Below are 104,122 nucleotides of genomic sequence, written 5' to 3' on the forward strand. Positions count from 1 at the left end.
GGCGCATTGTGTTTTCTTCACCGCTATTGTCTACTTCATTGGCAACCTGCTTTTCATGCTGTTCGGCCGAACAGATGTCCAATCCTGGAACTCGCCTGTTGCCACCAGAACACCCTTACCTGCAGGAGATGATGGTGTTGCAGCTGAAGAAGCTGCACAGGAACGTGTGCCCCTCATAGATGCCTAACCCAAGGATTGATTGGACTTTTCGTTTCGTTTTTATTGGTATTATTCGTAGTCGTAATGTTAGTACACAACGATGTACATATGGTACAAGACTTACATGCTGGCTAATGGATATCCTGACGTAATGCTAACTCTACGAAACTAAAACTAATTGCTCTAAGTGGGGGAATCTCAAGGGGTTTTTGGTGAGGAAGTTCCCTGATAGGAGTTCGATGTACTTCTCCCATGTCCTATCCAAGAACCTCCCTTGCCCTTCATTACGGGTTTTGTCTGCTTATCCTTAACATATATTTGTAGTTAAAGCTAGGTAATTACAAGTGGACGCGACCAAGGAGGAGCTAACGAGCCAAGTCCCACCTCCTTGTCCGTATCCCCTCTGCCCCTATGTACATGATCTATCGCTTCGCCTTCCTTTATGATGGAGGAGTGTGCGGGTGAGCCTGCTCAGTGCAGTTTGTGGTTGGCGGGCAGATCCTCGGACCGAATACAGCGCCCGCGGTAACAGATCTCCGTCTCGGAGGTGACTTTGGTCGACGTTGAGGTGGCGTACACCACATGCTCCATCAGATCCTTGTGGAAGCTATCCTTTTTGCTCTCTGCAACGGTGGCTTCTGTGGTGGTGGCGGTGGCCTTGGCCTCCTCCTCCTCATTCGCCGGCGCCAGAGTGGTTTTCTCGGCGGGCGTCGAGGGGCTGGTGCGTCGAATGCTCGTGTACTCCTGGCGACGCTTGCCCACGGCTGCCAGAGCGGCGGTTACCGCCTCATCCTCGCTCTCCTCGATGGCGAAGAGGTCGTGCAGCTGCTTCCTCACCTCGGAGAAGATGCTGGGCTGCGACTCCAGATCGTCCACATCCGCAGCGGTGTCCATGCGACGCGTGGCACTCTCCTCGCTCACCGGCAGAGTCGAAGTCATGGTGGCCTCTTCCACGGCACGGGCGGTGGTCACCTCGTACTCCTCGGGCGTTGTTGGCGAGGCAATTGTGGTGGTTATTGCCTGAGCTTCCGTCTGAACCTCGGTGATTATGGGAGTCAGGGGAGTCGTGGTCTTGGGCAGCTCCTCCTTTTCGCCGGCCGCCTGCAGGGCATTGTACAGCTGTGGTCCCAGGTTCTGGGACTCGGCTGTCTCGAAGTTCTCCGAGTTATCGGTCGCCACACGGTTCTTCTTCCACTTGCCACGTCGACTGAGGCGACCCAAGGTACTGCTGGGAGACTCTGTGGTGTGATCCTCCGGTGCCTTGCCCATCACTTCCTCCAGAAGCTCGGCAAATGATTTCTCGGGTCTGTAAGGAAAGAGTTTTTAGTGTTGGGAGAAAATAAGGGTAATCTCTCAAAATCTTACTTGAGATTGGGAGCCTTGATGGTGGTGCGCTGACCACCCGATCCTCCCAGATCGGCAGCTACATTGAACTCATAGGTCTCCGGCTGTTCCGTGGGTCCCATGGTCACAATCTCCGGCTCGCTCTCGAAGTTGTGCGTCTCCGCCTTGTACTTGGGGTTCAGGGGCTTGAAGCTGTTCGAATTGGTGTTGCTGTTGGCTGTTTCCGAGGAGGGCGACCACTGCGATTCCTGACCCTCCAGCTGGAAGGGTTGCTTATAGCGACGACGCTGGGTGAGGGGAGTTGGACTCGGAGTCTGTAGAGTAGGATTTATTAGATGGGTAGGGGAAATCAATATTAATAACTGTAGAAAAGTACCTCCTTATCTCTAACCTCTGGGTTATTGTATCGACTCAGCTTGCGAAGATTTGCTTTTTGAGTAACGGGCTCCGATTCCTCCTCTGGCGCTGCTGTAGAGGATGAGGCTGGATGACCAGGACGACGCTGACGCTGACGCACCTTCACCACGCGACGAGGAGGCAGACGAGAGCGGATCTAAAGGGGTAAGTTAATCAATAACCTAGTTCTTAAGTAATCTATTTATCTCCCTTACAGATGGCCTCTCCTCCGAGGGCGTGGTACTGGTCACTGGGGTCTCAGTCGTCGTGGTTGTCCTCAATCTCGGATAGTTCCTCCTAACGAATGGCGAACGCCTGGTGGTGGTAGTTGGAGGCGCCTCCGTGGTTGTCGTAGTCGAAGTCGTCGTAGTCGATGGCGTCGTGGTGGCCAGAGTAGTGTAGATGGGACTGACTTCGTTGCGCACGATGGCCTCCGTGGGATTGAGATCCTCCTGGTTGGGGAAGTAGCCGGGTCCGTAGTTGTCCTTGGAGAACTCCTGATAGTGCTGGGCTATCTGCATGGGTTCCAGCAGATTGGCGGGGAAGCCGCTCTGCTCGTTGCCGCCATTATCGATGCTGTTGCTCGGGGTCACCGTGTAGACCTGCTGGGACTCGGAGGCGGGTCCCTCGGTGGTGCCCTGTACGTCGTAGGAGCTGGGAATGGCCGTGGGGCTGGTGGGACGCCTGGAGGAGGCCTTGAACACCGGATAGTTCTGCTTGAGCACATCCCGCTGGTAGTCCAGATCCTGATCCTCGCTGCCCTTGCCGTTCTTCGATCCCTTCCTGGTCTTGGTCTTCAGCGTGTGACGCTCATCGTTCGTGGGCCTGTAGCGGATGCGATTGGGATTCCGGATGAGTGGATTCCTTGCACTGCTGGGACGACGAGTCGGAGTCGAAGATGACTCCTCGCCGCCATCTCCGCTTCCTGTGGAGGCAGCCGGCGCTGTAGTTCCTCGGCTGCTGTATGGCCTCCTGATCCGGTGAGTGGGTAGCTTGCCCGAGGACTCCGACTCTGAGTAGGACACGGATGAGGTAACCTTGGTCACGGCTGGCTTGCGAGTACGGAGGACGGGTCTCCTGGTTGGTCGTGTCTCCGGTTCCGGCTCGGGCAACGGAGTGGTGGCCAGGGCAGGCTGCAGCTTGTCCTTCTCCTGCAGGTTGTTGACCAGTCCGGGAATATCTGGAGTCAAGGGTGGCAGCTCCGAGGGCACATGGTAGGGATTGGGATCGTACTCCACATTGCTGTTGTCCAGGATCTCGTTCTGCACTTGACTGTAGCTGGGACGGTGGTTGAGGGGAGCCTGTTGCTCCACGTTATTGTAGCCCACATCAGAAGTGGTCACTGGGACGGCCGCCGGGGTATACAGGTTCACTCGCTGCTTGGTCTTGATCCTCTGCGTCGTCGTTGTGGGCAGAGGAACCTCGTAGTCCAGGGAGCTCGGGGTATATTCGAACGGAGGATTTGTGGTGTGCGGTCGCTGGCGGAAGGCATCCTGCTGGCGGAAGTATTGCTTCATGCGCTGCTCTTCCTCAGCTGTGGAGGCGGTTGGGGGACGCGTGGTCAGCCTGGGGAGTTGCTCCTGCACTGGTTCCTGGATATACTGGGGATACAGCTGGCCACTGGAGCCGGGGAACTCCACCTGGGGCCGGGTGCTGTAGGTAAACAGCGACTGGGGAGCAGCCGTGGTCGAAGTAGTGGAGGTCGTAGTCGATGTGGAGGTACTGGAAGTAGAGGTAGTTGTGGGTTTGGTGCCCAGCGTCTTGAAGAAATCGTCGCCGCCAATCTGGTTCAGATTATCGAAGGGGTTCTGGGTCTGGGCCTTCGTGGGCGAAGGACGATACTGAGGTTGATCCACCTGGACGCTCTGGGGTCGCTTCTTCTTGTGCCGCTCCTGCTTGGCGGGCACCTTCGGCGCGTTCACCTCCTGGATGCCATCCTGGACATAGTAGTAGCTGAACTTGTTGCCACGTCCGGGAACCTGGCTCTGAGCCTGGAGCTGCGACTGGGTGGTGGTGCTCTCGAAGGGATTACGGGTGCTGCTCACGGTGGCATAAGGACGCTGCTGGGGCCTGGCAGGCGGCGACAGTTGCTGACTCGCACCGATGTCCTTGGCCCTGTTGACCACAATGGAACCCACATGCGGCTCTGGCAGCAGGATCTTGTTGAAACCATTCGGCGTCCTGTAGCTCAAGGGAGCCACGAAGAAGGAGACATCGCTGAGATCCCGGTTCTGTGAGAGCTGCGACAGGTAGGGCAGATCGAACTTCACATAGCCATCGGGAATGGGCATGCCGGCGGGTCCCACAAAGATCTCCGGCGTCTGCTTGGTGGGCGAGTCAATCACCGAGATGCTGTGGGCATTCCTCAGAGCAGTGACCACATCGGATTGCGAGGGCCGGGAACTGGAGCGCAGCAGGAACATGGCCAAGGGAGGCTGATGTGCCTTGGGCTTCGGCTTCGCTGTGGTGAACTGCGATTGGGGCTGGGGCTGTGGCTGGCCGAAGCTCTGGAAGATGCTCTGCGGCTGGCTGGTGGTGGTACTGGGTCTCGTGGTGGTGCCCGAGCTGAAGAAGTCGCTGCCCACGCTGGGATCCTGCGTGTAGAACTGGTTGATCTGGTACGGATTGACAGCGGGCAGACCAGGATTCACGTTGAACTTGTTCACCTCAAAGTTGGAGCTGGACCCCGATCCCAATCCCGATTGCTGCCTTTGCTGGTTGTAGAGCGTGTCGTATGGAACATACAGCAACTGCACATCCTGATCCCTACTGGACGATGGAGCTGACGAAGGCGCTGCCTTGTTCAGGCCAAAGAGATTCTCAGGCTCGGGATTCACGGGGAAGACCTGGGGCGTCACACTCTGCAGCGAAGGCTGTGTGGGCAGTGGCTTGCCCAGGGTCTTGGGAGGCAGTATATCCTGGACATAGTTCTGCTGATGGAGTGGTTTGTTCAGTGCCTGAGCCAGCGGCTTCTGGGAGCCCAGGGAGTGGAAGTCCGCCCCAAAAGGCTGTCCCTGCTGCTGTCCAAAGAGCGAGGGCGGGCTGAACAGGGAGGAGGGTGCCTGAAGTCCTGCAGCTCCTGCTCCGAAAGTGTGCTGGATCTGGTAACCCGTCTGCAGAGTGGGAGGTGCCTGAGCCTGTCCCTCGTTATTGTTGTGGAACGGCATCTCGAACTTGAAGAAGGACTGCGACGTGGGCTCCTGGGATCCGGCCTTGAGACTGGCTGGCGGCGGTGGAGGTCCCTGGCGGAGGGGCAGGGCCTGACTTCCTCCATTGGGATACCGCTGGAACTGGAAGGGATAGTCGAACTGGGAGGCGCCCGTCTTGGTCAGATCCCCGAAACGTGCGCTGGGCGGAAAGGTCTGCGAGTAGGTCAGTACGCGTCCATTTCCCGAGCGATCCTTGCTGCCATCTAGGGGTTGGGCCAAGGGCACCCAGTCCAAGGAGTCCAGGGAATCGGATTGGCCCACGCTCTCAAGCTGACGAGACCACTTGGCGGAGGACTCCTGGTTTTGGGCTAGGCTGGCCGTGGCCAGTAAGCACAGCCAGGCGGCGGTGAGTTGCATGCCTCGCTTCATAGCTAAATTGCCTGCAAGGGAAAGAGATTATATAGAGTATGAACAAAGAATATGTACTAAAACCAAAATAACAAAGTAATTTTAATTAAAACCCAATAAACAAAGCTTTATCCAACAGAGTAACTAATGAATTTTCCTCACGCAAAGTTTGACATTCTTAAATGCCAAGTTCCCCCAACAAAACGCCGGCAAGAGGTCATCCATTGTTATGGTAACTTATATCTTTGCAAATTGGAAATATTTCGAGTTTATTTCAAGCCACAATTAAAGGAATTTCCCAATACCAAAAGGAAAACCCACCGAAAACTTTAATGAACTCCAGTGAAAGGTCACCAAATGGTAAAGCAAAAAGTAGCAAAAGACTTAGAAACCGGAACAACCAGAACCGGTAACTTAATTGTCGCCTGTAATTACACAAATCCAAATGCAAATTCAACTGAATTTCCAATGAGATCTTGAGACTGTACTGGGCCTGAGATTGCCCAACCCGAAGCCAAGGTCGCTGGGCGTTAGCTCTTTGGATTCTTTCGAGGCATTTGCATTTTTCACGACCGCCGACGAGGTACTGGGGGCAAGTGAAAGGTATTGCTGCAGTTGCTGCAGTGAATCAAAAGGTAATTGCCGGGTCTGGCTATGGATTTGTAGATGTAGCTGTAGCTGTAGCTGTACCTGTTGCTGTATCTGTATCTCTATCTGTATCTGTCTTCGGTGTGGCAAGTGTAACTGTAAGTGCAACTGGTCGGTGGTCGGGCCATAACTGCCCGGCCAAGTGGCCATAATTGTGCGCTTGTTTTCATTTGGCCAAATGCGAGAAATTGCAATACTTAAGGCGAAATGGTAGCCTGGCTACCAAGAGGCTGGTAATACGCCTCATTGGCCAAAGCCAAGACCCATGATCCATGATCCATGAACCACAATCAATGAATCGGCGGCGACAGTTTGGTTTCCTCGTTTCCTCATTTCGCATTTTGCATATGTCTGGGGATGCTAATTGCATCATCATCAACAGCACTCGGTCCCCGGAGTCGGTGTAATCGCAAATTATGGCAAATGACCAAGCCAATCCAGAAGATTCGCCTTGTCTGAAAACGAAAGTGAGGCCGAAATATATATAAAACAAACCTGACCAAAACCTGACCACTGAGCACACACATCTGCGATCTCCTCGAGCACTTTCGTTTTCACTTTTCCACTGAATTAATCGAGTGTGGTGTGTGTGTGTCTGTACCAGCGGATGCCGCATTAAATGGGTTAAACGAAAGCAAAAAAGTACGGCAAAAAATCACTGAGCAAAATCGTTTAAAATATAAACTGCTAAATATATCACAACGGAACTTGCAGCGGTGCATTGCAACGGGAGAGCACTGTGCACTGGCACAGTGAAAGAAGAAAGTGAACTCCACTTGCCGGCGGAGAGGAAAATAATAGAAATTAGACACACTTGCGGTCAATATTTCGGACCCAAACCAGTTGTCAAAAATTTATAAAAGCAAACAGAGAGCCGGCCCATTGTCACACCTCGCTGGAGACCGCTGCACTTGAAATCTCCGCCGATCATTGAAAGTGAAATGTGACAATGCCCTCGGAAAAAGGCAGGCAGGTGAGGAGCCAGCCAGCCAGCCAGCCAGCCAGCCAGGTAACAGGCAATTTCCCTTTCATTTTGTGGCCCAGACATCTGTTGAAATCAAAGCGGACTTGGACTTGGACTTGGACTTGGAAACGGACTTTCCTTGCTGGCGGGGGCGTGTACCTCTTGTCTTGTCTCTCTGGGAATGAGGATGGGGATTTGTGGCAGGTCATTGGTAGCTGACCACAAAGCCGGATGTAGACACAGGAAAGCTGGCTTACCAGCCGTAAAGGGATTATGGATTATGGTTTGTGGTATGGCGACTCCAGGGATTACTCGATGTACAACTTCTGGCATTGACATTGTTTCATCGCTTTGCTGATCATTTGGCGAGTGAGTTTAATTGGATTACTCGAGTCCACACCCAGGTGAGTAACACCACACCCACAACAGCAGCAAGGTCGCTCCAATCCCATTGTAGACTTACCATAAACAGCGGCAGCCAGATAGACACTGGAAGCTAACTAACTGGGCCCAAACAAGATTGCTGAGGTAACTGAAAGCAGAAATAAAATACAGAAAAATACAATGAGGCATTAGTGGGCGCGTAATTAAAAGGGCTGCAAATAGAGGGGATTTCAAGCACATAATCTCTTGAGACTTTGGATGTGGTAATATATAGCCAAGAGATCTTGGTTTCTAGAGCTCTAGTTTGGCTTTAATTGCATCTGGAGGCTGCAACGGCCACGCTCAGCTGGTCACACAAACACACACCTCTCAGGTCCAAGTTTTCGGGGCACCGCCCACGGATCCGTCAGATACATGCTTGCTGCAGCCGAGTTATTAGAGCAAAGCCACCCAAAGCTGGCCAAGGAATGTGCGTGACCCGGCTGAGTTGTGAGTCATGAGTAACTCACCATATTGGCAATAGTTTCCCCCACTCGTTAGAGACATACTTGCACAATTCGCACATTAAATATTGACTGATTGTATCGCTCTAGTGCCGAAATCATTTGTCTCTATTTTTCCCCAGTTACAGTTACGGCCAATTAGCCATGGCAGAGTTGGTGGCCAACGACAAACGTAAGGATTGATGGCTCCAATAGCCACGCATAAATTATGCAGAGCCAATGAACTCGTCGTCGTCAAAAGAGAGATATGTATATAAAGCAGGAGTTGGGAAAAACGGAGGAAAAATGGAAATGGAAAACTGCGAAATGAAAGCGACAATGAAATGCACTTCGGGCTGGCATTCAAAATTGGCCTCCGTCTTGCGGATTATTGGGGGCGTGCTCCTGGGCCTGCCGGAAAGAGTTTAACCAGAAGACATGGACAGAAAACATGGGCTAATTCCTCAAATTTTATGCCACAGCGACCCCGAAGAAATGTTCGAAATTATTAAACGAAATGTAAATTTCACGCAACTTTCATTTCTCCGCTGCTTTCCAAATGAGGTAAGTGGTTGAGGCAGAGGCAGAGGCACCTCTACTACCACCTGCTCACCAAACCAAAACATGCCTCGAGGGGGCCTTGGGCGCTTGCGTAATCCCAAGAATTTATGCTCGAGCATTTGAAAGCGAAAGTATTTCTCCGTCGAACATTTCTTTTATTGTTTTTTGTTTTCTTCACAAATTTGGCATGCGGGGGAGACGATGTTGGGCCGCAGAGTTGCGCAACTTTGAAAACCGGATGCCTTGGGCCGTTGTTTGACAAACGGAATTCACAGTTAAATTGTCTTAAACGCTTATCACTCGCCGCTCATCGCAAATCGAATAATGATGATATTGCCGCTAATTACAACACTCCCCAACTGTCACTCTCTCTATGTTTTCTTGCCAAACTTCAAGCTGGTTAAAAGCAGGCCGATAACTGGCTTAAAACAATGTGACAATTGCAACAGAGAGCCTACTTTACCCCTCTACTCTATAGGGTTTTATATATATCCATAGTACTTGTATATATATGAAAAACCATAAAGCAAAGGCTGTGACAAAACAAAGCAGCAGCAACTGGAGCAGCTGAAGAAAGCAAAAGTTACACTGCAGGAAAAGTATGGGTAGTTTGGTTAAGAGAAGATGATGAGCAGGAAGTAATTTAATTTTATATAAATTAATAAATTGAAATGTCTAAATGAGAGGTTTGGATTCAAGTACCAAGGTTTTATAATGAAATAAGGTGTGACCTTTCCTAGTTCCAAATATAATAAATCACTTAAAAACACATATATTTTATTTTAAAAATATAATATGCATTTAACGCTCCTTTATACATATTCTTACACCTTTTTAATACAATTATTTGCTGCTAAAAAATAGTATTTAGTCTCTTAAGCACTCCAATTAAATATTACTCTAAGTCTTCTTTTTCTCTCCCTGCATTAGGCCATGTCTCAAGTGGGTCTCATTCTCGGCCTCCTTAAGACTTGTGCAACGCGTCGAGGGTATCCACATAAACTGAGCTGAGCCGCCTGCCTGGCAGATATATGCCCAGATGAACATTAGCAATCAATCCACATCCACAGCCACATCCGTGACCAAGGCAAGAGTGTGAGAAAAAATGCAGTAGGCCAGCCAAGGCACTTCAACTTGTCGGGGATCTAGAAGCAAAAAGTACCGAGTCTGAGGCTAAGTCTGAGGCTGAGGCTAAGACGGAGACAAAACGGGGCAAAAAGCCTCTGGCAATTGCTAGCAGCCGGGTGCTGACTAATCAACGGTGTGGGTTTTCAAGGGGTCTCTTACAAGAGGGGTCTTACAAGGGGGGTCTTACAAGAGGGGTCTTACAAGAGGGGTCTGTTGAGATCGACCTGCACATGCAACTGCAACTCACGATTTTGGATGCCAGCCGAGCCAGCGAGCTATAAATGCCCCATTTGAATTGATTTTGTTTTTGTCTCGCGGCTTAAATGCGATTTGGATCCGATACAGCTTGAATAATGTCTGAATATTGCATTGTAATTATTCACATTTAGAATTCAGTGCGTGTCACAAGTGCCTGGGATAATTGTGGTCTGTCGAAAGATCGCTGAGTTTTAACGACCAATGGAATTATTAAAGAGAATCAATAAATGTATATGAATTGATTGTAAAACTAGTTAGTTCATTAGATTGCTCTCATAACAATAAGCAGCATCTTGTGTTCATTGAGGAATTTCAACTAGTGAAAAACCTTATTGATTATGTCTTATGTTAATTTGTAAAGAAAAAAAAACTTTTTATGTTGTTTATGGCATCATAAAATGTTATTTATATGGTTATATGCACATTTTAGTCTTGTGACTAAGCTTTTGTTCATTAATAAACTTCGTTTTAATATTTACTAAGTAAATAACTATCTAATAATGTAAATTTCCAAACATTTAACATAATTTTTCACCATTTCCTAGGAAATAAGTTAGTGTTAATCTTTTAACCAACTTACTAGTGCTAATAACTAAATTTCCCAACTAAATAAACTAGACGTCAAGCTTCTTTCAAGTTCTTCAAGACATTCCACTGGACAAACCCCAGCTAATGAGCCAAGTTCGGGTCTTAAGTCTTTTGTTTGGCCAAGTTTGTGTCCTAAGTCTTTTGTTTTTTTCCCCCGCTGAGAAGAAAGTCGTAATCGCTCATCTTGTCGCAACGCTTGACAAATTGAACATTTCGAGGTTGAGTAATTGAAAGCGGCGAAAGACGAAGACCCCACACACTACTGGATATATTGCCATATGGTTGGATTGGTTGAATGGTTGGCTGGATGGCTGGATGGCTGGATGGCTGGATGGATGACTTGATGGCTGGATGGCAGGGCACGTGCTGAACGATGGAAGCTTCTGCAAATACGCAAAGCCATTCGCACGTTTCACTTTCATTGCGGGGATAGGAATGGAGAAGCGGTTGTGGAGGCCTGATGGCGCAAATAAACACATCAGGCGCCACATTAAGACATGACAATAAAGAAAAAGTGAGTCTGAAGTGGTATTATATTTTCTTGACACTTTCGCGAGTTTTGTTTCTCTCTTTTCTTTATTATTATTTTGTTTTTTTTCTTATTTTTTTATTGGCTTTGGCATTGGCCGATGGGGCGGCTACGTGATTTCAGTCTTGAGCCAAAGGCTATGGACATTGGCCGGCCGGCAGACGCCAGCGGCCATCGGCTGCGTTTATTGTAATTAGAAAGTATTTAATTTCGAAAACGCTGACCACTCGCATAAAAATAAAAACATAAAAGGTAACAACAAAGTGTGTGTAAAGTAAATAAAAAACGAGGGACTATTTGCTCACTCCTCTGAGACTCGTAAAAATCACAAAACAAGCATCAGAAAATCTCAAACACAAACAGCAGCAAATAAATGCAGACATTAGTTCCGTTAAGATCAGAGATTAGGGAAGAGAAATGATTCCCCTCCCCTCCACTGACCTTATGTAAATTGGCCCGATAAACAAGATTTTTCTCTTTTGGACAAGAGTTTCTCTCTCTTTCTGGGGGAAGTGAAAATTGGGTTAATGAAGTGGCGGAGATGCGTTTGGAAAAGCAGCCAGCAAACAAAACCCAAGACATCTTCTTCAAAGAATGGAGATGCCAAGAGGATGGACCAGTTACTTTTTCCATGCTGGTCAGCCGGGGCAGCACCTTTTACACATCCAACTAACTTTTTATTGGCTCAAATTGAGGAAGTCTCTGGCCATAAAGCCAGACTCTCCGAAAGATGGATGGTTGCTCAGCTGGCTGGCAAATCTTTGGGCAAACAAATTGCATGCCAGTTAACGAGTTAAACAAAATGAAATTTCCAAATAATTAGAGCATGAAAAAATAACTAGCAAAAAATGCCAAGACATGCGTTACAAATTTCTATTTTGCCTTTTTTGGCACTTACCTACCAAAGCTCTCCAATTGGAGTTGGGAGCCGCTTTTAGCTTGGCTTCTTCCTGTGATCTTTCTCTTTCACTTGATTAAATTTTAGGTTTTTAATTAGCGGCCATCCAAGCGTAAGTTCCGAAAGCAGCTGGCCAAGGGCCTTAAATTCGTATTTGTATTTGTATTTTATTTCGTATTCAATTCACTTGAAACAAATGCACTTGGTCGACAGGAGGAGAAGACGGAACAGGAGTTGGTATCACTTTTTACTTTGTTGTTGTTGTTGTTTGGCACCACTGTGCGTGTGTTGGCTCAAATCAAACAGTTACCAGGAGAGCTGGTTTTAGCCGCGTCTGCATCGTCGGCGTGCCGTTAACAGACTGAAGAAATGAAAAGCGTCGCGGCCCAAAGTAAGTAAGAGTGCTCCGTCTCCGCTCGCAGCTTTTCATCCAAGAGCGATCGCAGTCGCAGTCGCTGCTGAAGTCGACGTAGCAGTCGCAGTCGCAGTCGCAGTCGCAGTCTCTGCCTCAGGTAACTTAAGCAGCTTCAACTACCTCAAAGTTGTAACTTTGCTTCGGGCCAATATACAAAAGACCTGGTCTGCAGGCTTCTCCCCTAGATCCTCCAATGATTTGTGGCCCATAATTGAAATTAACAGGCTAAAGGGGAGAGTAAGCCCCCCTAAAGTGTCCCCAAGAATGCACTAAATGCAAATCAAGTTGGCCATAAATGCTAACGTGTTTTAGCATTAGCTCCAGCAATGTCGTTCCAGTTTTGCAATCCACCGGGGACTTGTTTTTTGTCGTCGCTGCTGGGAAAATATTGAATGTGCAGCAGCTGAGATATATCTAGTACCCGATATAGTATATAGTGTATATAGTATCCAATGCAGACATAATTCTGACTCATTGCCATGTGGTGGTGGCCAGCTTTTAATTGGCTTTTTTGGGCCTGAAGGTCGTTGGATTTGTTTGGTTATTACACAAATTCCATTATGCTTTTAATTGAATTGTTTGTTATGGATTATTTTTTTTCCTACTCTTTTTTTGTTGGTAACACACATAAATGGCTTTATTTTTTCATTTGAAATGCGTAGAATCCATATTGACCTCTAACGGGTTGTCTTTTTTTGTTAGCAATTAGTGCAACTTATTGAAAACTATAATTAAGTAAGATGTGTGATAAGCTCTTAAGTATAGAGTTTAGTTTGAGTTGCAAAATTTAAGGTTTTTTGGGAGATGGGTTAATATTTAATTGTAGATGAGAGTTAGCTGCTTTTAGATCTTTTTTCCAGTGTGCACTTATTAAGTTGGCAAATATTTAGCAGTCTCTAAGAATTGGCCTTAGGAAAAGACCTCTTTTTCTTCACCTTCTTTTGGCTTGGCAATTAAAATATTCTCATAGCCGCCGCTGGATTTCCGCCAAAAGCCAAGACAATTGCCTAAGTGAGACGTTTATGGATCGTGGAAATCGAGTTAATTAGCATATCGTTCAGCGTTCAGCGTTCGGAGCCATTATCCATTATGCATTGGGTAACCCAAAGATACGTACAAGAGCCCCGCTTTGTCGCGATTTTCTTTTCAATTTTTCCAACTAGGAAAGTCGAGTGCGAGTGCATTGACAGCAGCAGCATCGGCAGGTGATCCGCCGCCAAATCCAATCAGTCAAGTTGTCATAACGCCCCACCTCGGCCCAGGTGGGCGTGAGTTATGTGCGGAGCGATGACGTACGAGGAAGGTTTCCACCTCTAGCCTGGCCGGGTTGAGTTATGGGATGAGGATGGGGATGGGGATGGGGATGGAGGTCTGCCAGTCTCTTCGAGGAGATCATTCAACCGTGACTGTCTGCGGCTTCCGCCGAGTGGTATTTCCACTAGAACAAAGCACTTTCACCTGCCCGGCAAGCCGAGAATCAACAGAAATCAATTGAAATCGCTGAGGTTGATTGTAATTAGCGTTGACCTTTTCACAGGTGTCTCTCAGAAAACACACACCCAAGGCAAATGGCAAATGTTACAGACATCGAGCGACCTTCAGCCCCGTTTTATGAATGGTTTTTCCCAGGCCGAAGCCATTTTCCGCGACGTATGCGGAAAAGAGTAACGAGATTTGCATAAAATCCAAGTCAATCCCCAAAAAGAGTTCCCACCGAGTCAGATAGATCAAGTCTTAATTGACTGCTGTTTTCTGGCATAATTTTGGCTTAATTACCTGTAGAATCTTGGGGCTTAAGCTGGCAATATCTGATGCAATGCCGATTGACAGGGCATTATGCAATCCAACCTGAACAACCTGAACCAGGTGAGATTTGTCCCGAAGGAGAGGAGAGAGCTGAGCCCGCGCGACATTTGTCGATGCGTCGACGCATCGTCTTGGCCATTACATTTTTCTTGGCTCACGAAAGTAAGACAACTTTTTGTGCTCTGTGCTGCTTTTGGCCACAAAACGCTTCCTGCTCCCAAATGCTGCACCGCAATGGTCGAAATCTAAACTGGATTGCCCGCGGAGAGCCTCTTGGCCAGTTTCCCGGTTTCCTTCCTTGTGTGTGGATTTGGGTTAGCCAAACATTTATCTGCCGCTCGAGCTGTTGCTTTTTATGTTGATGATGTGGTCGATGGCGGGATAAAAAACACTCTCCGCTAATCTCTAAGACCTGGAGCTGGAGCTGGAGCTGGAGCAGGGTATCCAGTGGGCAGTGGGTGAAGAAACAGCAGGGGATTGGCCTTCGAACAATGGGGCCTTAATCTAATAATTATCGTACATGTCTTTCCCTGTTTTAATCCAAGCTTCCGACGTCTCTTGAAACCCATATTTAATTATTTTCTTGTTATTAATAAAGTTAAATCCACAGCGGGAGCAAGTAATGTTTAATTAGTAACTGTTTTCCTAGTTTTTTATTAGTTAAAGATTAATACTTAAAGTTTTTCTGGTATGCTTCAGCAGTTTCCCATTTTTATTAGGATTTTATTGCTACTAAAGTGTCAGAGTAATGGGTTTTTTTAGTCTGATAGTGTTAACACGCGTTTTTTCTTATAATTTGTATTAAGTTTTTCCTTATTACTTTTATTATGTTTGTAACATTTTATTGTTGCTTGTAAATAATTTAAAAATAAAAGGAAAACTTTGGCAATTAGATGCCGTACTAAAACTTTATGTTTCAAGCAGTTTATTTTATATATTTTTATTTACAAATGTAATTTAAAGTACTATTGATTATTGTTGATTTAAAGTACTATTGTTTTTTATTCAATTCATTTTTCTTAGCATTTTCTTTTGCTTATCTAAAAACTAAAACCATTTTCTTATCCCTTAAAAAAAGAGCATTCACCTGCTGCTTTTAGCTCTCCTCAAGCTTGCATTTCTTTTATGGTTCACTCTGCCGACTGCAATTAAAATTTTGTAATACAGTGACCAAAAAAGAGGGGAGAAAAAATCAAAAAAAGAAAAAAATCCCCAGAGAAAAACATTCAAAATACAAACAACAACGCGATGAAAAATTACGACAAAAAACATTTGCTTTAAACGGTCTCATATGGAATGTGTGTGTGTGGTGTGTGCTGTGTCGGGGCAGCGAATAATTTTACCACTTTCAAAAATGATTTTCAATTTCACTGCGCAGCGGATCGAAAACTATAGGCCGCGAACCCGACTGAGCGACTAAGTGAGCCCGACATACGTAGTACGTATGCATAATAATTATTCAGGCGGCGTATTAAAAAGCGCGAACCTTAGAAACGATTCAAAAACCGAATGAAATCGAAAACGAATTGAATCGAATTCAGTCGGGGAGCCAGGGGAGCTGCCTGAAAATTTCACTTTCCTTTTCCCCCGACTGCATTTCAATTTTCCGTGTTGGGCGTTTGGCTCTCGGTTTTCCCATTTCCATATCGCCACTTGGTGAAGTGGTCTCTTCAGCTGGCACGTTAATGTAGGTCCGTCGGAGTCTGATCGAGAGCGAAAGAAAGTCCAGCCCAGGCGGCAAATGGTAGCAATGGTAGCACTGGGAAGTAATTAAGTCCGAGTTCGAATTTAAATCCAAAGCGAGGCGATTATCGAATGCGGCGGCAATTTCACTGCCAAAAATTTCTGGCCAAATGTAATTTCAATTACGTGCTGGCCGGAAACGAAATCGAAGACTGACTTCGTCTGAAAATGTCAGTAGTCGCTCACGATGTCACTGGAAATCGCTGAGATAATGTGAGTATGTGTTCATCGGTGAGTCACGGACCTCTACGCAGCGGCATGCAGATATAAAGTCATTCCTCTTAAAGGCTTTTAAGCCTGTCTCATTCATCAAATTGCGTGCAACGAGTTCAGGGCGGGTTCAGGTCAAGCAACTATCCAACAGATACAGTGCGATGCGTGGATATTGTATCTTAGTTATGATATTTAAAATTTACTTTTATTAACAGAAATGTTAAGGTATTTGAATATAAAATAATACTATTAAGACTTTTTTGAATATAACATGAAAAAAATTAACTTCTGGAAACCAGGAATCTATAACTTTGCAGATATAAAGATACTTTTAAATGACAATTTTAATGACATATCAAAGTTTAAAAATTTCATAACTTTGCCAGAACTGCATTAATTTCGGTTCGGAAAGTTTTCCAATGTTAGTTTTTAGTGGGTTAATAAATCTGCATACTCAAATTAAAATGTAAAAAAATCGAAATTTTTCTCAATTTTAACGATGTAACCCCTTATAAAATTTTCAAAAAATAAAAAAAAAATTGTTTTCTCTCAAAGATGGCTAGATCGATTCGCCTGTTGATGCTGATCAAGAATATATATGATTTATAGGGTCGGAAATGAGTCCTTCACTTTCTTTTAAGCTTCCGATTGAAGGTGAAATACCATATTTTAATCAATATTAACTATATTTTTACATTCATTTTTTTCGAGAAATCAAAATTTAAAAAACTCATAACTAAGTCAAAACTGCATTAAATTCAAAACAGCCGTATGTTCATTTTTAGCAGGTTAATAAAACTGCATACTCCATTTAAAATGTGAATTTTTGGCCGATTTTTTGAAATTTTAATGATGTAACCCCTTTCCTTTTTTTCAGAAAATGGGAAATATCTGAAAAAATTTATTTTTCCCGGAGATAGCTAGAAAGATTCTGTTGATGCTGATAAAGAATATATATAATTTATAGGGTCGGAAACGACTCCTTCACGTGTGAAAATCATGTTTAAACTCATGAAATCAAGTTTAATTGCACCAATTCATAAATGAATACTTTGAAAACCAGGCTAATCCCCAAGATGCTCTTGCTCAAATATTTTCCCTTATTGCTTATACAAAATAAATAAAGCCCCTAGGCTTTTGTGGCGCACTGTAAATGTGTGCGCTAATAATGCAATGTTGGCGGGTAAATAATATTCAATCTCCAGTTGAATTATTTCACCGCATTCAAGAGCACTGTGATTCGGTTTTGTGGGTGCGCTGAGTGAAATTTCGCCTGTCTGACTGTCCAACTGTCTGTCTGTCCCTCTGTCTGTGTTTGACATGGAAATTAGTGGCAGCAACAACAACGGCAACCGCTATAGAGAAATGTTATAATGTTAGCCTAATGAGCTTGGCACACCGCTGCGTATACTTGATGTACGCAAGGCATATAAGCCATGAACATGAACATGTTCCAAGTGAAGCCAAGCCGTGGTTTTTGTAGTTGTGTTATTTGCGTTGTTTTTAATGCCTCACTTCGCCTGTGGCTTCTTTTTTTGGCGCCTTTTCTTGGGCTTTGGGGTTGTAAAATTTGTAAATTGTTTCAAAGAGACGAGACCCTCTGCCACATTCGTGTTAATCATTCGCTGAATTGCACTTTATGGCGTTAGATAAGGGTCTTTTGGCCACCGCTTTGACAATTGACAGCTGCCAGCTCTGGATTATGTAATTCTGCCAGCGATGTCCCCCATTTCGCACCATTGTCGTCGCCATCGCCATCGCCATCGCCATCGTGATCTCGATTCGCTCCACTCCCCAAAAAATGGAAAATTGAAATGCACTTAGCCGCTCAACCGTTGGCGGATGCTGTAGACGGGGCGCTGTCGCTGCTGGCACAGATAAATCATCAAATCATCATTGCGGCGGAGACCTCAGAGATCGAATCTTTGCTTTATAATATTATATATATACCTGCCGCCGCTTTACTGGTTCTCTTTGGCGAAAATCAAGTTTTGTTTTGAGGTTCGAGCAGGTAGAGAAAAGTTATGGCAAGGAATTACATTCAAGAGTGTAAGGAACATATTTTTGTAGAGGAAATTTGAGGTGCAACTAAACAGTTTGAAATTAAAGGGTTCTCGTAAAGGTTATTCACAAATTTAAAAATATATTTAAGTTGGGGAATAGGGTTTGTTTTAAAAAATATGTATTTTTTAAGTTTTAGAGTTAGTAATACACTTATAAGAGCTCCCATTTTGCTTCCAGTGTACTCTCCTGGTGTACTTCTTTTTTGATAAAACATAATGCTGCCGACGCGGACGCAGGCGCAGACGCAGTCCCCGGACCTGAAGTCATGAAGACCAACGATTGCGTAACCGATTCGGGCCACGACAGGCGGGCCGTAAATTGGCCGAGATTTTGCGAAACGCAGCAAGCAAAGTTGCTCCGGTTGCAATTTCATGCATGCCGATTTTTATGCGAGCAAATAAACATTAAAAACAACAACAGAAATAGCAACAACAGCAGAGGGGCATCAGCATCGAACCCTCTGGCCATTGTACAATTTCTTTTCGGGTTGAACAAAATAATGAAAATAAACAAAACAAACAAAAACTATCTCCGTGCCAATTGAGGTTCGAAAAGCAGTGATAAAAATAGCACAAGAAAACAAACACAGAAAATAGCGAAACATCAAATTTAGTTTATTGTGGGATCAAGTATTGGCAACTCGCGAAACTCAAAAAAAGGTGGAAAAAAATAAATGGAAAATGTTAAACAAAAATATAAGAAAAATTTAAAAGATGAAAGATGTAAATACCCTAAAAAATTGAGAGCATAATATATGACAAAAGAAATTGTTTAAAGGAAATAATGGAAATTATGCGCGTTGCATACGGGTTTTCCATTTTAATTTGTCAAATTTAAGCCTTGCAAATTTCTTAAAAAATAGGTATACCTTATAAAACCAATAAAACCCTTGAAAAAAAAGTGTATTGAAACTCAAACATAAATTTGGAAATTGCGCGTGCGAACTTTGTTATGCACGATATTTCATGCAATTGCAGCGATTCCCAATTCCATTTCAGTCAAGGCAAAAGGCGATGAACTGAGGCCACTTCAACCCGGACTAAAATTAATTAAATTATTTTTAAAAATAAATGAAACTTAAATTACCTGAAGAACAGCTGCGAAAGCTCCGAGTCTCAAAATAATTAACATGGAACCACAAGTGCGAAAGCTCACAGTTTGGCAGCCACTGCTGGCGGCACTCGACGACGACGACGACACACCCACCATTCCCACACACACTCTTTCTACACACAATCGCAGCCACAACACACGACGAATCAACTGAAGGTCAAGGAAAGTAAATGAAATCGAAAGTTTTTGTCCGTTTTTGCTGATAATAAAAACAACGGCACGTGTCTGCTCAATTAGAACATAAATCAAGCGAAAGCATTGGAATGAGTGGAAACGTAAAGCTTTTTTGTCGGCACTGGAATATTTTATATACTAAGTATATATCTTTATATATGTATATGTGGAGAACAACAGATGGAAAAAGAGAGAGAGAGAGAGAGAGGATATTGTGCCCCAGAGAACTTGTTTTGGATACGTTGGGGTTGTCGAGGTTGTGAAAGATACTATAGAGATCAGTAGGTTTTAATTCAAGATTTATGTTTGTAAAATTATAAAATTATATATAACATTATAATTATATATAACATTATACAAAAAGTACAGCAAAAATATATAATTTTAAATGTCATAAAACAATTCGAAGATCAAGAAAGTATTCATTTTAATGAAAGGAAAAAGTCACACAAATAACTAATATCATAAATTAATTAATTTAAACATTTTAATGGTTATTACCATTGTTACAAAGTTATTCTCGTATTTGCTATTAAGAGAGATTGTTAAATATTTAATCATTTTAATTGCAGTTTGGAATATTTCTTTAAATTTTTATGGTAATATTTTCAGCACATTATCAATATTTTATCAATCAAATTTTTACATTAAGTTCTTGATTATTTTTCCCTCGAAATCAAACACTCGACAACCCTAGATCTCCGCCTGGAACGAAGTGAAATTACGTGACTCGCTCGCCATTGGGGGAACAGTGTGCTTCTGGCAGCCGTCCGATCGCGTAGAACTTTCGCAGTTTTCTAGCCTTCCTTCCCCAGATAGTTATTCTAGATCCACAGGTGGGCGTGAAGCACTCTAGGTTCTCCTTGCCGATTACATAACTAATAAATACAATACACAATTCCCCATAGCCATGTCTCTGCGTGTGATGTCCCCCGCTATGCTGAGTGCCTGGAGCCAGACTTTGGTGCGGGCCATGTCCTCGCAGAGTGGCAGCGGCAAGAACATCGGCTTCGTGGGCCTGGGCAACATGGGAGCCAACATGGCCAGCAACCTGATCAAGGCCGGACACAAGCTCCATGTCTTCGACATCTCCAAGCCCGCCTGCGACGGACTGGCCGCCAAGGGAGCCACCGTGTACTCGAAGACCTCGGAGCTGGCCAAGAACTCGGACTTTGTGATCACCATGCTGCCGAACAACGCCATCGTGGATGCCTCGTACGAGGAGATGACTGCCGATGGCGTCAACAAGAACACCATCTTCATTGACTCGTCCACGATCTCGCCGGAGCTGGTCAAGTCGCTGCAGAAGAAGATCAGCGGCAAGGGAGCCAGGTTCATCGATGCTCCCGTCTCTGGCGGAGTTCCTGGAGCCGAGCAGGCCACGCTCACCTTCATGGTCGGCGGCACCGAGGCGGAGTACAATGCCGTCAAGGGTGTCCTCGAGTGCATGGGCAAGAGGATCACCCACTGTGGTGTCTATGGCATGGGACAGGCTGCCAAGCTGTGCAACAACATGATGCTGGCCATCTCCATGATCGGTGTGTCCGAGGCCATGAATCTGGCTGTGCGTCAGGGTCTGGATGCCTCTGTCTTTGCCGAGATCATCAACTCCTCCACCGGCCGCTGCTGGGCCTCGGAGATCTACAACCCGGTGCCCGGCATCTGCCCCACTGCCCCCGCCAACCGGGACTATGCCGGCGGCTTCTCCACCGCCCTGATCACCAAGGATCTGGGCCTGGCCTCCGGAGTGGCCAACTCCTCCAACTCTCCCATCCCGCTGGGTTCGCTGGCCCACAAGGTGTACTTGTCGCTGTGCGAGAAGGGTCTGGGCAACAAGGACTTCTCCGTGGTGTACGACCTGATGAAGAAGGAGAAGTTCAGCGTTTAGACTTAAGGACCTCTAGCTAAGGCTGATCCCCACCAGTCCTGCATTTATTATTATATACCTATTATATATATTTTGTGTCCATTAAAGACGTATTCGATTGTCGTTGGTTGAGTGAAAAAGTTCCATTCCGTTGCGTAACAGTGGGCTGGTCTGGCCAACATCAGACATCCGAGAAACCCCGTCGAACTGATAACCAGCGCCAGATGGGGGGGATTTGCTTTATCGCCGCTCTCGAGAGACCCCAGCAAATAAATGCCAGCAATTAACGATTAAAGCTTATCTGGGCAGCACTCGTGGCATTAGATTCCGCGTGGAGATCGAGCATTAAGCTCGCGCGTCTTCTCAGGTAAACAGAGAATCTCTGAGGAGGAATGAGACACAATAGACATGATAGTGGAAATAATGGCGTGTTAAAAGCTCACAGTTTGGTGGTCACTGCTGGCGAATTGCGTAGCATTAAAGCTTGGGGTTTTAGAGGCACTTGCGGGTCCAAAGACATCAGAGAGAGCTCCCCTTCAGAGGTATTTATAATTGAAAAATAATTATAATTAATTAATATTTGTGTTGAAAAGGCATTCCTACCACAGAAATTAGTTTGTAGATACAAAAAAATATATATATTTTAGTTTCAGCTAGGAGTTATTTAATTCTATATTATATATAATAGATTATAAGTTTAAAGAAAGCTATCTTCGACAAAGTGAGTAAACTTTAGAAAAAAATAAAATTGCTACCACTTACATTTTAGCAAATTGATATTCAATATTTTTACATTACATTTTTAATCATAACTTAGCCAAAAATGCATTAATTTCAATTCGGAAAGCTGCCCTTTGCTATTTTTTACCAGGTTTATAAATCTGCATACTTAATTTAAAGTCATAGAAAATTCAAATTTTTATCAATTTTTGACAATTTTAACGATGTAACCCCTTATAAAAATTTCAAAAAATTGAAAAAATCCAAAGATGGCTAGAAAGATTTGCCTGTTGATGCTGATCAAGAATATATATAGTTTATAGGGTCGGAAATGACTCCTTCACAGCGTAAATCGCTTCTGACTGACGACTGGTCCGCTATCGGGAATACATGGCGTATACTTAACGTGAAAACCCTTAAATTAAGTATACGCAGTGTGTGTCTTAAGAAAGTAAAGGGTTACAGATTTATAAAAATAAGTACAATTACAATTAAAAAGCAAAAGATTCGCCAATTTATGCTGATCAAGAATATATATGGTTTATAGGGTCGGAAACGACTACTTCACTGAATTTTAAGCTTCTGACTGCAAAGGCATAAAAATGTAGAAAAAAAAGTGGCACAAAGTCAGAGTCAGTTGTTAAACTATCTTAAGGTTAAGAAATCAGTATTTATGACTCAGTTATAATAAGGTTAGGCTATTTATCATGATTAAGACTTACCGCTTAACTCCTTCTAGTGTACTCTTGGTAACTATTTCGATGATTAAAGTTTCCAACAATGTAAGCTTCGTCTTGGTACTCCATATGTTAGACACTGCTCAGGCGACACTTTTAAGGTCGAAGGGTAATCACTTTCACTATCACCAACGATGTTAACAGCGGGGAGGCCGCAAACAGAATGAGGTCAGCGCAATGGCTGTGCCTCTATTTATACTCTCCGAGTAAGGAGAACAGAGAAAGTGAAAGAGAGAGAGAGAGAGAGAGAGAGAGAGAGAGAGAGAGAGAGAGAGTAAGGGAGAAAGTAATATTTCTAGAGATACACAGAGAGAGATGGACATACCAAAACAGAGATGTAGGGAGCGGGAGCGAGAGAGGGAGAAAGAGTCAAATAGATAGAGGTAGCTTCTAAACGTACAGACGGATCAAGATGAAGAATATATATACTCTATATGGTAGGAAAAGACTCTCCCAAATTACCTTTCAATAATTAATAATTAAAATAATACCTTTCAAGGGTATAAAAAAATCAAAAGAATGTTTTTAAAATTGTATAATTAAATATATTAGAGTATGTCTCTTAAAATAGCATGATTTCCACCTAAAATTAAACAATCTGACGAAATAAAATAGCTGAATCGCGCGTTCTTGATCTTTATTATCACAACGCTAATTGTTACTTCAAAAACAAATTGTTTAGCTTTATTTAATTATTACAATAATATCACCCTTAAGAAGGTTAGTTCAACCTGTTTATTTTAATAATTCCGCCAAGTTATTTTTTAATTTATTTTTTCTCTAGGATAACTACTGCCATGTCTTGCCACATATTGTCCCATTTTAACCTACGTATTTGTAGACAAATACCGATACGAAGAATGTCCCAAATTGGCTTCATTGGCCTTGGCAATATGGGAAATCCTATGGCCAGGAATCTGCTCAAATCGGGTCATGAGCTTCATGTCTTTGATATATCCAAAAAAGCCTGCAATGATTTGGAGAGCAAAGGAGCCGCAGTTCACCCTGGAGTCACCGAAGTGACCCAGAAATCCAAATACGTGTTCACAATGCTGCCAAACAATGAAATTGTAGAAGCTACCTATAAAGAAATACTTTTTCAAGGCTTAAAAAAGGATACCACGTTCATAGATTGCTCCACAATCTCATCAAAGTTGGTCAAGTCACTGCTGAAGAGAATCAGTTCCCAAGGAGGTCGCTTCCTGGATGCACCCGTATCCGGCGGAGTTCCTGGAGCTCAGGAGGCCAGCCTCACCTTTATGGTGGGAGGAGCTGAGGAGGACTTCAAGACAGTCGCGGGAATCCTGGAGTGCATGGGACAACGCATTGTCCACTGTGGAGCCCAGGGAATGGGTCAGGCAGCCAAGCTCTGCAACAATATGATGCTGGCCATCTCCATGATCGGCACTTCGGAGGCCATGAATCTGGCCGTGTCCCAGGGTCTAGATGCCAAGATCTTCGCTGGGATACTCAACTCTTCCACGGGGCGTTCCTGGACTTCTGAGTTCTACAATCCAGTTCCAGGGATGTCGGCCTCAACTCTGGTTAACAAAGTTCCCATTTCGTTGATCAACAAAGACCTAGACTTGGCCTTGGATGCGGCCAAGGCCTCGAACTCCCCCATTCCCATGGGTGAGCTGACCCACAAGATCTACAGTTCCCTAATTATTCAGGGTCTGGGTCACAGGGATTTCTCCGATATTTATCAATTTATGCAGCAGAACAAATTCACTTTTTAGCAACTGTTTTCGCTTTTCTTCTTTAAATAAATATATATAAATCCATGAATGGAAAAGTTTGATGCCATTGCATAACCTTTCAACAAAAATAATGATAAGCAGTGGCAAAAAATAAAAGTTTGGTGTATTTGTAGTGCCCAGTTCGAGACCTCATCGAGCCACAGCTATTTTCCAGCACTCGAGTGTTAATTGGTAAGTAAACAAAAGAGCTGAGCAACACAAACAATGATAACAATGATAATATTCAGGGTATGAAAAATAAAGATAACAGTTTGAGCTTCACACACTCAGTAAATCAAGTTTAAAGGGCAATGTACAGTTTGACAGCCCCCACAGTTTGTTTATTATAATATTGTGAGCGAAATCCAAAAATATGTTTTATTATTTATGTATATATATATATTTTTGAAAAATAACAAACTTAACTTAGGTGCTAATTAATTAATTGAGTTCGGTATGTATATAAAAACTTTGTTGTTGCTCTTTTTGCATTTGTTTTGTTTTGTTTGCTTTGTCGCGGGGTATAAAATAGTTTGACTATCTAAAATTTATCAAATCGATCGATCGGAGTGGGTTTACAATTAGCAATTAATTTCATTTAAAGTATTATGCACGTAGATTAATATGGCTGGGCCGGGGCCTTCGACGAGCTGATTATCCTAGACAATAGTTGATAATAAATACAAGATGTAAATTTTAGAAAATGTTTTCAACAATCTTTATCGAATTTCCCAAAAGAAATAATTAGGATTTGGATTATATTATTACAAGTATTAGGTGTATATCATGAAGAAGCGTCCTTAAACGAGGCGAGGGTGCAATCGAAAAGGTAATTGTTGGTAGTTGGTAAATTGTAAATGGAGTTGATTTTGGGGACTGGAGCTTCCGTGGGATTAAGTCACATAAGTAGTAAGTAAGCCTAGTTGCAAAATTCTTTGAAAATATCACAAATTGAAATACACAATAAATAAGTAATCGCATTTTGGATTCGCGCAATAAGGAATCTTAGGTAGTTAGCAATATTCGAATAATTCTTTGAGAGAGATAGAGGTTACCTTAGGTACACATAGAGTCCGAGTGTATATACATTATAATTCATTTTCTTACCGGTGTAAATAGTTTTGACTTTTATAATTAACTGTGTGTGAGTGAGTGTGTGTATATATATATATAGTTCTAGGAAAATAAGTGAAGCGAACTTTGTTGTGCAGCATAATTGAGTTGATTTGATGTCCTTGGATCCTTACATTACTAGCTAACTTTCTGTTGGTGTCTAATTGAATTCGCCATGGCTCAGACTGAGGCTCTTGGCCTGGCCAAAGCGCTGCTTCAGCTGGCTGGTATTGGCCCGGAATCTTTGCAGCAGCTGCTGCTGCCTGGAGCCACTGGAGCCACCAGGTCCTGGCCCTGATCCTGCTCCTAGGGTAGCGCTGGACTGCAGCTGCGATACGACTGCATCAGCGCTGGTTATGGACTATGAGCCTTTGAGCTTCTTCTTGGGATTGGAGCGGGTCTGGTCAGCAGGCGCCGAGGGAGGTAGTTCCCTATATTGGTTCTGTTACAAGATTAATTATTTATTAATAGTAAGGAGCTGTAGAAAATTCCATTGCTTCACTCACAATCTCTTCGTTATCGGGAACCCGGGATAGGAAGTCCAACAACTCGTTGTTGGGTATGGTATTGGGCCTCAGCAAACGGCGGGAGAACTTCATCAGGCCCCAGAAGAGGAGCAGCCAGCGCAGAGGAACAAAATGCAGGACCAGAATGGCACCCAGCAGCAGGACCACGGCCAGCCAGGTCAGTTCGGGGACGGAAAAGTTGAATGTGCTGGAAATTCAACTTAATAAACACAATTTCTAAACCAAATCACATATTTAAGCTCACTTGATGGTGCTTTCGCCTAAAGAGGCCAGATAACCTATGGTATTCTGTACGGTTTGGGAGACTTCTTGTATGGCCTGCAATCTCTCCTTGATGGACTTTTTCTCCTCCTTCTCCTTGTCATCATCATCGTCCTCATCATACTCGTAGTCATAGTGGGCAGCAGGATCTGTAGTGCCAGTAATTAGGCGGATAAGCCAGTTTCTAGGGGAAGTTTAATATATATTAAATACTAAATCATGTATAAAATATCCTACTTGAGTATGATTAGTAATAGAACCAGAGGCACCGTTTCCAGATCACCATAAACACAGGCCACTATCCACAGGACAAAGGCAATGCTGGAACGCACGGGGGACTCCCACTCGAAGCAGCTCCTTTTGGGAAAAATTAAATGTGAGTACTAAGTATTACAAGTCGATCAAGAAACCCCATACTGAACATATCGCGCTGCATCTAGGATATCCATTATAATCTCCTTAAGTCGATTGACATTTCGCAGGAAGAGCTGCCTCTTGAACTTGGCCTCCTGCTGTATTAGCTTCTCCTCCTTGGGCTGCAGGGCACGGCACACAGCTCGGACTTCGTTCCAGACCACCGTGAGTTCCAGTTGGATTTGTGGAGAGTTGCCCTTGGCCCGGACACACAGGTTCTTATCCTTGAGAGTGTACCAACGCTTGACGCCGCTCTTGATACGGAGCAGGGGTATGACCAGTTTGCCCAGGAACTCAACGCGATGATCGCGATCCTCATCAAAGACTGTGATTTCCAGCACCTGAGTGATGTCCTTCACATTACTACAAAAAGAATTAAATGAATAACATGTATTAATTAATTATTATGCATACTTACAAGGTAAATATTTTATTCCAGTTGGGCGTGAGGGTCTTGTACTCTGTTTGGGTTTGCAGCCGGGCATTTCCCAGTTCCAAGACACAAAAGGGATCCGATTTGCCTCCAATATCCGCCGCTGCGAGTCCTGTGGCTCCAAATACCTTCACTGTCAGGTGACCCACATCTCGGAGATTCTGCAGGCAACGCAGGAAGCGATATCGCTCCCTTAGAAGCTGTGCCTCTCTTGGATCCTCCTTGAAGGCCTTCAGATCACTGATTGTCTCCAAAGCGGTGGTTCCACTGATCGTGAGCATGAGGTGGACTTCTCCAGGACAATCCTCGAGGGGTTTCCATATGCCATGGGTGGTCTCCCGCTGGAACACACTCAGATCGATGATGGCCTTGCCGTAGAGGGAATTGCGATTCCATAGAGCCAGCTCCAGGTTCTGATCCTCGTCAAAGAGGTGGAGATCGAACTGCTCCAGCCAGCGTTCCGTCCAGGAAGACTTGCTCTTGTACTTCTCGTTGCCCAATCTGGATTTAAAAAGGGAGTTTAAGTTATTGTATATTCATAGTAGTGTCTTTAAGTGTATTTTTCAGCCTCATCTTTAATAAAAGCTTGCAGCTTTTGGTGATAAACCTTGAGCTGCTGATAGCGACAATAAAGAATATAATTGCTTCAGTTCAAGGTGCTCATTAAATGTGAATTATAAAACATTGTTTAAGTATTTTTTTAATCATATTATTCCTTGAAACTCACCTAAATTTAAAGTGAATATCAATCAGCTTGCTGCCATCCTCGGCCAGCGGCAAATCCTTGGCTTTGACCAGAAGAATTGTGACCACAGAGCTCCAGATCTGCGACTTGAGGCGCTTCGATGACTCGGCCAGCTTGGAGTTGCGCTGAAAATGCTGCACAATATCCGGAAAATGAGTCTCGGCCACCTCCATGAGGTCGTCGCAGCCCTGCTCCAGCTGGCCCCTCACATGCTTCAGCACCATGCGCGGCGCCCGCTTGCAGCCGGGCCAATTGCCCAGCATTGTGCCCTCGATCGGGGAGTCCGAGCCCCAAAAACTGAAATCGAAACCAAACTCGAAAACGAAACCGAAACCCGAAAACAAAGTAAACAACAAATTGCGAGAGAAACGAAACCAAAACAAGATCCAAAAGCCGCACTTTGCCTGCGAAGCTCGAAGAGTGACTAAAGCCGCGAACCGATTGGGACAGTCCGGCTTGGCGAGATTGTGAGAAAAGTACACTAATTACTGAATAATGGGGTATGCTGGACTAGGGGAGAGGTATGTGTGTGTGCTTTACACATGTAAGCGGAAAGTACCAGGTACTAGGGAGAGTGTTGTAACTCAAGTGACTCAGCTTGACACCTCAGCGTGGTTTACCTTTTACACAAACTTGGAAAGGTGAACGGTCGGGAAAATACCCTTTAAAATATTCAACTTATTTCATTGATCAATTTATAGGATTTTAAAAAAGATTTACTCTAAGTTAACTATTAAATATTTGAAATAATTTCTATATTCTCTAAACCCTAAAAGTTCAATCATTAAGATAACTAGATAATACCGCTTAAGGGTTTCCTAATCTCAATCACCTCTCTAAAACCCTACAGGGCATCCCCTCTTCGACTCTTCTCCATATGTAGTATATACCCCAATTTCCATTGTATTTTCCTCCCGTTTGTCAATTGTTTGCCTTTGCCATTGCCTTCGCTTTTGCTGAGAGATAACAACATGCAATGCCAATGACAGACGACAGCTCAAGCTTTTTTTACTCCATCGAGCCGCCGCGATCAAAGCTCTTGATGATGAGTGTGATGTAGTTGAAAAACCAACTCAATTGTTCAAGTTTGTTGGGGGCATTGGATCAAAGTTTAAGCTTCCTACAAAATAATACAAAACAAAAACACAACAAAAGACCCCAAAAGTAAATTCAGGTGAGCCATAAATAAAGTCAGTGGGTAACCACGACGCTTGTGGATAAACGTCTTCATACCACAAAAGGGTCGTAGGTGTTCGCTTTTCGCTTCTTGAAAGCCAATTAAAAGGGGTTAGACAATGCCCCACAAATACCCAGAAGTGAAGGGCTGATTGCTTCCGCTTATGGCATAAAGTGAGAGGGATTTATGGAGACACTCACCATTTCCTTGTCCTCCTGACTGCGCGGCCAGAGCGTCAAATTGATGAGTATCTCGCCCATGCCATGCTCCCCGGGACTTCCGCCGGAATCGCACAACTGCAGGTGAATATCCTCGGCCTTGCCCAGCTCCAGTTGGGTCAAGTCCAGCTTGGCCGAGCCCATAAAGTCATCCTGGAGTCCCCAATCGTAGTCGAAGACCTGCCCAAAAAAAAGGAAATTCATTTCGATTAGATTTTCGCTTTATGCTTCAGGGAATTAATGCCCCCGCAAACATTATTCGATTGTGTGTTTTCACACTGCTCGAAATCTGTATTCCCTTAATGAAAATTAAATAACGAGAGTAATCAAAATTAAATCGGGAAAAGGGAAAAAAGGAAATCCCTAAATGGCAGCGGTGGGATTCGAACCCACGCCTCCGAGGAGACTGGTGCCTTAAACCAGCGCCTTAGACCGCTCGGCCACGCTACCATGGGAGCCAAAAAATAATGCCTACCTCTTATCGGTGGTATATAATCTACGAAAAACTATTTATGGAACCACAGAGACCACCGCTGAATAAATAAAAATAAAGAACTATAATGACAAGGCGAGAAAAACCACAAGAATTTAATTTATTATGTTGCTAAATATAAATTTAAAAAAACTTTGCAGGGTATGATAAACTTAGAAACTTTATTTTAACAACATTAAATTATTATATCATATAGCTTACATATGATCAATGAATTTATATAAGACAATCAGGTAAATCGAGGTAAATCTATCAATTTGTTTCAGTTTCTTTAGAGGAAATTATTAGGGGAAAAATTGGACACAAAATATCTTGATTTTAGTGTCTCAGTGTAGAGTAAACTTTTCCTGGAGCACCTGTCACTTCACCCCCTCGATAACTTTCACTTTCCCTCCCGGAACTCACCTTGACAATAATCGGCTGGAAGGGGTCCTCGATGGGCACGATGAACACCTCGTCCCACACCGGATTCAGGTCCCTGTGAATGGTGCGCGACTTGTGGAGGAGGCGGCCGCCGACCTTGAACTTGACATAAGGATCACTGAGTCCTGCGGCACAGAGGACAAAAGACAAAGGAAAATTTTCTCGCTGCAGTGCCCAAGCATTGTGGTAAGTGCTTGATTAAGCACAAAAGGGAGGGATGGCTTGTGTTGGTTGGAAAATGAGATAGTGGAAAATGGTAGGGGAATTTGTGTGGTTTTCCTTGGCAGTGCTGCCAACTTAAGGATTTTTAAGGTCTCAGGAAACTTATCTTTAGGAAAGATAATATCTTTAAATTATTAAAACTTTAGTATATTACTTTAATTGTTTTCCTTTAACGCTTCATAATTATGGTACTGCAACAATAAGTAACTATGAGCAAGAAGTAACTCTGAACATTAAGTATCTATTACAAGTAAGTAACTCTGAAAACTAAGTATCTATGACCAGTAAGTATGTATGTTCAGCTTTTAACTTTGAACACTAATAAACAATGACTTGCAACTTTTGTAACACAACACTTTCCTAAGACCTGGCTGGCAGCAGTCACTTCGTTCCGGGGATGTTTGAACCAGTTGGGAATCATATGCACAGAGAGAGATTTGTTTCAATGAAACTATGGATTTATTCTTCTATATAATTTTACTATTATATAAATCGGAACATGGCGAATCGGTGGACTATATATATACATATATATAGCTGCCATAGGAACAATCGGACGATTTATAGATCTACAATAAGTAATCAACTATGATCAGTAATTAACAATAAGCATTAAGTAACTCTGAACAGTGAGTATCTATAATCAGTGAGTATGTATCACAGCTACTAACTTTGAACACTAATAAACAATGACTTGCAACTTTTGTAACAAAACACATTTCTGATACTGGGCCGGCAGCAGTCACTTCGTTCCGGGGATGTTAGAACCCGTTGGGAATCATATGCACATGTGCGAGATTTGTTTGGAACAAATTTAAATCAAGCTATTTTAATGAAACTATGCAGTTATTCTTCTATATAATTTTACTAGTATATAAATCGGAGCAGGGCGAATCGGTGGACTATATATATATACATATATATTCTTGCCATAGAAAAGATCGGGTAATTTTAAGAAAAAAAGTTATATCTTTTTCAGTTTTTAAGAGAGATTTACATATTTGATATACAGCCTGAGTATATTAATTATTATTATTAATGAATTATTCAATTCCCTTTAATCGGGAGGCTAATTGACAGCACTGTTGGAATTGGAAAAAGGGTATTTTTTTTGTTATTGATATAGATCCTTGCTCACCATTCTTGTCCATGGCCACCAGGTCGCTGCCGGACTTGAGATGGACGCGCAGCTGAAAGAAGACGAATTGACGTAATTGGGCTTCGCGCTTGCGACGCAGCTCATCGGCCTGATCAGATTGCAGATTGCAGATTCAAGATTGCAGATTGCAGATTGCAGATTGCAGATTGCATTTTTTTCAGTTTTTTTCAGTTAGTTGAGAGAGTTGTGCAGCACAGCGAGTCGTAGGAAAAAGCCAAAGAAACCGGGCAATTGTTGAGAAGTTTCAACAGATTTTAAAATTAGTGATTGAAAACAAAATGCGAATAATATAAGACAGCCAATTAGTTAAACGAAAGGCCAAGCGGAACAAGCAAAAGAAATAGCTCACCTGCAAGGCCTCCAGCTGCTGCTGAGTGGTCAACTCCGGAGAGGCAGTGCATCCGCCGGGTCCACCATTCTCGGGATGCTCATCGATCCGGCCCTCCATGGAGCCACCGAAGCGCTGTATGACCTGAGCCATCTTGGCCGTGGCCCGGAACTCCTTGGCCAGTGGGGATCCACCGATGGTGGTGCTTCGATGTCGCGGACTCTGCGTCACGGAACTGCTCTCCGAGCTGTAGTCGGCGGCATAGTCCGTGCTCTCCTCGAGGAAATCGCTGGGCGACTTCCGTCCCAGGCGATCTTTGCTCTTTGCACGACTCCAGCGATGCCGCAGATTGTTGAAAAATCCGTGCGTCTTCTGCAGGACTCCTACGCCGCCGGCCACCCCTCCGCCTCCGCCTCTGTCTCCGCCCCCGGCCAAGTTCTGGGACACGGCACTCTTGGCCCGCTTGGGTGATATGTGCGGAGATTCGCTGTGATGGCAGTCGTGACCATTTAACTCGGAGGCGGATTTGCTGAGATGCTTCCCCAAGCGCTGCTGCTGCTGCAGCTGGGGGGATCCGTGGGGGGAAATCCGGAGCGGGGGAGTGCTCCCAGTGCTGACAGTGGAGCTGCTGCCGGGGTGGTGGTGGTGGTGATCCGCCTCCTCCTCCTGCTCCACCTGGTCAACGTAGTGAATGCGTGCTGGTGGAATGGGAAAGGTGGAAAGTGGCAGAGGTTAAGTGTTATTTCAGACGGCACGCACGCTGCCATTGGGAATCGATTTAACAAAAAAATCTAGCCATCAATTGATAAGCCATGTAAAATGTATTTTTGGAGCAAGGAAAATGCGGAAAATTGGATAAAATTAAGAGAGGAACTGCAGGTAGCTTATTTTGTGAAATGATATATGAAATGTCCTTAAATGTATATTGCACAACTTTAAATATTTAGCCAAAGTTTCTGTAAAAGCCATTGCACTTTACGACACCCATAAATCGTGGAAAATACATGTATAAAGGCCACTCTAAAAATTTAAGCGCTTTCCCACCCACTCAATGACATCACTTTGTTCTTTTTCTGCGATTGTCTTAATTATGAAAATTACACAGAGCCACAAGAAAGTAGAATGATTCGTGCCATTTGTCGATGCGGTCATCAAAAAAAAGTAAAGAAAAATAAGAAAGGAAAGTGATTTAGGGAAGCCGAAGTATATATACCCTTGCATTTTATTAAATTGTAAAATCAAATCGAAAATCGATATATTTATTTATATATTATATTTAAAAACATTTTTATATGACAATTTTTATGGCAAATCAAAGATTAAAAAACTAATAACTTGGGCAAAAATGCTTTAATTTCAATTCGGAAAGCTATACAATGTTAGTTTTAAGAAGCCTAATAAATCTGCATACTCCATTTAAAATTTAAAAAAATTCAAATTTTTTCCAATTTTCGCAAATTTTAATGATGTATCCCTTATCAAATTTTCAAAAAATCAAAAATTGTAGTTTTCTTTCAATAGCTCAATCGATTCAGATTTTTGTACTGATCAAGAATATATATTGTTTATAGGGTCGGAAATTACTTCTTCACGTCGAAACAAGCTTCTGACTGAAATTATAATACCCTGAAAATGTATAATAAATGCTTTCATCTCCCTATAAAAGTCTGACCAAATGGCACTTTTAAATTTTATATAATTTACTGCGTTCTTTTAAGTACATAAGTACTTGGTTGTGTTTTTATTATGATGAGAAATCACAATTTACCGCACTTAAATGTACATATGTCACTTGGGTTTAATTAAAATGGAGATTAGGCAGCTTTAAATGCATTGCATTTTAATTTTAATGAAAGCAAAACACCACTTTTATTTATCTTTGAGTTTGGAAAACACTTTAAAACAAGTTGAAGTTATAAAATAGTTGTTTATTCTTTATTTATTCAAAAAATATTTCTTTAAGCTCCTAAACCTTTGCAAATTTAATACCACTTTTCGTTGTTTATCACAAATCTTAATTTTCCGCACTCTTTGGCACATTGTTTTTCCTGTTTTTCCGCTTTTCCCACACACACACACATTTATCTCTTGAAAGTGACAGCCAAATGGATTATACCAAGCAATATACATAGTAAATGCTGGAGTTTTCTCTCCTCTTTCTCTCTGTATCTTTAACCTGCACTTTATCTGATTCTGCAGGGACCTGGCCTTTACCTGTGGCTGGGAATATTTTATTAATCCTGTGGCACAGTGCAAAAGTGTGGGGCAGATGCTTCGCGGCTTTCTTTGAGGATTTTGAGGACCTAAAATGCAGCGGTTGCATGACATGGCCACAACACTCGCGAGGGTCACAAAAGTAAATTGAGATGAATAAATGATTGCTCAAAAACTAAAAGGATTTAGGAGCTTCAAGTGACAGGGATTTTTGGCACTAGCAGGAATTTTAGCAAAATAATTTTAGTTGCTTTTTCCGAGCGCGGAGCTGGGCGACCTGCACGCTGGCAGTGCCCCTAGAAGACTGAATCGCTGTCTGGTGTGTTATGGTTTCATCCCCCAGCCCCTAAAAGAAAAACACTCGCAACCCGCAACCCGCAACCAAGTACAACTACAACTACAACACCCGTAACATTTGCTCTCCTTTCTGGCATTTGTTATTGTTAACGTAACATGGCATTGTGGCATTGAGTTTAAGGGGGTTTTTCTGGGGTGCTCTCGGTTGGTTTTTGTGGGTGGCCTTACCAGCTCTTGCATTATTTATGCCCCTCCCTCTCCCAAATGTCCTGCGATGCTGAGTCCTGCAGCTGGTTTTATGCCGCGCAAATTGGAAAAGCATCCCCACGATGGCGTCATAAAATGCAAATGTGAATGTGAGCCGCTTGCCAAAGCTTTACGCACCCTCGGAATAAACATAAAAAAGAGCTTTACTTTGGCATTTTCCTCGGACTTTTGCGTCCAGTTTACTTTTTATTTTAATGAATGAAATGGCAGTTCAGTTTAGCAAGCGAGATAGAGACAAAATCCTCTCGAGAGACTTGTGGCAAGGACATTGGTGCTGTGACACAACAGTCTGACTTGACTCTTGTGCAATCCTCGAATGGCTTTGCATATAATTTTAATTAATTTAATGCAAGTCACTGCAGGTTGAACAAGGTGTGGCCAGGATCACACCTCGAGTCATTCCAGGATTAAATTGATCCCTGGAGAGCACTTTGTCCACAAACACCACACATATGTCCCGATAGCTCTGTGTGTGGTTTGTGGTTTGTTTACACTATTCAACTGGGTCTAATAGTGGGTACCCCACTGTGTATTGTATGGCTTTAAGTGTGTGGCACACTTTTGGGCAGAATCTCTTCAAGTTCTCAGCTGCTTGTTACAAAATTAATTTACTAGAAACCTTAGCCAAGGTTGGCTCTTCTCTAATTAGCCAAGTTTGTTCCTCAGCAAAGTTAGCCTTGAGTTAAAACTTCATTAGTTTCCTTCATGCCAAGAAATTATCGCGCATACGCCGTGTGGGCGGCACTCATTTAATCACATTAACAATGTCCTTAATGATCACATCGAAGCACGTACTTTCAATATGCATAAAAAGAAGGTTTTTATGGATCAAGTAATGAAATCGTCTGAGGGAATATGTACGCATATCCTTTACAGGTTCATAAATGCAGCGTCATTAATGTTTTTATGGGGCTTTTGTTTTTTCGGCCTGGCTTCCATATCGGAAATTGGTGCGCGTAATCGGGCAATATGCAGGCAACATGGGACATCAATTATGGATTTGACATGGCCAGCAGAAGGACCTCCGACGGACTCGTGTATCACAGCTTTGGTCAATAAATCAAGCTCGAGGTCAGTCATCAATTATTTAGACATGGGTCAGCAAGTGTCATATGGCTTTAATGGTTCTGTCTTTGTTTTGCTCACCTACTCGGCACACCTTTCCCTTTTCACTCCTTCGCTCCGCGCTCACCTGTTGACTTTTTGCTGACATTTGAATACTACCAAAGATTATATGATAAATTTGAATCATAAACTAAAGATACTTTTTAGGAATTGAAAGGGTTTACTATTTATAATATTTTAATGAATAATTTTATTTTCTTTTTCAGAATACACTCTTTATTTCCCCCGCACAGTGTAGCAAAAGTTTATTTTACAACACATGTCCTTTGCCCTTGCTTTTTATTTCCCCTTTTGTTGGCGTCTTGTTCAAGTCCTTTTCTGCCCTTTGGCTTATTGGCCTCATATATACATACAAAGATATATATGTAGAGTAGTCAGGAATGACGTCATGGTCCTGAACCCATTCATGCGAAATTGGCGACGCCGGATCCCCCGCAGTTCGTTGCACTTAGCGGAGCCCCACTGTGCCGCTGGTTTGTTGTGGCGCTGATTATCATGTTTACCGAGCACGCAACGAACCGAAACTGAGCTTATCAAAAGGCCTAAAGTTTAATCACTTGTCGTGGCTTAGTTTTTTGGATAGAGAGAACACTGCCAGGTGGTGGTGTCACCCCACCTGGTTCCAGGCATGAATGAGCACCTTTTATTGGATTCTTAAATATTAACGCCAGACAAGCGTCTGGCTTTGTTCTATGCCATATGGCGCTGATTTGCTTCACAATTAGCACATTTTATTGGTATATTTCGCAGAGCGAAACATCTGCCTTGAGATACTCAACTTTCGTAGGGAAATTCCTCAAGTTTTTATGATTTGCATTTTCCCGCATCAACAACAAAACACTGCAGCTCTTCAGTCTGTGGCTTTCGGATAAATGATTTTTCCCTCAATTTGTTTGCGACTCTGAATTATTCATGGAATTCCTCCATTACATACAATATTTCCTTGGTCACCGCAGTGCTCCCCAAGCTGACGATTTAGTTGTTTTTTTACGGCTGAATGTCCTGAATTATGCATGGCTTATTTATGCGGATTTTGTCCTTATTTGAGGCCCGAGCACTCTTAGAAATGCATGACGATTGCATGGGGGCTCGGATATTACGCATACGCCGCGTGAGCCTCGAGCTGATGGACATCTCTCGCTTTGGCAGCCCATAAATGCAGCAGATCCTGGGGATCTGGGCTGAGCAGCTGCTTAATTAACTGCCAGGATAATGATGAAATTAAACGGGATCATGACAGCTTGCATTATAGCCTGGCTTATGTTTGAGAGGCCCTTAAAACAGGGATTACCTGCAGGAAACCCAATGACCAACCTGCGATGTGCGTGTGGTTGTCATAGTGTTTGTGTGTGTCCGCCTCAGGGAAGGAATCCGCAGGATAATGGGAGGGCGGGATAATGGGAGCCGCAATACGCGCTGGCCCGAGGCTTTCATTTTAATTAACTGGGTTACCTTTGTGGGGCCAGCCATTTCGGAGCCAAGTAATTACAATTTGCCAGGAAAAACAAGACCCACAAAAGCGAAGAGAGATTCACAGAGGGAAAAAGTGTATGTTAGGAGTCTATAGAACCATTAAATGTGTGGTTATGTTTGCAATAAAGATTATTATCACTTTGATAGGATAAACATATTATTTGATTTGAGGCGTCAATGGTAATCTATCTATTTAACGACAGGTTAGAGGTAAAACTAACACTGCATTTTTATTATGTTCTCATACAAAACAACAATTAATTGTTGAAAGCATTAAATAACTTGATATGTATTATATATACTATTTCCTTTATAATATTCCATATATTTGATAAGAATATATGGGTCATAATGTATAAATTGCTTAAATTCCGATAGATTATATTAATAAAGTTCCACAACTGTTTTTCTCAGTCTCAATACAAACACAAGCATTGCAAAAGTGATGGAAACTTGTCACTGCATGGGGGAAATGCTTTCTTTTCTCCTGTCATTTGTCTCCTGGCATTTGTCTCCCGCTACTTGCCTCCTTGATATGTGAGAAGAACTTGGCCAAAACGGAGGACAAACGGAGCTTTTGCAACCCAACACCAACTGACTTCGTTTCCCAGCTGCGTCTGAGCCAATTTCAGCATTCAATTTATGTTCAATTGTACAATTTCATGTTCGGCAATTTGCAGATGGCGGCTGCAATTTCAATCAAGGAACACAGAGCTCTCTACACTACCAAGATGGGGTCCCTACACAGCGGGAAAAGCGAGGAAAAGCCAAGATGAAAAGGGCAGACACCTCGAGGCCGCCGCCACCAACTGTGGCGACAATTTTCCTCGTCTTTGTATCAGCTTTTCATCCCTATTTCCCGCAGCCAAGAGATGTTGGTTTGTCAAATGGCCGCATAAGCAGGGAAAACTTAATGACAGAGAGGGCTGGGCAGAGAGACAGGGCGGAAAATGAGCGCCGAGCGATAATTAAAAACTATATCAGGCATATAGCACGCGACATCGAGACAGAATACTTAATACAGAATACAGAAAACCGAACAGAACCGCATAGAACGGTCATGTGTTGGCCATTCATTTCGAATTTGGCCATGTATATTGCCAATTGCGTGCTTTATTATTCAACGAGACGCCGCAGAGAGTGTAAGTATGTGCTTGGCCGGAAGCGCAGCGGCATGCAAAGACGCCATAACCGCCATGACGAACCATGGCAACAGCAACGGCAACGGCAACGGCAACGACCAGGGCCAATAAGCCGCAGCAATGGCCACAAGGATCATCCGCAGAGTATCCACTGTGGAACCTGTGCGTGGGGGAGGGTCGCCGGGGGGAGGGAGGGTCGTTGCCAGCAGTTATCGGTCCTAACCCCTTGCTGACATGGCGCCAAAATCATAACGAGGTGGGATCTATGAGTTTGTGTGACAACATCAGAGAACAAGTTAGCTTTTAGCTTTTCAGTTTTAGAAGCAATAAACAACCCACTAAAAAAATTTAATAATACATATTTGTAAATATTTTTTATAGGTTAAGATAATACAAATACATAAATTAAGAAAATTCCAAAAGTATTATATAATTTTGAATTATTAAAATTGATTTATAAAAGTGTTATAAAATCATGGACTTGAATCGATCATAACTCAGCCAAAAACCCATTAATATCAACTCGGAAAGCTGTTCTGTGCTAGTTTTTATTAGGCTAACAAATCTGTAAACAGAGTTTTTAAATATAAGAAACTTAATTTTTTTGTAAAATTTAGACAATTTAAAAAAAAATCGAAAAATTTAGTTTTCTTCCAAAAACAGCTTAATCGATTCAGATTTTTATACTGATCAAGAATATATATGATTTATAGGGTCGGAAATGACTCATTCACGAAATATCACCAAGAAACCATCTTATGTGTCCCTTATAGGAACATAGATCAAATTATATTTATTTGATAATTTGTTGTGAAAATCACAGTTTTTAAAATATCATAACATGGCCAAAAATGAATTAATTTTAATTCGGAAAGCAGCCCTATACTAGTTTTTAATAGATTAATAAATCTGCATTCTCAAAATAAAATGTAAAAAAATCCACATTTTTGCCCATTTTTAACACTGCCTTTTTTTAATGCCTAGAAAGATTCTCCTTTTGATGCTGATCAAGAATATATATGACTTATAGGGTCGGAAACGACTCCTTCACATCATTACAATCTTCTGACTAAAGCTATAATACCATTTTTAGTCGATATTTTATATATTTTCAAGGGGTTATATCATAAAAACAACACAAAAAATGTTTTTCAACACGAAAATAAATATTTTAAAAATTAATAAGCATATTATTCTTTAAAAGAATTAGCTTTAAGGTTAGTAATACTTCAAACTTTAAGCTAATAACTAAATTTAAGATACATTAGTCACATTAATCAATAAAGAAACTCAATATATAAAAAAATACCTATATAATTTATACAATTTCCCATTGATCTCTTTTTTAGAATGATATTTAATTTCTTTTGCTAATAAACTTTTAATTAAAGAAATGGTGTATTAAACTGTAATGATACAAGATAAATAAAAAAAAGTATCAATAACAGAAAGTAGAATAAATATCTGGTCTTGTTAGTTACTACATCAGAAAAAGATACTTTGCTTGTTTAATAAATAAATAAATGTTGTTTTCTCTCTTGCCGCATCAATAGTTCTGAAATAATTAAAGGAAAATAAACAAAAACCACAAAGCAAACTCTATCAATGCCCTTCTTTCAGACTCTTGTATTTAAACAGGTGTTGTTTAAATAGATAACATTTTCTAAAAGCCAATTTAGTCTGATTATAACTCATTTATTTTTGAAAATCCCATTCTGTTCGCTTTTTGTCCACAAATTGCTCAATCCTCCGCCCCAAATTTACTGTGGCAAAATTTATGCGCAAACTAATTTAGACAGAGCCCGCACTCGGCCCGCATAAAAATAGCAGGCTCTTCAGCAGAAATACAGCTCAGCCGCAGCATCAAAGGACGTGGAGCCAGGACGACCCTTTAAGGACGAGAGGGACAGCGGATTACGTGCTGCCTGCCGCTCGGAAAACTCACATATATATATGTTTAAAAATAAAGGAGAGGAGGTGAGGCAGTCACAGGTAGGAATTTTCTACTCGTGGCTTATCAATGGCGAATCGTGGAAGCTAAACAACACTTACACATCCTGACGGCTCTCCAAGGGGGAGTGTGTGTGTCGGGTGGGGTGTGTGTGTGTGAGGTCACCAAGACAAGTGCATTCAAATTTCGCGACTACATCCTCCGCGCTTTTACGAGTTTCCTAGTTTTCCCTCTGCTAACGCCGCCGCTGCTGTGAATTTTCCTAGGCGCTGTTTGGCTTTTGCATTTGACCAAATAATTTTCACAGCACACTGCACAGGGTTAAACCATTTCCGTTTTCCTGGATTTTTTCCTTATTATTTTTACTCCTTTCTGTCGGAGGGGCACACACACTCTACACACACGCGAGATGAACGGCGGGGGCCGGAGGTGTGAGTGTCGAACTTCGCAGGGCTAAACGCGCGGCGGCGTTCGAGTGAGCGAGATGGGACAACGCTCCGGCTCCGTGGGTGCGTTCGCTGCCGTGGAGAGTTTTCGCGCAACTGAACGCTCGCCAAGAGCTTTTCAGCACTCGCAGGGCGCCCGTGAAAGAGCTTTTCCGCTCGCTCTATTCGAAAATTGAGTGGAATTCGGTCGAGTGTTGTTCTGTCGAACGAAGGGACGAAGGGCCCTCGAAACTGGGATAAACACGGCAGGTAAACATTGATTGTCATTGGCGACTTTGACGGGCTTTAAAACAAATAAATACAAGCCTTAAATCGCTGATCTTTTATTTATAGCCCATTGTCGGCAATTGTTCTTTGGTCTTTCAGTGGGCCAAGTTAAGTTCCCTTTCGCGCAACCTAATTACCGGGCCTTGGCTTTGCGTAAGATCTCAAAAGTAGGCTTCGGAGCTTTTGAAGGACACTTTAAATGAGCTCGGAAAAAAAAGGAGTAAAGGGGATTAACCTTGGTTTCACAGTAGTTTAACTTGAGTTTAAAATTTCCTTTTTCTTTGTTAATTGAGTTTTCCCAGGATAAATATTATTCTGTAAATCAGAACATTTTCTTAACTTGTAATGGTATGTATGCTAAAAATATTAGTTTTAATTTTAATTTATTTTAAATTATTAATTAAAAGAAACTACTTTTTGCATGCCCCCTCAGGTATTAAAATGTTTATAAAATATTTGCTATGCAGTAAATGAATCATTTCCGACCCTATAAACCATATATATTTTTGATCAGTATCAATATCTAAATCGATTAAGCTATGCTTAGAGTGAAACATAAATTTTCGATTTTTTGAAAATTGTATAAGAGATTACATGGTTAAAATTGTCTAAATTTGATAAAAATTTGATTCTTTTACATTTTAAATAGAGTATGCAGATTTGTTAACCTGGTAAAAGCTAACACAGAACAGCTTTCCGAATTAAATTTTTGCTTTTTTGGTTGAGTTATGATTGATAAACCAATTCAAGCCCATGACAAATTGAAACTAATCACATAATTCTTCATTTCAATAGATTTCAATACCATTAGGTTAAGGCTTTATCACATCAAGTAAGTATATATGTAAGTTTATAAGATTTCACTGATAATCTGGGCTCTCTCTGGAACAAACCCTTCAAGAAGAGAGTTGAATAAAAACTTTGAAGACTTAGAAACAAAGAGAAGCCCAGAGGGGTTATTTTTTTAAGAGAGAATGAAAGAGTGGGGCCGCAGCTTCTGACAGATGACACGATCGCTGGCCCGAAGCCAGGCCGAAGCCCGGCTGATTCCTCGCTGGTTCGAGAACTCTGGAAACCAGAACCGTTGGTCAGTCAGTCGGGAATTGTGCGGAAACTTGGATCTCCAATCTGTGGTCCAGAAATTAGAAGCGGATTTAGTAGAACGGTTTGCAGTAAAGTGATCCCTTACCCTTCACCACGCTTTAACTTTTATCCGAAGAAAATATATTGAGACTGGCGGCGGGCTCCAAAGGTTTCGAATATTAAAAAAAAAGAACTCTACAAAAAGTAGCGGTGAAAAAGAAAGCAAGCAGAGACAAAAAAAAGACCGGTAAGTGGGCAAGCTTTAATCGGTGTCTGCGCTTTGTGGCGGCATCGCTGCCGCTGGCGCTGCCGCTGCTCGAGCGCCATTGCAGGAAAGCGAAACTACCGTTATCGTCAGGCCTTGCACTTTACACTCCTCCTTCTGCTGCTCTCGAGCTCTCCTTTTCTCCAGCTTTCCTTGTCTTTGCCCTGCCTCTTTCTTTCACTCGTCACAAAAAAAAAAAACTTCTGCATCTCCATTTCTTGCTACACTGGCCATCATGGTTTTCGGTACGATCGGAGGGCTCCCGCTGCGCGCTGTGTATTTGCATTTTATGGAGATACACTTTGATCCCGCGAACAAATTTTTTGATAATTTTATTATTTTTTTGTTATTTAATTGAGAATTGGCGTATTTTCTGGGCGATGCAATAAGCGGCTATAAATATCAAATAAATCGAATGCGAGTGCGAGTGCGAGTGCTTGTGTAACTTTATATTATATTTAATATAGATAGTATTTAAGAAATAAGAATGGAATCGGAACGGAATGGAAGCTATCAACAATAATATACAATTTAATTTATGGGAAGCAATCGAAAAATAAAAGAAATAAAGACAAGAAAGAGCGGGAGAAAGAGGAAAGAGGGGGGGAGGCTTTATTTGGGATCATAAGCTGATAGGGAATATAAGCTAAAGATCTCTCGCCAATCTCTAAAGTAACCTAACTAATAACCTCACCCTCACCATCCCGATTCCGATTCCAATTCCGATTCCGAGACGGAGATTCATCACAATCATGGAACTATTCCTCCGTCCGGAGGAATCGTACAAAGTTCAGATCGTCTAATTTTATAATACTACATTTTGTTTTGTTGTTAATTTTTCCGCCTGTTAGTCACTCGTCCGGCGGAAGGCATTAACTAATATATATATAATATAAGTTTTGCCAGACGACCTCAAATCTGAAAATGCCAAAAACGAAGTGCGAAGTGCCTGCCGATTGGCACCGATAAGCGGATCCACTTTCGGTTTGCTCCGGCAGACGACCTCGTCGAGTCAGGTTTAATAATACGGTATTACCTACCTACCGTATTTTTTTACTCTCTATTAATCTCGGATTTTGTTTCGGAATTTGGGTTTCTTTATAAGTATTCCCGAGCGTTCATCAGGTAATCACGCGGCAATCCCGAGTCTCCTGAATTACCTCAACGACAAATTAAATGGCTATTAAGGGGGTTTTAGAATTAAAATAATTTAAGATTATAGAAAAAGAGATTTAAGAGAATGGGAAATAATAATCTGAAATATTAGTCAGATTAATGTCAGGAAAATGAAACAGACTTGGAACGTAAAAACTTATTGAAAAATTATACTTTTTAAATAATGATATATATAGCGTAGCGTAGATCTTAACCAATTCGGACTTGTAATGAATAAGTAGAGAAAGATTGAGATTGATTGAATCTAAAATCTTGATTAGTAAACTTATTGAAAGATAAACCTTTATCAAGTTATGATTTAATAATTAACCTGACCTGGAAGATGTCTAGAACTCGTAGCTCTTCTAGACAAAGGCTTCCTTACACTCCCATTCAGCAGAAGTACGCCCCGTTTCTATCGCTTCGAATTAAAAACCAATAAAATGCAATTATTTTAATCAGCAAAGCGATGGCTCAAGAGACGGGAACAACGACGGGAACGGGAACGGGAACGGGAATGGGAATCGGAGCCAAAGATCAGCGCCAGCGGGACCATATCGATGAGGATGAAGTCAGCGAACTGCAGAAGTCGCGCAGCTTCTACGATCGGGTTCGGGAGCAGGCGGAGCGCTTTGCGAGCACGCGGATGGGACAGTTTGTGATCGAGCGTGCGGATCGGGCACTGGTGATGATCGAGGACACGGCCAAGTGGAGTCTGCCGCAGGGTGAGTGCATCTCTCTCCCTCCTCTCTTAAAGCATGTCCTGTGAGCCTATCCTTTGTGATCCCCCTTTGTAGAAAAGTCAGCTGCTCCCTTGGCCCGTCCCTTGCCTTGGGGTCCCTTCCTCATGCTCATCATCCTGCTGCGTCTGACGCGCATTTGGTTGTCGGTGGGCGCCTTGATGATCGGAAATGGACCCATCTCCCCCTCGGATATGGTCTACTTCATCCAGACCAGGCGTCGCAAGCTGAGGGCCATCCGGGTTCATGGACTGAAAGTGATGCGGCAGCGCCAGCAGGAGGTCTCCTACAGCGGTGGCAGTGTCAGTGGCCGAGGTCTGACCCATAAACTCACTCAGTGGTTATCCAAGGCCATGTGCCGCCCTGGAGTGCAGAGAGCCAATTCCGGAAGACTCTTTGCCGTGCGCAACGCGGAGCAGGTGAGTCTGCTGGATTAACCCTTCAAAGGGGAAGATATTTGAGAACTTTAGTTCCCACAGACCACGCAAACCACGCCTGCTGTGATGAAGCGTCCTCGGGAGGAGGACTCGAATGTCGATGCCGATCACAACCTGACCATCGACCAGATGCTGGCCAAGTATGCCAACGAGAACTCCGAGGATGACTCTGACTTTGTGCCCCATGCCGAGGAGGAGGACACCAGCGGCAGCAGCTCCGAGAGCAGCGACGAGTCCAGCGACGAGATCAGCAGCGGCGAGGCGGAGGAGGTGCTCAGTCAGGTGGGTTTTCACCAAGGTCCTTAGAGAAACACCCCTTTTCTAATTATGAGTTGTCCTTAGGCCAAGCCTAAGCCCGTGGAAAATGGAGTTCACAAGGCCACCGAGAAGGAAAACGATAAGGAAAAGGAGAAGGCTAAGGGAAAGGCGCATCTAACGACATCCTCCAGCAATGGGGACAAGGACACGGAGCAGGTGTCGGCGGCAGAAGTTGGTAATGGACATTGAACTTGAACATTATTAAGACTCTCGTGCACATAGCCCCCTAAGTCTAGGTTAACTCCAAGTATCGAATATCGATTTAAGCGTAGATGAAAACTGAACTTGAAACGTTGTCATGAAATACAATACAAAACCAACATAAAAAGCTATCGTAGATCATTCATTCCAATCCGTCCTCGTTACCCGTTGCCGTTTGCCCGTGTCACCCTGACCTCGAATCTCTCTCTGTGACAGGAGCCGCCGCTCTGAAGGTGAAGCTGGAGGATCCGCAGAAGTCCTCGCCGGGGCACATCAGTGCGGCCATGATGAACACCAGGACATACAACACCACGGCGGCTGCAGGTAACTCACCCGAGAAGTGCTCCGTGTGGTCCCCATTAACATTTTAACGTCAGTATTCTGTCTCTGTTTCTGTTACTCCGTGCATGTGTTCAAACACAACAGCCAGCACTGATCCCGAGACGGAACCTGAACCCGAAACCGAATCCTTTCCCGAATCCCCATCCGAACTTCCCAGCCAAACCCCAACCAAAGACGAAGAATCAAACGATGAAGACGAAAGTTGCAGCAGCAGCGGAAGCAGCCAGACTGGGAACACTGTGGAGTCCCAGGAGAACCAGCTGCAGTCCCAAGCCCAGCCAGATACCCAAGCCGATCAGATCCGAGAGGCTGTCCAGCAACTATCCAACTATCCCCCAGTCGATACCCTAACTCCTGCCACCTCCTCCGAAGATATATTCTATAGTCCAATCGGTGTGTCCCTCACTTCCTAGTCTTTCCCTGCATGTTGCTTGTATTATATCTTATATTTTAAGTCTGTATATAATCTATAAATGATTTGATTCTCCAACAGGTTCACCCACTTGCTTCAATACTAGCCTAGGAACCCAGGCCCTGCTCAAGAGTGCCAGCCTTAAATCCGTCCTGGGCAAGTAATTAATTTCCATTATTCTAACCCACTATCAAAGTACTAATATACCTTTGCCCCTCAGCCCACTCCACGCCCACTGCGTCTCCACTGACAGACCAACCCACTGAACCGGCTAATAACTCCACTGTCCCAGAGAACCAGGAAGAGGAACATCCAGCCCAGCCGGAGACCGAGAAACCCGTAAATCCACAAAACCAGAAGCAACAGAACCATCAGAACCATCAGCAACGTAATCATTCCCACCAACGCTTCCGTGGACGCAATCGACGTTAGAGCTTGGATGTATCTCTTTGTCCACAGCTATAATGCCAGATTTTGCTTCCAATAAGATAGCTTTTTTTCCTAAACTCTTACATTCCCATATTGTTAGTGAATACTTTGAATAAATCTCTGAACTCAAAAGGATGTGTGTTCTGTTATCACATATATCACATTGATTGATCCACAGGCTCTAGTTTAAATCGAATATCCCCGCAAGGTGCTAGTATAATGGTGCTCTCGTATTGTATCGGAGTCTCGGGCAGCCAGCTGACCTTGTAGCTCCGCAGGAGTCGCACCAATAGAGTTTCTATCTCCAGCTCTGCTATCCTCTTTCCAATGCAGGTGCGAGGACCAAAGCCAAAGGGCAGATACACGAAGGGATTGCGGGATCGGGCCTCCGGACAGGCCTGGACACCATCAGGAGCTGACCCAGACTTTAGCCAGCGTTCCGGCACAAAGTCTGCGCTCTGAGCAAAATACTCGTCGCTGTTTGAGAGCTCCAAGACGCCCATGAGAACGCCAGTGCCGGCAGGAACCTGATATCCAGAGAGCACCAGGTCCTTTGTGGTAATCCGGAAATTTCCAGGTGTTATAGAGGTGATTCGCAGGCCCTCTTTGATGCAAGCCCGTAGATAGGGCATGTTTTTGGTGTTCTCTTCGGTGAGGGAACCCTTTGATTGGGGTAAGATACGAAGTATCTCGCGACGCAGTTGGTCTTGCTTGGAGGGGTTTTTAGCCAGGTGATAAAGGATGGTCAGAGCAGCAGAAGAGGTCTAAGATGAGAGATTTATTAGGTTCTGAAAATAAATTAAATCATTACGTACTTACCGTATCGATGCCAGCCATTAACATGTCCATTACCATCACGACAGCCACCTGTTTGTTGAGTTCCAAGAGCTGCTCCAGGACACATTTGGTATTCCGATCATCCTTCACCTCGAAACGCTTCATGGCAGTCTCTATATAGTTGGTAGTTATCTCAGTGATATTGTCATAGGTTTTGAGGAACTCCTTGAAGCCGGGTGTCTTGTAAAAAGGCCATATCGAGGGTTGTATATCGTACTTGAAGCTATAGTTGAAGAACTCGCCCATGTGTTTGGCCAAACGAGCGGCATTCGGATCTGGGTGATCACTCAGAAGACCCATTCTTGTATTCAGAGCCACAAAACTAATTGATTCAAAGGCCCAGTTTTTCAGCTTCTCATGAAAGTTGGCCTGGAGGGTATGAGTCTCAGGATTCCTTAGGGATTCCAACCTAAATTAAAATGAATAATATTAAGATATATTAACTAGGCATTATAATCTCTTACTTGTCTATAAATTCCTTGGCTATCTGATCGAGTTGGGGAAGACTTTGTCTCACATTCTGCACCTTCATGAGCACGGGGTTCACCTTGTTGCGTATGTCTGCCCATTCCTGACCTTGTCTAAAAGTTGTATTGTTACTCAATAAATATTTAATAATGTTTGGTTAAACTCTTACTCGGAAACAAGACCACCTATACCACCAAAAACATCGGGTCTCTTCACTTTGCGATAATAACTGAAGCTCTCCAGACCTATCCGTATGGGCCATACTCCCTCGTTGCGATAGGTCACCTCAAAGTCCTGGGGGTTATAGGTGAAGACCATATTGGGCTTGCCCATCATGCCGGGAACGCGATATATATCTCCGTACATTTCCCTCATCCGGCGGTTCATTTGTATGAGGTTAGTATTGCGAAGGGCGCCTATATAAAATAAAATATTATAAATATAATATAAAAACCATATTACCAAAAAATCTTATCTTATATTGATAAACTCTGATAGAGTCAGTCGCAATAAAGGTAAGTTATTCGCTGATAAGATACTTTTTTATTTAATGTTAACAAAGAAATGCTTTCGTTTTCTGATATTTATAATCTCAATTGGACAAAATAAAAAATAATGTATAGCTTATCTCTTATCAGTTTATTAGCCATTGTTTCATCTGATATAAACTAACAATACATTATTCTTATACTCACCACCTGGCATAAAGTAGGATATCATTTTAAGACTGCTTGGTGCAGGCATTTCCTTATAAGACTTTGCCTGTGTCCATTTTTCATCGCTGCGAGCACTCAAATTTCCCGCAATTTCCAATTGAGTCTGATAAAAAAAAGAACTATTGTGTGTAAACAAATCTTTGCTCTCTGAAAAAGCTTTCGCTCATTTTTTTGCATTAAATTTCTCACCTGCTGACCAACTATTCCGCCCACTGAGAAAGTCCTAACAAAACACAGCTGATGAAGGCCTGAACTTGGCCCTTGGGCACACTTTGCGGCACTTTTCCACATCGTTGGGTCTTATTAACGTATGCAGTTTCCTATCTAACAGGTTTAAATTTGTATATATTACTGATATATAGTATAAACACTTTTATAATTGGAAAATAACACAAATTAAATGAAGCAGAACGGCGAACAACCGGTTGGGGAAAATGGTAAATGGGAACTGAATCGAGAGATTAAGTTTAGGACCGAAATGTTTTGAGCTTTCTGCTCTTTCTATTTGAAAGCGGTTAGAAATAGCTTTTCATATCATAAAGATATGACGTAGATAGTTCTGTTATGGTAAAATCTTATTAAATACAAGGATTTAATATATATTTAAAAAGATTTGGTGTTAAAAATATAGACTTTAGAATGAAGCGCCTGATCTCTCCTCAGATAAAGAATTATTTACTCTACATTTGCATGGCTTTTTAGTTTAAGTTCAAACCTGTATAAAGCTTTTTACTTGAACATAAATGTATGTAAAATAAATGTAAAATATCCAACTAATTTAAAAACAAATGAAACAAAGTTATAAATGCTAAACTATGAGATACGTTGTATCCATTTCTTTGTGTTTTAAATAAAATGTGAACAAGTCATTTCCGACCCTATAAATCATGTATATTCTTGATCAGTATCAAAATTCGCATCGATTAAGCTAAGTTTCGAAGAAGATAAAATTTTTTGATTTTTTGAAAATTTTTTAAGGGGTTACATCTATAAAATTGTCAAAAATTGACAAAAAATTTAATTCCTTTTAAATTTTAAATTGAGTATGCAGATTTGGTAACGTTGTAAAAACTAACACAGAACAGCTTTCCGAATCGAAATTAATGCATATTTGGCCTTGTTATGGTATTTTAAAAATTAGATTTTCACAAAAAATTATCAAATAAATATATATTGATTTATGTTCCAATATGGGACACATATGATAGTGTTTTTTGTGGATAATCCGTGAATAAGTCATTTCCGACCCTATAACCCATATATATTCTTGATCAGTATAAAAATCTGAATCGATTAGGCTATGTTTGGAAGAATGCATAAATTTTCGATTTTTTTGATAAAAATTTGAATTTTCAAAAATATTAAATTGAGTATGGAGATTTGTTAACCTACTAAAAACTAACATAGAACAGTTTTCCGAATTAAAATTAACGCCTTTTTGGCTAAGCTATGAGATTTTTAAACTTTGATATGTCATAAAAATTGTCATATAAAAATATCTATAAATGTTGGTTTAAAGAAGGCGAATATTTGATGATCGATTTCCGCTATTCGATTATATAATTCAAAGCTTGTTATTATTCCTGTTAAGCTTACTTTTTCATTTTAATTGTACTTATCTTTATAAATTTGTAGCCTATTACTCCCTTAAGTCACACACTGCGTATACTTAATATTAGGGTTTCCACGTTAAGTATACGCCATGTGGAACAGCTTTCCTAATTTTTTGCTGAGTTATGATTAATTTTCAAATTGCAAAATGTAAACAATTTTTAGCTTCCACCCGTTTTGTTTTTAACTCGTATATATAATAACTTTTTGATTTCATTTAAAAACCACCAAAATAAAATACGTTTTAGTTCCGTTTTTCGAATTACATTTATTGTATTGCATGCGTAAAATTTTCCATAGCTTAAAATGTTGATTCTTGTTGGTTTATCTCTTACAATTTGTTGAATTTCTATATGATTTCTTATCGATTTTTGTTGATTTCCATTTTTTTCTTTTATTTTTCGATTTTTGTAATACGTTTTTTTAGTTTGCTTTTGTTTTTTTTTTTTTTGTTTTGTATGTACATTGAAAGTTTGAATAAGTTGCAAGAGTTGGAGTTATCGTTAGAGTTAGAGTTAAAGAAATAGAGAGTTGATTTTTAAGGTACATTATAGTTGTTGAGTTTTGCACGTTCAATTTAAGTAGACAATACATCAATAATATCAATATATCAATATCAATGGAGGATCTAGAGTTGAGTTAAACTTTTGATATGTTTTTGTTTGTTGTTTATGCAATTGGCGTAGTTCGAGTTCGAGTTTGAGTTCGAGGACAAAATGTGACTACAAATTGCTCTTTGAATGTATATTAATATTAATATTAGTATATATATCATTTCGCTTTCTAATATATATATATTTGTTTGGTTACGGTTAATGTACGCTTCGCTTCTGTATAAAAATATAAACAAATTAGAAATGTTCGTTGTCTTTGCTACTGTATATTCATTTTGGTTTCGGTTTTGGTTCGGAATCAAACACAAAGCGTCGATTGATTGCTTTACTTAATAATAAAATAAAAGAGGGACAGAGAAGAAAGAAAATAGGGAAGAATATAAACATTCTGCGGAGGACCTTCAGTCTTGCTTTGAATTTATATATTGCTTTGGTTAGTTACATCCTTTCGTGGTTTTCCATTGAGAGGGATCAGCATTTATAATAAGGATTTTCACACATAGTCTATTTATTTTGTTCGGTTTAGTATTTGAAGCTAGTCAAGTCAAGTTGTGTGCTGAAGATCCCTAAGAACCAAAGTGTGGGAGGTGTGTATCTCTATATACATATATATGCTATATAGTGTGTAAACCGAAATTGGATGGATCGTCGTCTTGGGGAGCGTTAGCCTAAGTTGAGTTCGTCGCACTGAGTTTGAGTTTGAGTTTTGAGTTTGATATGCTTGCGAAATGTTTAAACTTTTAGATAAGTGTGTGTGTATATATACTGGTATTTATCATTACATTTGTTTAGGAATATATATAGAAAATAATCTGGCTTAACAATGCATTAAAAAAATCTATCCTTGATCGAACTTATGGCCTAAAAGTGGGGGGAGTGCACAAAGTATATAATAGTAATTTCTATACCTTTTGGGGGGGCAGTGCAGCTATATTAATTATAATTATATTCAACTAGAGTTTGTCTATGACGATTCCGTGACACATCGCGCCCTACAAACTAGGTCAAAATCAAAGTCATTTACAACGAATTTGATGCTCGACTTAGGGTCTACCTGATACATACTATATAATATATAAAGTGTATATGTGTTATATATATTATTTGCTGACGTTTTGCAGCTGATATGTTTCGATTTCATGGTTGGTTTACTCCGATATGCAACGCTGTAGTTCAATCATAGTCCGTGTATAATGTATATATATTTATGGTATATAGTATAAGTTGATATGCTTAGTTTCCTCCACTCGTCCCTTGACGTGATGATATGCACACATTTAATTCAGCCGACTGTTAGTCTAAATACATTTTTAATTACATCGAAGTGGGTGCACTTCTCCCTCCCATCAGTGTTGCAATCATTTTCAATTTGTCCTATGCTTACTGGCTATAAAATCACATTTAGTTGCTTAATTAATTTTTATTTCCCGCACACTCACTTGCACACACACACACCAGCCCTTTTGGAGGGAGAAACACACACCACACACACACTCGTTTAACATATACATATGTAGAAAAAGGGGGTAAGATATTGCTTTTGCGATATGTATGTATATGTGTGAATGCAGGACACACATTTTCATGGCCTGATGCACACCGAAAATGCTTGTACAGTTTATTTAACTATATTTTCTTTTACTCCTTTTTTCACTCCTCTTTTTATTTGCTCCTTTTTTACTACTTTTTTATTCATTTTTGCTCCTTGTTTTCACTTGATTCTCCCCCCTCTTTCCTGGTTTAAGGGCGGTCCTTCTGTGGCGTTGCGAAAATTGGAATGCAATTTTTCAATACGCGCGCATAATTGAACTGTCAGAGGAGCTGCGAGTTGCAACCAACGAGGCAGAAATATGGCCTCCTCCTCTCCACTCTCGCGCTGCGTTGCACACAAAAGTATGCAAAACGTAAAAGTTGCCTCTATTTTTCCTGCCACATGCTTTTCCTGCCCCTGCAATCCCGCCTCCTCCTTGTAATTAAATCGCCGGACCATTGACCACGAAGAGAGATTTATGGGCCAAGCTTTCCTAGTTCTGGTCCTGATCCTTGTCCGCGTTTTTATTCCTCTGGCCAGCCCAGATCCTCGCCCACCAGCTCGTAGAAGCGCTGATTGTATTCGGCAAAGAACCTCCTTAATCTGGAGACCACCACGGGATCCACATGTGGATGCTTCCTGCCCTTGGTCTCTCGCAGGCAGCGATCTCCGTTGTCATAGCGCAGGCAGTAGAAACCTTTGGTTTCATTGAAGTAAAAGTGCTCGCTCTTCACCCGATGTTCAATGCCTAGGAAATAGAATTATAAAATAGTATAATATTACATTTAAATATTAGTTTTCCCTATTAATTGTCCCCTCAAACTCACCCAAGAATGCCTCGATGCGTTTTAGCTGGGAAACCGGATCCTCGATGAGGCGGTCACCGTTGACCACCAGGAGTTGCTCTCGCGGAAAGACCTCCAGCCAGCGATGCAGGTGGACATGGTACATGGAGATGCTGAGCGGTCGATAAGCCTCGTTAACGGTGCCATTGGGAAATATGGCCAGCTCCTCGAAGGACCTGCAAAGAGGGGGGAGGTGAGAATGAGTTGAGGCTTTAAATCTTGGCCATGGCAAATTGAATTGCCAACAGCTGCAAATGAGCAGCGGGCTACTGCCTCTCCTTCTGGCTCCTCGACCCATGTTAAACAGAGTCCTTGGCTGTCCTGCTCCTTTTTCCACCGCCCTCTGTCAACAAGTGAAACAAGAAAGTTTCGCCATCAGAGACAGGGAGTGGGGAGGCACAGGAAGGAAGGAAGCGAGGCAGGGTGCAGGAAGCCAAGGACAAGAGTCGCATTTTGGGCAACTTTCATTTGCAGTTTGCATTTCATTTGCATGTCAAGCAGGACGAAAAGCGGAGGGTTCAGTTCACTTCACTTACTTGGCTGCCATTTGGGCGGCGCTTGCCATTGGCGACAGAGTCGTCGTGGTCATCGCAGCTCCTCCACTAGCTCCAGCTCCTGCTCCTGCTCCAGCTCCCCTCCTAACCGAGGATGATAATGTCCTGCCTTTGGTCTCCTTGGCTCCTGCCCCACTGCCACCCACGAGGGCATTGTCATAGCTCCGGGCAGACTGCAGTTTGGCATACAGCAACGACTGCGACGACGACATCTTGGCAGCTGCATCACTGGAGGTGGAGGTGGAGATGGAGGTGGCTCCTCCACCGGAACTCTCCCGGGTGCTGGGACTCTGATTCGGGATCGGGGGATCCTTCTCGGCCAGGGGCAGGATGGCGGTGGCCGCATGGCTACGCAGCTGCGTATAATCCGAAATGGCCCGGGTAACCGGCTCCCGGACAATCAGGAGCAGCTTGATGCTGGCGTTCATGGCACGCACTCGTTCCGGGACCTGGAAATTCAAGAATATATTTATATAATTTAATATACCTAAATAATAACAAAACCCCAATCTTAAAGCCCTAAAAGGCACACTTTAACTAAAAACACATAAATTAATTGCATTTCCGCTTTCATAATTAAGCAATTCAAAAATATGTTTGTGTTAACTTTGTTAAATTTCCTCCCCCTCCCTAAAAAGTTAATAGTTTTTTACAACATGATTATATGCAAATAGCTAAAATAACTCTGTGTTAACGATGAAAACTCCAACAATTGCCCAATTTGCATGGCCCAAAGAGATAACTAAAACTGTTGTAATTACATTTGCCATTTCGTTATGAATAACGCAAAATAAATGCTAGTAAAAAGCTAACATTTTCTCTATTAAATTTTTGAGTTGAGCTTCGAATGTTATGCCAGGAAATTAAACGGAATTTCCACTCGTATTTTGTTTGTATTAAATTCTAGAAAAATGTATGTGCTTCTTTATTTTCAGGAAATCAAAATGCATTTTTTATTATATAAAAATAGTAAGCAATGCGGCAAAATGTTTTATATTTCATGTAGTTGATTTAATGACGAATGTTTTTGGGAAAAAAGGAGATGAAAAGTTTACATGGAATAGCCTACAAATTAGCTTCAATTTTTCACGAAATTAAAAGGCATTTTCTATATAAATAAAAACCAGGTTAGAAATGCAAAAGTTCATTAAATTTTAATGACAATTTTGTGCAGTTTTCCTGGAAATGTTTTGCCAAAAACTGTACAGTTTCCTCTTCCAGAAAAAGAGATACATTGCCCTACATTATTTCATGGAATTTAATATACATTTTCGTCAATGGTTCTCAGTTAAAAGAAAGTTGTTATAGAGCAACCATGCAGACATACATTTGTTGGCCAAAAAGAAAATATTTTGCTGCCATTTATAAAACTATTTTGTATGATTTTCCGAAGGTTTTCTGGAATCCTTTTTAAGGTGCCACCACTCTCAGTATCGGCTGCTGGTCTCAGGGGGCCTTTCCAATTAATGAATTTATGCTAGAACCCCCCTGACAATCGATAATAATTGCAAAGCCTGGGATACTGTTTAAGGTAGGAGGAGGAGCCAGAGGAGGAGGAGGAGCTGGCTGCCTTTTGTTGGCTTTAATTTTGCTGCCACACTCCATGATCTTCGCCCTCCCTCCTGCTGCTGCACTTCCGCAGCAAGTGTGCTGTGAACAATTTAATTAAGCCGGAAAATATTGCCGCACAATGTTGGCAGAAGGACACAGGAGGCGATGGCAGGAGATGGACGGAGCTGGCACACCGGAACCGGAGGAGCCTCCACCGGGGTCCTTGAATTCGCCACGTTGTATAAATATAGCCTTGCAAATGGGCGAAACGAGCCGGGTAAATAAACTTAATCAATTTCAATAAGGCCGCTGCCGTGCAACAAGTTCAAAAGTTTTTCCCTCCACTAAGTAGATACATTATATATATATATATATATATATATTATATCTTTTTTGTTTCATGTCCTGCGACATAGCTTCCCTTGAGTACTCAAGCGTTTCGGAATTATTCACGTTGATGAACCATTTTCAGTTTGAGTTTGGCCCCCGGGAATATGCATTTCGCTGAATCTTTAATGCGGCCAAAATGCATTTGGTAACAGGATAGGGAGATGAGGAGACTCTGTCATATCAGAGAATCCTGGGGAATCGAGGGAAATCGGGGGAAACCGGGTTTAGGCCAAAGTACGCCATGGGGAGTTGCATTATTTAAACGCGGAATATGGGAGACTGGATAATGAGGAGCAGCATTAGCTGCTGCAGCTCTCTCAGCTGACTCAATAAATATTAATAAAGTCACTAATGAAGATTTATCTACGTCAAAGCTTTTGCCTTGGCTTTTGGGGGGCTCTTCTCTCTATTCAATCTCCCTCGAAAACTAGGGACAAATTGAAACGCCGTGTGTGCGCATCAAGTGCCGAAAGCGAGGCAGTTAAAATTGAAATGAAACTGCATGAAATATGGCCCTGTCAGGAGGGATGCTAACCAGGTTTTCCACTCCACCCACTTTTCCCTGACACATGCAACTTCCGGCTCGCAGCGAAATTGCATCAGGCCGAAAAACCCAATTTTGTGACACTCTGCGGCCAACAACAAAAACAACACCAACTGGAACAGGAAAATAAACAATATAGTAAAAAGAATGGTTCGGGGAGAGGGAGTAGAGACTATAAGGTACCTCGTAATCTGCTTTTTTATTAGGAACGAAAAATAATAATTTTAATTATTTCTTCTCTCATTGCAAAGTTATCAATGCGTTTTTCTATAGCTGAAGAACTTTATTTAACTTGACATTTTGAAAGTAACATTGAAAGCAAGTAATCGAAATGAATTGGAATTAATTCTTTTAAATCTTTATAGCATACTTTACCGTACACATATATACCTCCTCTCCACACGGTTACACGGTACTCAAAAATAAAACCTGTCCCGAAAAGCCATTCTCAGTTGGGTGTTAGACGTTGCCGTTTGGCAAATGAATTTGCAAACATTTCCGCCATGGCTCCGACATGGACACGGAAATTGGCTGGGACATGGCCAGCGTTTCGGTTTAATTTGATAGATGGGCAAGGACGAGGGACGAGTGTGTTGGTACGAGAACCAGGACCAGCAGTCGACACAGTCAATGCCGGGCAGACAGTTAATTAATAATTACGGTCAGGCCGAGAGAAAGCCAATCCTAATTGCCAATTAGAGATCAAAGCGCAGGCCGGAAAAGGAATCCGAACCCGAACCCGAAACCAAACATAAAAAAATAAGGAAAAACTAAAGGCTGGACTCACCTCTGGCGATACAAAGTAGCTGGGACTCTTCTCGATGGTTATCTGTCCGCGGAAGGAGTGCGGCATCTTCTTGCGATACCACTCCAGACCCTTCAGGTAGTTCTCGTCCCGGTCGAAGAAGTGCACCTCGCCGCCGGCCTTCTGGATCCTTGGGTGCAGGTAGAGCATCTCCAGCAGCGCCCGAGTTCCACATTTTCGCACTCCAATTATGAGGGCCTGTGTCCGGCCGGAAATCAAACCAAATGAGTGTTAAACATTGAAATTGTAGCAATTAGTTAAGGCAAGTTACACATAAACATGTATGTATATTAAATACTTCGGTATATAGTATATAGTATCTAAGAGATAAGTGAGAAATTGTTAAATAAACCAATACACAACTAAGGTAATAATATATGACTTAAGATAATTATGGTAAGAATATTGAGGTATTCATTTGGTAAATAAATGATATTAGATATGTCCTGCAATTTGCATTTTTTACCCTTTACAACTTAATTCATTTCCCCAAGTTTGTCCAGACTTACCTGTGGCAGCCGCCGACTCGTTTTGGGAAAGTGCACACGACTCGAGGGAAAGACCATGGGATGGCTTAGTTGATTGGAACTGGGCACTGGCTTCACAAACACCGGCAGATGGTTAGAGCTACCTCCCGCGCTGGCAGACGAGGAGTAGGATCCGGAGGAGCCAGAGTATCCTGATGATGATGATGATGGAGGCAAAGGAGGAGGACGAGGAGGAGGAGGAGCCCAAAGCCGAGGCCGATGCAGAGGCGGCCAGGGAGAGGCGATGCCTCTCGTGGACAGCCTGGGCAGCCTGTATATTGTACACGGCACTATCGTACAGGACATGGAAGGTGAGGAACAGCGATATCAACATGACCGTAAGGAAGACAACGGCCAATTTGGGACGGGACACGCCCACCACCAGGATGCAGTCGGTGGGCGAGGCATCGGGACCAGCCGGTCGCATGGCCGATTTCGGTAGCCATCTAATTAATTCGAGAGAAAAATAGGAAGGAAAAAGAGAGAAAGAAGAGAGTTTATCGATTAGTTTGAGGTTTCGTTTATGGGTTCAGGTTTCGGGTTTTGGTGGCTCTTCTTACTAAGCTCCTGCTTCCGTTTCGGCTAATTAGATTGCCATTCCAACTGTGCTGAGTAATTAACGTTGTGCTGCCAGCGAAATTAGCAAGACGACACTCTCTGCCTCTCTGTCCTGTCCTGGCAAAGCCACCTGCTCCACCTTCCTCCTCATCCTGCTCCTCGTCCGGCGGCGCTTAAGCGAATTCCATTATAAACGTTTCCGCTTAGACCGCAGCAAACACTGCCAGCATTATTATGAGCACCACATTGCAGCTCCGCAGCGCACACTAGGCGTATACGTAACGTGGCCTAATGGATGACTTCATTTGCAGCATGCCACAGGAGGCACATAGAGGGAGGAGAGAGAGAGAGCTAGGTGACAGAAGGAGCTGCTCCTGCTGCTCCTGCTGCTGCGACTAAGTGCATTTTCATATACAAAGGTGACATGGCAGGACATGGCAACTGGTGGCTTTCCCCCACTTAAATTTCCCATCCTGGTGGAAACCACCCGAAACCCACTTGGACGAACGATGTTCGCATGCGACACCTCGTTAAAAGTAACGACGACACACTGTTCCCGGTCTGGAGACCCGCGAGGAGTCGCGTCGAGTCGAGTCGAGGCACTTCACTCGACGGCACCGTTTGTGGCAGTGCCCGGTGCAACCTCAGACCAAGAATCCAACCGACTTCCTGCCCTTCGTTGTGCCCACTTGCCACCTTCCACCTGCCACCTGCCACCGTCCACCGCCTTTCCGCCAGTTGTCGACACGCTTTAAGTTCTTTTTATATTCCCAGCGTTGTTTCCTTTTATTTTTTCTTAACCCGTTTTTGGCCCGCAGCTGCAGTAATAACACTGAGGAAAATGTAGAAAATTCATCCAAAAATATTCAATTGTAACAAGACTTTAAAGTCAAAAGCTTAGGTCTTTAAGAATCTGTCAATAAAATGCTTAAAAATTGTAATGTCTTTACAACAAACTCTTTTTAAATTCTCCATTAATAATTTCTTATTAATAAATTTTTTGTTTTTCAAAGTGCACTTGGCTGGGCTGCGACTGGCCTCGTTTCGTGTGCCCCTAAAGGCGGCGGGTCGGCACTTGACTGCGATCTGCATAAACGCAGTGCCACCCTTAGGAGTCGCCTCCTGGAGACCATCCCCTGCCCCCATCCCCTGTTAGCCTACAAATGTCACACACTTTCTGGGTTGCCTGACTGGCTGGTAGCTCCTTTAAGCCAAAATCCCCGTCGAGCGCAAAGCTTTAAAGACAGGCTCAGGAGCTCTAATCCTGACAAAACTGGAATAAGTTTCCTTTTGCCCGGCGCTAAGCATTTGAAACGCTTCATTTGTCCCTGTCGCCGGGCTTTCGTTATCCTGCTCCCTTCTCCACCCAGGATAAATATTTATAATTTTCTGATTCATTTTCCCTCCTCCTCAATCCCCTCCTAGCTGGGCTCAATTCAGCTTTTGCTGTGCAGCAGCGGAGAAAATCGAATCAAGCAAATGTTGTCCCGTTAAAGTTAATGCAATTTTCATTTGCGTTGTTAAAATGTAAATTTTATTAAACCAACCAGACGTGCTGGCTATCTGCTGGCAGGATTCACAGGATTGCCAGGATTCCCAGGAGATAGAGAGAGGGAGAGATGAGCAGCTATGGCTTGACCTTTTTGAGGTTGGCAAAGGGTATGGCAAGAGGGGTATTACTTTGGGGCATTACTTTGGACCGCTCTCTATAATTTTAAAAAGAAGTAACAGGAGAGGAAAATCAGGACAACCTGTACGCCTAAGTAATACTTTATATCCCACAAAGTTCTCTGAAAAATGTTATAATTTCTACTTAAATATACCCTTTTTTAGAGGGTATTCCTTTGGTCTATGCTTCTGTACTTTAACAACCTGACCTGCCCTGTTGGCCTCCTTATCGGCTACGTGTGCTAAAGGGACCCCTTGGCAGGACCTGAATGATTTGTGGGCCTATACTCACAGGATATCCAGCGGCAATTTGACGGAGCAATCGCGCAGTGTCGCCTGATGTGGCTGCTGTCTCTGGTGGTATTGCTGAGGATTGCTGTTGCTGTTGCTGTTGCTGCTGTTGGTGTTGCTGCTGTTGCTGTTGCTGTGGGCAACATTGGTGTGGCCACCGATGGTGTTGCTGGTGGTGGAGTGGCTGGTGCTCCCATTGCTGCTATAGTGCTGGTGGTAGTGATGATGCGGATGCTGCAGCAGTTGCTGGTACTCCTGGTGCTGCTGCTGGTGCTGCAGATGTTGCTGATGTTGCAGGGACTGTTGGTGTTGCTGTTGCACATTGCCATGGCTGCTGCTGCTGCCGCTGCTGTTGCTACCCGCACGTCTTTTGGCGGCAGTCATCGAAGGAGGCGAAGGAGGAGCGTTGCTCAATGGGGCCCAAACGATTGCCGCTGCCGCTGTTGGCCGTTGCAGCAGCTAATTGGCCAATGGACGTGGCCCAGCAGCTGCAGCTGCATGGATGGTGGATTTATGGGCCACCTCAATGCCGTCGGGCACTGCCCTTTTGGTTGCCAGTGAGCCTTTCTTGTTTTTCTGTTTCAAGCTTTAATTAAATTCCCGGGAATAAAGGAATCTTTAGCTATTTTGTTGGCAAGAGGTATTCCACGTTGGTGATTCAGCTTCAGCTTCGCCGTTCACCGTTGACTGAACGACATATTGTGCCTCATTTCCGCATGGGCCAACAAAGCGGAAGCACTTTGCAGTAACATCATCATCATCATCATCATCATCATCGTGATGAACAGGATTTGACCTTATTGTTGGTCGGTAATTAGATTTGTTGCTGCTCCTTGGCTCCTAGGGCTTGGCTTTTGTTAATGTTGCTCCTGCTGCTGCAGCTGCTGCCATGGCCATTGCTATTGTTTTCCGAATTCGACTTTCAATCCACTGAAAAGTGAACAAAATCAACAAAGTAATCAACTTCTAGAACTGTCAAGGCTGTATCAAATAAATGCGCATAAGAAATACTTGTTCCACATAAAACTAGTCATTCAATATGTTAATAGAATACATCACATTAAATAAATACTAAATTAACCAAACTAACCAATAGATATTATTGGTTTACACGAGGGATGTACGTCGAGTATACGCATTATGTAAAATGAATAATAAAATAAAATACAGTAAATAACATTAAGTTGCTAGCAATTAAAATTCAAAACAAATTCGTAAGAATTTAATTGGAAATTAATCCAATAGATTTGCATATAAACATTATATGGAAACTATTTGAAATTTTGTTATATCAAATTTACATAGAATATATAAATAAATATAGATATAATCGATTCTTGATCCTATACTTTAATTCCCCCAAAATCGAATCAAAACTCCAACACTTTTAGCATAAAATAAAATCCACTTAACTTTTAAACAAGGGATTAAATAAAACACCGGAAAAGTGGAAATTTAAATATTCCTAATGGAAATTCAAATCGATAGAACTCAGGGCACAAGGCTTGGGAAACGAAGCTTAATGTAGCATTGAAAATAGACCAAATAGTGGAATCTATGTTTTTGAAGTACACTAATCAAAATAATTAAGGAAAAGTGTCCATAAATTTAAAGGCAACTAACCATAACTACAATTTTGTAAGGTTAATTTTTATATTATTTTCAGTAAACTATAATAACCTTTGGATTATTTTTTAATGTTGAATTTCTGAATCGATTTTAGGTAAACAATTGTGTGAGTGTAGTCACATATTAATGAAGTATATGGTTTGGTATATAAAGAGGTGAATGTGTCTCACAATTTCCACAGTGGGGATTTACACATTTGCGCCACCATGATATCGACTCTTTTGGAGGTCCTTCGGAGGGGTCCGAAAGGTAAAGTGAAGGCTGTTTGCTCTTCAGATAATTGTAGTAATTAATTTTGCATTTTTTCCACAGATCCCGTATATTTGCCTCTGTTAAGTTCACCTTTACCAGCAGTAATCATTATTCTAATTTATTTGCTGGTCGTTTTCAAAATCGGACCAGACTTTATGGAGTGCCGCAAGCCCTTTAATGTCAAAAGTGCCATGTTGAAATATAACATTGTTCAGATCACAATGAATGCGATACTATTTGCACTGGTAATGTATATATATTATAGATACAGATCAGAGTAAAAAACCCCTTTAACTTCACTTAGGGTTGCTACTATTTGGTTGTGAAAAATTACTTTGACATTCGGTGCATGGAGATATCCCTGGATGATCCGATTAAGTATGTCGATCGGGTGTTGACATATGTCTACTTCTTGAACAAAGTGCTAGACCTGTGCGATACCGTGTTCTTTGTCCTGAGGAAGAGCTACAACCAGGTCACCGTGCTCCATGTGTACCATCATGCCCTGATGGTCATAGCTGTTCCGACGACATACTATTTATATGGAAGCAGCGGGCCCTACGCCCTGATGGGGTACATCAACTCCTTGGTGCATGTGGTCATGTATAGTTACTACTTTGCCGCTGCCCTGTACCCGAGTGTTAGGGATAAGCTCTGGCTGAAGAAATCCATCACCACGATGCAGATTGTGCAGTTTGTGATCTGTTTATTGCATGCATCGCTCGTTTGGAGTCTGAACAAGAGTTGCTCCATCCCCGGGATAATGCACTTCGCTGAGATCGCCGTTGCCATCTCCATGATCGCGATGTTTGGGAACTTTTACTATCAAACCTATATTAGAGTCAAGAGCAGAAAAACGAACTGAGCATTAGCAATTGAGTCGAAATTAAATCGAGTGACTCTCTCTCTCGCTCTCTATCTGTGTGTGGCAAATAAATGTGGGACTGTAGTTCAAAAACTTGAATAATACATTATTTGATTTAATTAGGTTAATAAAGCTGGCTGGAATGTCTTGGAGGGAGCTTAAAAACAGTCGCTAAGCGCTCCTCAGACCACAAGCAACAATCAGAACGATGGAAGCGTTTTTCCAGAGTGTTCTTCCACAGGCAGGTGCGACCCCTGCCACAAATACATTATACTGACTGACATATAGAGACTCTAACCACTCCCCAGATCCCAATCCCATTGTGCTGGCCGGTTCACCATGGCCCATTCTCACCATATTGGCGCTCTATCTGGTGTTTGTGCTGAAGCTGGGCAGGATCTTCATGGAACACCGCAAGCCCTACGACCTGAGGCGAGTGCTGATGGTCTACAACCTATTCCAAATCGCCTACAATGGCCTCTACTTTGGCGGAGTGAGTCTACGGAGCCATTTAGATGTGGTTTTAACAATATTTTTCCCATCTTAGATCGTCTACTATCTGTTCTACAAACAAATCTGCAATCTGCGCTGCCTGGAGACCTTTCCGCAGGGCCATGAGCACAAGCAGGTGGAGCGGGTCTTCCATGCAGCCTATTTAATCAACAAGGTGATCGACCTGATGGACACGGTATTCTTTATCCTGCGGAAGAGCTACAAGCAGGTCACCTTCCTGCACATATACCACCACGTCCTGGTGGTCTTCGCGGGCTTTGCCCTGACCAGGACCTACGGCACTGGGGGTCACCTCAACATCCTTGCGCTGCTCAACACCATGGTGCACGTGATGATGTACTTCTACTACTTCCTCTCATCGCAGTATCCCTCCATCAAGGGTAACATCTGGTGGAAGAAGTACATCACCTTGGCGCAGTTGTTCCAATTCACCCTGATCCTGGGATACGGGATCTATGTGCTATTTTTCTCACCCAACTGTGGCGTCCCCGTTGGCCTCATCTACGTGACGATGCTGCAGAGCGTCATCTTTATCTATCTCTTTGCAACATTCTATTTCCACACCTACTTGCGTCCGGCCAAGTCTCCTATAAATAATCGAAAGTCTGAGGTGAAGCAGTCGTAGGTCCACAATAGAGCCCCGGATATATGTATATATATATGCATTTACATATCCAATGAGTTCTGCTAGAATAATCGCTATGACGTCTGGTTCTGAAAGTGACTTCTTATAGGTCACTTTGAACTAATGATAATTAACACATAGTGTTTTGGTCCTAAGAAGTTTTTAATGCAACTCTTTAAATCAATTGTAATGTTCCTTATTTTGGGTTACAAATAAAATTAACAAAATTGAAAAATTTCATGACATTTCTTAACAAACTTTGTTGACTTTTATACAGTATTATATTATTATATTTTTAACAACAAAGGTATAAAGGTATTCAACTAAGTATCTGCATAATATAAATATTTCAAAGAAAGTTGTTTTATTTCTACCTTAAAAAAATACTTCAAAAAAGTATATATATATATCCCTGTTAATATAAGAAAACACGCTTATTTAGATTTAGCATTAATGAATAATAAGTTTTCTCTAACAATGTATAATATTATACAATTAAATAAATCGCATAACAAGAATTGGATAATGGGATCATTAAGGTTTTTAACAAAAATTTCCAGAGACTACAAAATGCATTCAACATAAGACCGAAAACGTAAGAATTGGTTTATAGTTTATACCGTAAAGATATAAGAAATACAAGAAAGCATTATAAGAGAACCGATTTCTAGTCCATCCATATGGATGAGGCAAAAAACTGTGAACTGTCTCTGTAAGCTTACAATGTGAAATTCCGATGGCATTAAGTAAACAGCGCCTGGCGAAAGAAGACATTTTATAGAAATAAGTGTTGCTCTAAAAAATCAATGGTGATAATATAATGGAAAAAAGTTTATAAAATAGGGGAGAGAATACACCTTAAGTTTTTGGTAGAAAATCCTATAAAATCTACTCAAAGAACACCTCAACACCTTTTCCCTAATTTGATATACTCCCAAAGAGATACAATCTTTTTCTCTCTATCTTTCGTTAATCCTCGGCTCGAAATATCCTTGGAACACAGGACATCACACAAAGATGCGATTGGATGGCAAAAAGCCGGAGCCATTTAAGCATCGGCAGTGTGGAAACTGCACGCCGGAAAAACAACTCCGGGCAATCAACTGCACCCCGCAATCCTTTGCTTTTCTTCTACGCTTTTCTTTGCCTTGGTTTTCCTCCCCGTTGTCTCTGTCTCTGTTTCTTTTTCGTTTTGCAACTCGTTTGTTAGCGCGCTGGAAAAGCGTCGCTGGATGAGCATAAGAAATGCCGGAGAAAGGACGTCAGAAGGGAAAGCTACTCATGTGCGTGTGTGCAAGCTGCGACTACACATAACAAGCTCCTTTAGCATCGTCCTTTTATTTTGTATTTTTTCTATTTTGTTCACCAAGAGTCCTTGCCAGCTGATAGAACAATCCGCAGGCGTTATAACCGTAGCTAAAGTCCTGTTGCACAAGGCAAAAACCTAAGCCGGAAATTCACTGTAACTACAGAGAGAATACAAGAATACAAACTTTGTTGGGAGTTAAGAGGAGTTTCTTTAACATTTTTAGTATTTTTAGATGGAAAGGGTTATATTTTAACAATATTTCCTCTACAAAAATATAATTAATATCAAAAATGATTAGTTTTCACACTCTAAACTGACTTGGAAATGAGTTTCTCAAACAGAAAACTTTCCTTTCTTTTCTTCTTCTTTCCCTCAATATCACATTTTCTCGCAGTGCTTATACAATACCTCTTGCAATATAATACTCACTTGCTGCAATTGTATTTACTGCTAGAAAAAACGAAAACAATTGCCGCAAATATGGCAAATGGCAATTGAAAAACAAAAGTCTCAGAGACCAGAAATCCGTTCGCCAGCTGCTGCTTCCTTCACACTTTATTCTACACTTTTCTTTTCACGCAGGACAAAAGGACAACAAAATGGCAACAAGGACTTTGGAAAAAAAAAACAGCTGCAAAGGGGACGAAAAAATGCACAAAATTGGCTGAGAAATGAACGAGAGACAAGAGACACCTCTTTTGTAGCACTTTGAGAAGGGAGCCAAGGAAAGGGCGGTGGGGTCAACACTTTGCCTTTGCCTTTGCCTTTGATTTCGGGAAAAGTTAAACGGAAATCTGCATAAGACCCTGAGATATTTCCACACGATTTCACCTATGTCGAGTCTCCGACTGTTTCTGACAATTAAAAGAACGCTCGCTCCGCTCCGGCGGCATAAATTACACAAATGCGAGTATGCAAATGCAATTTGTTCGATTAACAATGCAAACTTCAAGACCACTGAGCACTGAGCACTGAGCACACCAGACACACATTAAAGATATCTCAAATTATATGGCAGGAGCAGCAGTTGTAGTTCCAGGAGCAGGTGCAGGAGCAGGTGCAGGTGAGTGGCAAAAAGGACGAAAACATAAAGGGGGAGTGGAAACTAAAGGAAAATAGTCACATTCCTGAGGGACCTGACCTGGCTAGCTGCCTGCTGCCTGGGAACTTTCCCATAATTTACACTTTATCGAACGATAACAAACAACCTGCATAATGTATGGCTCTCGGTTTTGCTCTGCACAGAGAGAAAAGTGTAGGTAATTTATGGGTTACCTTGGAGTATCATGGAAACTTAAATGATTTCTGCTGAAAATTTTATTTAAAGAACACTTTTACCACAGTTTAAAGTCAAGCCAAGCCTTAATTTTTATCCTAACTTGAGTTGGGATTAACCGAAGTTGAAGACCATAAAATTTAAAACAAATGCTTACATGCTTTACAATTTAAATTCCAACTTGTAAACAAGTTTTTCCATAGTTTCATTTCCCTTTTTCTTATCTCCCAAACATATGATATTCCCCCCGGTGTACGAATGTATCTCTCCCTTCTTCCAACATTGCTGCTCACCTGACTCACCTGCCTCATCTGACTCACCTGCCTCACCTCAGTGGGTGGTCAGAGGGTGGTGGTATGCTGGTATATATTACTCGGTTGCTGGGGTTGCTCTATGCTCTGCTCTGGCATTGACTGGCGTTTGAGGTCACCTAAGGGTGCTGCGTATTATGGCAAACGCTTTCTTGTATGCAAAATGCCCGTCAATCAGAAATGCCACAAATGCAACTCGTTGCACCTTTTTGGCCAAAACGAGATGGATATAGAGAGAGAGAGAAAGAGAGAGAGAGAGAGGTAGGACCTGTTAACCCACATTTACCATTTAAGCCCTGATTCCTCGGATTCCTTGGGTTTTGGGTTTCAAGTTTCTGGTGAGACAAAACCATTTACATTGGCAAGCCATAAAAGGAGGCAACCTTCTTCGTTCTCTTCTGCTCGTTTGGGGAATATGGCATAATAAAATTTTAATTCGTTGCGATTGATGGTATCCGCACATCTCCACATCCCCACACACATACTCCTCCACGCATCAATGGACGATTTTCCATAGCCAAGGGATTCACATATATTCATTCACATATAGATATATATATATGCATCCAATACATTACATTTTATAACCCCAGCTAATTTGCATATATGCAGGAATACATACATATGTATCGGCGGCGTAACATTGATTGGATTTGTTTGACTTTCGCACGAGGTAATGGTTGGGGATGGCTTTTTAGGGGGTTGTACGGATGGGGTCCTTCTGGGCTTGGGGCTCTGCCTGTTGGCTAAGGCTAAGTGCCTGACATTTGGCTAAATGGCAAAGGCAAAGGGCCTACGCCTGCCAAGGGTTTCACAGCCTTTTGCGGGCTATATTTTCCCCATTTGCCCAACCGAAAATTGCACTTGCCTCGTTAGTCGAAATGGCTCGGGTAATTACGAGTTGTTGGTGGTGTCGGTGGAATATTGCCTCCCACAGAACTCATCACTTACTTTGGCCATATAACCTTCAAAGTTAACTCCTTGCAGACGCAGTTTTAAGCCACAAAAAAAAAATTGCATCAAATATTGCAACTTTGAGGTAGTTTATATACCCTCGAAAGGCATTTTAATTTCAGTCAGAAGTGTTTAACGCAGTGAAGGAATTATATCCGACCATATAAATTATATATATGTTATATATATCAAAAAGCTGACACAGAAGTAACTCTGAACAGTAAGTATCTATGACCAGTAAGTAACTGTGATCAATAAGTATCTATAACCAGTGAGAAACTATGATCAGTAAGTATCTATAACCAGTGAGTATGTATAATCAGTTACTAACTTTGAACACTTATAAACAATGACTTGCAACTTTTGTAACACAACACTTTCCTAAGACTTGGCTGGCAGCAGTCACTTCGTTCCGGGGATGTTAGAACCAATTGGGAATCATATGCACAGAGAGAGATTTGTTTTGGAACAAATTTAAGAGCATGCTATTTCAATGACACTATGGATTTATTCTTCTATATAATTTTACTATTATATAAATCGGAGCATGGCGAATCGGTGGACTATATATATACATATATATAGCTGCCATAGGAACAATCGGACGATTTGTAGATCTACAATCAGTAATCAACTATGATCTGTAAGTATCAATAAACATTAAGTAGCTCTGAACAGTGAGTATCTATGACCAGTAAGTAACTGTGATCAATAAGTATCTATAACCAGTGAGTAACTATGATCAGTAAGTATCTATAACCAGTGAGTATGTATAATCAGTTACTAACTTTGAACACAAATAAACAATGACATGCAACTTTTGTAACACAACACTTTTGTGATACTGGGCCGGCAGCAGTCACTTCGTTCCGGGGATGTTAAAACCAATTTTGAATCATATGCACCGAGAGAGATTTGTTTTGGAACAAATTTAAGCGCAAGCTATTTCAATGAAACTATGGATTTATTCTTCTATATAATTTTACTAGTATATAAGTCAGAGCATGGCGAAACGGTGGACTATGTATATATACATATATATATGTAGCTGCTATAGGAACGATCGGAAAACTTTAATAAAAAAAAATCATAACTTTTTTAGTTCTCATCAAATTTCATCAAATTTGGTATATAGCTATAATATATTAATATAGAATTTTGTGTAAAATTTGATGAAAATCGGATTACTATATCAAATAGCTGCCTTACAAACGATCGTTAAAAATAGAGAAAAATGCTAAACTGTGAATGAAAAATATATATTATTATATATTATTTGTATTGCATTAATTCTTATTGGTCGAATTTCAATCTGCAAGGGTATATAAACTACAACGTACCGTTCTTGTTAGAGGTAAATTAAAAAACACAAAACATTATAAAAGCTTTACTTTCCCAGTTAATGTATATTTTAAAGCCATTTTCTACTCATTTTTCATCGAGTTTTCCCCTGTTTTACTATTATGTCTACCATTAAACTTAAAATACCCATTCGCACCATTGGTAAAGCCACCAAAATGTATGAATTCGCACGCTTCGATCAATCAGAAGCCCTAAATAAATATTACACGCCAACTGCAAATTAGTTGCAGTTCATTTGGCCTGTGTAAATGGTTTCCCCCATAAAATACACACTCTGTGTGTACAGTGTGTGTACGCAGTATAAGTACGCTTGCGGATATATATTCAGTATGCAAATATGTGTTCTCTCCATGAAATGAAAACAAACTATCTGTAAGGAGGCATAGTGTATCCAGGGGAATTATAATTAAAAGCAGAACAATACCATAGATATTAAATGCCGTAAATGTCAACAATGAAGCTGAATCCCTGGTTGCGTTGACTCTTAAAATGGATTTTGGCGTAGGAACTTTGGGGTCCGCCGGCCGTTAAATAGGCATAGCCACCATTTCCATCCCTAACCTGGTCCGTGATCACAATTTGGGTGATGGTGCGCTTGAATTTCTTTAAAAATAAAGCAGACAAGTAAAAATTAATTACAGAGAAGTAAATAATTTAAAGGGAAACCAAACCTGTTGCCTGAAAGTCCAATCCCGAGTCACGACTCGCAGGAACTTGGACTTTTCCGTGACAATCTCCCTTCGCAAATGCATGTCCCTGAAGGTCCTGGCTCCCCAAGTCACACTGTGACTTCGGCCACGTCCGGAGGCCTCGGAGAGGGCAGCCAGCGATATAACCACAAATATAACACAAATTTTCATTTTTAAAAATGACTTAATTCGCACTAAACCCGAAGCTTTTATAGGGGAAATCAGGTTACAGACAGTCCTTTGTGTAACAACAGCTGTCGCTGTGAAATCCCCCTCGAATGAAAAGATTTATTATTTAAGGCATTATCCAGTTTTGCAAAGAGTTTCATTGAGTTGAGGTTCATTTCATAAATTGTTTAAATTACAAAAAACCATATGTGTGTGCATTCATTAACTGTAGTTCGTTTTGTCATTTTAAAAATTGTTTATGAATCATTTATCGCCAATGTGTGTGCGGAGTCACAAAACAAATAATGGAAAAAACATAAACCGAAATGAAACAAAAATAGCGAGTACTTGCGTTTAATGGAATAAAACAAAACTTAAATACCTTATTAAATTTCATTAATATTTCATAGCAAATGGAAACCTTTCATTAATCAGATTTTTGTGGCAAATATGAGGGGATTATAACTAAAGAAAACGAATTAAATCATATATACAAGTAATTAACAATAAAAATTGATTTACTTTATAGTTTTCTCTAAGCTCTATCACAGCAATCCCATATTTTTATTGACCCAATAAAAAGCAGCGAATTATGACTTAATAATTAAATTAATTGTTATATGAACTGCCAATATTCTGTTTATTAAATATTTATTACCATAATAATTAACGTCAAATAATCCTAGTCATTATTTAGAAGGTTTTCTTGTTTCAGCTTTAATTATGACTGTTTTTATTGCTATAAAAATATATATATAAAGCAATTAAGCCACACACAGTGTAAGAGTATAATAGTTCTCATTGTAAACGGACAGCTGTTGTCGTAAAAAAGACCCCCAGAATCTGGACAATAAAGCCGAGTGTACGCGGGGGTGTAAAAAAGTGAACCCTTTGGGGGAAAGCGAGTTTCCAAGTGGAAATACTTTCGCAACGATTTTTGGGAAGAAACACTTGGAAAGTCGTGGGACTCAGGACTCGAGACTGAAGACTTTTGTTTCGGGTTTCCGTTTCTGCGGTTTCTGCCTGCTTTAAATACCGCTGTGTGGGCGGGAGGAGGGAGCTTTAAGGCAAATATTTATTTAATTTTAACATCCCCCTCCGCCCTTACATCCATGGGCGGCTGCACAGATCCAATTTACTCAAGTACAAAGACCCTGCTGCTGCTGCTGTCGCGTATATTGTTGAAATTTTATTGTGCAAACATGAGAATGTGTCTCTGTGCGTATTCCTGTGTGTGTGTGTGTGTGTGTTTTATGGTTGCCACGTTGGTTTTTCTCATTTATGTGCACAAACAGCAACAACAAACTCAACAACATCAACAACAACGAAAGCAAAAAGACCAAATGGCAGTAACACAAACAAAATGGCCGAGGAACCGTTGTTAAGTGTCTCTTATAGCTGCGTTTGATATTGTATTGCCAGCACAGCAGCGGTAGAAAGAATAATAGCAGTCATAATAGATTCAAAAATTTAAATAAAATATCGTTTATAATTATTTAAAATTTGATAACTTAACTGCAAAATATCGATATTTTTGTAAGACAATTTTTTCAACATATCAAAGTTTAAAAAACGCGTAACTCAGCCAAAAACGCGTTAATTTTAATTCGGAAAGCAACCCTATGTTAGTTTTTATTATTCTAATAACTCTGCATACTTTGTTTAAAATGTAAAAAAATTAAAATTTTTAATAAATTTTTGACAATTTTAACAAACATAGCTTAATCGATTCGGATTTTGATGCTGATCAAAAATATATATGATTTATAGGGTCGGAAATGACTCATTCACGAATTATCACCAAGAACGCTATCTTATTGGAAAATAAATCAATATAAATTTAAATGATAATTTTTTGTAAGAATCGTAGTTTTTAAAATCTCATAACATGACGAAAAATGCATTAATTTCTATTTGGAAAGCGGTTCTATACTAGTTGTGACCAGGTTAATAAATCTGCATACTCAAATTAAAATGTAAAAAAATTAAAATTTTGGATAAATTTTTGGCAGTTTTAACCCCTTGTAAAATTTAAAAAAAAAAATGGTAAAAACGTATGTTCTTTTTTTTAATGGCTAGAATGATTCGTCAGTTGATGCTGATCAAGAATATATATGATTTATAGGGTCGGAAACGATTCCTTCACAGCGTTACATATTATAATAGGCTGCCAGGGTATAAAAATCGTAATCAAATGTGCTTTAAAAATTTATTGTATATACTATCATGTTAAAAAGATGTATAGGTCTGGGTATTTATTTAAGTTTCAAATTCAAAGCAGTTGAAGCAATCTTGTTAGGTTATTTTTCCACACAGCTGATCAACTAGCTGGCATACATGGCGTATACTTAACGTGAAAACCCTAAAATTAAGTATACGCAGTGTGTGTCTTACGGGAGAAAATTAAAAAAAAATGTATAAAGATAACATATTAACAATTTTAAATTTATGTAAAAATGTAATAATAATTGTCATAAAAAAAATATTTATATATATATTTAATCTCTTTTATAAAAAAATTCTTTTTCTGATGTATACTTTACAATTTTCCCAAATGATGCCTTCATTTTCTGTCCTCAATTGTACATTAGGTATAAGCGTGGAGGTACTATGATTTTATTTACCGCAAAAAAAAAATACAAATAAAAAGCGATTCGTCGGCAAACAAATCAGCAAAACAAAATTTAGGTGGACAATAAAGTCCTGCTGCCCTGCAGGATGCAAAAAAAGGAGTCGCATAAGCACACACACACACACACAGTAAAGGGCAATAAATATCGTGTTGTCTTCTATTTGAGCACGAAATCGTTTCTATTTAAATCGGATAAATGTATGAAACGTACACGGCATGTTTGCTATCATAAAAAAAAGTTGCTGGCTCTCCCAGAAGTCCTATAAAGTTTTTAGTTCATGAAATATAAATATTACTTCCTTTCAAAAGGTTTCAACTATATTTTTTTATTCAGGATTCGGCCATAAAATGTTTTTATTTGTGTAATAAAGAGCAGCTGCTTTATAATAAATATAAAATTTAATAAAAAAATTAAAAAAAAGCTGCTTTTATTAAAGAAAAAATATAATCAGCTTCCATTTTGCCACTAAAAACCAACTTTAAACGCTTTTTCGTTCATCTAATTCAAATTAATTCATGAAAAACGTAAATAAAAGCGTGAGAAAAAAAGTGTCAATGGCAGAAAAAAGTTAACCAATTTTAATTTAATTTAAAAACTTTAATTTACTGCATGTATGTCCCTTTTGTGCTGCTGACACTCCACTTTAGATATATATATATTTTTTTTTATTAATGTCTTGTTGGTTTGGCAATTATTTTACATTCCCTTGGGCCAGCGACTAATTGGATTAATTGGATAATCCTTTCTCGTATTACTCTCAAAGCAACAATTTCTCAAAAAAGGAAAAACCTCACCAAAGTCCTGTGGCCTGGCCGAAAGTGTCTAATATCTGGTTTCAGGCCTAAACTTAAATTTGCTGACTCTCTGTCGAAGCACTGGCACTTGAAGCTGAAAACGCTTTAAATAATTTTAATTAAAACAAATGGCACTCGAAATAAAACACGCACACACACATCAAACAGGGCGAGCGCGGAAACTGATGGCAGGGGTGTATATATATATATGGAAATGGAAGGGAAATGGAAAATGCTGGGGAGCGGACGGTAGGGAAAATGGCGTCTGAATGGAACAGACATGGCGTGTAATTACGCTCGACAAAGAGAGAGACGGAGGGAGAGGAGAGACGAGCCTTGTTTGTGCATCGAATCAAGTGCTGCTCCTGCCCCAGCTCCTGCTTCTGATCCTGCCCCAGTCCTTGCCTGCTCCTGGCGTTTCTGTTATCGCTCCTGTTGTTGCTGTTGCTGTTGACAATGCACGGCAGCAACATCAGAGGTCACAGCAGCGACACTAATGCACAGGACAAATTGCAGAGATAAGCCTTATTATTTCGAAAAGATTTAAGGAAATGTCTTCAATTAATAGTGGAACATAATAATAAGTTTTATTACAGAACAAATAGTTTTTTAATCTAGTATCATTTGAACTAGAACTGTCTAAGTTAATTATTTGTTTTATGTTCAAATTTTTACCTCCTTGCTGAACACCATCCATTTTACTCGCTCTATACAAGAAATTCCCACACTAACCCCTAACAAACCTTAACTTTTCGTTTAAAATTCCACCATAAAACTGCAAATTTAATTAAATTGAGAATTTTCTGCAAGTGTTGGACACTTTTAGGATGAGGTCCTGGACGCGCTTTTGTTCGTGACAAGTTGAGACAGAGAGCAAACATGGCAGGCGACGCGTTGGACAAACTCCCAAACAACTCCATTCCGCGTGATGTTTTTCCTGTTTTTCCTGTTTTTTTCTTTTGGGGAACATGTTGTTGGTGAACTTCTCGCGGCACTTTTCACGCTTGGCACTGGCACCATCAAGGGACCCCAAAATTGGCCAACTCCTACGCAACTATGGTGTACTCCTCCAGCCCCCAGCTGAGTCGGGGGAAAACAAACCCAATTGTAATTAGACTTGAGAGCTTTCCCCCTTGGGGGGCTTGGAGTGGGTGGAAAAAATACAGGGTAGCAGCAGGGGGAGGTGAACTTCCTAAAATTACATTTAATCATTGTTATTTTAGGCCCCAACCAAACGGCTAAGTGCCTTCACTGACCACGCCCCCTTGGCACGTAGATGACACTAAAGCCAAGCGAACAAATAAATGTGTATACATATATATAGTGGCATAAGGAGACTAAGGACATTTGATAAAAAGCCACTTAGTGTGGCATTTTTGGTCTTAACTAAAGCCCGGGAAAATCGGCCCCCGCCACTCACTCGCACCCATAACCCATTTGGCTTAGTGGGAAAGCCAAGGCAGATTGTCTGCGGCATGCCACACAGCCACTGGTTAACACTTTGGGCGTGCTACATTTTGACAATATCAAAGTTGAGTGGCGCCAGCCCTGACAGGCTTGTTTGGGGGTCCTGTGAATGTCCTCCTCCTGGAAGGATCCTGCCAGAAGCCTGGCAAATAAATAACGTTTAAAGCGTAAATATGGTAAGCGACGTTAACGGGGCGCCTCAAGTGTCAGTTGTCGGCTGTCAAAGCCACAAGAGGCATCAAGAGTCCCCTCCCCTCCACTCCTCTCCGCTCCTCTCGAAAAGTTGGCTCAAATAATTATTATCAAGGCAATGACCGTAAATATTCAGCTTAAGCCAAACTATTTCTGCTGACAATGAGATTGCGCATACGCCGCTTGGGCCAGGCCAAAAAAGATTTTCACTCCCAATTACGCTGCAGAAAATGTGCTTTTTGGCTCAATATTAAAGCGACACTTGTTGAAGGGGCGGAGCATTTCACAAGGAAATCCCTGATATTTTTCCCACCCCCCCCAGAAAGAGCTGTCAAGTTCAATTCAAGTACGTTCTCCAGCAGCTGCCAAAGACATTTTTCAATAAATGCAATGGGATAGCATTAAGACACTGGGGGAAAATAAGTAGATTTAAATTTGGGATATTTTGACTTAAATAAATTTGTAATTAAACAAAGAATTATCAGAAAGTTTTCCTCAATTTTTTCCGTCTTAAGCTTTCCAATTTTCTCTACCTGCTTAGCCACTTCTTAAGCACAAAATACAAAAAAGAAAAAGAAAAACGTGTCCGAGTCAGGCAAGTGCAAGATTCAAAGAGCTATAAAATTATTTCTTGGCATGCAAATTGCATTTGGTCGTGTTGGCAGTTCGCCGGGATTTTCTTTGGCCTGTCAACAGCGAAATGCAGATAAGTCCAAAACGAATGGATTTCCACTGGCAGTGCCAGTTTTTCTTTTCCCTTCTTCTTCTATTTTTTGGCATACAATAAAAATTACTTTTCATATTTAATTGCAGCAGCAGCAGGAGGTCTACAACGAGTACATGTGGCCAAATACCAAAGCCAAAGTGCAAGCCAAATGCCACATTAAATTACATCAAAGTCTAAGGGAAAGCAAAAGGCAAAAGGCAAAGGAATAATGCCGCCAAACTTGCAATTGAAATTTGTTTGCCAACCCAAACACGAACATGGGGACTTGAAGGTTTTCCAGGGGTGGCACCCCCCCACGAAGTTAGGCGAAAATTAGACGTGGAAAGCAAGTAATGGAGACACCCAAAAGGAAATGCTTATTATTTGCATAAATTCCACACACACACAAAGCGCCAGTCGAGTGACAGGACAGGGCGAGCGGAGGGGCCGAATGTTGAGAGAAAGAAATGCAAATTGTGTTGGCAAATTTAAATGTCAGTCAACAATTCAGTTGTTAAACTCGCATTACACACAAAGCCATAGACATTGCTGCTGGCCTTGCATATAAAGAGCGGTTACGCATACGCCCTGTGGTACGGTCCAAAGGAGATAGAGATGTTGTTGCATAGAGAGGATAACAGCGATATACATCGATAAAAGTATCGAAATTTAAAGAAAATTAAATTCCAGTATGCAACAACGATATATATCGATATAAGTATCGAATTTAAAAGAAAATTAAATGCCAGTTTACATTTGTTTTAAACATATTATTTGAAAAGATATGTATAGTATTGAAATGATAAACATAAATAAGTACTAATAATTTATATAAACAAATAACAATATATATACATTTATAAGTCTTAGTAAATATAGATAACTATTTGATATCACTAAAAAAAATCGCTTTTTTGTGACCATCTTCTAGTCCAAAGAAAACCTTCGACTTTAGTTCCTTTAAAATCGAAAAGCGTGCGTGACTTTTAGGGATAATGTGCAGGGGGGATGAAGAGCGGTGTCGGCTTATCATTTTTCGGCAAAAGAAAACTTTCGACAACTTTTCACTTTTGTTAGGTATTGGCACTGTTTGTTAAGCATGCCACAGCAGCTTTCGGTTTTGCCATTCGATGTCAATTTAAAGTTTGTTCCTCCACTCCTAGCCTTTCAACTTTCTTTCTTTCTTTCCTTATTTTTTCTCTTCCCTTTTTTTTGTTGGTGAAATAAAAGTTTTGTGTGTGGCAAAAAAGTTGGAGCAATTGTGAGAGAGAGTTCCAATGGCTGGTGCTGCTCCTGCTCCTGTTCCTGCTGCTGCACTGCATCCGGCATAATCGATTTGCTTTTGCCTTTTTCATTTTAATAACTTTTCGAGGCAACAGCAGCAGCAGCAGCAACGGGAAAATAACAAGCACTGCAACAATTACGTGCGGCAAGTGCAAGAGCAGCAAACAAGCGGCAAACAATCGCCAACAATGGCAACAAAGGCGGCCACTAAAGCTGCATCAGGATCGGGAGCTGTGAGCTGCGCCAAACTGTGAACTGGGTTAAACACTTGGCCGGAGTTTCCACCTGGCTTCCACCTGGTTGTGCCCCCCTTGCTGCTGCTCCCTTGACATTTGGCCGGGGCAACTATGTTGCCATTGCTATTGCTATTTCGCGATGCATTCAAGTGGATGTTAACTTGGTCTCATAATTGAGGCACGCGCCAAGCGAAACAAATAACGAGGGTAGCTGCTGTTGTAGCAGCGAAAGCTGCAGAAGTGATTGCTGTGGTCCCATAAACCCTTTAAAAATAAGTTACGCACCGAGAGAAAAGCGCTACCAAGTTAATATAGATAAATTTTGTTGGTTTATCATTGAAATATATAATATAACTTCCAAAGAAACGGTTGTTAAATGTAGAGGATCAGTAGGTATCTTTCAACAGTAAGTAATTATCATCAGTAATTAACTATGATCAGTAAATAACTCTGAGCACTAAGTATCTATGGCCAGTAAGTAACTATGATCAGTAAGTAACTTTCAACAATAAGTATCAATGAGCACTAAGCATCCATAACCAATAAGTAACTATGACCAGTAAGCATCTATGACCAGTAAGTATGTATAATCAGCTACTAACTTTGAACACTAATAAACAATGACTTGCAACTTTTGTAACACAACACATTTCTGAGACGTGGCTGGTAGGAGGCACTTCGTTCCGGGGATGTTTGAACCAATTGGGAATCATATGCACAGAGAGAGATTTGTTTGGAACAAATTTAAATCAAGCTATTTGAATGAATCGATGGAGTTATTCTTCTATATAATTTTATTATTATATAAATCGGAGCATGGCGAATCGGTGGACTATATATACACATATATATAGCTGCCATAGGAACAATCGGACGATTTCTAGAACTATGATCAGTAATTAACTATGATCCGTAATTAACTTTGAGCATCAAGTAACAATATACATTAAGTATCTACAACCAGTAAGTAAATCTGATCAGTAAGTATCTATGACTAGTAAGTATCTATGACCAGTAAGTATGAATGTTCAGTTACTAACTTTCAACAATAATAAACAATGACTTGCAACTTTTGTAACACAACACATATCTGATACTGGGCCGGCAGCAGTCACTTCGTTCCGGGGATGTTTGAACCAGTTGGGAATCATATGCACAGATGTGCGAGATATGTTTTGGAACAAATTTAAGAGCAATTAATGAAACTATGGAGTTATTCGTGTATATAATTTTACTACTATATAAGTCGGAGCATGGCGAATCGGTGGACTATATATATATATATATATATACATATAGCTGCCATAGGAACGATCGGAAAATTTTAAGAAATACTGCAATAACTTTTCCAGTTTTGAACAGATTTTTATCAAATTTGATATGTAGCCATTATATATTAATCTAGAACTTTGATTAAAATTTTTTGAAAATCTGACTACTATATCATATAGCTGGCGTACAAACGATCTTTAAAAACAGAGGAAAATGCAAATATATATTATATATATTGCATTAATTCCTACTGATCGAATTTCAATCTGCAATGGCTTACAAATTTTGGCGCGTAGAAGTTAGCTTGCTTTCTTGTTTAACAATATTTTACGCTCCATTTTCATTCGCAATGAAATAAAGCACAATTAAAATAATTTTATTTTTTGCTCTGTGAAGGTCTTTTCTTTTCCAAGTGGAACAGCAAAAACCCATTTAGACGGCAACACGTATACGTGGACTCGTAAGCCAGCTAACACATGGCCCAAACCACCTCTACGTACGTATACGTAATACGTATACGTAATTTTCTGTAGTTTCTCTACTCACCCAAAGTTAATTTCCTCTTGGGCGTCGCACACCTGCAACGAAAATGGAATGAATGGGAACGTAATTTATAATTAATATTAACGCATTTTCGATTCAATAATAAATGAGGCTAATTTATTTACAGGGCTAGGTGCACATTTCAAGGTAAAAGTTTCATTTCATTTCATTTCATTTCGTTTTGTTTCTGTCTGTTTTCATCTTTTTGGTTTTTTGCTTTGGCGAGCTGTCGCAGTCAACGCATTTTAATTCAATTGAAGTTGATTAAAAATTAATTTCAAATTAAATGTAAACTCAATGAAATTGTACGTAAAAAGTAGTGGTGAAAAGCAGAGCAGAGGAAAAGCTGGCATTTGACAGGCTGTGACATTTTTAGAGGCGGGAAGAGGGCGAAAATTGATTGGATGGAAAATTGCGAAACTTAAATAGTATTGCGGGATGTATGTGAGTGTGTGTGTGTATAGGCGGAAACGGAAGTTGTTACAAAGTCCATTGAAATCAATTTAAAAAGTAAACTTTATTCCATGGAAAAAAGAAACAACGAGTGTTCCTCACTCTCTTCTTGGTTTTTGGCTTTAACAAGAAAAGGAAAACTAATTGCAGCGCTCATTTTTTGCTTGTTAATGGGCCTGCAAACGAGCTTCGAGTTTTCCACCGTCTTTCCTTAACCACCTCCCCCTTTATCGATCCCCACACATCCTTAAGCCTCATATGTGTGCGCTGTGCGTTGTTGGCCTGAGCCATCGAAAACGTTTTTCCCCCAATTTTATTTGCCTCATTTCGCCGCCATTGTGGCTGTTGTTGGCACTCTTTTGCGAAATCTGCGTGCCCAAGTAACAACATTTTACAGCTGCAATTAAAGTTAGTTACACATCCCCGCGCTGACCTCGCTTTTTCCGCCCCAGCGTTTTCCTTTTTGCACTTTTCGCTTTACAAGCTAATGCACTGCACTTTAATTAACCCAAAACACCAGGAGCAAAGACCACACACACTCATATATAATGGCTATTTATGTGCGATAATTTGTGGTATTAAAACACACACAAAAACAAGTGCGAGGAGTCACATAACACTCGAATAAATTGCACAATTTTAAAGTTCTTGTAAATGTGAGAACATTGATAAACGGTTTTTAAATTCACAAAAATATCATATTATTTATTTACCCCTAAATATCTTTTAAACTTTCTGTAAGTGAAGACCCTTTGAAAACTCAAAGCGCTTATGCTAAAGGGCATTTAGTTGCATTAGAGTCAATTATCGAAATGGTATTGCCAGGGAAAACCCCCTCGAACTCACCACAGAGGGGGAAAGCACCCAACGGCAATCAGAATTATCAAAGGCTTTTAATTGCCATAAATCTGGGAAAGTTGTTAAAAACCCATTTAAAATTGTCACCGTAATGGCACACTCAACTGGCATTCAGTGGCATTTAACCAACTATCTCCCAATGCCTTTTGGGCCATCATTCTTCCTCCTAACTATCTTTTTTCTTGGCTCTGCTTTCTTTTGGCCAACTTCAGTTGCAGTCTGCCTGCCTGCCTGGTAGGGATGTTAATTAGAAAACTCTTGAAAATTATTAAAAACTTTCCGACAAACAGACAGGACGAAAGACAGACGGGTAACAGGAAAGATAGTCTTGAAAATGTATAAAAGTTAAAACTCTTGCCAACTAACTGGAAAATGTTTGTGAGAAATTTCATAGATCCTCTTTGATGGCTTTTCGAAATATATATATTTCTTGAGCCATAAATCTAAGAGGCCTGACGCAAAAACTTTATTTACCAAGCAAAAATTACGGCCGGGCTTTCATAAATTATTTGTTTTTATTTAATTGTATAAAAGAGGAAGAGGAAAGGCTGAGGAAGCTCTCAGATCAACTGAAATCTTTATAATTTGATACAAGCTTTCTAGATTTAATCATTTGTCTTCCTTATTTTACTATTCGTCGCAGTTCGTTTTAAGGTCATTGAAATTTCACAATTTAACTTAATTTACATTCGAAATGAACCTCCACCCTTTTATCAATTTATTCACCATCCGCACGATCTCTCTAATGGATCAACATACAAAAGTGCCTGTGTTTTTCATTCCAAAATCTGCTTCTGTGCATCCCACTTAGCACCTTTTATTAGTGCCAATTAAGAATAATTCCATGATGCGTTCCGTAAGCTATTTCTGACGAGATTACAGCCCCAGACTGCCCCGAACTAGATAATCAACCGCAGAGAATTTCGCGGCGTGTGTCGCTGACATTGAATACCCGAGAAGCTGACAACACTCCAAGTTTTCCAAGTCAGCGACTGCGGTTAGTTAAACGCGAGACCTCCAAGTGCTCGGTGTATATTCTGGGAACGTGTAAATGGGAAAGGCAACGAAGCTAGAGATTTCCAGTCGCGAGTCGGAAAAGCCAGCAGAGCAGTGGGGCAATGGCCTAGAGTTTCTCTTCTCCTGCATCTCGTTATCCGTGGGCCTGGGCAATATCTGGCGGTTTCCGTACATTGCCTTCCAGAATGGCGGCGGCACCTTTGTGATTCCCTACCTGATTGCCCTTCTGGTAATTGGTCGTCCTGTCTACTACCTGGAGATCTCTCTCGGCCAGTTCACCGGACGCGGTGTAGTCAAGGCCTTTGATTTGGCTCCCCTACTCAAGGGCGTGGCTGTGGGCCAGGTTCTGGCCACAGCTGCCTCCATTACGTACTATTCGAGCATTATGGCTCTGACTTTGAGGTTCCTTTTGGCCTCCTTTGGCGCCGAACTGCCTTGGAGTCGCTGCTGGGAGAGCTGGGGCAGTGATTGCCATGATGGCAGTGTCCAGAATGCCACAGGGAAGATGTCACCAGCACAGCTGTACTTTGAGTGAGTTTTTAGTAGAATTTTCTATAAGTATTTAATCTTTAACCATCTCTATATACAATTAGAAGAGAAATCCTCCATGAACTGCCCAATATTGACAATGGTTTAGGTCTCCCCAACTGGCAGTTGGTGGCCTGCTTGGCTGTGGCCTGGCTTATAATCGGTGGAGTCCTGATTCGTGGCATCAAGAGCAGTGGCAAGGCAGCCTACTTCCTGGGCGTGTTTCCATATGTGGTGCTTGTGATCCTCCTCCTGAGAGCTGTGACCCTGCCTGGAGCTATGGATGGCATTATATACTTCTTTAAGCCACAGTGGCGGGAGCTATTGAACCCATTGGTCTGGTATGCTGCCGTGACTCAGGTCTTTTTCTCCTTAGCCATCTGCTTTGGCACCTTGATCACCTATGCCAGCTACAATAACTTCAATAGGAATGTGTACAAGTAAGTTTCATATAGTTTTCATGGTACAATATAGAAAGAAACTCCCTTTAAAATTTATAAATAACACAAAGATGGGAATATCACTTTCCCCTTGAGAAATCATTTTCCGTATGCTAAAAAAAACTCCCCTCCCCTTTTATATCCTCCAGCGACATTGTGATAATCACCACCATGGACTCCTGCTCGTCCATCATTGCCGGTTGCATCACATTCGGAATTCTGGGTAATCTGGCCCGCGAGACCGGAGTCTCGGATATTGGCAGCGTGGTGAAGGGCGGCGCCGGGTTGGCCTTCATCTCGTATCCGGAGGCCATTGCCAAGTTCGAGTATGTGCCACAGGTAAGGTATCGCGAACGGCTAGCGCCTTGGCGCCCTAAAGCAAAACTACCTAAAGATGTTCGCTGTCCTTTTCTTCCTCATGCTCTTTGTCCTAGGCATCGGCAGCACCGTTGGCATGGGATCCTGCATCCTGCGGGTTATCCGGGATCACTTGGGGTCGTCGCGTTCGCCGCCCATCTGGATGCTGGCCAGCGGGCTGGCTGTCCTGGGCTTTGGCGTGAGCATTGTCTACATGACCCCGGGCGGTCAGTTTATCCTGAATCTGGTGGACTTTTATGGCGTGTCCTTTACAGCCTTAATACTGGCCATTGGCGAGCTTATAGCAGTTGCTTGGATATATGGTGAGTAGGAGGGAAGAGTTTTTTAGATTTAATTTGATTTTTTTGTGTGGCATTTCATAGGAGTTAATCGCTTTTGCTCCGACATCAAGTTTATGATGGGCATCGAGACGGGCTGGTATTGGCGGATCTGCTGGCGCTTCATTACTCCGGGCCTAATGGCCGCCGTGCTCATCTACATGCTGCTGGACATGTCCGCTCTGACGTACAAGGGCGTGGCCTATCCCACCTTAGCTCACGGTAAGGCAACAAAGTTGCTTAGTTGTCCTTGGCATTTATTAAAACTGCTGCTATATATTTCCCCTTTTTTCGGACAGTTTTTGGCTGCTTTCTGACCGCCTTTGGGCTAATACAACTGCCCGGCTGGGCTTTGTACGCCGTCTATAAACAGCGTGGCCAACAAGGAACCTTCTGGCAGGTGAGTCTCCCTGCTATTTTTACTCCTTTTATCCTGTAAATGCTTCCCCATTTTGCCAGAGAGTACGTGCCGCCAGCAAGCCATCGGACACTTGGGGACCGGCCAACGTTCAGCTGGAAGTCAGCATCTAGAAAATTAGCTAATCCCCGGCTAACCCTGCGTATACGTAATGGCCCCAAAGTGGTAGAAGAGTAGAAGTTGTTGTCTGGGGCATTATTATTTGATATGGGCAGCAGTATAGGAGTAGCAGCATATAATGTGGAAATATGTATTAAAACTCGAAAAAGCTACGAACTGCCTGAAGGAGTTCTTTTTTGGGGGCAAGGAACGGAAAGGAAGCCGCTGCAGGCGCTTTTAATTACCCCAGGATCCCAGAGATCCCACAGATGGGCGTGGCAGTGTTGCACTCCTTAGTCGGGTAAGTGTGTGTGTTTTGTTGTTTGCCAGGATGTGTGTGTTTGTATCTGCTTGGCATGTCAGACATGTCAGCAATGCGGAAATGCGCAAATACTAAATGAAAACAAGAAGGCGGAGCTCAACTACAAAACTTTGAATACTCTAAGCAGTTGCTAAGATAACCAGAACCTTCTTTGGAATTAATTAATATGATTAGAATAATTATCAAACAAGGGGAAGAAGTTAGTTTTTCAGCCCATTTAGGGTTCAGGAATAGGTAAATGGGAGATATGCAAAGGTTCTGCTTATAAAACCCAACATGTTAGGATTAGAAACTTGCTTCTTCTTTGTTTATTATTATAGGTATGAACTTATTTTCCGAGTAAGGATCTGCAAAGGTCACCAAAAATTTCAATATACCCCTTCAAAAGGGACCAAGTGCAGCTCAGGCAGCGAAAAGTGGAGACTAGAGCGCAGTAGGACCTTGTAAATAAAACATTTGGTTAGCTTGCTGTTCGACACATTCATTTCGGAAGGACGAGAAGGACGACAACGAGTCACAAATCAGAATGTCTGTGGCATGTGACAAAGTTGAAAAGTAAATATGAAAAAAAATACAACAAAATATACATTTGTATATAAAATATATGGGGAAAAAGGGGAAACAAGCGGCATCCTCGTCACTTTTCGCTTTTCGCTTGTCTGTTGCAATGCTTTACCCATATGACAGCGCATTTATTTACTATACTTTGTATTTTATCTTTTTTTCACCGTCGTGTGTGTGTGTGTGTTGTGTCACACACAAAAAAAAGTGACAGTGTTAAATTTTTTGGGTTCATCCCCCGCAGCAGCTGAAATTGAAGTGTGTGTTGACTTTGACTGACGTGTCGTTAGTGCTGAAGAGCTGGGAGATTCCCGCTTGAAACAAACTTGCGTGTGCCACGCCCACTTGTACCCAGCCGCCCATCCACATACACCCACACACACACCCGCACACCCACACACACACCCGCACACCCACACACACACGTATGCCGCACGGCAAACAACTTTCTTTCTTTCCATTCGTGCCTCCTCCATCGTTGTTCATTGCTTTAACGATGCGCGTAAATCTTGACATACTTTTCGGCGAAATAGGAAGGAAAATGCCAGTGGTAAAGAGGGGGCGGAGGAGGAGGAACCGGAAGTGGGCCACTCACTCTCACACACGCCCATTATTCGTAATGACCAAATCTAGCCCGATCTACTCCTTTTCAACGCATATTACTGAAACGGATGCCACACTTCTTCAGCAAACACAAAAGCAAACATTTACCAGAGTACCCCTTAATGTTTTTGAAAAGAGATTTATATTTTTAAATATATTTACTTTTCTATGAACATATGTTATTTGTCCAGAAACTCACTTTTTAAAAACTCATATCTTAGCCAAAAATTATTTAATTTTAGTTCGGAAAGCGGTCCCATGCTAGTTTTCGTTAGGTTAACAAATCTGCATACTTCATTTAAAATGTAAAAAAAAGTATATTTTTTTGCCAACTTTTGACAGTTTTAACAATGAAAAAAAATTCAAAAAATCTAAAATTTTTGTTTTCTTTCAAACATAGCTTAATCGATTCGGATTTTGATACTGATCAAGAATATATATGATTTATGGGGTCGGAAATGATTCCTTCAACAATTATCACCAGGAATGCGTAAGTTATGTCCCATATTAGGATCTATAGATCAATATTTTTATATGATCATTTTTTTGTGAAAAGCGCAGTTTTTCAAATATCATAGCTTAGCCAAAAATGCATTAATTTCAATTCGGAAACCTGCCCTATATTTATTTTTACCGGGTTAATAAATCTGCATACTACATTTTCAATTTTTAAAATTTCAAAATTTTAGCAATTTTTCAATATTTTAAAGATGTAAAAAAATGGTTCAAAAAAATAAAAAAAAAAATTTTCTCCTAAGATGCCTACATCGATATGGCGTTTGATGCTGATCAAGAATATATATGATTTATGGGGTCGGAAATGACTCCTTCACAATGCTTTAATGCTTTAATGCTTCAAAATGGTATTAGGGATCCATGAGGTAGTTTATATAATAGTTGTTTTTTAACATTTAGTTATTTATTAATTTAGTATTATTTTACTTAAGAAACCACTAATAAAGCAAATAGTTGGGAAATATGTGCTATTTAAATTTTGAAACCACAAACACACAAAAATAAAGCTAATAAAAGAAGACTCAAGGTACCCTTAGCTAACCACTACTAACGTCATATTATGAGCCAAGTTCCCACTCAGTTGACTGACTCCAGCCGGACTTTGCGAATCTCCCTCGAGTGGTGGAGTGGCTAGCTGCAAATCCTCATCAGCCACGACAGCATTCTCATTACGACGACCATCATTATTATGATGATCATCAGCTGGAGTTGCTCTACTCTCCTCCACCTGAAAGCTATTTTCCGAATCCGGCACACACAGATACTTCTGCACACTTGAGTGACGGAAGCAGCAGCTGCCAGCATCCAGCATCCTCCATGCTCCATGCTCCCCATTCCTGATTATAAATATGAACTGGAAACTCACACACACATCTCTATAGATACATACATGTATGGCTGGAAAATCCGCTTCAGTGTGCTCTGGTTCTGGCTCTTGCATGTCTGCCTGTCAGCGCCAACTAAGCGAATTTATAACAGCAATAGTTTTTTGCATTTTTCTTGCCTTTCAGCCACGGCAACAACTTGATTCGATGACTTAAAACGTTTATCGTGTTTGGCCGTAGTATCTGTCGCAGTATTATGTCCCGGTCCAACATGTCGTATACTTAATGTGAGCCACAAGTTGTGCACATTCCCAGGCCACTCCAAGGCACTCTCGATATCAGCTCTATACTTATATATATACGATCTATATATGTAGAACCCACCCACCCCTTTGAGGCCCCGTCACTTAAGTGAAATTTAATTGTGTTCAACATGGGTTCAAGTTCGGCAAAGAGAGACAAAAAAGGGACTGAAAATGGTTGGTTAGGTTTTTCTTTTTGTTTCATTGATTTCATTTCATTTCAATTGGGGTTTGATGTCTTTTTCTCTATCCCACTAACCCCTTATGGGGCAATTACCTAATGAATCGAATCGATATTTCCATTCCCTTCCCTTTCCCTATGTCTAGACAGCATAAATTTATTTATTTATGGCAGTGGCAGTGGCAGCGGCAGCGGAAATTACTGATTCATCTTGAGGCATTGTCTTTGGTAATTTATGTCATTTACGAGCATTTGCCGCTTATCAAAGTCACGATAAATTAAAACTGAAATGATCTGCCGCCGCCCACTTGTGTGTTTCAGGAGGAGAGCCAATTACGCTTATTACATAATTCAGCAGCTGCCCACGCATCCAACAGATGAGGGAAAGATGTATAAAGAAAAGCCGGGCGGAAAATGATGATAACGAAGACAGATAAACCTGGCTGCCGGGATAAACACTGTACAAGGAGCAACAGCCATAGCCACAAGGGCGTCAGCAGAAAAGAAAACCCACAGAATGAGGGGCCAAGGTAAGGGAAAGTCGCTGGGGAAAGTCAAGTCAAACAATTAAGAAAACCACAAGGAGCGTGGACTAAAAGCTCTAAGAGTATCGCCACTCCCAAGTCCATTTCCTCGATGGTCCGCGTCCACTTAAATGCCCACGAAAAATGTTTGTTGCCAAAATTCGAGTTTCATTAGGAGTTCCATTCAGCTAACAACATAATGCGAATGTCGAAACAATATTTTCCATGTCCCTGCTAATGTGTGTGTGTGTGACGGAAAATTCTGGCCAAAAACGAAAAGTGAAAGCAGCGAGACAGTGAAATCCTATTAAGAAGTTTCTATCGCAAATTAAAATCTAAATACGCAAACAAAATGATGGTGACGTCTACGCCACGGGGAGCCCAGACAGGAAAAGGAACAGGAACAGGAACCAAATAAAATAACCCGACAAAAAAAAAGCACACTCAACACGTGGAAAAAATAAAGGCAGAGAAGTCGTGGAATACATTTCCTAAAAAATAGAACAACCGTTTTCAATTGTTTTTTCTATGCAATGTTTATTAATAAACATTTGCCAAATAAACAAAAGGGAAAGCGAGCAGCTGGAATAATAAAATGTTTCAGTTTTTTACCATTTTTCTACACAAATTTAAATGATGTTTATTTAAATGGAAAATAAAGGTAAGGTGATTTTTTATTAAAGAAAATAAGAAAATGTTACCATCATAATTATGAAGATTCAATTAAAAAGAGTCTGTATGCATAATTAATCTAAAATATATACATTAGAGGCACTTTTCTTTAAGTATTGTATATTAAATTCAAGAATCTATTTAAGCAGCTACTTGATTAATAAAAATCTTCTATAATTTCCTTTCCATGTTCGTGATATATTTTTTCTAATATTTTCCCCCTACGATTTTCTCACCGTGTTCCTGGCCAAGATGCGCCAAAGGAATAAACATTAACGGGGACAAAAGGTAACTAGTGGCCAACAGACAAACCCCCCTTTCCTGGCCACGCCCCGTATTTCCCTTTTATTTGTGCTGTCTGCTTACAGTTTGAATTATAAGCTAGCAAAAATTTAATAAAGCTTTCCCCTGCCAACCTCCAAAGAAAAGGGAACGAGAAACCCAAAGACCAAAAGACCGAAAGACGAGGGCGACTTTCGGGGCCAGGACACGCTTGGCAAGGACATGAAACTCCGCCGCAGCAAAAAAAAAAGACTATGACAATGTCAAAGAGTTTCGCTGCACGCAATGTGGGCGTGGCCGCAGTTGGGCGACTGGTGGGCGGGATCGGAGCACCTGAGACAGCAACAACATCAATAGCAAAAACAACAGCAACATCAACGAGGAGGATTGACGGCAAAGTTTTTCGTCCTGGCAAATGGCAAAAGTTTTCTGTGCTCTCTCCTCTGTCTTGGTATCCATTCCGAATATATATATTTTCCTTTTTATTTCAAAATACTCAGGCATTTTTTAATGAAGGGTATGTCTTTTATACACTTGACCATCTGACCGGCAATTGTTTTTAAAAACATTAAATAAGAGAACTATTTTAGATAGAATTTGAACAAATATTTAATAATAAAAGATAATCCGAACTTGCGCGGAGAACCTTAAATTTGTTATAGTTCTTGTCCGTTTTTCACCCTAATATCCTTAAAAACTTTTAAGATAGAAACTCCTGAATATAATGTAATCCCAACCAGGTATCTAAAAGTCGTTACTTGTGGATTGTAGCATAATTTCTCATCCCATTTCTGATCCTGTTGTGTTGTTGTCCTTGCTGCAAACTTTAAGCCTTTATTAAATTGTGTGTCCAAAGTCAACGAAAACAACAAAAGGCAGAAGCGACAGCGGCGACAACAACAATTGACAGCAAAACAAACGATTGTCATTGCCAAGTGTGTGCGTCAACCTTTGAACCCGTCCCAGGGCTTCAATTCTGTGTCAAAGTACCTACGCCCACTTCCCAGCGAGTCCCAGCTTGTCCCAGCCATTTCCCATTTCCACATTTTCACCCTAACCCCTCCGCCCGCCCTCCTGTGGAAAATAGATGTCAAGCGGTTTTCCCCCAGTCCGTTTAAATTGAATTGTTAATTCGGCACAAAAACCTTTCCCTTTTTTGCCTTTTGTGTGTGCGTGTTTGCCATCAATGCGATTTTCTTTTCGGCTCGTTCCGGGTGAAAATATTTATGTTGAACCCTTTTTGTGGCAGCTTTTGTTTTGGCTTTTGTTGCGTTATGCAAACATTCGACTGCCAGTGACAACACAGGAAAAGCATCCCCACTTTAGCCCATCCCCTTCCCCCATTTTCCAGTTACAACTTGGTTATATGTATATCAATGGGGAATTTGACTGGATACCTCCGTATATATCTATAGCCATACCTGCAGTGGACGCTTCTGTGGTCCTGGCAGCCGATTCTATTATCTTTTTGCCGCCAACAACATTTGCATATCCGCAGGACTCTAGTTTTCAGCTCTCTATTTGACTCCCGACAATCCGCCATTTCCAAGCTCACAGCTCTCCGCATTGTTTGCTATTTGCAGGTACACTTCCCCTCTGGATTTTCCCCCATTTTCTCGCCCTGTCCTTGCCCCTCCCTCCAACAACTGAAGCATAAATCAAGCGCAAAGCACAAATATTTTTCAAGTGACAACAAATATATAATGACGACTCTACGGGTTTTGCCTCTTGGCCAGCAGCAGGAGCAGAATGCCGGAACACCTGAATGGACCCGGGACCTGGCACCGTGGCCTTCTGTGTTGACTTTTGGCAGGGAAAACAAAGCTGCCTCTGCCACCACCCACTCGAACTTGCTACCATTATTCCGGCAGTGGAGGTTACCTTAACAAAAAGGTGGGTTATTGCGAGAATAATATGATCAATTTGCTGGAGAAATATATACGAAAAAGGTAGAACTACTGGTTTACTTTACAGTTTGTTACATTATTCGGATATGTTTTAAAGAATTGCATACAGAAATCCAGCCCGGAAAATAACTTAATTTCCCTTTACTTGTAATTAATTCTTAACTCCCAACTGCAAACCACTTTGTTCACTTTATTAAATCATCAATAAATGCCACAACAAATGATCTCATCTGCCGCTGCTCCTCATTTCCCTAAGCCAAACTATTTCATAGCAGGGCATCCGAGGGATTGGGTTTTCCTGTGGCAGGATTTCCCAGCATTTTCACTGGCCCACTTTTCCGCTGTTGCGACGCTACTGCGGAGTGCGCTTTGCTGATTTCGTTTTGATTACGGCAAATTGTTTTTAGTTGCCTTTTGCCGGGTTGGGTCCTGGTTTCCTTTTCTGCCTCCCATTTTCCACTCTGCACTCCCTGCTTTGTGTGCCATTGCGATTTGTTTCGTGGCCAAGTTTATATTGCGGCATTTGGTGTGCAGTTTGAGCCCAGTTCCGTTGATTTGCATTTGTGGTAATCACAGGTCAAGTCCCAAATTACTTTTTTCCCCACCCCCAACTCCACTCCTAGCTCCTCCAATTCCTGACCTTAGGTCGACCAGCAATATTGACAAAGTCCCTGGCAAATGGGAATTGCGTGCTGTTGGCCACATTAACCATTGATAAATTCCACTATTTGTTGAGTAATTTCACTCGACTTTTACTCCCTTTAAATGTATTTTGGTTAATAGATCAACAAAGTTATTACTTCACCAATAACGAGTTTGTTTGTTAAATAAATGTTTAAGTTCACTCTTCTTTTTTTTGTTTTGTATTTCCTGCGGGCTGCAATTAGCAAGTTTTTCGATGCACAACTTTTTAATGGAATTAAGAAACCCGCGGGACCCGATCCCGTTTTGCCTGCGCGTAGCAAAAATTAAGTGCAACTTCAACTCCAGACCGCAGACGTGCCACTGAAAAGGCGCCTCTAATGAAGGCTTCTCCCCGAGAAACACAACAGGGGAGAAACTGGGGGTTAGAAGGTATATATATATATATATATATATATATATATATATGCTATATAACTGATTAGTTTGTGGGCGCGACTTCAATGGCGATCCATTGCGATTACAGTAATAAGGCGTAACAGCCTTTTCCTGCACTTGTCTCATATATGTGAGTACACTCCCACATATGTATGTATGTATCGGTGTTCCCAGGGCCAGTGACAGTCGGAGGTTAACACGCACACATGCCACGCCCACCGGAGGAGACACCCCCCCCTGCACACACACATACTTGAAGCGTTTCGATTAAACAAACCTCCTCAAATATGCAATGACATTGAGGCAAAGGCAAGGGAAAGCTTAATGGTATGGAATTGAGCATGGGAATGTGTAATGTGTTCCCATGTAGCACAGTGTAAAGCGAATACTGTATTGCATACAGTGAAGCTTCTGCTGCTGCTGACAGGCGATTATCGGGGATTTGTAATAAATATTCACGTATTTCCCCGGACACTGACGACTGACTGCATGCAGTTTGGAAGAGCTCGAAACGATTGATGGATTTTCACAGGGAAAGCCTTGGCAGCTGACGTAATGAAAGTCAGCTGGGTTTTAAGGATGTGTTAGTATGCATTTAAAATTAAATTAAGTCTAAATTTTGCCTGATACTTTATATCCCCTTCTATTTGCTTTGATAGAATAATTGCAGTTTGCTTTTCCCCCAATTAATACATTTATTCAGCCTCCAAGTGATGAGAAAGCATTACTAAACTGCTCAAGGATGTGGGCCTTAGCTGCGATTGCATAACCTGAGCTCAACTAATTAGGGAAAAGCGAAAATGCAAAGAAAAAAAAAGTAACGAAGCTGAAAGGAGAGTGAAAGGATTGCCAGCGATTGCATAAGCGAATGAATATATAAAATGTCGGATGACTGAAGGCGTACACACAGGACTATGACCATAGAGCGGGATGGAGGGAAAATGTCAACGCGACAACGACAACGCATGCAACATGGCGGCGCCCGGCGCCCAACTCTGACGCTCAAGGATACGCAAAAACACACACATGCCCGCTCTCTCTGTGTGTGTGTGTGTTTGCAGTCGCTTGCGTAACGTAAAAATAGCCTTGAACTGCAGCCGTGCGCTTTCAATGGATTTGCATGCCACCCCTCCCCACAGAAGCAGGCTCAAGGTCACGCGATGGAACAGTTGCAGGCCACAAAAGCTGACACGGCCATTATATAAACCCCATCCGGCGACCGCACTGCAAATGTCGCCGAGACACCAAGCTAATTGCCTCTAGAGCCAAAGGCCAACGAAATTGCAACAGAGCTAAGCTGCAAAATGCATTATTGCTCACAGCAAATCGCATCGAACTTTGTCCTTTTCAAGAGCTTGAAGCAGAGGGTTTATCCTCGGGAAACAGAAAGGAAGCGAAGGATATTATCATTAATTCCAATTCTTTCGTACAGAAATATTCGTAAGAGAGAGCGCAAATCTGAATGGGAGCCTTAATGAATATTTATTTGTATTTGTTTGGCTTAATATGTTTTGGAGCTGCCCTCGCCGCCTCCTTTGCTGTTCGTTGCCCATTTAATGTCCCTTTTCCCCGCCGTTCTTTCGTTCGTTCTCTCTCTTTCGTTGCTTTTGCCCCATTCTGGTTTATTCCCGCCATATCCTTGCCATTTGCTTATGCTGGCAGCTCTTTCATTTCGCTCCTCGCTCTTTGCTCTGGCTCCAGCGCCATTTGCCATTCGCCATCGCCATCGCCATTGCCAGCGTTGTGTGCAAGTTGGCCATAAAAATGGAGTAACATTTATGACCCACATCAGGCGAACGAACACACACAAACACAACGCAGCAGTAAGCATACACACAAACACACACAGAGGGACTGAGGACGCAGGACCTGCACTGAGAAAAACTACCCACAAAAACTACCTTTAAGGGTTGATAAACATAACTCTTTTTTTATACCCATTTAGAGGTATTATAATTTTAGTCAACAACTAAAAATCATATATATTCTTGATTCAATTTCAATTTTTTTTTAATCTTTTATAAGTGGTTACATCGTTAAAATTGTCAAAAAATAAAAGAAAAAAATTGAATTTTTTTAAATTATGAATTTAACATGCAGATTTATTAATCTAATAAAAATTAACATAGAACAACTTTCCGTATTAAAATTAATTAATTTTTGCCGTAGTTATGATTTTTTTTAAGTTTGATTTTGTCATGAAAATGGTCATATAAAAATACCAATAAATAAATTCGCATTCTGTGGAATAATTCGATTCGATCCGATAGCTGGTTATGTTTTTAGCTTTCCACAAACCTCTTTTTGCTTAACATATATTTTTATTGAAAGTACTTTTCTTTAAAAAATTGTAGCCCCTTACTCCCGCAAGACACACACTGCGTATACTTAATTTAAGAGTTTTTACGTTAAGTATACGTCATGTTGGCCAGCTAGTTCCTCTCTTGTTTTCGTTTTTATTTTCAATGTAAGAACGTTTTTCTCTGTGTGTCTAAAAACGAAAATGCTATTTAGCATTGGTGTGGGTATGAACATTAGGGAGTTCAAGGGGGCGGGACTCCTGAGGTAAAGTGAGGGGCAGAAGGGGTACGCCTGCAAGCGCAACATTCACAAGGATATTTTATTTTACTGTTATTCCATTTCCCGCTTCTTGTTGCTGTTGCTTTTGCTGCTGCTGCTGCTGCTGCTCTTGCTGCTGTCCTTTTGTTATTGCTCCTTTCGGCATTTCGACATTTACTTTCCGACTCGCAGCGCGTATCCTTGAGGAACCCAAAACATCCCCCCACAACCCTCTATTCCCTCTTCCCTCTCATTGGTTATAGCTGTTTTCAAGGTTAAATATATACGCGTGGCATATCGGAATCCAAGGAAAATCGAGTGACTTAAGTAACTTACCCTATTGGCGCTGACAAGTATGCTACACATTTCAGCTGCAGCACATGCTGCATTCTAGCTGCGCCTCCTTTTGGCTGCTCCTTCCACTCCTCCTGCTCCTCCTCCTCCTCCCTCGTTTTCCTCCTTTCGCTTACTGACCCAGTTCGCTTTGTTTTGCGTGTTTATCTTGCTCAGGTTGCTGCTGCTGCTGCGTTGGTGGCGGCTGCTGCTGATGTTGCCGCTTATTTTTGTTGCATGCTTTTTACAAATTTTTAAGGCCTTGTTTTTGTTTTTGTTGATTGTTTGTGTTGTTGCTTCTGTTTCAAGTATGACCGACTTTAGCACGCACGCACACACGTGTTTAAATAAGGAGAAAAGAGGCAAAAGGAGCAAGCATCAAAGGAAATTTCTTAATTTTAAACTCAGCAAAGTTTGCAATGCAATATTCATTTAATCTTATGCCGCTTCTTGTCCGCTTTCTCTGCTCCTGCTTCTTCCTCTCTTTATCCCTTTTGCCTTCCTCTACTTTCACTCACAATTGTGCTGCTAATTCCCTTACTTTCACTTTGTTAGGCCTGTTGTATGCGCGTGTGTGTCTGTGTGTGTGATTGCGTCTTACTGTATCCGTGTGTGTTTTGGCTTTTGGCGCACACGTGTGCGTTTGTATGTATCTGTGCGTCGGTTAACGGCATTGATTTTTCCGAAATTAAAAACAACTCCACTTGATTATCAACCGATTCGATTTGTTTTCATTATTCGCTTATTTTGTGCACCGTTTCACGTGGATAATTTTTCTGTTAGCATTTTCTCTTTCGCTTTGCTTTAATTTTGACGATTTGCGCGCGCGCTCAAAACTTTGCAACGGTATGCGTGTACAGGTGTGCGTGTCTGTTGGTGTTTGTGTGGTGTGTGTCCGGCCATGTGTTGGTTGGAATTCAGATGCCCGAGAACGACGATTTCGCAGGAGCAGCAGCGCACGTCCGCTCTCCACGGAGCTTCACACACTTCTAAGGGCGCCGAGGCACTACTCTCCCGTATTTATGCACAGGGCGCTTTTTCTCTGGCATCCCATCTACTTTCTTTCATTCTCAGGGACCAAAGCTTACTCTCTCTCGCCCTCTCTCTCTCTCTCTCTCTCTCTCTCTCTCTAGCTCACTATGTTTTGTACAAGAAGCGGCGCCACAATGTCTACGCATAAATAATACGCACGTTTCATAGCAGTAAGCGAGTGAGAGCGAGAGCATCTCTGCTTCATGCAAAAAACACTCCAATCGGACAGGTGCAAGGAGAGAAAGAGTATATTGGAATGTTAATGTATAGGCTACAGTGATTGAAAGACTACCTACCTACTCATGATAAATTAAATATTATGAATATTATAAATTTCGAGCAAATAGAAGGTATGAAAAATATATGCATTATTATATTTAATTAGCTTCCCTGGGATATAAATACTTTCATAGTTCGCATATTCCCCATGAATCCCCTACAATAGCAGAATACGTCATCGTAGCGGTAAACAAAATTCACATGAGAGAAATTCCCTTACGCCAGACAAATTTCTTAGCTTTCTTGCATTGCTCTCTCTCCCTCTTTTGATCATGCGCATTACCCCTATCTCGCTTGTTCCCACATGAGCTCCTCTCACTGCGCAAGCTTAAAAGCCACTGCTCTCCCCCCCCCCCTAACCCTTGGCCCACCCACCGACTATGCTGTTATTGCATGCGAAGCACGTGAATTTTTGTGTTTACTTTTTAATTTTCTTCTAGCTCTCAGACTCAGTACGTTCCCTTGTTTTTATTGTTACAGGGCAAGGAGTAGTAGTTGTTATTGCTGCCGCTGCCGCCTTCTGGCTTTTGTTTTTCTTTATCGCATGTGGACTTTTGTTTTTCTTGTGGGCCTCGCTTTGTTTTGTTTTGTTTCATTCATACGGAGTTTTGTGGGGGTTTTTGCTTTCCTTTTGCGTTTTGTGGAGAAACTATGCAAACTGCTTGCCATTTGCGATCGACAGTTGGCATGAGTGAGTGTGTTCTGAGTGCATATGTGTGTGTGTGAGTGTGCCTGGCTTTGTGTATGCGAGAGATTTGTATGGAAATTGGCGCAAAATATGGCCCAAAACCGAATTCAAGTCCCCAGTTAGTTATGTGCAGCGGTTCGCCTTTTCTGCATTCACATTTTACAGCTGCACAGAGCCTGCTGTGCATGCATATGCTTGTTAGGGCAAAATGGAAGTCATTCCTGCAAGCAAAATCGCCATTTTGCGCCAGGGTCGCCATTTTGTAACAGGATGTGGAATTAAAGTAAGAATATTATTTAACGAGGTAAACAGGGGGAATATTTAAGAAAAATATTTATGCCTTAGTTTGTGTTGATATTTTATCTAGGGAATACATATATTTTTAAGGTATTTAAATTAATTTAAAAGCTAAATCAAATAGAAAACACTTAGTGAAAACATTTTCAAGAGCAGTACAAAGTCTCTATTTGATAAATACCAAGATTGGTCTGCAATAAAATTGTAATAAAGACAATGGGAGTGCCAGAAACAGACTTAACTTGAATCGGACAACTTCCTTTTTGTGCTTTCAGACAAAAAAATAGCATTACAAATAAACTATGTTAAACTCTTTTGTTAAAAGAACCCCAATATTCAGACATGTAATCGAATTCCTGCAATGGAACAGCCCCTTCCCTAAAAGCGTATGCGTTATGGCATCCATGGATTTTTGTTTTGCCTTTTTTTGGGGGCAATGTTAAATCATGCATGCTGATTGTCCTGTGGCCTCAAGGATGCCAAAGTACCGGGAGTCGGGGATAGGATGCATTGGCATAAAACAGCAGCATAAGCAACAGAGTCGGAATCGGAAAATCAGCATCGCCATCGCATTCGCAATTTGAATCGGAAACAGCAGTCATATTCGATTTCGTTTACATTTGCAGCTTTGTCCCGAAAAAGTGATGAGATAGGGGGAATAAGATGGATGCAAATGATGTCGCTTTTCCTCGCATCTCTCGCTCCCACCCGCTCTTTGGACCTTCAGGGAAAATCAACAGCAACAAAGCCAACCGCTGCAGCAACAGGAATTTTGATTTTGAGCAAACGGAGTGCAGAATAAACAAATAAACAAATGGCATGAAGTGGAGTGGGGGGAAGGGAGGGAAAACTAGGGAGGTTGGGAAACTGAGTGGGCGTAACCCACAGCAACGGAAACTCTAACCGTAACTCATGGCGGCTTTAGCCCCCTGCCTCTGCCTAAACTATTTCCATGAGTAATTGCCGTTGTGCATGCGCCACTGTCTGGAAAATGGACCCCTCTGTTTTCCCCACCTCCCCTCTCCCCTCACTCTTTATTTTCCCCCCATCATCATCATCATCATCTCCGTTGTCGTCGTCGTCAGCTGTATTTGTTGTCAGTTTCGGTCTGGTTTTAAGCCATTTAGCCAGGCCAAAAGCAAAAGCAAAAGCACCTAGCCAGGTAAACTGTTGATTCCATGTGGCGACGCGACTCCCTTGTATTCCCCCTCCCCCTCCCCCTCCCCCTTCCTACCCCAACCCCTTTTATATCCTGTTTCCTACACGTGAGAACTTTGGCCTATGCCACCCATCTGGTATCTGTCCACATCGGGCTATATGTATATGTGTGTGTATATATGTACATACATATTCACGTACAGTTAAACTTCTCTAACTTAATCCACAATCTGTCACAGGGAAAATCGAGTTAAAGAGAGAGTTCCTACAGCTGTGGTCAACTTTTATTTAAGAGAGTTTAGACAAGATTCGGGGGGAGCAAGGATTGACTTTAACTTATTTTTGGGTTATATAGTTGCTTCGCGGATTTTTAGTAAAAGTTTTAACTTGCACATCAGATACAAAGTTACAGAAAATTCGTTATTGGTTTGAAATCAATTAGAAAAGTGTCAGAAAGAAAATTATAAATTTTATACCCTTTTAGAGGTATTATAATGTTAGTCAGAAGCTTAAAAGGAAGTGAAGGAGCCATTTCCGACCATATAAATCATATATATTACTGATCAGCATCAAAAGCTCAGTCGATCTAGCCATAATCTGAGAAATTTATTTTTTTTAATTTTGTAATGGGTTACATTGTTAAAATTGTCCAAATTTAAAAAAAAATTTATTTTTTTTAATTTTTTAAACTTTGTATGCAGATTTGTTAACCTTTTAAATACTAACATAGAACAGCTTTCCGAATTAAAATTAATGCATTTTTGGCCTTGCTATGATAATTTTTATACTGCGTTTTTTCCCTAAAAATTATCACATAAAAATATTGATCTATAGTTCCTATATGGGACATAACTTACGCATTCCTGGTGATAATTTTTGAAGGAATCATTTCCGACCCTATAAGTCATATATACTATTGATCAGTATCAAAATCCGAATCGATTAAGCTATGTTTGGAAGAAAACAAAAATTGTAGATTTTTTTATAATTTTATAAGGGGTTAAAACTATCAAAAATTTATCAAAAAATTAAATTTTTTTTTTATTTTTAGGTGAGTATGCAGATTTGTTAACCTGGTAAAAACTAGCATAGGACAGCTTTCCGAATTAAAATTAAATCATTTTTCGCCTTTTTATGGTATTTTAAAAACTGTGATTTTCACAAATAAATGGTCATATAAAAATATTGATCTATAGTTCCTATAAGGGATTTAACTTAAGCGTTCTTGGAGATAAGTGGTGCAGAAGTCATTGTTTATTAGAATCAGATCTATGATGCTGATTTACCCATTTCTTCTAATTTTAATTTTTATAAATACCTTTAAAATGTTTGTAATTTTAACTTAATATTCATCAAATCAAGGAAAATGCAATATTCTACCAACTCAAAGAGTTTCCACTGTTGTGGCAAATGTGCGTGTGTTTCGTCAGGAGTTTGCTTTCAGCAGCATTACATCTCTAATGGCATTTACCTTTATTAGCATAGAGCCGTTCACAAAGAGATCTTTATCCTTTCACTGCGAAAAGGATAACATTCTTTTTGTGGCATTTTGCTCTCTCTCTCCCTCTCTCTCATTCTCTATATATCTATCGCTGTCTAGGCTTTTTGTGACCTTTGGCCAGTGCGAGTTGCTTTCAGTGGACACCCAGGCCATTTGCTGATTTTGTGCGAGAATGGCATTCATTTGGCGCAAACAAAACACAAAGCTAGAGGAAGAGGGATTCTGTGGGGGGGGGGAAGTGTAAACCAGATCGAGTCCCCAGATGGCAATAAACTCCGGCGGAGTGCACACTCACACACACACAGAGAGACATTCCGAGAATCGCTAAGCTGAGCTATGCGCTGAAAAGTGTGCTATAAAAAATGCTAGACACGCGGAAGCAGAGAAGCAGCCATAGATTCCGACCTATTTCCGGTCTATTTTTGTCAAAAGTCGATAACTTAATGTACATAGAACTCAACCCCCAAAAAGTAAAACCCTTTGACTAAATTTAGACATAAAATGCTGATTATTGGACCATAAACGCTTTTATTTCGTCTCACAGACCAATTTCAGTTGTGAATAAAAACCTGTGGTCAGCAGTTGTGTTTGTTTTGCGGTTTTGATTAGTTAGTTAGTTATTTTTGCAACAAAAAAAACCGCACACACATTTGTTATTAAACATAGTACAGGTTGCACTTTAATTGCATATAATGACATGGCAATTTAGGCATAAAAACCGCAAAACGAATCGCATTAAATGGGAAAACTTTTTCCAGAGGGGTGACAGATTTTAGAAGTTTAATTTTGTGGAAGGATGAGTTCCACTCTCTAACGCCCCCGATTTTGTCACTTGAATATTCCGGGCGTGATCGATGCGCAGAGCTTTTCGCCAGCGAATTGAATTCGGAAAAGCCCCTCACGTAAGCAGATACTGAATTCCCTTTTTCCCTGGGTATTTTCTTCTCCCTCCCTCTCTCTCTCTCTCTCTCTGTCTCTCTCGTGGGCAAAATTAATGTCAATTTTTATGCTTGATTTATGGCATCGCATTTATTCTACTGGAGAGGAGGCGACACCTCCGCCCCTCTTTGCAACCCCGGCTTCATTTGAATTCAATTGCTGGCGAAGATGCCTCGACACTGATTTCGTCGCTGGAGAAGGTGGAAAAGCCAAAGGAGGGGGGTCAGGCGGAGCACCTCGAGAGCGGCACGTGACCCGCTAACCCCGAAGGCGGAATATACACAGCATCTTCCGTAGGAGAATGTCCTCCATTTTTCTAAGTCAAACACAACTGCCAAAGGGCAATAAAAAATTGACAAGGCCAAGTGACAACTGCAGGGACTGAGCACACTGATAAGGCTTTCTAATGCACAGATACAAAATCGAAATCTAAATAATATAATATCCTTGGGTGCTTTATGTTTGATCAATTTCATACACATTTCCCCCCTTTTGCTATAATTTTACTCGATTTTTCTCTGTGTGTAAAGCCTGCTAGACCGATTTAACAGCATTCATTTACCGAAAGGGAGAAAGGGTGTGGGAATGCCTCCATTAAGCTGTGGGCTGCCTATTAGTTGACACGGCCAGAGGATGCAGGAGGCATTCACAAAGTGCCACACACACACACACACACATAGTACTCGGATAGCCAGGCGATTTCCATGTAGATGCAGCTGCAACGGCAATCGCTTTCCCCAGGATGCCAGGATCCGGGAGCTGCCTTGCAGCACCGCGCCCTCCATTATTCCCCATTCCCCAGGTAAACACCTGCGGCCGGCACTTTGGCGTTATTAAAGCGCCCCCAAGAGCTGAAGGATGTGGTGGTGGCGAGGGACGACGAGGACCTCGAAGTGGAATCATCAGCCATTTTTGGCTGGCAGGCCGGAAGCACTTTGCGTGCAGATTTATGGCTCCGCCCAAGGCAAATCCTCCGTGGGAAATTCATATGTATATATATCCTCGTTCTGTGTGCGTGTGGCCGTGTTTATGGCCACATATCCTTCGTCTTTATTTTTGCGAATGCATTTAAATTGCATTTGCTTTGGCAGCTGATAAAACTGTCGGCACTTGACAACCTCCAACGTACTTAAAGTTGCTGAAAAAAAATTATGAGAAATTGCAGTGCAGCCATAAATGTTGAGTCCTTCGAATGGTGCCCTAAAAGTTGTTTCCATTTTTTTTTATTTACTTGCTGATAGGGATTCGTACATGTATTATTCACATATATCCCTTTTAAATGGAGAAATGAAAATTATATGAATTTATGTTATTTTTAATATTCGTTCGTACCTTTTTATAACTTTTTAGGGTATCTAAATTTTAGTTTAAAGTTTTCTACGCAGTGAAGGAGTCATTTCCGACCCTATAAATCATATATATTCTTGATCAGCATCAAAGGGGGAATCTTTCTAGGCATTAAAAAAAGAACATTAATTTTTGAAAATTTTTTTTCAAAATTCAGGGTTAAACATTGACAAAAAATTTCAATTTTTTTACATTTTAAATTGAGTATGCAGATTTGTTAACATAATAAAAACTAGCATAGAACAGCTTTCCGAATTGAAATTTATGCATTTTTGGCTGAGTTATGATAGATTTAAATTCGATCCCAAGGGTATACAAAGTTCGGCTTCTAATTAACACTTGAGAGAATTCGAAAACCTAATTTTTAATGAGCCTTTACTATGGCATTTTTAATTTCGTTTTTATTTTATACTGTAATCATCGGTTGTTTTTATAGTAATCATTTGTTTAGACATTTTACGTGGCATTTGTTTATTAAGTGAATGACTGTAATAAAGGCTTCTAACGTTCATAATTATCTATTTTAATTATAATTGTTACAAAAATTATAATATTTTTTAATATCTCATTTAATTGTTACTGATTCAAAGTATTAATTCTATATTCCTGTTTCGAAACTAACTCTTGAAAACAATTATATTATTTTTAAACTTATTTATTTATCACATTTTAAATTAATTCAAAAGGGGCTTCGACAACTCGACAAACTCTGAATGTTGAACATTTCCCAATACAAACATAAACTCTATTCAATTAAATAAAACCTAATTATACTCTCAACTTCTCTATTTATTTATTTGTTCATTAAAATGAAATCCAATTAAATAGAAAAGTGCTTGTACGCTTTTATTTGTGCCAATTGTGCCCCATTTAATGTGCACATTTTTCAAACTCTCTTGCTTTACCATTTTCTTCCTTCTTATTTTTTTCACAGTCGAGCGACTTTTAAGTGTCAGCTGAAGCTCGAAGTGAAATCAGCCATGGCAGTTGAGTTTTCCCAGGGACCCCGCATTTCCCCCGCAACAACAACCACTGGCTCTTTGACTTTGGCTTAAAACTGTGTGTGTGTGTGTGTGTGTGCGAGTGTGTGTGTTATGCCGCTCCTCGACTTGTGTTTGCCTTTCATTTGCTGTCCACTCACGCAGCCTCACTTTAGCCGGGGCGCCACTTGGCCACTTGGCAGTAATCTCTGCCAGCCCGGTGCCACTGCCCCACTGCACCACTGCCCCACCACCACCACCATCCCCCCTCTTAAGCCACTCCCCCTCCAATGCCGTGCACATAATCCGTTTAAAATGAGCGCCAACTCGCTGTGCTCCAGTTTCCGCTGCTCCAGTCTTTCGAGTGCACTGAAATTAATTTAACGACTTGGCGCACTTCAAACTGCACAAAACACATGATGAGCATAAGGAGTGGGTGGAAAAGTCACCGCTTACAGGAGGGGGTAGGGGGGGGGGGGACTGGGACAATGGCAACTTGACCTTGACACGTTCGACGTTTTCTTCCTTCTCGAGGTATTTTATTTTACTTTTTTCACGTATTTTTTGTGCGACTTTCGCTCGGCTTACGTAAATTCAATTTTCAGTTTGATGAAAGCAAAGTTCATGCTATACACCAGAGAATGTGTGTGTGTTTGGGTTGTGTGTAGGTGTGTGTGTGTGTGATGTCCCTGTGTGTTTGGATTACCTGAGTATCCTGTGCCTGCAGGTATGCAATGCCAATTGTGCACAGAGAATAAACATGTCACAGAAATTGGTCAAATATTTGAATATTTTTCAAAGTAATAGATAATAATATATATAAAAAATACCGGGATATCTAAAGAGTGCTTAAAAATATTTTTAAAAGATCTTAGGAGATTTTTAAAGCATTATTTCATATATTTTTATTTCCTTAAATGTTTGCTTAAGTTACATTGCCTAAAAGTAGGCAACATATTTTTTCTGGAATACAAAAACTTACTAAAACCTTGTTTGACTTTTAATTATAAGAAAATCTAGTTACTGAGTGCTTCCTCCTCTGTACAATTATTATTTATATTATTGTTAACATTTTTTGTTTCACTGGAAAACGTATGAGACCGGAGACACAGGGAGAGCGTGTGATTTGCACAATCTGCACACAACTCGAAATTAAATTCGGCCCCGGCAACAGCTCGAACTTTTTTCCTTCTCTTTCTCTTTTACTTTCTTTTCCTTTTTTTTTTGCTAAAGGTCAAAATGTTAATGTATTTGAAATGAGCCGCCACAAATGGAGGCAGAGTGCGACCAGCAGGGGTCGGGGGAGGAGGACACCAGAGTCCGAGGCAACAGCAGCCGAAAAACGAGACGCAGATGCGAGATATGGCACAGAGAGAGGGAGATAGAGGACTTTCGCCCCTCCGAAAGTGGCAGAAACTTGTCCATGTTCATTCAACTTGACACGGTCGCCAGCGGGCAGACAAACTTCCCCCAAAAAAACAGCGTATATAAGAATCCTAACAAAAAATTCGGCAGAATTAGGCCTAGTTATGGTTGAGAAGCAGGAAATACCCTTGAATTTTAGGATTTCCTA

General features: G+C 41.4%; 11 protein-coding genes and 1 non-coding gene across 24 annotated transcripts; 6 read left to right on the forward strand and 6 right to left on the reverse strand.

Annotated features, from left to right (window-relative positions):
- Positions 1–205: 205 nt before the first annotated feature.
- LOC110178491 (uncharacterized) lies at positions 206–12,266 on the reverse strand. Its single transcript, XM_086837772.1, has 5 exons — positions 11,897–12,266; positions 2,115–5,488; positions 1,880–2,056; positions 1,525–1,817; positions 206–1,465 (listed from the first exon to the last, which is right to left on the reverse strand). The coding sequence occupies exons 2-5, from the start codon at positions 5,475–5,477 to the stop codon at positions 631–633; spliced, it is 4,668 nt and encodes a 1,555-aa protein (XP_086693898.1). The 5' UTR covers positions 5,478–5,488; positions 11,897–12,266; the 3' UTR covers positions 206–630.
- A 7,038-nt stretch (positions 12,267–19,304) lies between these two features.
- On the forward strand, positions 19,305–21,431 carry LOC110178492 (3-hydroxyisobutyrate dehydrogenase, mitochondrial). The gene is made up of 2 exons (XM_020945640.2): positions 19,305–20,260; positions 20,333–21,431. Exon 2 carries the CDS (start codon positions 20,335–20,337, stop codon positions 21,310–21,312), a length of 978 nt encoding a protein of 325 aa, XP_020801299.1. The 5' UTR covers positions 19,305–20,260; positions 20,333–20,334; the 3' UTR covers positions 21,313–21,431.
- A 134-nt stretch (positions 21,432–21,565) lies between these two features.
- Positions 21,566–24,533, forward strand: LOC110178468 (3-hydroxyisobutyrate dehydrogenase, mitochondrial-like). Its single transcript, XM_086837777.1, has 2 exons — positions 21,566–21,799; positions 23,533–24,533. The coding sequence occupies exons 1-2, from the start codon at positions 21,684–21,686 to the stop codon at positions 24,485–24,487; spliced, it is 1,071 nt and encodes a 356-aa protein (XP_086693903.1). The 5' UTR covers positions 21,566–21,683; the 3' UTR covers positions 24,488–24,533.
- A 330-nt stretch (positions 24,534–24,863) lies between these two features.
- On the reverse strand, positions 24,864–41,062 carry Mctp (multiple C2 domain and transmembrane region protein). 4 transcript variants are annotated; one of them, XM_086837776.1, is made up of 12 exons: positions 34,215–35,295; positions 32,022–32,698; positions 31,652–31,703; positions 30,274–30,416; positions 29,358–29,555; positions 27,963–28,114; positions 27,221–27,736; positions 26,806–27,165; positions 26,626–26,745; positions 26,372–26,572; positions 26,107–26,314; positions 24,864–26,042 (listed from the first exon to the last, which is right to left on the reverse strand). In XM_086837776.1, exons 1-12 carry the CDS (start codon positions 34,321–34,323, stop codon positions 25,962–25,964), a joined length of 2,817 nt encoding a protein of 938 aa, XP_086693902.1. In that variant the 5' UTR covers positions 34,324–35,295; the 3' UTR covers positions 24,864–25,961. The 4 variants fall into 4 exon arrangements, with proteins under 4 accessions (XP_086693902.1, XP_086693901.1, XP_086693900.1 ...); XM_086837775.1 differs by lacking the exon at positions 34,215–35,295 and adding an exon at positions 40,571–41,062 and having other exon boundaries at positions 24,864–26,314; XM_086837774.1 differs by lacking the exon at positions 34,215–35,295 and adding an exon at positions 40,571–41,062 and having other exon boundaries at positions 24,864–26,314; positions 31,652–31,760.
- TRNAL-AAG (transfer RNA leucine (anticodon AAG)) lies at positions 29,744–29,825 on the reverse strand. The gene has a single exon. It is a non-coding gene; the product is annotated as a tRNA-Leu (tRNA).
- A 1,123-nt stretch (positions 41,063–42,185) lies between the features above and the next one.
- Positions 42,186–46,696, forward strand: Jabba (jabba). Of its 8 annotated transcripts, none has more exons than XM_020945593.2 (9): positions 42,186–42,512; positions 44,148–44,410; positions 44,483–44,844; positions 44,905–45,144; positions 45,205–45,355; positions 45,598–45,705; positions 45,808–46,116; positions 46,217–46,295; positions 46,356–46,696. In XM_020945593.2, the coding sequence occupies exons 2-9, from the start codon at positions 44,155–44,157 to the stop codon at positions 46,399–46,401; spliced, it is 1,551 nt and encodes a 516-aa protein (XP_020801252.2). In that variant the 5' UTR covers positions 42,186–42,512; positions 44,148–44,154; the 3' UTR covers positions 46,402–46,696. The 8 variants fall into 8 exon arrangements, 4 of the variants coding, with proteins under 4 accessions (XP_020801252.2, XP_020801251.2, XP_020801254.2 ...); XR_015272805.1 differs by having other exon boundaries at positions 42,194–42,512; positions 45,759–46,116; XR_015272806.1 differs by having other exon boundaries at positions 42,194–42,512; positions 45,759–46,116; positions 46,217–46,291.
- Positions 46,697–46,701: 5 nt separating this feature from the next.
- Positions 46,702–49,038, reverse strand: Cyp12b2 (Cytochrome P450 12b2). Its single transcript, XM_020945596.2, has 6 exons — positions 48,775–49,038; positions 48,565–48,688; positions 48,039–48,285; positions 47,866–47,982; positions 47,384–47,810; positions 46,702–47,328 (listed from the first exon to the last, which is right to left on the reverse strand). The coding sequence occupies exons 1-6, from the start codon at positions 48,874–48,876 to the stop codon at positions 46,723–46,725; spliced, it is 1,623 nt and encodes a 540-aa protein (XP_020801255.2). The 5' UTR covers positions 48,877–49,038; the 3' UTR covers positions 46,702–46,722.
- Positions 49,039–50,444: 1,406 nt separating this feature from the next.
- Hs3st-A (Heparan sulfate 3-O sulfotransferase-A) lies at positions 50,445–95,354 on the reverse strand. Its single transcript, XM_020945574.2, is given in 10 exon segments — positions 50,445–53,089; positions 53,169–53,362; positions 53,723–54,189; positions 57,013–57,228; positions 57,540–57,731; positions 57,733–58,003; positions 60,076–61,004; positions 79,158–79,189; positions 94,332–94,627; positions 94,847–95,354. Coding segments are annotated over 7 exon segments (1,947 nt in total). The 5' UTR covers positions 60,459–61,004; positions 79,158–79,189; positions 94,332–94,627; positions 94,847–95,354; the 3' UTR covers positions 50,445–52,865.
- On the forward strand, positions 61,887–62,911 carry LOC110178467 (very long chain fatty acid elongase F). The gene is made up of 3 exons (XM_020945607.2): positions 61,887–61,952; positions 62,016–62,200; positions 62,260–62,911. The coding sequence occupies exons 1-3, from the start codon at positions 61,910–61,912 to the stop codon at positions 62,818–62,820; spliced, it is 789 nt and encodes a 262-aa protein (XP_020801266.2). The 5' UTR covers positions 61,887–61,909; the 3' UTR covers positions 62,821–62,911.
- Positions 62,958–64,193, forward strand: LOC110178444 (very long chain fatty acid elongase F). Of its 2 annotated transcripts, none has more exons than XM_020945578.2 (3): positions 62,958–63,065; positions 63,129–63,313; positions 63,368–64,193. In XM_020945578.2, the coding sequence occupies exons 1-3, from the start codon at positions 63,029–63,031 to the stop codon at positions 63,956–63,958; spliced, it is 813 nt and encodes a 270-aa protein (XP_020801237.2). In that variant the 5' UTR covers positions 62,958–63,028; the 3' UTR covers positions 63,959–64,193. The 2 variants fall into 2 exon arrangements, with proteins under 2 accessions (XP_020801237.2, XP_086693906.1); XM_086837780.1 differs by having other exon boundaries at positions 62,989–63,061; positions 63,109–63,313.
- LOC110178445 (putative salivary secreted peptide) lies at positions 69,544–72,248 on the reverse strand. Its single transcript, XM_020945579.2, has 2 exons — positions 69,842–72,248; positions 69,544–69,773 (listed from the first exon to the last, which is right to left on the reverse strand). The coding sequence occupies exons 1-2, from the start codon at positions 70,028–70,030 to the stop codon at positions 69,603–69,605; spliced, it is 360 nt and encodes a 119-aa protein (XP_020801238.1). The 5' UTR covers positions 70,031–72,248; the 3' UTR covers positions 69,544–69,602.
- On the forward strand, positions 80,522–83,839 carry List (Lithium-inducible SLC6 transporter). Of its 2 annotated transcripts, XM_020945575.2 has the most exons (7): positions 80,522–82,013; positions 82,076–82,450; positions 82,600–82,789; positions 82,845–83,130; positions 83,191–83,367; positions 83,445–83,545; positions 83,605–83,839. In XM_020945575.2, the coding sequence occupies exons 1-7, from the start codon at positions 81,517–81,519 to the stop codon at positions 83,674–83,676; spliced, it is 1,698 nt and encodes a 565-aa protein (XP_020801234.2). In that variant the 5' UTR covers positions 80,522–81,516; the 3' UTR covers positions 83,677–83,839. The 2 variants fall into 2 exon arrangements, 1 of the variants encoding a protein (XP_020801234.2); XR_015272809.1 differs by lacking the exons at positions 83,445–83,545; positions 83,605–83,839 and having other exon boundaries at positions 82,885–83,130.
- Positions 95,355–104,122: the final 8,768 nt, after the last annotated feature.

Source organism: Drosophila serrata, unplaced genomic scaffold, assembly GCF_035046125.1.
Source record: "Drosophila serrata isolate PLE 108 unplaced genomic scaffold, ASM3504612v1 contig_334, whole genome shotgun sequence".
Lineage (NCBI taxonomy): Eukaryota > Metazoa > Arthropoda > Insecta > Diptera > Drosophilidae > Drosophila > Drosophila serrata.

What these genes read in the sequence shown, in the direction of transcription:
- LOC110178491 (XM_086837772.1), bottom strand. Translation starts at nt 5,477, where the DNA reads ATGAAGCGAGGCATGCAACTCACCGCCGCCTGGCTGTGCTTACTGGCC. An exon ending in CCTCGGAGGAGAGGCCATCT is followed by an intron (nt 2,057 to 2,114) that starts GTAAGGGAGATA and finishes TTACCCCTTTAG; the next exon opens with ATCCGCTCTCGTCTGCCTCC. An exon ending in ATCAAGGCTCCCAATCTCAA is followed by an intron (nt 1,466 to 1,524) that starts GTAAGATTTTGA and finishes CTTTCCTTACAG; the next exon opens with ACCCGAGAAATCATTTGCCG.
- LOC110178492 (XM_020945640.2), top strand. Translation starts at nt 20,335, where the DNA reads ATGTCTCTGCGTGTGATGTCCCCCGCTATGCTGAGTGCCTGGAGCCAG.
- LOC110178468 (XM_086837777.1), top strand. Translation starts at nt 21,684, where the DNA reads ATGAGACACAATAGACATGATAGTGGAAATAATGGCGTGTTAAAAGCT. An exon ending in GGTTTTAGAGGCACTTGCGG is followed by an intron (nt 21,800 to 23,532) that starts GTCCAAAGACAT and finishes TTTTTTCTCTAG; the next exon opens with GATAACTACTGCCATGTCTT.
- Mctp (XM_086837773.1), bottom strand. Translation starts at nt 34,323, where the DNA reads ATGCAACCGCTGCATTTTAGGTCCTCAAAATCCTCAAAGAAAGCCGCG. An exon ending in GGTGGCCATGGACAAGAATG is followed by an intron (nt 30,417 to 31,651) that starts GTGAGCAAGGAT and finishes TCTGTGCCGCAG; the next exon opens with GACTCAGTGATCCTTATGTC. An exon ending in TTAGGCGAAAGCACCATCAA is followed by an intron (nt 26,315 to 26,371) that starts GTGAGCTTAAAT and finishes TTGAATTTCCAG; the next exon opens with CACATTCAACTTTTCCGTCC.
- Jabba (XM_020945592.2), top strand. Translation starts at nt 44,155, where the DNA reads ATGGCTCAAGAGACGGGAACAACGACGGGAACGGGAACGGGAACGGGA. An exon ending in CAAGTGGAGTCTGCCGCAGG is followed by an intron (nt 44,411 to 44,482) that starts GTGAGTGCATCT and finishes CCCCCTTTGTAG; the next exon opens with AAAAGTCAGCTGCTCCCTTG. An exon ending in CCGTGCGCAACGCGGAGCAG is followed by an intron (nt 44,845 to 44,904) that starts GTGAGTCTGCTG and finishes TAGTTCCCACAG; the next exon opens with ACCACGCAAACCACGCCTGC.
- Cyp12b2 (XM_020945596.2), bottom strand. Translation starts at nt 48,876, where the DNA reads ATGTGGAAAAGTGCCGCAAAGTGTGCCCAAGGGCCAAGTTCAGGCCTT. An exon ending in GCGGAATAGTTGGTCAGCAG is followed by an intron (nt 48,689 to 48,774) that starts GTGAGAAATTTA and finishes TTTTTTTATCAG; the next exon opens with ACTCAATTGGAAATTGCGGG. An exon ending in TAATGGCTGGCATCGATACG is followed by an intron (nt 47,329 to 47,383) that starts GTAAGTACGTAA and finishes CTCTCATCTTAG; the next exon opens with ACCTCTTCTGCTGCTCTGAC.
- LOC110178467 (XM_020945607.2), top strand. Translation starts at nt 61,910, where the DNA reads ATGATATCGACTCTTTTGGAGGTCCTTCGGAGGGGTCCGAAAG. An exon ending in CCTTCGGAGGGGTCCGAAAG is followed by an intron (nt 61,953 to 62,015) that starts GTAAAGTGAAGG and finishes TTTTTTCCACAG; the next exon opens with ATCCCGTATATTTGCCTCTG. An exon ending in ATGCGATACTATTTGCACTG is followed by an intron (nt 62,201 to 62,259) that starts GTAATGTATATA and finishes AACTTCACTTAG; the next exon opens with GGTTGCTACTATTTGGTTGT.
- LOC110178444 (XM_020945578.2), top strand. Translation starts at nt 63,029, where the DNA reads ATGGAAGCGTTTTTCCAGAGTGTTCTTCCACAGGCAG. An exon ending in GAGTGTTCTTCCACAGGCAG is followed by an intron (nt 63,066 to 63,128) that starts GTGCGACCCCTG and finishes ACCACTCCCCAG; the next exon opens with ATCCCAATCCCATTGTGCTG. An exon ending in ATGGCCTCTACTTTGGCGGA is followed by an intron (nt 63,314 to 63,367) that starts GTGAGTCTACGG and finishes TTCCCATCTTAG; the next exon opens with ATCGTCTACTATCTGTTCTA.
- LOC110178445 (XM_020945579.2), bottom strand. Translation starts at nt 70,030, where the DNA reads ATGAAAATTTGTGTTATATTTGTGGTTATATCGCTGGCTGCCCTCTCC. An exon ending in ATTGGACTTTCAGGCAACAG is followed by an intron (nt 69,774 to 69,841) that starts GTTTGGTTTCCC and finishes TTATTTTTAAAG; the next exon opens with AAATTCAAGCGCACCATCAC.
- List (XM_020945575.2), top strand. Translation starts at nt 81,517, where the DNA reads ATGGGAAAGGCAACGAAGCTAGAGATTTCCAGTCGCGAGTCGGAAAAG. An exon ending in CCAGCACAGCTGTACTTTGA is followed by an intron (nt 82,014 to 82,075) that starts GTGAGTTTTTAG and finishes ATATACAATTAG; the next exon opens with AAGAGAAATCCTCCATGAAC. An exon ending in AGCAGTTGCTTGGATATATG is followed by an intron (nt 83,131 to 83,190) that starts GTGAGTAGGAGG and finishes GGCATTTCATAG; the next exon opens with GAGTTAATCGCTTTTGCTCC.